A 144,179-nucleotide genomic window follows, 5' to 3' on the forward strand; every position below is an offset into this window, starting at 1 on the left:
AATAAAGTGTATGGGAGAAGTGCTTCTTTTGAGGTAGCACAGCCATTGACAATGATATACTGAGGGAGAATAGCAACTATTTTACAGTGTAGTGTGCCTATTACTTGTTAAAAGCTCTGAGCTGTTCAACATATGTGAAATATGTTTCTTATTATTATGGATCAATCTAGTTTGTTTAATAGCCTTGTATGGCACTTAGATTTGCTGTCTTATTTAATGAGGTTATATTTGCACTCTCTGGCTCTTTTGTTTTAGTTGAAGGTATGACCTCAGTTTTCCACTCTGTTTTCCAAGAAACAATGGATACTCAGACAATGTGGTTTTTTTACTTGCTTATTATGTCAAGTGCTTCAGAGCAAACTGCAGAGCCATTCAAACCCTGTTATTGTACCAAAATAACAAATATTTTTTACACTGTGCTAAAAAGATGTAATGGAGTTTTTCACAGATGCCAAAAATGCATGCCTTTAGCTTTTTATTGTTGTGAGTTGTTTTCTTTTTTTTCTTCCTTATTTCCATGGCCCATGTTCCAGGTTTTCTTGTGATAAAAAAGAGCTAGAAGGAATAGGATAGCTTAAAGTTCAGCTCACCTGATTTGTGCTGATGAGGTTCATATGTTATATCGGTGTAGTGAACCCTGCAACTGTTATCTGCTCTAGACAGGAGGTCTAAAACTAACAATCTCATCTGTGTCATCGATGCTGGGAAAAGCTGATGTGGCCTCAGGGACAATGAACTGTTAGAAATAAAGCATTGAAAGTCTTTGCTACTCTTGATGTGTCCTAAAGGATTGCTGTGGTAGTTGGTACCACGCAGTTAAATTTACTAGCCTGCTACCAGAAGTTTTGATGAGATTTCCAGCAGAATTTTTAATCACTTAACCTTTCCAATTGCATTAAGATGAGCTGTCAGGGGTCTCCTTTCTTAATGCTTAATAAAAATCTCCTCTGTCTCCACACTTTTTTTACCTTTTAAACTCTAATAAATTGCTGGAACTCTTTTGTTGCCTGGGGAATTTGTAGCCCCATGTTCAGACCATACCTTATTTGCCTAAATGCACAATAAAAAATATTAAATGACTGTGCATTAACACACTGCTCTGTCCTACCTTTTCATATGATTTTGGAATTTCTAGATTGATAAAAAAATTCACAGTTACATATAAATCAAGTATTTTCCCGTATAGCCACTAAATATATGAGTTTGTTATATTTTTTTATCCAACTCAGTTCTAAAAAAGTGTATATTCAACTCGCATTTGCAAAACACGAAGTAAATAAGCATCACAATATTTCTTTGAGGATAAACAGTATGCTTATTAAATTAATGAAAGAATAAAAACTGAAGAATTAACATGGTAACACCCTCTTATGGTAATGTAGTGATGGGTGACAGACTAGGAGTAGGAACCACCAATCCTCATGATAAAACCTTTTCATCAGTTGCAAACAGTTTTTAAATACACTCTTTATCATTCAAGCTCTTTGTTATGGTACATGAGGTGGCTTGGCCAACAGTTTTGATGTATTGTTCTGTCTCTCTCAAGCTCCTGAAATTTTCCATTGAAATGTGCACTGTTCAAATTGTTATTTTTTTCTTATTTAAAGAAATTTGCATAATACCATATAAATATCTTAGGAAAAGTACAATCAAATAGATGCATTTCAATTTTGCTGTTTAAAGTGATGGTTGTCTTGGATTTCCATGCAATGTTGCTCATCATGTTTTTGCCATTTCTGTAAGAAATTTGGTGTCTTGTACACATTACTTTCTTCATGGCTGTTGCCCATTTCTCTAATCCTTCAGTATGGAATCTCTTTTTTTGAGTTTTTTACCATCCTGTAAAAAATTTTCCAATGAACTCAGGTCTAGAAAATACCTCTATTGTTATAACATAGAAGTTCCATAAATAAAGGTAGTGAAAATTAAATTTCCTACATCCTTCTCTTATACATGTGAAATTACATGACATTATACTACTTGAACATCTGCTTTATAAAACTCTAATGAAGGCACTGAAAAAATTAGCCAAAAACTTGGCAATTTTAAAAGTGAGGCTTTTTTCTTCACTTATCCTATTTAATTGAAAGTACCTCCTTCTCTCACCATTGAGTTCTCTGCAATTGCCTTTTTTTTAAGGAAGAACTTACTCCTGAAATATAAAGAAGTGTGTCATTTCCTGAGTGATTATGAACTGGCAAAAAAGAAATTTTAGAAAATAGGTCTCATTGAAATATGTTCCTTATTTTTACAAGACCTCCAGTTTGCATTCAAATTTCTAATTGTTTAATAGGTAACAAAATTAGGTAAGTAACAGCTCCAAAAAGTTTTAATACAGGACACTTTGTGGTCTTGAACAGATGAGTCTGATTTTGAAAACAACTCAGGCATTTTTTAAAAGTTATTGCTCAATTCAGTCATGACTTTCTGGAATGAAATGGTTTTATCAAGTATGCTGGCTGAAACAAGTGCATTAAATACTGTGGCTTAATGTCAGTAAACCTCCTGCAATGAAGGGGAAGTTATACAGGAAAGTCTTTAAGAAATATGTTTCAAGATGCTCTTTCTAAACCTCTCAATTCAATTATAAGATGTGATTCTTTGACCCTCCATAGACTTGGCATTCAATTAAATTTTAATCCATTTGTTAAAAAAGAAAAAATAAAAATTTTAATTGGCCTCTATGGGATATCAATAGTTTTGTTCCTCTGATGTTTAACTGCAACACTTATGTTTCTGCTGGATGGCACAAGGTCAGCTAAATTCACACTGAACATCTTTTTAGCTTCTTATGTGTTCAAATATCTTATTAAAAACTCAAGCATTCTTTTAATATAGTGTTGTTTGAAACTTCCATAATGAACATGCTTTACAGAAAAGGACTAAGAAGGAGATTTTTGAGACATAAAGAGGGGCATGTGTTGTTCATCTCGGGTGTTATCCTTTTAAAATCTTAATTTTCCAGGTTTTTTCTATTTTCAAGAGTATTAAATGACATACAAAAGTGATTGTGCTTCAAGAATAACAATGCCCACAAAATGCTCTAACGTGAGGATTTAGTACCAATGACAATTTAATATTTGTGTACATTTATTCTTTAAATATATACTGACGCTACTTGTCTGTTCATGTTTATGTTTAGATGAACTAAAATTTAACCGGATGTGCATTTTTAGTGTCAGAATTTAGGAATCTTTGCCTTTTTAATGTTTTGTTGACCATAAGCCCCACTACAAGAAAAGCAGTGAGTATAGAAGTGGTTCTCCATTCTGATAAATTATCTAGACCACTTTTAACTTGTGGATTCATTTAAAAAATAGTTTTACTCAACACTTGCACTTTCCCAAGGAGAAGCCAGGAAAGTTTGAATGCTTGTCCAAACATTTTTTTGCTTGTTACACTTTTGTCATAAGGCTCAAGATTTTAGCTTATTTTCTTGTGTGTTCAATTCATAATTGTTGTAGAAAACTTAATCACCTCTTTATTAAAATTAGATAAGAGGTTTGTAACTTGGAATATTTGTTCAATTTAGAAATCTCTTTTTAAGGAGGGATTACCTTCCTGTTATCATGGATACTCCTCAGAAAATGCTTGATACTCTATTTACTTTGTATCTTTTTGAAAAATGTCCTCTGTGAAACAAACAAAAATAGATTTGTTTGCTCCAAAATGCACTGCCATTATTATATCTCATACCCCTGCAACTGGAACAAGAAAAAAGGAAACTTTAAATAACTATTTTCTGACCTTAAAAAATATTACTCCATGAAGAAACCTGAAACAAAACAAAAACATGCTCTGTGTACTTTCAGCACAATCAGAGGGAGATTGTGCGTAACATTTAAATTGTAGAAGAATCATTTGCTGATATAGGTCAGCAGAGAAAAAGTTGTACAGTACTTATATTTTTTTACTCAACTTTTAACACTTTCACAAGGTTTATTTTGCAGCACTAAGACATGCTAAGCATTAAGACATTGTACTCATCAAGTATATGAGAAGGTGATTTTTGTAGTGCTTCATAGAACTTGCTGGTGGATCACAATGAAACTTTCTTTGCACTTCTGTGATTTGTGTTTTGCTTACTCTTTTTCCATTACTGAAATTTCTGAGATGTGCTATTGTCCATTAGATTCATATACTTTGCACACGTTGTATTTTCATACTAAATTTTTCAGATTTCTGGATAGATACTCCTCTTTGAAGATAATTTATATTTGAAGTACGCTGTTGTATAACAGCAGACTTGAGTGACTTAGAAAAATGTGATGTGATGCCACAGCTGTCACAGCTCTAAACAGCTTCTATGCCTCATAATAAATGACTACTATATTTAAAGTCAAAATAATTATACGCCTGAGAAAATGGCCTGTGGTAAACAAACTTCTATGGCACACAGAGAAAAGCAGATGTCTAGTTAGAAAATTAAAATTTCATACCTAGTATGCTAGATAGTCACAAGTCTGTCTTTACTACTTTGTCACAAAATTATAATGTACTCACCTTAAGATTGTTTTTCAAAGGCTTGGGAGTCAATGCATTTTTCCTAGGGAGGTTCATATATGGAAAAATAATTTTTCACATTTTCCTTAATAATTTGTAATTACAATTTACTTGTGAACAAAATGTCTGCATCTTCTAATTTTATTTTACTAAATCATGTGTATAAGATGTAGATGACAATAAAATGTATGGTGGCTACTTCTAGATTGATGTTTAAGGTTCATCTTTCTTAAGAGCACCTCTGTAATAGACTATTAGAAGTGATATTTTAGTTCTTTGGCTTTTCATTCCTCACATCTGCTTTCCTGAGTAAGTCACTTTTCTCAGAATAACTGCTTTTTAACAACTAAGTTACCAATTATTTGATTTGGACTGACAGAGGCAGGTAAACCAAGACTGGATCTATTTGTGAGTTCTTCATTTGCTAGATAGAGGTGTAATTGTAATTGAAGATAGACACAGCTTTAGTAGTTACAGGGGTTTGTAACATTTCAAAGTTAATTACTTCTTTGAAAAAAATGTTCATGAGTGAAATTTGTGTTACTGCAAGGTCCCTCTTAATTAATGTATCTACTTTATTCTACAAGGATTTCTTCTCTGTCCACAAGATTGATTTGAAGAGCAGCATCTGCCTAAATAATTTGCTCCAAATAGAAGACAAGCAGTCACTCAAAGCTCTTCTGAGAACTAGCAGAAGTTTAGCAAATAGAATATATAAATGTTGCTGGAAGTAAACTTCGGGTGTTTTTGTCTGATTTCTTTTGTTTGTTTGTTTTGGGGTTTTTTGTTTGTTTTGGTTTTGTTTCTTGGGTTTTTTTACAAAATGAAACTACAAAGAATCTAAGAAAGTCTTGTTGGATAAGGCTTTTTGTAGTTAGAGCAGGAATATTACCTTCTTGAAATGGGGATCCATATTTACCTGACCCTTAAAGCACTCTGAGATGAGGATTTTATTATTTAGTGGAAGCCAGATTCTTTCGGTAGATTTAGCTTCCTCTTAGTTGTGTTGTGTACAGAATTCCTCATTCTCACAAGACACCACAGAATTGTGGAGCTCTGTTCTTCTACTGAGGTATCATGAGTTGAGGGTGTACAAGCCAACAATCCTGTATCATACACAGCTGCAGTAGCTGATTTTAAAAGATCTGATGAAATGTGTTAGAGCTTTTTTAACAGATTTGTAAAATAGCATATTTTTCCCTTGCCCAAAATGTCAAAACCATCACGCGCTGATAGAGTGATGGAGTTTAAAAGTACTTTTAATTTTCTGAATCAGTTTTGTTTGAAATTAGTATTAGATTAAGTTCTTGTGTGGGTACTCCAGTGGTAGTTAGTCTCAATGATGCAGAATTCTAATGCAAGGACAAGCAGCTGGACCTTGCAATGGGGAAAGCTAAAATGATGTTTAGCCATTAAAGTGGCCAGTGGAACCATGGTTCCCACTTGACTTGATGGCTCTGCTCCTGTTCGAGGCCAATTTCTGTTAGAAATCGCTCTTAAATTCACAATGCTTATAAAATAATTAAAAGTTCAAAAGATTCACAGTACTATGGCTTTTGTTCTTAATGCTTAATTTCAAATCAAACAGTGACACTAGTGAGGCTTGACTATATAACAAATTGCATGTAATCTATCTTTCCCCATTTCCCAGCCTTCATCAGAAAAAATACTAGACACTTAATGTATATTTCTGTGAACATTTATATGTTATAGTAACACTCAAACTTGCATTCCATTAGTAAGTAGACTGCGTCTTTCCTTATTTTTTTGACCATCCATTCTCTCATCATATGGGAAACATCTCATCCTTTCTTTTTATCATCACAAACATACAGGTTTTTTTAGTTTTTTCAGGAAATGAAAGTGCTTGTATTTGCTGAATCAATGATATTTATCTTACATCAATGAAACCCATTCAAAATTTCCTGTACCATTAGTTCTGCAGCTTTGTGTATAGACAGAGAAATCCTTATACACAATAGAACTGTATTTTAGAGCCTTTGAGGAGTAAACATTAACAGTAGACAATATTTGTGTTTTTAGTCTCCACCCCACAATTAATGCCTAAGAGTACTCCTAAATCATGAGCATGCCAAAGTATTTTAAATAAATAAATAATGCACACAAAAAAAATTAAGGAAAGTTTTTGAGCCTTATTTTTACCTAATGTCTTCGGGTTAAAGATACCTCCTTTTTCTAGGTTGTTGTAGGAGACATCCATCACAACCCTGTAGAAACCACAGAATTGTTGGGAATTAAGTGCTAACAGTCTTCTCTTCACAGGCCCTTGTCTACTTTGCAACTGTCTGTGGTAGCACAGGTAAGAAGTGTAATGATATTATGAAACATAATTGTGATGTAAGATTAGATAATGATCATTAAAGTCTATAGCATTGTTACAACTGCTTGAATCTACATGATTTTCATGATTCCTTGGGAGTTATTTTGGTTTTGTTTTCTTTTTGTTTTTGGGGGATGTTTTTGTATTGGGTTTCTTTTTTGTTTTTGTTTTTTGGGTTTTGTTTTTATTTTTGTTTCTGGATTTGGGTTTTTGTTTTTTAAATTCTGTATCCTTACAGCATTGAAAATGTTCACTGCACAGTCATAAGATAAACATCCCTCATGAAATATTTTGTTGTTATATTCTGAGTTACATGATGAAAATCTAAATCTAACTAACTAAAAGTCCTGTTTCATTTCTAGCTGGTATGGTAAGAAAGGATATTACACCACCATCACCACCTTAGTTTGCTGGAAGCCAAACTCATGTTTTCTTGTAGCTCAAACCGTTGAGACTGTCATCCTGACTTTAACCTGGTGTAAGGCATTGCAGAAGATCTTCTAGAAAGGCTGCTGTCATGTTGTATTCTGCTCTCCATTATTCCCACACTGTAAGACTGTGTGTTTATTATCATGGACTTTTTTTTATGTTCCTCTACCATGCATGTTCTATGTGTGGACATTAATTTATCAATAGTTCATGTAGGACCTACCAAATGAATCACTGAACTTTTGGTCTCTATTAAACTGTAAATAACTGAACACCTTAAAGAAGTTTGTAGTGCAGCATTGTGTAAAATAAAATGAAATTCAACAGCATAGACTTCTTCGTGCTGTCTTTTTTTACCTAAAGGATTCCTTCTTATGATCAGTCACTCTCCAACAAATTGCAAGCTATAGAAGGAGTACTTCTCACGCTAGATTTTTAGATGCCAACACAGTTTACTTTGATGACTGTTTCTCTTCTCCTTCTCTTAGCTCTTGAGTTGAAATTGCTCACTGTGGAAAACACATCAGTCATTGACTGCAAGAGAACGATACTATTTCCTGGCCTTTGTGTCCATCACCTCCCGTTCAGGGGAATCAGATCTATTAAGTACTGCAAGGGTTCTTTGACATTCAAATCTAAAATCACACTTTTTTTTTTCTCTTGACTTGGTTATAGCTGAGCTTTGGAAGACTGTGTTAAAATTATTAAGGTGTATTAGACATGCAGAGCTTATTTGGAGAACAATGACAAAGATAAATCTGATTCTGTTGCATATGAGCTAGCACAAAGTATAAACTTAAGAGTAAATATATTCGAGAGACTATATTCCTTCCTTTCTCATATTGAGGTCATCTGCCATCTGTGACTGCCTTTCTTCAGGGACCCTTTATAGTCTGAATTCTGGTAGTGTGCACTTTGGCATGCAGAACAAACAATATATATATTTACTTTTAAAAGCCTTGGATATAAACAAGTCATTTCTCCTACTTGGTATCTTGAGCATATTATAATACACTCAAGAGGAAGTGTTTTTAAAATTTGCTCTGCAGTGCAATATTCTCAAAGTTGTAGAAGTAAAAGACACGGACTGGAATTTCTAGTGAGCCATTAACTTCCTCACTTACCTCTGCCTAAAAGTGGAAGAGATCTTAAGGATTATAAGTTCTCTTGTTAATGGAAGATTCTACATCATATAATAGAAATATCCTCTTTTAAGAATGATGTCTATAATCAATTTCCCTCAAAAAACATTGAAATTGCAAGTGCTGCTGGAGACCTCAGAATCTAAATGATGTTAAGAACAAAGTTGGTCAAAGTTTGCAATTCACATAAAAATTTCAAAATATTACTAAAATTCCTTTTTGTCTTTTTAACTGCCTTATTATGTTTTCAAACCTCAGGAAAGCAGAAATATTTTTTTTCTGCTTACAGATTTAGAGAAATTTTAAGGAATGCGTAACAATTGTTTTATTGTTTTGTCACACTTTCCCCAATAGATTTCTGTCTTCACATTTTATATTATGTCCCTTCCTTCTGGGTTGCATGCCCTTTGGTACTTTTCTACTTTTACAATACAACACCTCCGTGGAACTTTCTTTGGCTCAGTTAATTCAGATCTGGTCTGGAGATGCACACACTTAGAATCTTGCAGTGTGGTTTTTCCCTCCTTCTTCTTTGGGGGAGGTGTTTGCAGATTTTACATTTCTCTTTTGACCCTCATTAATTGCAGTACTCACATTGAGTCCTTTGCTGCAACCCTCAGCTCTACTATTATAGTCCTTACTGTTATATCCTTATAACCTAACTGTTCAGACTCTGATAGATTTGAGGACTTTAACTTAACCTGAATTTGACTGGAGAAGGGACAGCTGTTCTGTTTGTTGTAACTTCTGTCACACTAAATATCTTCTCTGATAAGCTTACAGTGGTATCGCTTGTGGAAGATGTAAGTGATGGAAAATGCTGTCATGTTCGTGGCGCTTCATCCTCTTGAAAGGACATCTCAGTGCAGTTAAGACAAAATTAATATTAGTGGAATAAAAATTTGTGGTGTAGTGTAAAATGGTCATGTTAGTCATCTGCATAATGATGTTTGTATTTTGTATCTGACACTTCCAAGTCTTTCTTCAAGACAGAGGGAAAATGCATCAGAATTGCATCTAAGCATAAACAAGTTAAGGACTTAGACATATATTTGAGAAATTAATTGCTCATTAGTCAGAAAATGTCTTAAATCCCCAAATTTTTCATGCTTTTTCAATACTTTTAGCAAGAGGAAAACAATCCTGTGCTCCAGTTAAAGATATTTTCAATTGTTTGTTGGTATCCTCTGAATAACAAATAAGTTTGCAAGCACTACTTCATTAACAGAATTCAAATTAGTTGTCAGAAACTGTAAACAAATCTATAATCACATAATTTATTCTACTGTTAATTTCATTCAATTTGCTCTTCATAGGTTTCATCATAGAAAGCTTTTTTAACATTTTTTAACCTTATTATAACTGCAAGAAATTCCTCTTCTCCTAATTAAGTAAATGAAGAATGAAGATGGAAATCTTCATCTGAAATTATCTGTTCAAGTTGTCTGAGTGTCAAAATGGAGATATTTTATGGAGTTTTCTCCCTGTGTCAAGTAGATATTTTTAATTAAATTGCAATATTTCTGTAATAATCAGAGGATGACTGCCCACCATTCTGATGTTGCATTGCCATTACTCTCAAGAAAATAAATGCTAAATGAGTATTCAAATGTTTCAGATAAAACAAATTAGTTTGTAGATTAAACTGTGTGGAACGTGCCCTGTGATAAGGTAGCTGTGACACTGGTTTTAGGTGTTCCTCTTCCTCATAAATGCATCAATAATTATTAATTAATCATTAATCATTAAAGCAATAGCATTGAATAGTCTGTAGTATGGCCTATGTTTCAGGATATTTTTTTACATAATTCCAATTTATATATTTACATAATTCAATTTTCTGGTGTTATGACGATGTGAGAGAAAAGGGTATGCTCAAAAATAGCTTAGCTCTAATGCTGTGGAGTTAAAGCTTGGAGAACTGAATGCTTTGATTTTATTGATCTCACTGATAAACTTTACATGCATCTCTTTTGTGATGAAGATATTAATATTGTTAGTGCCTCTATTTCTAGTTCACAAAATAAATCTCTAGGGATTCTCTTCCCCCTACTGTGTATTGCTCATTGTTGAGATAATGTACTCTGCCTGTACTCTGGCAAAAAAAACTATGCATAGTTGCATCTCAGTAATCTTGCTATGTTGCCAGGGATTTTTAATGAAAGAAAAAAAAATGCCAATTTTTTTCTCATCCTTGTTTTCTACAAGGCAGAGTAGCCATAATACAGTCTCTTACGCTGAAAGCAGGAAGGAATGTGATACAGATAAATTAGGAGACAGAAAGTCTTTGCTTAAGAGTGTTTTGGTGCCAACTTCTTAAACTGGTGTTGGATAGCCTCTCTGACATCCTGTGTGCTCCGTACTGTAACTGTTTGAGTGGAATAGGATCTGCAGTTTTGCCACCCTATTGTTGGTACAACTTCACATTTACCTAAGCAAGATATAACTTTTCAAAGAAAAAATAATTAGGACTAAATAAATATCTTTGGATGAAACAGTACTGAAATTGAAAAGGGCAGTGTTTCTCCCTCTAATTGCCTGTCTGTTTCAACTTAATATTTGTTTTAACATTGCTATTAGACTTCTCTAGGAAGTCAATTAGTTTTAAAATTGTAACCCTTTTCCTTGCCTCATAGAGCCCCATGACACCAAAGAAGAGAATTGCAGTAGGAGCTGTATAACATTAAGTTACTAGACCAGCATATGGTCCTTTAGGAAAGAAAGGCCTTGGAGGATGTTTGAAAAGGAAAGTGGTAGCTGAATAGCAATGTCCCCAAAGCAAATATTTTAATAGGAACTGCAGCATAAAAGATCTCCTCTGTCAAGGGCCATCTAAAGCAAATGTACTGTCTAGAAAGTATTCAGCCTGACTATATTGATAAGATGACATTTTATAAAAAATATTTTCATTATTCATGGTTTCCATACCAACAGAAAATAGCATCAAGTCTAACTTAAACATTTTATACCATTTGTGGAAACTCAATGAGTGTCTTTTTCCTATGTTGTCCTTAAATTTTATTTCTAGTTTTTATATGTTAATCTTTGTTATTTCTGGCCTAAACCACACTTTTTGAGGTAATGTTGTTTCTGTTTTGGGCATGTATAAGAAAGAAAGAAAGAAAGAAAGAAAGAAAGAAAGAAAGAAAGAAAGAAAGAAAGAAAGAAAGAAAGAAAGAAAGAAAGAAAGAAAGAAAGAAAGAAAGAAAGAAAGAAAGAAAGAAAGAAAGAAAGAAAGAAAGAAAGAAAGAAAGAAAGAAAACATTAAGCCATATATCCAAGATTATCTAATTAATTAGAAGCACAGTCACAGGGGAAAAAAACCAAACCAAAACCAATCCTTCAAACAAGTTAAATCAATTCTCTGACCAGAATACTCTTCATTCAGACTCATTGAACTTGATCTCCACCAGAGTTTGCTGCTTTGAGCCAAATCCATCACATTAAATTGGTGAGAAGGCCAAATGTGTAAGTAGAAAATGTCACAGAAATTTTCAATACATGCTGCAAGGGTCCATTAAAGTCAGGCCTTTCTCTCAATTGTTTTGAGGAAAAGTAAGATCTTGGCTGACACAAAAATCAGGCACATTAGGTCACAGAATTTTTTTGTGAAATCTAATGTCTATGTATCAAGTATGAACAATGGCCATTTTGCCATTGCTCTCTTTAAGGCAATTTGCTTTCTATCTTGTGCTTGTAGGCCACTGTGAGGAGAGAAAATGGGATTTTTTTTTAACAACTATTTATTCTTTCAGCTTCTTTCGTATTTCTAAAGTTACAGACATTTATTTCTTTCTAAAGAGTTTCACAGAGTAATTTATGGAGAACCTATTGTCCACAACAAATAGTAGTGGGGGTTCTTCTGCCTTCAGAAATATCCATTTAATTGCTAAAATATATAGTTTAATTATTTATAATAATATAATATAATGTAAACACTTTGGCTCTGAAATTTAGGAAGATTTTGGGGATAAGGAAAGTTATGTAGGGTATGAGTGGGGAGGATTAATGAAATAACACTTTAGATTTATTTATTAAAAAAATTGTGAAAGTTCTAGAAGCTCTGTTCTGACTTAATATCATGCATTACCTTGTTGTATTAATGTGATTTCATGTTACACTGTACAATATAATTAATCATGTAGTAAGTTAGTAAGCAAAGCAGTTGCCAAAGGAGACAATATCCCTTTAAAAGTATATAAATGCAAAAGTGTGGCTGATACCACACATTTTAATATCTTGTTTTTCTTCCTTTTTCTGGCTAATGATGAACACTGGTTATTTACAAATGAGCAATTTTCCCTGCCATTTTTAAAAAGAAGCAGATAGTTAATAATAGGTCTTGGGAGCAGGATGCATCTCTAGAGACAGTGAAGTTTCAAAAAAATAGATACACAACCATTATTAAGGAGAATAAAAGAAAAATGAAAGCCTTTCCCATGATCATTCTGTTTATGTGTTGTAAGAATAGAACATAGATTCAATGTTGATAAACTCCAGCATGAATGGTCTCAAACCCAGACCATCTCAGTAAAGTGAAAGGAATTACAGCAGCCCAATGCATCTCAGTAAATTTTCTAGATGTGAAAATTAGTGGACCATTATCCATCAGAAGATAGTCAGTTTCAATGGCAGAGAAAAAGAATGCAATTTGTTCTATTTATGTTATTTAGAGAGCTCATGAGACAGCATTAACTAGGAAGGTAATGGGACACATCCCTCGCTCTCTGTTAGGCTACATGTAACAATCTAGTGATAGAACCATCTTTATCATGTACTAAGTGCAGCTCGTAGGCTGCTGCATTATCCAACTCAAGTGTGCTTCTTCACACAAGCAGGACATCTGCCTCCTCCCAGCAGTGGGTAGTTTTCAAGCAGTAAACAAGGATATAACTATTCTCTGTTTTCGCATTAGAGAAACTGCATGAATTTGCTCTCGTATAAGAATAATTAAAGAGTGTCCCAGTTGCTTTTTTTTCTCAGATGTTTGTGTGTTTGCTTTATTATTCCTTGTATTTAATATTATACTTTGTAGTTTCATTGTTCCTCTTTTACCTGTTGTGAGTCCTTTTCATGTTAGGCAATATAATTAACTGGGAGGGCTGAATCTAATTAATCTGGTAACTTATTTTACAGACCTTTAAACTGTCAAAGTATGGTTTTCACAGCACCACAGTTCTATCTAACATTTAAGATGATGTTTCAAGTTGTCTTGTAAGATCTTTGTTACTAATCCTGTACATGAACTCACACCCCTGTGAGTCAGGTGTCTTAACAGAAGTGTGTGTAGTAAGGACAGCAAACAACATTCATAAGGGAGGAATTTCAGGAATGATTTTGCTATTTTTTTTTCTTTTTTCAATTGCCTCTTTTGCTAAATGAGCAAGGTGAGAATTTCATGCATCCTACTAAAGGACATAAAGAGGCATATTTATCCTATCATAGATGTGGCTTCATTACTACAAACTCACTGGACCTGACTTGGTCAACCAAAATACCTGAACTGCATTGCAAGAGTTTTTCTGAAATAGACTGGTTCACTGACTTCAGTCAAGTTATCCTGGGCTCCTACTGGTCTTGGTGACTTCTGAGTGGCAAAGAAGTTTCAAACAGCAGGCATATAGAAGAAGTTTGTGTGTTGACCCCTGGTGGCAACTAAGCACCACACAGCCAATCATTCACTCCTCCCACTAGTGGGATAGGGACCAGAATGCACCCTGTAAATTTGCAGTTAAGGATAGTTCAATAAGAAAAAAAAAAAAAAAAAAAAAAAAAAAAAAGATGAAAATATGAAAAAGAAAGAAAATTAAACAAAATAAGTGATGCAGAAACAGCACATCACCACCTCCCACAAGCAGATTGCTGGTTACCTAACCAAACTTTTATCCCTCAGGTTAATTGTTGAACATGATGTTATATAATATCAAATACCCCTTTAGTCAGTTTGGTTCAGTGGTCCTGCTTGTGTCTCCTCTCTAATTCATATCCTCGATGAACTTGCTTCCAGGACAGTGGGAAAAAGAAAATCTTGATACAGTGTAAGTGCTGCTCAACAATAGTCAAAACACTTGTGTGTTATCAACATCATTTTACTCAGAAATCCAAAACACATTGCTATACAAGGTGATACAAAAGAAATTAACTCCATTCCAGCTAGAGCCAGTACTGCCAAGAACACAAAATTGTATTTGAAATTGCAAATCTCTATGCTTAGTGGAATGCTAATTAAGTTGGTGATCTGCAGAGAAATCAAAAAAGACTCAGCCTTTATACAGCTGCTAAATAGAGATGATTATTTTTTTGCTCTGTGAATTATATTTCACTCGTGCTCATTTTTAATATACAGTTTTCTTAGGCCTGTTTCTCCTTCTCCTCCAGCTCTTTTCCAGGACTTCCTTTCTAGTTCTTGCATAATTATCTTTCATTTTTTTATCTGAACCAAACCTTATCATTTATTCCTAACCTCTCCAATGAACCTGAGCTGTTGAAATGACCCTAATGAGCCATTTTCTCTATTACTGGTCTTCTAAGATTCAATTACCTTATTTTGTGTCAGCATGCATGTATTTGTTTCAGTCCATGTTTCGGACTACTTATTTCAACAATTACATTGGAAATTCTCTTATTTTTTTGAAGAAACTATGAGAAAAGAGGTATATATATTGCCTATACTGTAATATTATTCATAATAAATAGTTCCCAAATGAAATATCTTCATTATAATGATGCCGAATTTTGCCCCAAAAGGCGAGAATAACTGCCTAAGAGACTCAGCTTAAGTCAGCATAGACAGGAGGTATTTTATTACGACGCGTCGGAGAAATCACAAAAGGGATTTCTGAGTATCCCGTAACAAAGCAGGCCTTTTATACAGTTTTGGATGCAGGGTTTCATCATATCACATACGTAATCATGTCTTCGCAAGCATATTCATAAGGGGCGTGGTGTAGGCGGAGCGTGGGCGGGGACATCTCTTTTGAGGATCATCTTGGTGGTCGTTCCGGTTGCCTTCATCGTGGGCAGGGGTCTCCTGATGAGTCTTCCTCCTTAAACTTTGAACTCCTATCCTAATATGGTCAATTCCCAGTGTACTTGGCTTGGTCCACATGGCTTGGCAAGGCTCTTAGGGTCAGTTTGACATTGTTGGCTGTGAACATGCTTAGCTCGTCAATTCCCCTATCCCTATCTCTCTTTCCCGTTTGCCCTGAGGGCAAAGAGCCACGGGAGCTTACCAAACTTCAAACAGAAGAATCCACCAGGATTGCTTTCGGATTAATGAGTAACCTGGCGCACAGCATCATCAGCAATTCCTGAATGTAGATGGGGCGAACCCCCGTGAGACCACCCGCCGGTGATATGGGATATGGCTCCAGCGTTAGGGGTCGCGTGAGTAGCTAACCGTGGAATGGGATAGGACTGTTTAGGGTTGATTTTCAGTCTGTGGCTCTGCCTAAGCATTTTGATCAATAATGCCCTATAAGTACCACTGAAAACAAAATTATGTTCTTGTGTAGTAGCAAGATACATAGGTTGCAAAATGCTGATTGGAAAGGCAGTTTGGGGCTTCATTAACAACATATTTTAGGTTAATCTAGAAATGTTATCTATGTGAGGTGTTTTTTTACTTGAGGGTTTCCATCAAAGTTTTTATTACTTTTTTTTTTAAACACTACTAACTTACCTGTAAATATTTTATGAACACTAACTTTTATAAATTAGTGAAATAGATGGATTTTTAACCATTTAAGTATGCATAGAATTTGTGAATCCTTTCAAATTATTCAAAATTACTTTTGGATAAATCTGTATTTTGTGATTTTGAGTTCTAAGATTTTATGAGCTTCTACAGATAGAAATTAAAGCTGTTTTTCATTAAAAAAACAGAACTCCAGCTGATCAATAGGATAAAGAAGGCATTATTTATTCTGATATATTTGACCTTCAATGAGGAGCTGTTAAACAACAAATTGCAACAAAGTCTGGAATGCAGGCCATTTTTATTTGAGTTCCTTTTTATCCATGTTAAGGAGACAAAAAAAATCCATTAGCCTAGAATAGGTTTCTAAATATGTTAATTTCTCAATATGACCAGAAGCTAACCTCTAGGTAATAGATTGTAGTGTGAGGAGTTCAGATTTCAAACAGATTAAACTATTCTATTCACCATGTGTACACTCTGAAAAGACATTGAACAGGCATATGGCATTCTCAGGTTGTCCTGAGCATCCATAGGCAGAAAAAATTATTTTAAGTGCTGGTGTGGAAAAGCAGTATTAGGATTAAATCCTAAACTGTAAAGATTTTACGATATCTGCAAAAGTCTTTCCTTTCCTTCTAACTCTCTTTAATTGGGCAGTAATAATTTTGAATCCAATCTTCCTTGGATGACTGACCTACACAGCCCATTGTGTCAGAATGGGTATTTTTGCTCCAGTGAAGAGCCCTTTAGATGAGCATGAAATGTTACTGATGACTAAGCAGGAATTCAGGACTAAAGTTGTGATTGATGTTCAAATTCTGCTTCTGCACTCTTTCAGTCCAGAGTTGAAGCTGGATTTTGTCTTGTAAGAAAGATGGGGGAAAATTTTTAACAGTGCTCATTTTGATAGGACAAAGGGCAATGATATTAAGCTAAAAGAGTGGGGATTTAAGTTAGGTATAATGAAGAAATTCTTTCATATGGGGAGGGTATGTGGCACAGGCTGCCCAGAGATGTGGTGGTTGCCCTATCCTCATAAACACTCAGGGTCAGGTTGGATGGGGGTATGAGCAACAAGATCTAGTTGAAAATGTCCCTGCTCATTGCAGATGTTTTGGACTAGATAGCCTTTCAAGATCATACCAATCTATGACTCTGATTCTATGATTGTATATGCCTACTGTCAGGTCAGATGCAGAAATTTTAGCACTAGGAAGTTCCCTGCCAAGTGTGCTGGCTGCCATAAGCCAGGAAAAAAAAAAGAAATAAAGAAAGGAAAGAGCATAATAAAATAAAAAGGAATTCTATTTATTTATTTTAGGAGGCAAGTCTTCCAGACATATCATGCTTCCTCAGAAATTTCATACATCAGTGAAAAATAAGTTATTATGCTTTTCTGCTCTAGAAAATAATTTGGAGCATAATTCACAGTTGTGTAAGACAATTACTGAGATCGATTGCATACTATAGATGTCTTGCTATAGTTTGCCCTAGTCTTTTCTACCGTTCTGATTCCAAGTAAATATGCTTAGCTGAAAGATACATGCAATACAGAAAGATTCATCTCATTATTAACAGCTTCATTCCTGATTTAATTTAACCATGATAATGATATATGTCTTGAACCTACATACTAAAATTGTCTGTCATGAAAGAAGAGTGGGCTGAAAGAGAAGTCATAGTTGTGACAGTGAGAAGATAAGAAACCTAATGCCTCTGTTTGTGGATTTTATTTGATCAGTGTGAGGAGAGAGAATAGAGAGTTGTTCAAGCCCTGGTTACTGCTGACAAGAAAAGGGAAGGAGAGTGAATGGATCATCCAGCCAGAAAGCATAAAGAAAATTAGTGTGAGGCTGAGTTTTCAGAAAGAAAATTTCATAAAATCATAGGATCATTTGGGTTGGAAGGCAGCTTAAAAATAATCTCATTCTAATCCTCCTACCATGGTCAGGGACACCTTGCACTGTACCAGATTGCTCAGATCTCTTGTCTCAAACACTTTCAGGGTTGGGGCATCCACTACTTCTCTGGGCATTTCAATGCCTCACCACCATGACAGAAAAGAATTTCTTCCTAATATGTAATCTAAACCTATTCTCTTTTAGTTGAAGTCATTACCCCTTATCCTGTCACTGCATGACTTTTTACAAAGTACCCCTTCAGCTGTCTTGTAGACCTCCTTCACATACTGGAAGGCTGCCTTAAAGTCTCCCCAGAGCCTCTTCCTCTCCAGGCTAAACAAACCCAACTCTCTCAGCCTGTCTTCACAGGAGAGGAGCTCCAGCCTTCTGATCAACTTGATGTTCCTCCTCTGGATCCACTCCACCGGATCCATGTCCTTCTTGTGCTGGGGGCCCCAGAGCTGGATACATGTGGAGAGTGGAGTAGAGGGGCAGAATCACCTCCTTCATCCTGCCTGAGCACATTTCTTTTGATGAAGCCCAGGACACAGTTGACTTTTGGGCTGCAAGAACACATTCCTGCCTCATGTTGAGCTCCTTATCAACCATGGATTTCTCGACTCTTGTGCAGGACCTTGCATGAATCCTTGATTAATCTTCATGAGGTTCATGAGGGTCCATGTTTGAAGCCTGTCAAGGTCCTTGTGGATGGCATCCCTTCACTCTGGTGTGTCAGCTTCACTTATCAATTTAGTGTTATTGGCAAATTGCTGAGGATGCAATCAATCCCACCATCCCTGTCACTGACCAAGATTTCTAGCAGTGCCACTCCCAGTACTGACACCTGAAGAATACCACTTGTCTGGAACTACAGGGGCCTTCCCCTCACCTCAGTTTGGACTGCAAGCAGGGAAAGAGAGGTTGCTGTGTGGGGAGGCCCTGCTCCTTCTTTGGTGCATTTACTGTGACATCTTTACCCCCTTTTCTTTTCCACATTTGGATATCTGACATAAGATGGGAACACAAAGGGTCACTGAAATGGAATTTAGAGTAGATGAGACCTCAGCAGGAAAGTTTGGAGAACCAGAGATGACCTGTGTCTGCAGAAAGGAAAAAGAGAGAGAGGCTGTGTATTGGAAAAGAAGTAGAGTGGATTTGGTGATGGGAGGGTAAAATATTTCAATATTTTAAAATTATTTCAAACTTACATTTCAGTGACTATTTCAGTGTTTGGTGGTGTACAATGATGTTAATAATAGCTAATTCCTGTCTACTTCTCGGTAATTAGTTGGGTCTTATGACCCCTCCATTCCTTCCAGAAAAGAAAAGAAATTAGAACAGTGCTGAGTATTCTCACATACTCAGTATGCTGGAATTTTGGAAACTATTCAGAAAAAAAAAACAGAAAAAAAGATCAACAGTCAAAGAAGGCTAATACGGCAAAGGAATTTCACAAACATATGCAAGAGTTGTTCAGAATCTTGAATTTCACCATAAAACAGCAATTCCAGCGACACTGAATAAATATTTCAGCCAAAGCAAAACCAGAAAACATTGAGATTAACCAATGGATTCTAAGCAATGGATACCTCTTATCAGACAACTTGCAGTCTCTTCTGTTCAGACTCCACTGACTTGTATTTCAACTGTCATATACATCAATATGTTGTTGTGGTGATAATGTGGACCAGAAATGATCATGGACCTCTGAACAGATTCAGATAATGTCTGCATTCAATAAAACAATGGTAGTTCAAGGAGAAATATCAAATTCATGTAGACAGACATGAATTTGATTGCCTATATATGTTACTATTATACAGTATCATGTACAGCACGATAGCTAGAACATTTTAAATAAATAATATAAATAGATTTTCCATACATATATAATAAATACATAAACTGTATTATACACAGCATTAATAAATAGAACACCGAGTTTATTTCTTTAGCTGTTTATGATTTTGTAGTAATTTTTTATTTTTCAAGATAATTACTTGCAGGATCTTCAAACCATGTGTAACGAAGAATTTTTAAAGATTCTGTGAAGGAGTCTTCAAAGTAGTTACCAGCTTATGTTGTGTCAGCAAACATTCTAATTTTTCTTCAAAGCATTTGAGTTGCTAGATATTTAAAAAGAAGAATAATGTTACATATACAGAAAGTGAACAGTCCTCCTCTACTCTTGCACACATTGTCTGGGCATTATAATTTATATGTCTAATGCTGCATTACTGATATTCAAGATGAAGGAAACTATTATGCTGAAAAATAAGAAAAAATGTGGACTTATTTAAATTCAGACAGAATCTAAATCTTGTAATTTCATCTGTATCACAGGACACCTGCTTGCTACTTTCATAAGCAAAATATTTAATATTTTTCCATGTAAGCTTGCAGTAAATTAGCACCCTCTCCATGGATTATAAACTGCATGTATTATTTAACAAGGTCCAGTGTGAAATGTTTACTAAAATGTGTATGTGGAAGATGATGTTGTGCTCAGTCAAATTAGATTTGAATGCTTATATTGATTCATGCAAATAGTATGATAGGAATTGTGTCCTTTAAAAAAAAATAGACAGTGTATTTTCCAGAGATTACTCTTCACACTGGAATGTCTTTGCTAATCTAAAGTCTATTTGCAAAGACATATTTGCATCCTTATGAGAATTGTGACTATCAAAAGTGTTTTAATTTATTGTGATTTACAAAAAAGCCTCAATTGTTATTACAAAAATGATGAAGTGTTCTGGAAATAAAAAAAAATATGTTGTATAAATTAAATTGACGAGGGCAGAACTTTAATTAGTTTTAATGTAGATTGCTTCAAGATGATAGAATGATGGAAAACTTTGCTCTGACTAAAGTATGATGTCTAGACAGAGGATTTAAAAGACTTTCTTATCTTAATGCAACTTTGGACATTCTCTCTGAATACATTATTTACATTAAAACAATTAAATTATTTTTGATTGTAGACTTCTTTTTTGTCATTATTGAAAAAAATTGAGTTTTTTTCATTATATATAATTTACTTTTCTTTGAACCAAATTTGGCCTGCTAAATAGTGGAAGCAATCAGTGATGTTATTGAAATAAAATGCTACTATTCAGCTGACTTCCTCTGACTCCTTTATGGAGCAATAGGCTTTTTACTCAACTACATTTAGCCATGCTGAAGATGAAAAGCATGTTTATCATTTGAATGTATCATTAAAGCAATAAATAAATCAGCTGCATGAATTTTGACAGCAGTGGGCAGTAGAACAAGGATGTATCTTGGGGTTTTGCAACTGTGTAGGGAAAACAATAACTAATTGCTAATTAGAAAATAAAGAACTGTACTTAACTGTACTGGGATCTCAATTATATGGTGCAGGGATGCAAAGGATGAGTCATTCTTCCCCAAAATGCTCATGCTCCGTTCTAATAGCTGTAATCATCTTTCCCTACATAAATACTTTTCTCTGAGGCTATTCAGAACTCAAAGTGCCTTTAGCCCTACTCTAAACTCTAGGTGATAGCACTGAGCTTTCATCATTGAGACCAAACAGGACCAATGAGAAGAAAACCAGGCCTCCAGATGTTATTTTTCATATAACTTTGATAATTAAGGTAATGTATCTTGGACAACACAATACAGTGAGTATTCATCTTTACCAGACATGCCTTGTTTCTCCTTGAGACTACTGCCAACAAATTTTAAAAGAGTAAGTTTTATGATGCCTCTGTATATCTACTTCTACACAAAGACACTTTTACAGTTCAGGTATGTGAAATATGCATAAGCTATCAACTAAATTATCTCCCTCAAATTTTCTGAAAAAAAAACCCCAAATAAAACAGCAAAACTTCTGCTATTATAACTAAGAATTAATATTCATCTTTCTCACATTGGACTTTACATGTGATATATTCCAGTGGGATCAGTGGCCTCAGGAGGAGTTAGCGTTATCCACTCGTTGTTGAATATAACTGGTGATGCATTTAAAAGTTTTATATGTTCACCTAATTTATTTTGTACATAAATTATCTGTGCTACATCTAGGATTATGGTGGAACAGGATTTCTTACTACATGACTACTACTCCTTAGTAATTTTATCTTTTTTTTTTTTTTTTTTTATTATGGCAAGATGGAGATATTTGTGACTATTCTGGGGTTTCAGCTCTTTAATTCAGACTACATTATGCTACAGCACCTAGCAGCTGTATGCCATTACTCTACTTAGATTATTAAATGGAAAAATATTGTGTCTTCACTGGTGAATATCCCTGCCTATGTGAGTATTCATTTAAAAACAATCCATGTTGTAGAACATAAATTTCCCTTCCATTTCATTAGAAACCATACTGGATGAATGCTGGAGGTCTACATAATATTTGAGTAGCAAGTGTAGATGTAAGATACATGTTGAGGAGTGTGTTTTGACAGGTCAGATTTACCAGTCCTATTACCATTTACTTTAGGAGATTCTCCTTTGTCTTCAGTTAATTTATAAGTGGGTTATTTCAGTCCTAAAAACAGAAGTAGATCTCTGTATTAAGAGAGTATTTTAAGACATTTCTTAACTTGTATATTAAGGAGCTATGAAAATATGTATTGTCTTTGCTACTACTGTGAACAGCATCTATTTTGTAGCAGTACTTTTTAAAAGGTCTTGTAATTTCACACACAGGATGTTTTACAACAGCAACAAGCACTAGGCGTTTGAAAATTTTCATGTTAATTTTCATGTTGAAAATGTTTGAAGCAATTATATGGCCTCACAGGTAAAATACAGCTGTTAATAGAAGGAAAAGTCTCATATCTCTGTGGGGGTAAACACACAGTAAGAAATATACCTGTAGGTGAACATTTTCCATATTTTTAAAATTATAATTATCCCCTTAATTCAAACTCAACATTAATACTTAATAGGGCATCACTTAAATCCTCATGCACAAAGCTTCAAAATACATTTTTTAAGTCAGCCCAGTAAAAAATCAACCAAAACAGATCATGGTTGCTTATTCTGGTAGTAATTAAAAGATTTTTTAAAATAATTTGTGCACAAAACTGTCTCATCCTAAAAAAGTCCTACTTTGATCAAAAAACTGTTTCATACTTTTTCTTCTTCTTACAGAGATAGTGACCTATGTTTACACAGCCTTCTTTATATTTACCACTTTTTCTATATTTAAATTAAATTTTTTAGGAACTTTAGCATTCTTTTGTCATATGGTGCTTCATGTATTTCCATGTGGCTTCATTTACATAGTTATGTCATGTTTTCACCACACAAGTTGTTTGCCTCAAAGTACCTAAGGAACTCTAATCACCAGATCTGATTTTCCCTATTGAGAGAAAACTGGAAATGTTGCAAGTGTACTTTCCTTTTGCTCTCCTTCTACTGCAAATAAATATGTCTGAATCACAAAAATACCCTCAAGTTTCTTTGGGGAACTGGCATTTATACACTTCTCTGTGACAGTGTGTACTAAATAAGAGTACATACTTGTGGTGGTTTGACCAGGAAGAAGTGGGAATTCTGGGATGCTGTGGTCAAACCAATGGATGTTCGGAGTTTGATACTGGCACCTGGTGTAGCCAGTGGGGTTTGGACACACCTCCGAGAATACACATGGGTTAAAAAGCAGAGCTCTGGCCCTGGGAGGCTCTCTTGGGACTTCGAGGAGAAGAGGTCAGATCTCCCTCCCCTGTCCAGCCGCTGCTGCTGGGCGGGGGAGGGGCAGCCATGCGGTAGGCCCGGGGCCTGGACAGAGATGGGGGTGAGAAGGCCCTCAAGGATGGAAGGGTGGAGGAGCAGCCCAAGAGACATCGGGCAGACATTTCCCCCCCCCAGGAGGGAGAGAGAGGGAGAGTCGGCGAGACGGAATGTGATAGCAGCCGGCCCAGGAGGAGAAAGGGGGGAGAAGGGTGCAGCCCGGCCGGCCACAGCAGCAGCGCGTGTGGGAGTATCGTCGTTCTGAGTCAGGCAGAGACTGAAATTTTTAACCCCTTTCTTTCATGACTGGGGCCTTGCAAGAATGCTGATCCTCCTCGGAGCTGACTAAGAAGGGAGATAAGAGACAAGATGAAACAAGGACCTGGCCCGAAGGACGTAGAGAAGACTGGCTGAGTGAAGAGAGAGATGCTTGGAGTGGCCTTTTGGCTGGACTTTTCTTGTGGCCATGGACTCAGTTTGTTCCTGTGACACAGAGACTGCACTTAGGGGGAGGCAGTGCCTCAGAACCAGGAGGGTTCATCGTGAGGACCCCTCGGCCCCAGGGGATTGGAAAAATATGGGGGGGGACAGATGTCCCAAAGCAGAGACTGTGCCTTTTTGGAGTGAGACAAGGCATCCTTAAAAGACAACCCTAAAAGCAGCTCTGGTCCATGCACGGTGGTGAGAGCACTGGGCATGGAAGGAAGATGTCACAAGCGGCAAAAGGACTTTCCGGGCGGTGCCGAGTGACATTGGAAGCACAGAGGTTTCAGCGTGTTTCCAGGGGAAGCCTATGGAACAAGAAGGACTCCTCTCCTCTTCATGAACTGAAGTTTGAGTATACTAAAGTGTGGTGCCAGGCTGGGCAGTTGGTGATTTGGGAGAATGTATCGGATTGGGAAATTCAGGTAGTGGGGAGGAGGAAAGTGGTTTTTTTGTAAGGTTTTCAATTTTTTTTTTTCCTTTTCCTTATAGTTTTTCCCTATTCTCCTGTAGTTTAGGTAATAAAGTGTTTTTTATGTTTAAGCTGGAGCCTGTTTTGCTTATTCCTGGTCACATCTCACAGCAGACACCAGGGTGAGGGCATTTTCATGGGGGCACTGGCTCTGTGCCAGGCTCAAACCATTAATTTCTTTAAGGTATTTGTTTTGTATTTTGGGGTTGTTTTTGATACCACACTTATAGTTGTCTGTGCTACCCTATGCAATCTGCCTCTCTTCCTGATCAAATATTCTCCTAATATTCATAGTTCTAAAATAATCCCTGAAACATGCATTGTTCCTGGCAGGAATGGGGCATAATACAAGAAAAGCTTAGTTCTATTCTTCCCAAATTATTACTGGGACTGTGAATCTCAAGCACAGGAAAGAATTTAAAGCCCTGAAATATACAAGTTCTTTAGAAGATTTGTTACTTGACCTTTTCTACTGAACAACTTATTACTTATAAATAATCATGCACTTATTTTCTTTGGAGACACTAAACTATTGGAATTTTTGTTCCCTTTACCACACCACAGTCTGTAGAAGACAGCAAATGCATATTAAGTACATAGAGAGTGATAGAAATAGAGCTACACGAATGGAACTGAAATGATGACAGTATGTTCTAGGCATGAAGGCATCAGGAATTTGGAGATGCACTTCTAGCGAAGTGGTGTAAACAGCAAACATAAAGCTAACAGAGTGTACAAAGCATGTGTCAGTCAGAGGTCTTTGCAATAGACACGAGGTGAGTGTGTTTGCCTCATGGGATGAGGTGGAAGGAATCAAACTAAAAGCTCAAGCCCACAAAATCCTTTAAAATATCCCTTTGCAAACTTTTAATATTAGTAGTACTTCAAGAAAAGGAAAAATGCCAAGTTTCAGGGCAAGATGAAGATACCAACATTACTCCTTCAGAATGAAAACAGTAAAGTTTTTACTTTATTGTGCAGAGAAACTTTTAATTGCAGCACCACAGAACACATTTTATATATCATTACCATTCTTTATCTCCAATGTTTAATTAAGAGAGATTTATGTAATTGTGTGATGGGTTGAATTGTCTAGCTCCTCTCAGATCTAGCCATAGATGAGCATTATGACAGTCCAGCAAAGCTGGGCTCTTTTCTGTCATTTTAGGTAGCAAAATGAAAAGATCTGCTGCCTTTCTAGTGAATTCACTTCTCTGCTAATTGTCCCCTGAGGAGCAGAGTGTCAGCAACAAATCCTACCAAATCTTGCATAATGATTAAAAATGGAGAAACCAAGGCAGCTAAAGTAAAGGTCACTGTATAATCTCCATTTATTGAAACAAATATAGTTAATCACAGTACTCTATCTTTTGTAGATATCTTGGAGTGAGGGGCTTTTTTTCTCAAGAACTGAAACTTGCAAATTTTTTAGCATTGGACTTAATGTTATGTTTATAAGCTTTCTGCATTGATAATAATGAGATGTTAATGCCCTTTTCCTTACATGGAAATTAACTTTTAAGCAAGGCTTAATTATGCTTTTATTTATCAATGACCATGGAAACAGCCATTTAGAGAAACCAGGAAAACATGGTGAGTGAAGTTTTTGTGGAAGTATATGGTGATTACATGGTGATCTCCTGTGCCATCATAAATTTGACTGGATGATAAAAGTAATGTTATTCACATTAGAATAAATGTAGAATAAATTCAATATAAATATATATATGTATATGTATATATTTATAAGGAAAATATTATCTGAATAGGTTTACTTAGAAGGTGTTGTTCAGATATGCAGAATTGTATTGTATTGATGCAATACAATTCTATTTCCTACTTTCTAAGTTTCTGTGATTCTGTTTCAGTTTTAGCTAACTAGAGTGGGAATTCTCATTTATCAGGACTTATTTTTGTTTTTGTAGAAATTTGATTTGAGTTTTAATTAAACCAAATCCAGTAATTTTCAGCATTTCACTGAGCAGAAATTTTCAGGAAATTCTTATTTCTTGGGAAAATTTATTATTTGTTTGAAAATGTGAAATAAGATCTCTTCTCTGGGAAATAACATAGTTTTTCTGGAAAGCTTTTTTGGGGTTTCATTTCCTTGCTAATTCTTTGCAGTCTGGACCCTGTAGACTTTAATTTGCTGGTTTAATGCATGCACAGTTAACCTGGAAATTTTAAGGAATTGAATAAGGAGATATGAATCTTCTGAAAACTGAAGATGCTAAACCCGGGTGCTAGCTGGATGACTTGGAACAGAAAGTTTAGTGGAGAGACTAAGACATAGATTTTTACAGCACTATTCTTAAACATCTTTCAAGTCTGCTCCAGTGTGCTTCAGTCTGAATGCAGTTTCTGAGGTCGTAGATAACCTTGAAGAGATTATGACTCAGTTTTTGAGTTACCCCATCACTGAACTCAAGATAGTCACTGAAACAGGACTGGCTGGCATCAGCCTGTTTTAGCGCCTAATTGGAAAGACTAAACTGCCTGCTTCTTTTAAATGCAAATGTTTCCTCTCTGTGACTCACATCTCCCACTGCAGGTTTAGTCTTCTCTTTTCATCTGTTTTAAATGGTTTGTCTTGAAAGTTTTGTAGGGAAAAAAATATTACTCCCACCTGGAATCATGATAGGTACTGTCTGTAGGTGTGCTTAGTCTGGGGTCCAATGTGTTTCTTCAGAACACATTCAAAACAGTTTTCAGAACAATAGAACAAACAGAAAAAACATATTTCAAAACAGCAAATTCCTTTAATGAGAAATTTCTGGGAGTACTTTTCTCAGACCCACTAGGACCAGCCTGAGGCTCCCTTTCTCAGTGAATGCCATCTTGGGGCTAACTGTGTCTTTTTTAAACAAAAAAACTCCCATAAAAAATATCTCTGGATGACATTGGATTCTGTTTCGTAACAGTCAATAAGTACCATCAGTGAAGTCTATGTGGATTATGATTGTTATATACCAGCTCCAGGGGAGCACAGGTAGCCCTGCTGTGACAGATCCTTCTGAACCACACAACTCTCTTTGAGACTACACCTGTACTTTTGAATATAACAGAAGCAAGATCTGCTCTTTGGCCCTGGGCCACATGGTGTAATCTGGACCTTTCAAAACACATGATGCTTATTTCTGGATCTTTCATAAGGTATTTGTAACAAAGTAATTACATATTAATACCTAAAATCTCCCTTTCTCTCATGCAAATGTACACACACGGACACATCATCATGGAGAATGCTATTTAGTGATGGAGTGAGGCAGGCAAGTGGCCGAGCTGTGGTGGAGCTTGCCTGGTTAGTTAACCAGTGTGGGCACAGACACACTGGTCACTCTGCAAAGGCAGCAGATATTGCAGTCCAGACTTCAGACAGAGCTGGTGGCATCAGGATTCTGCTGTTCCCTTCTGTGGGGAGCTAAGCAGCACCTTGCTCCCCAGCCCCTGGGGCTGCTGCTGTGATTTAAAGAGCTGGAAGAATAAGGACAGCATGGCTGAGCACTTTGTCCAAATCAGACTCGCCAGGCAAAGGGCTCCTGTGTAGTCAGAGGTGAAGAGGTGCCTGCTCTGAGGGTGACCAGACAAGGTGCTTCCCTGAGAGGCAGGAACCCTCAGATCTGCTCGGTCTGAACCAAGTCCTGGCCAGCAGTTCATTGATCTCAAAGAATATTAAATTAAACATTTCAGGCTCTCTGAATCAGCAAATTCAGCTTTAATTGCATTTTGTTTAATTAAATCCTGTAAACAAATGAATTTTTTCTGCAATATATTACCATTTGCAGTACATTTTAGATATTAATTGCTGTAACTACAGTACTGAGACAACTGTAATAATTCACAAACCTATGCTAGTTTAATGGAGATCTTAATTTTTAGAAGATTTTTCTAGTATAGTTTGTGGTTGTTTGTGAGTATTTAGTTTGGCTTTGTTTGATTTTGGTTGTGGTTCAAGTTTTTCATAATTTTGTTTTGTTTTTATTTTTGGAGGAGGACCATGTATGGTTTTTATTAGCAAAGAGCTCCAGTTTCTACATTTCCATTTCATCCAGAGGTTGGATAAGTGTCAGAACAGCAGTGGCTGCTTTTTCAAACCCTGTCAGTGTATATTTTTACACTTAGTGTTAATCCCTTTGAAATGAACTACTTCACTGAGACAATATATATATATATATATATATGACTATCTAAAGTGACTATTAAAAAGTTTTGCCACTTTTTTTGGAAAATGGCAGTGTTTTCTTTCACTGACAGTTTTGGTCAATTTGGCAGTTTTGTTTTTTTGGTGTTGTTTTGTTTGTTTGTTTGTTTGGGGATTTGGGGGGGTTTTATTTGGGTTTGGTTTGGTTTGGTTTGGTTTGGTTTGGTTTGTGTTCAAGCATTCTAAGATATTTAGATGCAAGGCAGAGATGGTCAAAGTATCCATGCCCAGCACTTCAAAAGCAGCCTTCTGTGACTTTCTTGGCCTGTTAATGGCTGGCAGGGAGACTAGGGCTGTGTAATGAGCTGTGTGAAGGGCAGGTAGCCCCTGGAATTACAGAAGAGAATTGTGACAGAATAAAGGCAAAGATGAAATTCCTGTGACCTCTTTTTATGAAGAAAAAGGCTGTGACACTTTTGCATTGTAGTCTATGTAGAATGGATTGGATCTTGACCTTAATTTTAGTTTTCTTCAGTTTGAAAAAAAAGAAAAGGAAAAGGTATTTTGGCTATGTTTAAATAGGAGAACAATGTTATTTCCAGGGATTCAATAAATGGGAATGTTCTTCATCAGCAGAAAAAAGGTTTTACCTGGGGTTGGCTCTACAGTAACCCCTTTGTTGTCTGAAGTCACATTTATTCTCTTTCAAAAGGATGTAAAACTTTCATATTCAGAGTTTGAACACAGAAAAATGACTGGTAAAGTAGATAATACTAAGTGAAAGTGCACCATAGGACAAATATAAAGTGCAAGAAGGATCAAAATCTAACGGTCTAAGGAGGTCTCTAGATACTCTAGGAAAAAAGTCATTAATCCCACTCCCTCTCCTTCTGTAAAACAGATTTTTTTACATGGTTGAGATCATCTGTGATAAAAAGTGATCTTCTAATGTGTGATCTGTGACAAAAAGTGATCTTAATGTGTTTAGGTGTTTGAAGACTTTTATAGTATTGTCATATCATGGAGAATGGTTGGGTTCTGTTTTTTTTCCTCTTGCCACTGCCTTTTTTAAATAACAGATGTGTAAACACCTAATTTATCATCAGTCAAATCAGAGTAGGATAATGAGAAATAAATCCAAATTTAAAAAAACTTTCCTTCCTCTCTTGGGTCCCTTCTCTGCAGGCTGAACTGCGCTCTCAATTTTCTCTCCCTTCTCCCTGCAGAGTGCTGCAGGGGGATCAGGAATGGGGGCTCCAGTTCACCTCATTGCCTCTGCTGCTCCTTCCTCCCCAGAGGCAAGACTCCTCACACTCTTCCCCTCCTCCAGGGAAAGAGTCTTTCCCACAGCAGGCAGACCTCCACCGACTTCTGCAATGCAGATCCTTTCCATGGGCTGCAGTTCTTCATGAGCTGCTCCAGCGTGGGTCCCTTGTGAGGTCCCAAGTCCTGCCAGAGAACCTGCTCCAGCATGGGTTTGTCACAAAACCACAGCCTTGTCCTGGGCATTCGCCTGCTCCAGCATGGGGTCCTTCAGAGGCTGCAGGTGGATCTCTGCTCCTCTGTGATCTCTGTGGGCTGCAGGGGCACAGCTGCCTCTCCATGGTCTGCACGACAGGAGGCAGGGAAATCTCTGCTCCAGCGCCTGAAGCACCTCCTGCTCCTCTCTCTTCACTGACCTTGGTGTCTGTAGGGCTCTTTTTGTCATATTTTCTTCATTCCCATCTCTGACTGCAGTTGCTGTTGCATGGGGCTTTCCCCCCCTTCTTTAATCTATTATCCTAGAGGTGCTACCACTGTCACTGATGTGCTTGGACTTGGTCAGTGGTGGATCTGTCCGGGAGCCATGTGACACTGGTTCTGTTCAACATGAGAGAAGCTTCTGCCAGCTTCTCAGAGAAGTCCTCCCCCTACCAAGAGCCTTGACATGCAAACTAGATAGAGTTTGCTCTGAATGCTCAGTAGCATTCACAATTAATGCTACAAATAAATGCTTCACAGATAAATGAAATAGGCTTCAGGTCTTTTATCACATACATTACTTTTATATGCTAAGCATTTCTTGAATCCTAGCAGCATTGACTTCCAGTTAAGGGCTGTCCTTGAGGATCAGCTCTCTTTTAGGGTCAATTAGTATTTAAATAGTTAAAAGTTAATAGTAAATAGTTGATGCTTTGAAACAACAGGGATCTCTCCAAATCTGAGACAACACAACAGGAGTTTTGGGACCACTTTTTCTCTTCAAATTAGTCTTCTCCCTGTTGATTCAAGCATGTTATATCCTGTGATGGAAGGAAAAGTGAGAGCTGAATCCAGTTTTCTGCTACTTTGGCAAACATTTTGAGCAAGCCTTATGTTTCTTTCTCTTTTTGTTCCATTTTAAAATTTAAAAAAAAGCTTTCACCGACATTCAGAGGATAAAGGAAAGAGGCATTTCATTCACCCAAGAACTTCTGTAGGATTCCTGTATGAATGCACTTCCCCTATTACCTACCTACAGCCCAACATTCATTTCCAAGACTACTCGTCATATCTGGCTCTGGGTTGTGCAAGGGCAATAGATTCTTCTTTCCTTCCAGTTGGAACTGAGTGGTTTCATATAAAAGAGATTCTTTGAAATATACTGAAAAAGAGCAGCCATCTGTTTTCAGAGAAAAAATGGAAGGTTTTTTATTCTAGGAAGAGGTTTTGTACTCTTTTGCACCCTCACAGAATTCTTTTGCTTTAACTTTACCAAGTATACTCTAGGTGAAGAAACAGTATAAGAATAAATCTATGCAGTCAGGAAACTAAAATAGTAATATTGAACACTTAACTCTCTTCATCCATGTTGTGAGATAATTCAAGTATCTAATCAGGCATTGTAAATTCTAATGTGAAGGTGTGCATATGTGTCATTGCACACAGAGCCCTTCTTAGATTACTCTGAAATTCAGGGAGATGACAAACAAGCTGTGGCTACACCTATAGGGTCTCATTTATGGTTTATGAAAATCTGTGTCACATATTATTTCATATCCAAATAGCATGCCTGATAACATCGGTGAACTATCTCAAACCCTTTAAAAGACAACCAAGTAGTTAAGTTGAGAAATAAGGTGGGTTTGAGAGCAGTGTTCTTGGGTCCAACAACAAAGAGCCTTTCCTCAGTACTTTTAGTTCCTCTGAGTCTTATCTCATGGGTTGTGTCATGTGAGCTTACATGGTGACTTGTATCAGCTCTCCTTCTAAACATCATGCAGAACACAACTGAATATTCTAGGTGCATTTGTAGAATGCTGCTGCTACTCTGATCATTGGATGATTTATCCAAAATCTAGAAAGGACCACTCAGTATGCTCAGTCACAGAATGTCAACCAAGATTCTCAAACATCTGGTGTGCATCAAAATTCTGTGTGTACATAACCAGAAACCTCTTATCATTAAAAATTAAAAAAATAAAACCAAATCCCTTTCTGAGGAGATCAGATACACTGCATTAAGGAATCTGTATGAAAGACTGAGCTGCTTGATAGCACTTTGTGTATAATAATGGTCTCTTGGGAGTGGACTACCAGCAGTTCCAAAGCATAGAGCTCCTCCCTTAACCTGCATGGAACCTCCCCTCCAGATGACTGGTTTAGAATTAGTTTATTTCTTGTCAGCCAAATGTCTTCTTACTGGAGCCATTACAACCAGAAGCATCACCAGTTTTCCTCATTGGCATGGAAGTCTAAGCAGGGGAACATTTAAGTTAAAACAGACAAAATTGTTGCAGGGTTGGTGTGGATTTCTGCACTAGGAGAAAACAGCTGGCAGCACTTTTAGAAGTGTCTTCAGTTTATTTTATATTAATACTGTAAAATTACAGTTAGCTTTTGTAGTATTTCTTTCACTTAAGTATTCATATGTTTGCATTTAGAAAGAAATGGAAGCATTTCAGCATTCGAAGCAGTCATAGTAGAAAAAAAGGTGCTGCTAATTTGTCCAGATGAAAATAATAAACTAAATGCTTTCCACTAACACATTCAGCAAATCATTTCTCCAAACCCATTTAGCCAATGTCTATTGAAAAAGCAGTGTAATTCAGTCATATAATTGATTATAATGGTAATTAGTTTATTTCCAGATACTCTGTCCAACTCTTTTTCCCATTCATGTTTATATTTCACTGAGGATGATAAATATTTATAAATACAAGCTGTCTCTGTTAAAGAACTATCGATAAACAATTTTCAAGTCATCCTTTTGTTCATTCTGTCACTTATCATACTCAAGACACAAAATATTTTTAGATACAAGCTGTCTCTGTCAGAAATTACTTTCATCTGATGCTCTCACTGTTGCATTCATCAGGGAATCAGAGAAGTGGAGAATGCTTAGAAGAGGTTTAAATAATAAAGAGCTGTGCATTGTAGCGAAGAGACTTATTTTTTTCCTACCTCAAGCCTTGGCACTGTTACCTGATCAGGACATTCCCTTTAAATTTCTTGGATTTACATTTCCACAATGGAGATTTGGAACTATTATGCCACATTAACACACAAAGTCTCCACTTAGTGAATAAATCTTTTTTTCTGTCTGTAAGCTATTTATTATTGCTGGAGAGGGATTCCTGCAAAGGAATGATAGTGAATAGTGCTCCACCCTGCCCTGCTCCCAGAGCCTGCAATCCTTTTAATTTACCCAGGCTAGAGGTCAAATGGATTAATACTGATCCACTCATGATCCGGAGCAGGGAGCTTTTTCCAACCGCAGTGGGACCTGTAATGAGATCTTGTCCTTCCTTTCTCTCTGTGTAGCTCTGACACCGGCCTAGATGCTAAAAGAACAAAAACTTAATTATGATTATGTGATTCTTTCTAATGATGAAAATGAAGACAAATCATGAAGGATGACACATTACAACTTTAATACAATTATCAGTGTAATTCTGACTGGAATCTCTCTGCAGCACAGTTTGACACATAAATGAACCAGAATAAAACGATTCTCAATCACAATTTCTATTATAAAGGGTATCTACTCTGGGTTTTGAGAATGTTTCATACCAAGTTTAATTTCTATCAGTAGCAGTGAAGGGAAGAATAAAGAAGAGTTCTGACACCATAGCAGGGGCTTACAGGCATGTGAAAGAGTATTGCAATGAAGCATATTTCTAAATAGTGACAAGTTAGGAGCAGAAAAAAACAGTTTCAAAAGAGTATCACAGGTGAAATAAAGACAAGTAAATTGAGAATTAAATCATTAATTTATTAAATACTTTAATATTACTTTTTCCTGCTGCTATCTGTGCTGATGCCACATATCAACTGATACAATACGAAAAATTAATACTGCTGATCTTCATATGCCCCCAGATTTTCTCAAAAGGCATTGAGCACATCAGAATCAGAATAGAAGACTTTTGGCAAGGTTAGTAATCACAGACTTATAGGATGGATGAGGCTGGAGACAACCTCTCCTGTTCCAGCCTCTCTGGTCAAACAGGGCTATCTGGAGCCTGCTACCCAGGATCATGTCCACGTGACTTTTGAATGTCTCAAAGGATGGAGACTTCACAGCTTCTCTTTGTAACCTGCTAGAGGCATAGACCCAGCTCTTGTCCTAGAAGCAAGATCCTCAAGAATATATTAAAATACACAGGCCGCTAGGATTTATTTTCAGAATTTTTCTCAAGGAATATGAATCACAATCTCTGTGAGGGGGGGAGAAAATAGAGGAGAAGGGATAGACATTGACATAAAACTAAATCAATAAGAATCTATATAAAAATAAAATATCCATTGGGTGCTATTTTAAATTATAGAGCTGGGTCAACCCATACCTAGCTGGGACCAGTGTATTCCCTACTGCACACAGACACACATACACACACACACACATGTATGTCCCCATATACAAACCACACTCAGAAGCAGGGGGATCAAATCCTGTCAGAAGTTGCAACATCTGGAGCTGTGAATAACTTTATATACATATATATAGAGCTATAAAATTTAGCACTGAGTTGATTTTATAACATATATGCTTCTAAAATAGTCATCATTTTTTGTTAGTGCCATAAAAAATAAAGTCCACAGTCAGTTTTCAGATTATGCTGGATTTTACATTGTATTATACTGCCTAGGGTTTTATAGTATTTGTCTACCTCTTTTCAGGTTCCAAGCTCTCATGGGATTTTATTAGAATTCTTTCCAGACTGCCAGTTGGAAATATATATTCATATAATATATGTGTATGCATATGTATGTGTAATTCTTATGTATGTGTTGCTTGAAGGCTGCTCTTGTCTAGGAGAGAACTCTGCAGAGTAGCCAACATGTAAACATCTCATTTATCTGGCAGAGAGCTCCCCATATTCATCAAAACAAAATGGTGGAGAGTGCTTTATAAACTCTTCAGTTTAATGCTGAGTTACCAAAGCTGTTCTTTTCTTCAGTCTTCTGCATTTCGTTGCATACATCTAAGATATGAGAGTCTTCATTTCAGGTTTCTTCTGCTTATTAAGTTCAAAACCACATAATCTCCCTTTTAATAGTTACTTTAACTAAAACAGCATCTATTTATATGATGTATGTAAAGGAGTTATCACATTAAAAATGCAGTTCTGTAGGTGTTGGTCTGATATTTGCCCCATGCTGCTTATGCAATTTTTGCCTGCTAATGTCATATATTTATGTAGTAAAGGAATTGGTGGTATGTTTACACTGTAAATGTTCACACCATATCAAGTGCTTCTGGAACATAAGGACCTAGAGAGTGACCTAAGATATAGATGCTGCTAAACTTAAAGATCCACATTTTTTTTTATTTAAATCTTTTTTTTACATTTGTAAGCTTGCAGCTAGGATCTGAGATCTCACTGATTTGTGTGCTCACAGGCTTCTAACTTCTTCATTACAATAAAACAGTTAAAAGGAAACTTGGAGAATCACGTCTTGGATTTAGGAAGATGCGGGATTTCTCTGTCCCTTTTAATCTGGCATCCTACATGTTAGTGTTTCAGAGTTGAATGACTGCTGTTCAAGGTATCTCCTCAGACTTTAAAGGTAACTGTTTAGTTTTAATTAACCTATAGAAGTTGGGGTTTCTCTATAAACTGAGCAGTGGACATTGACTACCTGGATTTCTCCAAGGATTTCAGCACAATACTACAAAGCTTTCAGGATTCACACAGCTGATATAGAGAAACTGATGTGTGACACTCTAGACAAGTGGTCTATGCATTGGCTGCAGAATTGGGATTCACACATCTGGGGAGCAGCACTGTGGAAAGGGTCCTGGGGTTCCCAGTGGACAAGTTCAGTGCTCGTGAACAGGGTTCTTCTGCAACAAAAAAAAGCCAACAGGGTACTGCATTTTATTTGCTGTTGTGGTAAGGATAAGGGATACCTTAATATGGATTTAGGTGCTTTAGTCACATTTTGGAAATGCCTAAACTGTCATTCCCATCATAACTCAAGCATGGAAGAGAAGAGGTACTGAAATGGGAACAAATGTCCTTCTCATCTGGTGCTACCATCAAAAGCAGATTCATAGAAAAGACTATAATAACAGGGAAAACAAGATTAGTACTTCTCTTTTGAATAATCTGTGAGCCTGCAAGCATTTGTGGTTAAATAAATCCCAGAACATCACTTAAACTTCTCATGTACCCCACGGTTTTGAGGGAGAGATCATACATATTTTTCATCTACTTTACCATCAAATCTCTAAGGCCTTGGATAAAAATTATCTGCTTCTGGTCTCTCATTACGGTCCTTTTTTTTTTTTTTTTTGAGATTTCTCCTAGGGGAGCTCAAGTTGAAACATATCTCGTGAAATCTTTTCCCAATTAAAAAAAAAAAAAAAATAGAAAAAAAGAAAAAAAGAAAAAGGGAAAAAAAGAGTGGGTGGGTGTTCTGGTGGGAAAATTTGTACATGTTCTTCAACAGTGAGCACAGTCACAAAGTGTCTCTTCAGCTTTTTTCTGTGACTTTATTTTTCCTGAAGGCTCCTTTTATAGCTCCATAATCTGTGGGATTTGAAGTCTCTCAGAGTTCTTCCTCCTGATGTGTTTGAAGAAAGATTTATTAATTTTTATGAATTTTGCTTGTTCTACCTCAAGCTCTTCTTTCACCCGGGTTTATGGAGTTTTTTAACTTTCCAGATATTACTTTTCTTCTATTTTCTTCATTTCAACATGATCCCACTTCTTTGAAGACTGCTTTCAAATAACTCTCCTTTCCTCTGCCTTTTAACCAGTCTTGCTTCTTTTCTCAGGACTTTTATGAGTAGTATAGATTTGTTCTGGGCTTCTAATACAGCTTCCCTAAGAAGTCTCTGAGATGCATGTAACATTCTAAGGTTTTGATTCCCTTAACAGCACTTTTAAATCCTTTCTTTCTTTTCTTTCTCTTTTTTTTTTTTTTTTTTTTTTGTTATAACAGCCTTTCAGATTCCTCAGATTACATGGCATTAACTTATGGAGACACAGAAGCAGAACTTGTGTTTTTTTAAGAATTACTGTGTTTTAAGTGAGAATTTCTGTTCTTTTCCTTCTCTCTTAGGACTTGATCTTGTTAAGGGTCAATGTTACTCTGTCATTACGAAATTTTAGCTATGCTAGGGAAGGAGGGTGCTCCCAGTTTCTGCTAGGGCTGTTTCTTCCTCTGGCAGCATACCAGGAGCAGTTATGGTGCATTTACTGGTCAGCCGTGACTGACAGTGTACCTGCAGCGGTTCTTGGTGTACAAAAGATGATGGCTGTCAGTGTCTCTACGAGCTGTCTATCTGCTCAACTTTCAAAACAGAACATGTGTTTTTTAATGCTTTGCTTCATAATGGGATTGTGGATGGGAGATGGTGTTTTTCAAAAGATTTAAAGACCTTTAGCAAAATGTTCAGGAGGAATCCTTATACTAAGAATGTTTCCAAACAACACAAGTTTTGTTTCCAAAGTTCATTTTTCACAAAGTAGCACTGAAATTCATTAAACTTCTTATTTCTAATGTGTCTTTGGCTCAAATGACTGTTTTCTAATTTTCTTTCTGAATCACTCCCATGTGGAAAAATGGTAGGTTTTTTTTTTCCTGAGTCTCTCTAATTATAACATCAGCAATGTTTGCTTTGGTAGCAATTGGTGAAGGAAGTAGGACTTTCTCCTATAATGCTGGCCTAAGAAAAAGATTCAAGGTCCATGTGGTGATTTGGAATTTAGAATTATTTTGGTTTTAGTCCCTGTGTTTTAAAGATTTTTTTTTCCCTTTCTGTTTTCTGAAAGACATAGAACTAGGGGAGCCTTAGGGCAGTTTCTGTAAAATGCTTATTCAAAAATTACCAAAATAAATGTAAATAATTTCACACTAAAAGAATTCCCCCTCTGTTCCACAACTGTTAAATGTTTCGACATCCTTGACTCAAAACTGGAGGGACATGGACTTGATGTGTTGACATCTGGGTGTATGAAGAACCAGCTGGTTTGTCACACACAAAGAACTGTGGTCAGCAGCTCAATATCCAAGTGGAGATCAGTGAAAAGTGGTGCTCCTCAGGGGTCAGTATTGAGGCCAGAATTGTTTAAAATGTTTGTTGGTGATATGAACAGTGGATTCAGTGCACCCTCAGCAAGTTTGACATGGCACCATTATGTGCTGTGCAATTTACACACTGGAGGAAAGGGAAGCCATCGAGACAGACCTCAACGAGTTTGAAAAGTGAGTCTGTGAGAACATCACGAAGTTCAACAAGGCCAAGTGTACTGTGCTGCAGCTGTACTTGTTTTCTTGTTTTAAAAATCCTTTTATTTATCTTGGGTCTGCTGGCATTATTTCAAAGCTGGAGTTTTTTACTCTAAAAATAGTATGTTATTGAATTCTCCAGACTCTTGCCACTGGCAAAACCTTCAAAAATTATTTGAAAAAGTTAAATAACTGGTGGGTGAAACTAACGCTTCTTACTACCTTTAATTATTTTACCTTTCATTTTCGTTCATGTATCTTAACCTCAATAATCTTAATAGGCTTTATTTTCAGAAAAAAAATATGATAAACTAATCCACTCTAGAACAGTTCTCATTGAAAAGCCCTGGAAAATTGGAAAAAAGATCATTGGACTTCCAGTCTAGCCTTAGATAACTAAATATGTTGACATTTGATCCCACTCATTCTTGAAGTTTTTTTATAGTTATATCAATATGTAAAATAAACTTATTTTGATAAAACCATGATCGTCTAATTAAAATCTTGCTCTTGTTCAAGGACATGTCAATAATCTATATTGACCTTTGGCCAAGACACTACTTAAACCTAGTTATCAGCAGCTGATGAAAGAGTTTGTCACAGGTAATCAAATAGTTTTCTATTAGTAGATCTCATTGATGATGGATGGCAGATTTATTCATTTATTCAACAAATGCACTGAAGGAAAAAAATAAGGATCTGAATACTACTCCAAAGGTCATGCTTCAGTCTCAGAACTAACAGCTTCACTGCAGTTTCTTGCCTGGCACAAGACAACAGGGTTCAGTTATCATGTTCTCAGTATTTTACTTACATGTAAGAGAATATATTAAACCATTTAATCAAATTTTGCCATATTTTTAATACAAAAGAAATAGCAGGTTCCTCATGAGAATTAGGCTCAATAGTTATGTGGCCTTTTAATCGTGATATATTTTCTATTACTTTTTATGCTTGCATCTTAGATATTTTTGTCTAAAGTGTTTCACTGTGTCCTTCTGAATGACATCTCTTCTATTATGATTAAACTCTCTGAATTCCTTACACTGCAATACTCTAATACTGTTTAATGGTGGCAATTTCATGAGTCATGTCTAGTTTCCTTAGAAATCTTTACTGAATAGCATGAATAAAGTAAGTAAGCAATAATATTTAATTTTATCTAGGAATTAAGTTCAAAAGTACTGAAGAACCAAATGTTTGTTTGTTTGTGCTTTTTTAAACTCAGATCTAAATAAAGAAAATAATTTCCAAATTTTTATGCAAACCGCTGTGAGCCTTGTTTTCTTCTCTTCCGAATCTTTTGTATTCTCAGTCAGTCAGCTTTCTGAAGAATTTCTAACATATTGCAGAGAAACAACTGTCAGCTTTATTGCTTTGTACTATTCTGGATCAAACAGAAGAAAACTGAGTATAGGTGAATGAAAAATATTATTTTACCAATTAAATCAAACTCTTTCATAAACAGAAGTCATCACACGTGAAGCGCTGTACAGCTGTATGCAATGTACTTTAGAACAATAAACTTGTTCTTTTCAAAAGTGTTGACAGAATGAAAGGGTTCCAGAACTCAGCAAAACAGTTGTAATAACTTCCCCACATGGAATAATTTCATCCTTTTAAAGAAAAGAATAAACTTTAAAGTGGAAAGCTGGTGGTCAGTATGCCATATTTTATTTAGAGGGCATTTACTAAAACACTTTCAAAAGTCTTCCATTAATTTCTGAAGCATTTTAAACTACTTAAATTTCTTCTAACATTTTGAAGACTTTTTTTTTTTATCAGACCCTTACTTTCTCAGAACCAAAGCTGTTCTATTTTAACATCTTTATCCTTTAAAAAAATTTTCCTCTGCTTGATATGACCATAACTCATGCAATATTTTAATATAATGAAAATGGTAACATTTTAAGGCATTTAAAACTGCAAACTTAACTATGAATATTTTGTTTTGGATATTTAACTTTGTTTTTGTGCTCTCCTATAAAAATATAAAAAGCACTCATCTGCTTTGTGACTCACTGAGAATGCTAAATAATGCTTTCTCTAACATAGTAGCTTGTTTGTCCAACTAAATATCCTGATGCAGGTGAATTTGCATACAGTATAAAGAAAAGTTTTAGAAGAAAGTACAAAAAGTATTGTTGAAAATTAGTGGGTATTGTACTAAAAACCTATTACAATTTTAGTTATTGAATCAAATAAACTATGCCTGCCAACACTCCAAGCTTCATTTTAATATTCTATATAAACTCATAGGACCATTCGTCATTCTAAAAGATGAGGTTACCTTGCAATAAATTTAAATGTAGTCTGTGAATTATTTATGTATAAGGCAGCATATCTGGATAATTCTATTATTCTCTGAAGGATTTTCTCACTTTAATGGAAGTTTATAGATATATGAACTATCTTTCCTTGCCTAGGATTCCAGACATGTTTTGGTCATATGTGTGATGAAAATCAAATCAAGTAATGTGGTGATGTGGTCAAAACGCAGTAATATGCGTGATATGGTCAAAACACAACAATTCTAGTTTGGCTGTTCATTAAAATCTGGATTAAAAAAAAATAATATTTAAAAAACAACCACAGCCCAAAAAATCCAAATCCAAAAAGAAAAGAAAAAAAACACAAAAAAACCCCACAAACCAAAAAACAACAGCAAAACAGCAACAAAAGCCAAACAAACAAATAAAAACACCAAACCCACAAAACCAAACAAACACACCAACCCCAACAAAACAAACAAAAAAAGCCAAAACCAAACAAACTAGAAGAACAACAGAAAAAACATTCTCAGTAAATCCATATGTGACTGATTCTTAATTGCTTCCCATAGTCCCATTTCTGGGAACTCATTAAATTACTATTACAAAGAATACTTTACTACTGACCTTTCATTCTGCTGGGATATTTCCTTTAATACAGATTCCGCACAACAGCAGAGTTTGTGTGAAAGATGGGTGAAAATGTTCATTATTATATTCCCTGCAGACTTGGGACAGACTTTTATTATGGCTTTTAGGGATGTGTGGCTACTAACAAGCAAGTATTGGCTTTCTTAACTCTATGAATGGGCAAAGTAGCTCGTGACTCTTAAAGCACTTGGTCCTGTCTTCCAATAATTCTCACTGTCAAATAAAGCTGATAGAGCAGAACAATCAGGTACAAAGTTATTCTGTGGAACTTGAGAACTTATTATGTCAGACACAGTCTCTAATAATCTGCACGCTTGTTCTTTAACATCCATACACCTAGGGCTCCCCCTCCTCCTCACAGTACTAGCAATGATTATCATTCCCAGTGTATAATATGCCTTTGGCATGTTATACCCTTTGTTATAATCACAGACAATGTTGATTGCAAATTAATTTGTTTCTAATAATCAAAGGTGTTAGATATTACAGCCTGACATTATTATTAAAAGGTAGAGCTAATAATATTGTTTCTACAAGTGGCTTGGCACTTAAAGGACTAATCCATTTTTATCATACATCAAAGCACAGTTGTTCTGTTTGTTATCACTTTTTTCCCCTTCTCTTTGTCCTTTTAAAAATTATTTTATTAAATTCATAATTGCTCTTTTTGTTTGAATTTTGATCCCTTATTTGCATATAATTTGTCTCAATTTGAAATCCAATTTCCTAGTGTATGTTATCATGAATTTTTCATCTCTGTGCCTTATTATGCATAAAAGAAAATGACAGTGAACATTAAATACGTTTCAAAGTATTAATGATTTATTTAATACTGGGTCCTTGAGAAAACATGTTAAGGAAAAAACCCCAAGTATTATTTTAAAATAGGAGAAAAGGGAGTGCAAATTTAAATCTACATAAATATCATTACAATTTCTATTGGATTATGACTGTTTCAAAGTGTTACAGTATCAAACTGTATAAAACAATATCTTGCAAAAAACCCACTGCTGTTTCTTTGTAGTCTTTTGCTTAAATGCATTTCTGCATGCATGTAGGTTACATAAGTGTATGTATGGGCAGTTTATGCTCAAATAATATATTATTATTTTATAATTACTTAAATATTTTACATAAGGATATACATTTTTATTCTGGGAAATCATACATGTGAAATAGTATTTGTTATTTATTTTATTATTGTATATAACAATAGAGAATATTTCATAAAACAAAGCTTGAAATCTAGCTGAACTACTCTATTCTTTGGCTACAGGCTGAGTATCCTAGTCTTTGAAATTCAGGAGAGATTACATCTCCTCAGGCGTGCTGCTGCAGTGTTTTCCATTCATATAATTAGAAAGATTTTCTCAGTCTTCAGCGTAAGATTTGTTGTAATGAAGACTGCTGGTAACTCCTTGTTGTCATTGGTGGACTCAGGAAAATAATGTAAAACTGGTACTTTTACCACAACACTATTAACATATCATACTGTTACCCTTCTATCCCAGCCTCTTTTGCTCTAGATAAATGTCTTGCCCAAATAATATTGCTTTTGAGATGGTTTAAAACTGTCTTCCTCCTGAACCTCAAATTTATTAATTTGGTCTTGATTTATATTCACATTGAGTAGAAGTATTATTTCCTGTGTTTTCCATCTGACAGTCTTACTAGCATAACCCAAAAGACTGTTTTTCTCATTTATAGGACATAAGGTGGTTGACTTCTCTGAAGCCTGCAAGCATTTGCCTGATATTCCTTATTTTATGTTTGTTCTCTTTAAAGAGTAGAACTATGTGCTTGTTTTTATTGGATATAATCTTGTTGATCTCAGAACTTCTCCCACTCTATCAAAACTATTTTCATCCTGTCCAGAAGAGTGTTTGCTCTTCTACCTATCTGTTTACCATCTGTGAATGGTCTAAGTGCTGTTTTTAGTTCATCAATCTGCCTGCTAACAAAAATGTTTCAAAGGATTGAGCTAGAGACCCTCTCAGAATATAAAATATAGCATCTCCTTCTGTAGAAATGTGTTAACCTATAACATATATTCTTTCATTAATGAATGTGCATAGGGGGTTGTTGTTAACATTTCTGTGGAAGGATGACACGTCAAAAGCTTTATGTGGCATTTTCACTTTTGCTACTTGTGGTCTTAAAATACTACTTTAGCTACCCTATGAAAGGAGTAAATTGGATTTTACTAGATTTTTTTTTGGTTTGGTTTCTCTTGCATTTTCTTTCACATTGCTTTTAAATCTTGCTTAATATTCCCTCAATTATTTTAAATGCATATTTGATGTGTAGTTCCCATTTTCTATCTCATTACATGCTAAGAGTAACTGCTTTATAATGCCTTGCTATTTTGCTGCCCTTACATCTTTTGAAAGACACTTTACAGCCTTCCCTTTCCTGGATCTTAAAGACTGAAACTAGAGCCACTTGATATAAAAATATTATTTTCTCTACCTTTAGATTTCACCTCAGATGGAATCACTTTGCTCAACAGATGGTGTCAGAGTTGATAATTTTTCATTGGACATCTCTGTCTTCCTCAAATATACCAATCAGAGTATTTATCCTAAAACACAGGTGAGTTAAAAGCATTTTCTTGCACTGCTCCATGAAAAGTTAAATATCCCTTGATTTATTCTTTGTATCATACAACACACCAATTTATGCTCTTTACCATACAAAGACAGCAGTTTACCCAATATTAAAACCCTTTCTACCTAAATAAATATCTTCCAAGATTTTCTAAATAGTTAACTCGTCTAGTGTCTGTCAGAAAATTTTCATGAACTTCTGTTAGAGTTCTACCATCTAGGCAGCTGCCTTGGTTTTATTAACACTAGACTGTTTACAGATCATAAACAGACAGATAGAGGTGCAAACAATCCTCATGACAGCATAATTACATGGCAAAATTATTCTGCAACTTCAGCTTCAGCAGTATTACTTCTCTGCTTCAAATAGCATCATTAAGGCAAAGACTTTTCAGTACTTTTTCAAAGATTACCTTAACAGAACAGCAGCAGTGCAAGGATTTAGGACCTTTATATTCTGAGTTTTCTTCTTCCATTAAAACTAGAAACTTACTGAAATCAACAGAGTCAGTGTATTGTTATATCTGGAGATCTAATGTTGCAGGTGCTGTGGGAATCTCAATTTTAAAAACACAGTAAATCCACAGAAATCTATAGAAATAGAATTAGAAACAGGCAAAAGAATGACAGGAAGATGGTTTCTTTCAGGAAGTATGACAATATCTACACTGGTTTTTATACTTTTAAAAACTTACTGTATTGTCTAATGTTTAACACTGAGGACATGAACCTCTGCCTCTTTTTATCAACTTAGGTCTTATCCTGTGTTGATGGTAGATTGGAAGCGCTATTTGAATAAATCATGACTATGACAGGAAGAAAGTTTTAATGACTTATTGTATAATTTTATGTTTTTATCATTATTTTACAGACTAACTATGCTAACTAAAAGTTGGTCAGGTTTTTCAGAGTTTTCTAAAGTCACCATGCAATTATTTAAAGTTGTTTCTTTCCACTCATCCCTTTTTTGGGAGGCATTATTTGCCATCAGTTATTAAAAAGTTATCAAATGCAAGTTTTTAATAATGCTAGATTTATAACCTATGGATTTCAGCTGAAAACCTTCCTTCCTACTTGAGAATACAGCACAATTTGTTCAGTAACTATGTTTAGACTATTAACAAAATAAAGGATCAATCACTGTTTAAAGTCCTCTCAGTAACTGTCATGGATATCCATTACTGATTCCAGCAGCATTAAAAATGCTGCTCATCAGACAGGTTGATCTATATTTAGCCGAAAAATTCTTTCTTTTTTAACACAGAGTAGATCAGGTTGGAAGGGACAACAGTGGGTAATCCAGTCCAACCTCCCTGCTCAAGCAGAGTCATCCTAGGGCACATGGCACAGGATTGTGTCCACACAATTCTTGAATATCCCCAAGTGAGGGATTCTCTTTGGGTAGCCTGTTCCAGTTCATGGTCACCTGAACAGTAAAGAAATTCTTCCTTGAATTTGGGTAGAACTTCCTGTGCATCGAGGCCTGCCTGTTGCCTCTTGTCCTACTGCTTGTCACCACCAAGGGCCTGGCTCCATCCTCCTGACATCCTCCCTTCAGATTCTTGCAGACATTGAGTCCCCAAGAGTCCCCTTGCTGTATTTCTTCTGGAGGCTGAACAGGCCTGGCTCCCTCAGCCTGTCCTTATCAGAGGGATGCTCAAGTCCTTTGATAAACTCAGTAGCTCTCTGCTGGAGCTGCTCCAGGAACTCCATGTCTCTCATGCACTGTGTCCCACAACTGGACACAGCATCCCAGATGTGGCCTCACCAAGGTTAAGCAGAAGGGAAGGATCATGTCCCTCAACTCGTTGGCAGTGTTTTTCCCAAAGAACTCCAGGATACCACTGGCCCTTGGCCATAAGGCACTGCTGGCTCATGGATAGCATGTTGTACCCCGTGATCCTCAGTTCTTTCTCTGCTTTTTCTTCTGTTTTTCTACGACTATTATCTTTATTTAAATTATCCTTCTTGGGTCTAAAAATTGACTTCAAATTACGGAAATATTATAAATGTATATTCTTGTTATCTGTCTTCTTCAAATTAGATCTTAAGTGAAAGCATAGCCAGAGCTGGATAAGCCAGTTCCTGAAATATATCCTTAGGTTTTTCATTCTCTTAATATTTCTGCAGTATTTTCAAGTTAGTCTATAGATAGATCTTTTCTAATGTGCAATTGAAACAGTAGGAGAACAATACAATTAGTTGTACTTCCCCTACAACTGTGCAGAATTGAGAAAGAGTTCATTCCTAGCTTTAGAAACTGTACATTGCTAATCAACACAGGAAAATTAAGGAAACACAGGTATGCTTTTGGGAGTTATATAAGACGTGCTGAGAAGTCAGCCCTGAGGAAGAGAAAAACTGTAAACCTATAAACTAATTTCACAGATATATTAATAAAATAATCCATTAATCCCCAATTGGCTTAAGGTGTGAACACCTGTGGAAGGACAAGCAAGGTAGTGCTAATGAAAACATTAAAGATAAATCATGCTGATGTCTTTTGCTCACTGTCCTGCGATAGAGTAATATATCCTTTTCATTGACAAGGTTTTTTCATCTGACGTTGTTCCAGTATTTTTAGAATCAATTGGCCAAATTCCTGTGGACTTCAATCTGTACCATCTTTGCAAAACTTTAGAAAAAAGAATAAAATAAAAAAAAAAGCTATAGAGCTACTATACTACATCTTGAGAAAGTAGACTTTAGGCTGCTCAAAGTACTAGTTAGTAAACTTCCATGGACATCTGAGATTTGAGTGAAATGGAGTCCACACATGCTAGTCAGTTTTTAAGAAACATCTTTTAAGAGTGCAGGAGTAGGCAATCCCAAAGCATTGAAAGTCAAGCAAAAGAGGCAATAGGCTGGCTTGTCTGAACAGTGATATCCTTTAGAACCTAGGCAGGAAAAGAAAGTATATGGATTCTGGACGCAAGGTCAGGCTATACAACAGGGCTGCAGATATGCTGTTAACCACTATAGGAAGACAATTCATGTTCTAAGCTCAGTAGGAGTTAAAGCTGGCCAATATATCGGTCAACAACAAATGGAGGTTTTAGGTAGCAAAAGAAAGTCTAAAGAAACATTGATTTGATGAGATTGATCACTTTAGGAACATGGGTGAATATAAATCACAAATATTTTATTGCCTTCTTCATTTCTGTCTTTAACACCAGTCATGGACCTTGGGGCTCTGGGAACCCTGAGATGGAACACCATTATTGACCATGAATGATAAGCTCTCAGATGACTTTGGATTGGTACAGTTTGCTGCTGTACCTGAGTGCAAATAGGTCTGTGGGACCTGGTGGGATTTAGCCCAGGGTAATGAAATAGTGCACTGATGTTATTGCAAGACCTACTGTAGTTATATATCAACAGTCTTAGGAGTTCAGAGGAGTTCCAGGTGATTGGAAGATGGCAAACACTTTTCCAATTTTCAAAAAGGGCAACGAAGAAGACCCTGCTAATCATAGGCCTGACAATCTTGCTTTTGGCCTTTGTAGAATTATAAAAAAGATTATCCTGGGAGGTAATGGCAAACCCTTGAAAGATCATGCAATGATTGATCAAAGCCAACATGGATTAATGAAGCAAAAACATATTAACTTATTACGAGGATATTTCTCTAGTTAATGAAGAGAAGGCAGGGGGCTTTTTTTTTTTTTATTTTAGCAAAGGTTTTGATACTATTTCTCACAACATATTTATGGAAAAGGTGTCCAGCATATAGCTGAACTTGCCCACTATTATGGTAGGTGAACAACTGGCTGAAAGGAAGGGCTCAAAATGATGCGGTAATGGAGGCAGCATCTAAATGGCAGGCAGACACAAGTGGTGTTTCCTCAGGGCTCAATTTGAGAGAAAATTCTCTTCAATATTTTTGTTAATGACCTGGACACAGGAGATAGGTCACACAGAGTTTGCTGAAGATAACAAATTAGGAGGAGTCACTGATTCCCTTGAGTGCAGAGAGGTCTTAGAGAGTGATATCGATAATTAGAATAATGGGTAAATACCTATCATATGAAACTGAGCAACAACCAGTACTGGATTCTATACTTGGGACAGTGTGATGCTTTGTACCTGGGTGCATGTATAGACTGGGGGACAAGAGGCTGAAATGAAGCTCTGCACAAAGGGATCTGAGAGGTTTGTTTGCTGTGAAGTTCAATATGAACTAATGGTGTTCCCTGGCAGCCAAAAGGACCAAAAGTATCCTGAGGTGCTTTAAGCAAACCACAGCTGGCTGGTCAAAAGGATTGGCTATCCCACTCTATCTCAGCAGTGATGCTGCCTCTCCTAAAGTTCCGAGTGTGGTGTTGGGCTGTATCAGACACCAGAGTCTGATTAAGAGGTAAAACTGAAGAACAATGAAGAAATTTCATATATATTTGTGCTACAGGAGCTCAGTTTGACCCCCACTTCTGATATTTACCCATGAAATTTCCTGGGAGGAAGTGCAAGCTGCATACATCTGACAGACATTTTGAATTAGTTGCAAAGGTATCTGAACTAGCAGCTGTCTTCTGGAGGAATTAGTGTGTAAACTTAATGACATACTGCTCTGCTCTGAGCTGTGGTTCAGGGTGTTTCAATGTGCCAAGAAAAGAAATATAGCTAAGGGGAAAAGAGGGTCATTGTTTTCCCAAATCATTGTATTCATCACTCTGGCTTATAGGAAGACAGAACTGTTAACTATCAGACATAGAAGACCTTTCAAAAAGTCATTGAGGCAAAAGCTTAATTCTATTTTCAAGACATTACACAACAGTAGTTTTCATTCTCTGTGTTTTGTATTTTCTTCCCATCTCTTTTGTTTCCAGCACAGGACTGCAGGCTGTCTTGCAATTCAATATTTGTTGATATATATTTTCACCCATCAGTAATACAGATTTTAAAATCAGTGTTAACCATCAATTTTGTTGATGATGCGCAAGGCAGAATAGAGCACAGCTTGTGGTTTTACAGGTTTTTGTCAGCAGTATTGACAGCAGTAAAACCCTGAAGCAGAACCTACACAGAAAGCAGATATGTGCACTAACAAGATGTTATTTTTAGAGTTTCTTTTCTAGCTCATAGCTTTTTACTGGCAATATTTTAATTGGTCCAATGCCAACATAAAAAATATAACATTTTACAGCTGTAATCTAAGTACACTTGGGAACTATTTGACCCAGTAATATAATTCCCCTTCTGTCCCAATACAAGTACACTTAATTAAATATACTTCAGTCTTTTCCTAATAAAAGATATATTTCACCTCTGACCAGTCCACAGGTTGTACATTAAGTTCAGGCTTCCAACTATACAGCAAAAAAAACATAATGAGAGAAGGAGAAAGGGGGAGGTTTACATTTCTTTTTTATTTCAAATTATATTTTTTAAAAAGTGTAGCTGCAGAAGAAAAAAAAAAAAACCTCTTGAATATTTTTTTCCCCTTCCTATAAAATAACAACTGCAATTTTCTTAACTTTTAACAAAATTACTGACAGGTAATATCATTAAATTCTCATTACTGGAAACAGCGATTTTTAAGAATGAATGATGATGGTATTAGTTTTCACATACTCAATACCTTAATAATAAAAGTTTAAAAACAAGGTCTTTTGTGAATCATTAACAAATCTAACCTAGAAATTTCACTTTATTGCTAGTGTCTCTCAAGCATTTGATCTTTCCTTGTTTAGACAACATGAGAATTAAAAAATTCTTTATGATCTTGTCTATAACCCTGATTTTCTCAAGGAGAAGGATCAGAGCTACAACAAGGGTTGCATGTTTTCATGTTGTAGTTCTAAGATTGCTTATGTGGATGTGACAAGTTCTCGGATTCTTTAGTCAGTGCTGCTGAGACCCAGTTCTGAGCTCTTCAGTACAAGAGAGGCATGGACATAGTGGAGAGAGTCCAAAAAAGGGCCACAGAGATTATTAAGGGCATCTCTCCCATGAGGAAAGCCAGAGATACCACCTGGTATTGTTCAGCCTGGAGAAGGAAATGGTCAGGAGGTTTGTAAATACCTGAAAGGGAGAGTGTGAAGGGAATGGAGCCAAGTTCCATTCAGGAGTTCCCAGTAGCAAGGCAGAGACAACAGGCACAAAATGTTATGCAGAAAGTTCTCTCTGAGCATTGGGAAGCACTGCTTTATTGTGAGTGATTGTGCTCTGGCGCAGCTTGCTCAGGGAGCTTGTGGAGGTACTCAAAAGGATCTGGGTGTGGTCCCGGGAAATGGGGTCAAGGAGATTTTGTTTGAGCAGGTGGGCTGTACAAGATGAAGTCCAGAGCTCCCTTCTTCTGCAGTTCTTTCCTCAACCATGGTGTGATTCTGATGTTATAAATTTCCCAATATTCCCCATTATAACGTCGATACTTTTTTCAAACTTCAAGTATCAAGTGAAATTTTTTCTGTTGGGATATCTGTTCCTGAATAATTTTAATAATTTGAAATTGTAATAATAGTAAAATTATGAAATTATGAAATTCTAATACTAGTAAAAACAATAACAACAACAACAATTTGTAATCTCAGCAGAAAAGTTAAAATAAAATATTCTGGTTTACAGGGAGAGGAGAATAAGAGAGAAGCAAGGAGAGAGGGAGAAATGGAGGGAAAGATGGGGGAAGGAGGGAGGAAGAACTAATAATATGATAATAATAAATCAGACAGAAAACCCCTAATTTTGCTCAGATTTGTTCAACCAGAGCCCTGCAGACTAGAGGGATCAGTAACCTGAGAGAAGCCCCAGGGGCTGCATGGATGGCACAGAACAGGATGTAGCACTGTTTGATTTGTTAAGCACACAGATGGTGGCTGTTGAGAGCACACTCCAGAACAACTTGTACAGTACAGTAGCAAGGCAAGCCACTAATCATATATTGCTCAGTTAATCAATCATTCACCTAAGAAAGAACAGATGGCACAATTCATAAAGAGTCAACTGCAAGTGTACAAAAGGGCCCATCGGTATTTCTGTCCTACCCTTGTAATCTATAAAATAGACTTGTTTGGTTTCTAGATTGACTAGATGTTCTCTGTCAAATTGAATTCACTGGCATGCTTATCTCTTCTGAAAGATAATTTTAAATGAATGTATCACTAATAAATTCATTATCCTTTAGCTCAGATAAGTATGAGAGTCAATAATAAACAATGTTGAGATAAACTAAATAAACTTTGGGAATCTCTGTAAGAAATTAATACAGTGATGGTTCCAGCAGTTCTTACAGTGATGGCACAAAGTCAGTGACAGCCTAAACTTGATGTTGCTGCCAGAGACAGCAAGGTGTAGCGCCTTGTGTGTGGTCCATCAAAGCCCTAGAGAAAGAATCAGAAGACTGGAATTTGAGTTGGTACCTAACTCCTAGTGCACTCTCATGAAACCTATTCAGACTCCTAAAATTCCAAACTTGTCCATAGTCAATTCAGTTATGCAGAGTAACATATTACCAGTCTTTCCCTCATTATTATCATGTTTTTCACTTTGCTTGTAGGTCTTGATAAAGCAAACAGGTTCCATGAAGTAAATAAAGTGGTGCAAAAGCTGTGGTGGCAAGAAATGTTTGCCTTTAGTGTGACAAAGTGGTTGCCACTTCCCCGTGGGGAATTTTCCATTAGATAAACATTGTTTGAACCTTCTGAAATGAACAGAGAATCAACCACAAAGGGCAAAAGCTCAATATTAATTAGGAAATTGCTCATTCTTCTTCCTCCTCTTTATCTGGGAGAAGGAAACCAGGATTAAGTTTTTCTCCAAGGATTAATGAGATTTCACCATGCAGAGAGAAATAACAATCCTAGATTTCTTTGTTAAAGGCAATGATTCTGGACATCTCCTGTTATTTTGTTATATTGACTTATGAAGAAGTATGAGTGGCTCCAGTTACAAGGTAGATTAAGATTTTCTGTTTAGAAAGAAATATCCTCTGACCTTCAGGAGGATACAGGCTTTACATCCTGCCTGGATGTCATAGCATTCCTTAACGAATAGGCTAAAATCTGCCACTGATGGACAAATTAGATTTAGCCAGCTTCACTGTTTCATCTTGAGTAACAGCACAATAGCAAAATTCGTTGGGTTTTTTGTTTCTTTTTTGTTCGGTTCAGTTAGTTTTCTTGTTTTCTGTTTTAAAAGCAGAGTTAATTAAATTGTCATGCTTCCCCTAGACTCTGAGACATGCTCTTTCAGCCCTGTGGTGCTATTAAGTCAATATGTCTTTCTCTGGACTCCAATGTATAATAACCTGAAATCTCTACAAGAAATGTGGAAGGAGAGATTGAAACTTGAGCCATACAGTGTAATCCTTTTTCAGTACATGTTAGAACAATTGCTTAACCATATTACCTCCATTTTGGAAAAAATTACTTGCAAGGGACTTCATCTAAAACCTGTGTCAAGAAGAACACAGGTGTCATTTGGCTTATGAGTGGTTCATTTTTCAACATATCTGCTTTTGCAAGAAGGCTGGACTCAGAATCACTGGGACCTGAATGCACCCATATTTAGGAACCTAGTCATTCCAGATAATATATGGAAACCATTAAGATGTGCCCTCCAGCTGTATATATTAAGGCTAAAAGACAGATGGAATATGTTAATATAATTTTTTAAATCCATAAATTGCAATGTATTTTCTTCATTAATTCATATTCTCCTCCAAACAATTACCCCTAATTTGGGGATGCAAATAAAGAAAGATGTTAACATTAACCCATAATGTAATGTCATGTGTCAAGTTACACTTAGATCAGGAATCTTTTGGTAAGTCATGTCTGAAAATATCTTTTCCAGAACTTAACATTGCTCAGAAGTAATAATATCAATTAAAAAAAAAAAAAAAAAGAAAGAAGAATAGGAAAAGTTTTTTAATTCATAATAATCACTGTAGTCAGCAGAAAAAAAAGTGGTTACCACTTTTGGTGAATAGCTATTTCATTAAAAACTAGTATGAACTCACAATTATTATTATTTAAACTAAATATTCAACCAGGTAAAATTTGGTTTGTATTAATAACTAATTTTGCAATATTTGCTATTTCATGTAGCTCATCCACCTTAATGATCATTACTTTTAATGCTAATGAAATTTGTTCAGTTATAAAAAAAAGGGTATTGTTGACATATCTCTGAGTGTATTTTAGCTGTGAGTACATAAAAATAGAGAATGGATTTTTAGAGTATTTTCTTTTCCTCATTCTTTATACTTCATTCTTCTTCTAGGTGCAAGTACCTTCAGTAGCAGATTTCTTCTAATTACCTAAATGTATTTTGCAAATCACTCTCAATGAAAGCACATTTTTCATCGGTTCTCTTACCAACTAAAATAGCAATAGTCACTGAAGCAATTGATCAATAGCATTATTTCCTTCTGCCACACCAGTTCTGCTCACCAGGGTCTTTGCTCCAGAGAACTTATGTGTTATGTTATTGCCCTAGTCTGAGATCTATACTGGCTAGAGTAGAATAAATGGGCAATCACTTGTGTTAAGGAGTAGCAGATTTCTCATTCATTTTTAAGCACTTGAACACTGGCCTAACTACAGTGTTTTATTATGGCTTCTGAATTTAGGAAGACCAATTTCTGTTAACTTGACTTCACACACAAGAAGTTTTTAAGACTTGGTCTGAACTGGTTAGACTCAACATCCACAGCTCTAAATTTTTTAATACTTTGTGGTGCATGAGTGTGTGTTACTGTCCCTATGTCTGCTGCCATAAAGTAACTTAAATATATTGTTAATTTTTAAAAAAATAAAAGAAAAAAAAGAGTTTACAATAAAAAATAAGTTCAGCACAAAGTTTTATTCTGGAATAAGATACTGTTGTTTAACATTGATATTCAATTCAGGTTTTGCCTTACTGAAATGGTCACTTGTGCTCTCTTTCTTCTGCATAGAGATGAATGAGAGCCACAAAATTGTAAGGAGTTTATTCAACCTTGCTCAAGATGAGTGTCTCTCTTTTCCAGTAAGGATGCAAGAAATGCTATCTCTTGTGTTTCCAGCTGTGTTATAATATAAAACATATTTCAAAGAATTCTCTGGCCATGTTGCCACTTTTTACCTCTCCTGCTCTAGGATGAGGGGCTGTACAGACAGGAATATGGGTTTACTTTTTCTAAACCATTTCAGGAATGCAGTTTAGCAATCATGCTAGAGCTGCTACATTCTTTTTCATTTCACATATCTGTCTCTTTTTTCCCTGTACCTCTTCCCCCATTTTCATCCGCCCAATGCAATTCTAAGATCAATTGAATTCATGACATGCACTTTGATACAGCCATGAATGTATTGTATGTCTGTCTTGTACCTCTACTTGTACTATATCTGAGTACAAACCTGGAAACCTGGGAAAAAAGCAGTCTGGATTAACCACCTGGGACATAGAAAGTGTTAATCTTATGAGTACAGGCACAATTTGAACAGACTGTATTTTACTCTCTGAGAGGTCATGCAGACATTTCCCATAGGAAGCTATGTGGGGAAGATGCAGTGCATAATTCTGTTTCTTTATGGAACTGTTAATTACTGTCACTTCTACATGAGAGAAGAGAAAATCTATTTACTTCACATTTACACAGTCCTTCTTTAGCTCCAAAGTAGAAGTTAATGCATTCTAGCCATCATCCTCTAACTCTTAATTGTCTTTTCAAGAAACACCTGTGTATTTTTCATTTGATTTTCCTAATATGAAGACCAGTTCAACTGATGGCAAAAACCTTTTTTAAGGCTCCAGGAAGTATCACATCTCTATCATGTATCATGTGTAACTTTTTGCATTAAAACTTAATACAGTTTAATAAAACTTAATACATATATTTGAAAAATGTAAATGATTGCTCATACATATCCATTTTATTAAACGTGTTAATTTACATATAAGACACTGTAATATCTTAATTAACCTTTTCTATAGATACTTACAAAAAAAAGGTAGCCAGCACTTCCTTGTTTTATAGGTCCTCTGGTCCCTCTTTAGCCTTGCAACAGGATGAATGAGAAGAATTCCTATTATATTAATTCAGATTTTGTGCATCAGTTATCTGATGCATCAGCTACCTTGAATCAGAGAATCCAAGTATCCTAGACTGCTTCCTGCTGTCTAGCACCCCAGGCTCTACAGGACCATTTATGATGATATTTTCCACATAATTTTTGTCTTAAAGATAAAAAGATTGTGTTTAATAAACATATAATAAAAATAAACACTGACATTATCTCTATTTGATGCAATACTGGTTTTGTCTATGTAGGTATATTTGCTCTGGTTATCATTTTTTCTGTTAATTTTGCTCTTCTTTGAACTTTTTTAGTGATTTTTCAGCTTCTACACGTTGAGTATCAACATCTACCACCCAATAAATGTAACATCAGCATTTGGCTAAACAGCACTAGAAATACTCTCTATGTGAAGGTGTTTCACTTTAGACTGAATTAAGAATGGATAATATATTCTGATGTTGTTAAACTTATTTTCTATTCTGACTAATGCATATCCAGAAGGATAAGAACATTATTCCTCCTCCAGTGTACCATAATAGAAGACCCCTTTGCATGTTTAGTACTGATAGACTAAAGTGCATAAGGTTCTTGCTTAAAGGCTGTTTAGGTGAGGGGAAAAGTATCCTTAACACTAAGATAATCTGTGTTTTCTTTTCACTGGCTATTAGCTAGTGGGCTTTTTCCCCTAGCATTTCTGTAGGCATAGTCACCATACTCAGTACAGCATTCATATAAATCATGCAGAGTATTAATGTGAAGATTTTGGAAGGGGTGTCACAATTCCCTGCTTTTCAAGTTACCTTTCGGTAAACATATTTGTAAGAAGGTTGAACTTTGATTTCCTTAAAGTCATGCATAAAGCAGAGTCTAAAATTAGTGTGATCTTACCCAGAAATGCACTTTAATAAAGAGTGCTACTAGAATTCTAATTTATTTGAGATTTAATCAAATAATACTCATTATATATTTATTCATTATATTGAAGCCACAATCCTGTCATTATATTTGTTTTCTTCAGACTTTAAAAATTGTTTTAAAATTAATTCAAATACTGTAAGTGTTGGGATGTTTATTTCTAAATCATTCCTTTTCTAAATAGCTACCTTAGTGGAAGTTTTCGTTTATTTGGCTGGTTTTTGTTTTTTTTTTAAATTCTGAGTGTGAAAGTTGCTTATTATGTACTAGTTAAGAAATCATAGATGTTGAAACCTTGTTACACAAGTCAGTCCATCCTTACAAATGTAGCTGTGCCTCAAGATATTTGACTTTGACTTATGTTCCCAGTTCAAGAGATATATATGCTGAAGGTTGCCTTTCTAACCACTGAATTATTCTGTAACCATAGAAACAGCTGAACTGACCGCTAACTGGGATATTCATCCTGATAAAGATCTCACCCATTCTGCAGAGGCCTGACTGTTTCAGGTTCAGCATTTCAAGCCCACAGAAAATGCAACTGACACTCAATATTATTAAGTAATTATTAAGGGAAGTATAAGTACTAAGGGAAAGAAAATGTATGCATCACCACACATTCTCACAAGATACACTCCTGCCATCATTAAGTTAAATACGATTTCTGCCTTTTCACTTTCCTCAAATGTTCTTAAAGTATAACAATGCAAGTTTTGATTATGAGAATTTGTAACATGGGTTATATTCCAGAGTACTAAAGTTTGTGCTCAAAACTGTAAATGAGTACTTAATTAATGAATTTCTATCAAGAGAGACATGTTTCCATTTATTTTTTTAGGTCTTTTGCTGTTACCTAAGTCTCCTGGATACAACATATGAATATATATCCATTTATATCTTCAGAACAAGTCACTTCTATATGTTTCACCATTTAGTGAGAGTTAAACATCTAAATTTCTCCCCAAGTTTATAAAATTAAATTTGAACTTTTATTCAACTCAAAAACTCAGGGTGCAAAACTAGGGCAAAAAAATCCAAACCAAACAATTTAAATTGCTGATGTGGTTTCGGCTTCATACTGGGTTATCAAAAAAGGACTAAATCTTGCCATATGGTTTTACCCAGTGTCTTTTATTTTTTACTGCAAGGTAAAAGTCATGAACCTGATTAAGAATAAAAAGATGAAGGATTCATTTGAGCATGGAGAAAAGCTTAGGAAAAAAACATAAAGCTGTCGATGAGACATAAGTTCATAAGGAACTGGTCCTCTGAAGCCCAGATTTCTGTATATGTATATATGTGTTTATGTCAACAGATCTATACAAAATATTAACTTCTAAAAGTAAGAATGTTTTGCAAAATTTGTTTGTTAAACGGGAAGGATCAATAGGGTTGAAGTATCCTAAGCTATGTGTGGTTTGCAGGAAAATAACCAGTAGTTCTTCCCCATGTGTGTGTTCTTGAATATGGTTATGGGCACTTCTACAAATTCAGTGCTATTCAAAAAAAAAAGAAGTCTTCATAAATAATTGAAAAAAAAACCAAAAAAACCAATTATATTTGACAATAAACTTGGTTTTGTCCTGAATCCTTAAGATCCCAAGAGTTATCTTTGTTACTACTATGACAAACAGAAGTTGTGGGAAACTTCACTTTTAACATGAAGCTTTAAAAAAAAAAATTATTAGGAGGCATTTTTTTATCCATGTGGGAGATATAAACCATCACTGAATGATGAACCTTAATTTGAATTTGCCAATATTAAAGAATAGTCTCTAATACCAGAACACATTCTCACTCCCTTGAGTTCATTTGAAGGGGATTTAATGAGATACAGAGCATGAGACTGGTTCTCTAAATCTGATCTTTAATTTGAAGCTTCCAGTTTTACTTATTCTTGTGGTTTGTGATGCAAAATGAAGCTCCATGTAGGTCCTTTCCACATGCATCACACCCTTATTGTCAGTCATAAGATGCTGGAATTTGAGATTACTTTTCTTTGGGTTTTGGCTTGTTCTATTTTGTTTGATTGTTTTGTTTCTATGTTTCTTTGCTTTGGTTTGTTTATTTCTTCAGTAGAATCAAGTGAAAAATTTCCCCGTAAAAGAATGACTTAGAAAATATTTTCTTAATGGTTTTATAACTGAAGTTATTCACCTAAGAAACAAACAGGAATTTTTGGTTTTCACCAAGTTAACAGATCTCAAATGTACAGAAACATAGAGCATAGGGTCAAAGATTAAATTAAGTTAACCAATTTTATACTGTATGACAGCAGGTCATAAAATCCATCAGAAGACTTCCAAGGCTAAAGAGAGAAAAAAAAATGAGAGCAGTGAAATTCATACAAGTGGAGTTGTTGTATACCTGCCTAACAACCACTGTACTGAAGATAAATATTGTTGGCTTATTGTGGTTTTATGAACTTTCAGAATGCAGAGTGTGCAAAGAGCTCATTCTGGTGAAGGAATGGAAATCCCACAGAATATATCCACACAAAAAACGAGCAGCCCAGCAGCTTACTCAGCTTTCCATGTCCAAGAAAAAATCCTGATTATCCTAAGGACTTTGTTAATGTGAAAAAAATTTAATTTATAGTTCTTATGGAATGTATATCGAATTGAAAGAGTAACTTTTCAGAGTGAAAAGGGAGGGTTTGTTCCAGAATTACTTCCAATAGGGAGTTTGCAGGAGCAAAGAGTAATCACAAAAAGAAAGAACAACTCCCTGTTAAATGTCATACATAGGATGAAATCCTTCAAGCTTCACAAAAACAGGCATGATTAAAAATTAGACATAAGCATCTCATTTTGTCTAAAAAATTTGAATTTCCAAGGGGCAACATATAAATTCAGAGTTAAGGCCTCAATGACCCAGGAATTGTAACCTGTTACCTGACCATGCTTTGATATGCATTTAACTTTGGCAATATTTCTCAGCAGGTCTAAAATACTCCATAGTTCACTGATTTGGCAGCATTTCAGATCTGTGTGAATGTCTGAAGTGTCTCTACTATTATGTCTTCATAGATATAATATGAATTATCTGCACTTTGCACCTTTTGTTTTGCTAGTTCTCTTGAGTATTTCAAAATAGATAGGCTGTAATTCAAATAACAATTTTTTAAAACAAGACACAAAAGTGTTCTTGTATAGCCTGTGCTTGTAGTGAGATAATTTGTTCCTGAGACCTTCTTCATTTGATACAACAATTAACAGGGAACATGCTCACACAATCACAGAATATTCATGACCACTCTCTCCTTGATCAAGAGGTAGTCCTGGTCTTTACTTTCACAGAATTGTTTTGTTTTAGTTTTGTTCAGTTTGGTTTGTTTTTATTATACAATATCGTTACCATACTCCTGACTCATAGTTACTAACTTTCATTCAGAGTATATTTCTCCCTTTTCACAAATATGAAATTGCAGAAGTAGAGAGCCACAGGATAGCAGTCTTCATTTTTCAATAGATTTGCTATCAGGAAATAAGGAATATAGATTCTCATCCTGTATCCACCACATCACTCAAAGAATAAAATAGTCATTAAAAATCTACAGCATCATCCACAAAATTTAAAATTGATATAGAAGCAGTTTATCAGAACATAATTCTGTGGCTTTAGCTATGAAAATTCCTCAGCTATTCTTAGGTGCAGATCTTCCAAATAATTAACCGGAAATTCTACTGGGAGCAGTAGCCCTTGCTATACAATAATCCTTCTGCTTTGTGCACTTAATGAAACTTGGTTCCTTCTGCAAAAAATAGCATTGCTGAACTTGCTTAAATTTTCTAGAACTTCTTTCTACTTCTCTAGATACCATCTTTGAGACTGTTACATATGTGCAGCTCCTTCATCCTCTTTTGCCTAGTACAAGGTGGTTAAAGGCTGGCAGGTTGTGAAGCTTTTTTCTCACTCAAGCTTATGACTTTGCAGTATGAATAAAGTATTTTATCATAAATCCTTCTTTCTTTTGCATGTTTTGAGAAAAACAAAATCAAAAACAAGCATATCATGTGAGTTTTCAGTAGTGTCATCACAATTAAGGTAGCAGCTACTTGATCTGGTGGTACAAACAGTTGTCTTTTCATGAATAAACTATCAAAATTGAAGAAGCTACTGTCCCCACAGGTTAGATCCTTCTATCTACATTCATGTGCCTGTGTCTGAGTTGTATGTATCAGCTGTATGACACAGCTTGAATTCATATCAATGTCAAATCAATCACAGTACTTTTATCTGTTTTAATTGTAGTTTCAACTACTGTCACAGACATATTTTCATAAAAATCCTTTCTTTAGGATTTTTCCCCTTTCTGAGAAGCTGTGGCCTTGGCAACAAAATGTAAAAAATGGTTATCTGCTGCTGTGGAATGCAACAGGTGCACCTGTGATTAGTTTTCTGTGGATGTTTGGATTTACTGACCACTCACAGCAGAGCTGTTCTTGCTTTCTGCCTGGACACAGAACTTTGTTATTCATTCCTTTTCTATTCTTAGTGTAGCTAGCTTCTGAGAACTTTTCTCTCTATTCCTTTTAGTATAGTCATAATGTAATATATATCATAAAATAATAAATCAAGCCTTCTGAACATGAAGTCAACATTCTCGTCTCTCTCTTCACCCTGAAAAACCCTTGCAAGCCCTGTAACAAACTACTTGTGCACAGAAGTAAAAATGTAAAGGCTTCAGTCATGGGACAGTAACAAACGACCCTAGGACAGTAACAGTTCCTGCAGACATTTTAAAATGATCACAAATATATGTCCTAATTTTGTGAATGAGAGATGACTAGCAAGGTATCTTTCAGAATGAGTTTTTTGGACTGTGCTTATACAGTTTTTTGCTGTAAATCTAATTCATTCTGCCTGTGCTCCAAGCCAATGATCAGCCACACAGAGCAAGAAGCGCAAAAGGGTACACAGACAAACCTTACTCTCTAGGTCCTGCTCCTCAACGCTGCTTCTAGGTCAGACACATTGCCACACAGCTAAATGGTTTCCAGGTGTTTGAAAGAATCAGCAGATTGATTTCAGATCTTCTTGGGCATGAGTGACTCCATTGCACCTGCTTGAAAAAACAGGAGTCCATCCTTAGACACACTGCTGTCCTCTCATGTCCATTCCCTGCTGCTGAGGCTTCCTGCCACTGTTCTGGTGTAACTTGCATTCTCTAGCTCTTTCTCTGGCCTCTGCACACTCTGGTCACTGTTCCAAATCCTAACTGCTATCGATTTGCCTTTTATTACCTCCATATTTCAATTGGTGCAGGACCAATGCTGGCAAAGGTTTTTCTGAACTACTTCTCCAGCTCTGTGCTATTTTAGTATGACTTCAGGTCTCCATCTGTCTGATTTTTCCTCCTCCCCATTTCAGAAGTTAGGAGAGTAAAATATGCTCTTATTTCAGAGATACTTGAAAATACTGTTTTCAAAATCTAGTGGCTCTCTTTGCACTTGTGGTAGCTGATGTTATGATATGGTTTTTAAATTCAAGTGTTTGGGTTTTTAATCTAAAAAATGGTTTTCTTTTCATCCCTGTTTCATGGCATAAGGATGCTAAAACTATTTAAAACCCTCTATACTAATGCTTTATATATATGGCAGACAACTGGTTTTATTCAGCCTTGTTTTTTTCTTAATATGCCTGAGTTATTTGTGTTTAAATGCACTGAATTTTTATGAAGCATGAATATTCCAAAATTTTAAATATGTTTAAAAAAGTTAAACTGTGGCAAAACAGAGCAGAGATTTTTAATACAGAAATATGCAATAAATTTGGGAGGGAGTTGCTGTTATCATGGAGAATATCTCTGTAATTTTATTTGTTCAAATAATGTGCTTTAAGCAAAAAACTACTAAAATTATAGTAGAATGAGAAATTTATATTTGATACACATTTTCATATATGCACATAACCATGCATATACAAAGTTATCAACGTCTATAGAGAAAAAAAAAGTACATCCCAACTTCTCATATAGAACTGTGGAGCAACAAATGAGCTCACATGTTTTTAAGAATTCATTACTTTTCTAAGACATATTAACCTAACTTTGAACTATCCTCAGAATTAATGCTAAAAGTTCATTTGTCAAGTAAATGAGGCAAGTACATATTAGATGTATTAGTTTTAACCCTCCTTTCTCCTCAGAATGTGAGTGATCTCATTTGCAAAATTTAATCATTTTTGTTCATATCTAACAACATTCCCAAAGTATCCTTGGATAAGAGCAGCAGAGTGATAAAAACGGGGTTATTTTAGCACAACCCCTGTTGAATTCAAAATACTTTTTATGTAGAAATTGCTTTCCTTCTCCTATTTGCATCATTATGAATATATTTTCTGCATGTTTCTGTTGTAATTTTCAGAGAGGTCAATGGCAAAAATATGCAAATTCCAGTAAGCTGTGTTATTACCTCATCAAGAGTGAAATCCTGAACTTTATTTCAGTAACTTTCATATGCAATTAAAGCTCAACTTTCCCAACAGGGTTAGAGTATGTTTAATTAAAAATGAAGTTCGTGATAGTCTAATACAACACACTAAATCAAATGAAAACACCCCTACCTTGTAGCCTTGCCTTCTAAAATTACTGATAAAACATGGAAAGGAATTTTGACTTCTCACTTTTTGGTCTTCAAACCAAGCAATTTTTTAACTTCAGGAAGACTGATTACAGACTTAAAAAGCAAATGTCTGTATTATGCAAATAATACTTTATGAGTTTTGATGTTGTTCTGTTTTTTCCACCAAGTGATCAAAGGAAACGAAAAAGGTGATCAGTAGTCAATCATCAAAGCAATTAGTGTTAAACTAATCAATATTTGTCACATTATGGCTACACTGATATTCACAGGTGCTGCGGGTTAATCACAGAAGGCAGCTGAGCATCACCCAGTCACTCACTACCCCAGCAGAATGGGGAGGAGAAGCAGAAGAGCAAAAGCAACAAATTAACACATGGACCAATATCAAGACAGTTTAAGACAGGACTAAAATCTGCACATACAAGCAGAGCAAGAAAGGAATTAATTCCCAGTTCCCTTTGTCAGGCAGATGTTCAGCCATTCCCAGAGAAGCAAAGTTTCATAAGTTAACAACTACCTGGGGAGAGAGAAGCCACAGCCACAAACAATCCCTGCTTCCTACTGCCCCACATTTCCTGCTGCCATGTATCCTCTGAGCCAAAGTAATGCTAATGTGTGCATTATATGTACAAGCAGATCACAGCTGCCTTCACTGTTCCACCAGGACGTGGGGTACTTTGATTTTGGTTTGGTGAGAGAAGCTGAATGGCCCATGGGGTAAATGGTAACTTGTGCTGCTCACCTGGCCCAGAGGGACTTGTGGAACTGTGGGAGATGCACTGCACATCGTAGCTCTGAGGTCCCAGACCCACCAAAAAAAAACCAAAAACAAACCCAAAGACAATATCAAGGGGCAATTTAGGAAATAAGAAACTAGAGTACATATGCATAGTACCAACCCCTAAACCAATCTGCTACATTCGAGGTTGGCTTACACTGCCATTTTAAAAATTCTTATTATAGTTATATTTAACATGTTCTAACATGAATATATTCTTTGAATGTTTTATGATATTATCTGCTTCCATGGTCTCTCAGGTAGTGTACTTGGTGTCAACTACAGTTTTAAATCCAAAGAATAATGATTAAATATTGCACATTTCTGGTCTGCAAAACAATAAATGTCAGCTGCACTCAGACTGTAACTCAAGACAATTAACTGGAAGACAAAAAATTGCTTTTTCTTTCCCCTGCTGCCAGAGCTGTAAACTCTTTGCCAAATTGCCTTTATAAGAATTTAACTTCCCTACTGATTAGTTTGACTCACATTAATTTAAAAAATACCTCAGCTGCAACTTACTAGGCTATAAAACTGTCGCTTTTCCTAGCATGAAGACATCCTGGTTGTTATTTTATTTTAGTTCAAATCTTTTAAAAATAAGTAAATGGATTAATTAATAATTCTGAAATCCCAATAGAAAGATTATTTCTGTTTTATTATCTTTTCATTAAAACATACCTGTGGTCTCTTAAGGTGGTTTTTAAGAGCAAGATTTTTTCCCTCCCCAAACCTGTTTCAGCTACAAAACTTATGCTTACAAAGGAAGAAAGTGTTCCACTTTAAATTCCAAATTTAAGTGACATTTTCTATTTCATTTTAAGTCTAAATTAGTCCCTTCTAACTATATGTATGTTTCTTGCCTCGTCTTTTTTTTTCTTTCTTTTTCCCTAATTTTTAAAATTAGTCATTGACAAATTCAAACAGGCAATCGTAAAAATTTTCTGTGTACACCTTTGTGTAATATTAGTAATCAGTACTTTGGAACAACCAGAGGAAGAACAGTGGAGAAAGTTCAAACCATAGCTCCTGATAAAGGAATACAGGACAGATTTAAATGATTTGATGATTTATAAATTATTTAGCTTTGTTACTCAAAAGAGGCACAGATGTATGGAAACTGCAGTTTTAGACTGGCATGCTAAAATCTTTGGAAATTGAAGAGCTAGGTCAGCTCAAAGGAGTGCTGTGCTCATTGGTTTGGCCTGTAGGCTCGAAGGTAAACTGGTGGCCTCAGCTGGAACTACATTGCCAAGAAGAACTACATTGCCAAGCAGAACTACACTGCCAAGCAGAAGGCAGAGGAGGGAAAAGGGTATGAGTGTCTTGGGGACCACTGGAGGGCTGATAAGGCCAATGGTTAGTTCAGGAGTTCACCATGTAATATCTTTTTTAGTGATGTGTTAAACAGGGCAATCTCTTCTTTATACTGAAGATGATGTGATATTAGCATAGCTGTTGTTATTTTTTAGGATTATTTTGTTTCTTCTAGAAATGATACAGTAATAGATCCAAGAACTTATCTTTTTTCTTAAGATACAATGCACTTGTTTTGTAACGTCAGGCTAAGGTGTTTCTATGAATAAAGCCCAACATATTTTGTTGTTCTTTAAGCATATTTTGACTGGTTTCATTATCCTGCATTTACTACTTATCCAACCTGACTTGCAAGAAGCAGCGTACTTCATCACCAGCAAAGCTTGCATAAATAAAAACTTATGAGTCTAAAATGATAATTACCACAATCTAATGAATCACATAAATCATTTATAATGAAGGGAAATAAACAATGACTCAGAAATGAACACATTAATAACTTGGGCTGTGTTTTTTTTCCAGAAGCAATGAGTGGTTTAATTTATATAGTGTGTCCATAGACAGTATAACTGGAATCCTATCATTGAAATAATTAGTAGTTAATCTAAGGGGATAAACATATCTAGCAGAGTCCAAATTGAAAAATGGCTATTAAAATTATCATTAAACTAGGAACATTACTATAAAATTATAGTAAATGGCCAACATGATTATAAAGAAAATGCAAAATCTTCAAGAGATAATTTACCAAACGCAACTAACATATCTCCATCCCTCATCAAGCACCCTCCCCACCACAATTATTTTTAAAAAGTTCCTAAACAGAAAATGGACCTTATTTAAATAAAAATGTACATGTTTACAAGACAGAAATAATAATAATTTTAACAAAAGCTCTGGAATTCTCTTTGCCTAAATTTTTCACTTGGGTATGTTGGATGAGTATGGCCTGGGTGTGACGACAGATATTGGAGGTTTTGGCTCAGGACCATTATCATGGTGCTTCAGACCAGCACCTATCTTCCTCAGTGACATAAAGAGATGAAAACCAAATGCCTACAACTATAGCAGTGATATGGAGAAGTTGGTAGATTGCATTTCAAATATTTTCTAATGTATGTAGAGAAACTAATTTTAGTGCATATGAAATGGGGATTGGATTTCCACAGACACTTGTGAATATTCTCAATGCAAAAATAACATAGTAGAAAATTTTAAGTGTATTAAAAGATTCTAGTACACTATCCTAGAATCTCTAAACCAAGAATACTGTAAGATTGCTACATTAGTTACAATAATTTAGCATATTATTTTTATTTATAGTAAATTATAAAACTATTGAAAATTTAGAACACTGAAAATATCTAGCTTCTGATTTACTTGCTTTTGTAATATTTATGAATATTATTATTATTGTTTTTGAATATTATTTATTGAATATTTATGAATATTATTATTATTGTTATTGTCTTCTATTTTAGTTATAAACATTATTAACTTTCTATATACCCTGCACATTACCATTTACTTGAAATCATAAGTGGATTACTGGTTTTCCAATTCGAAATAGATGATCATAATATGTAACTAAGTTGATCTGTTAGGAAAAAAGCCCTCAGATATTTTATGTATATATGTTCCTGGCGATTAGTGAAATGTCACAGGAGCTGAATTCACTGAGAGAAGCCACAGTTAGACAGGTTAAGAAATTTCAAGGGTCCTGGAGAGCATGAGCTAGTGCATCGGTGCAACTCTGACCTTTCGGTCGCTTCAGACAAGGCTGCAGGGGCTAAGTCAGAAAATTTAGGCAATGCTCAGAAGTCTGTAAATTCTGGAGATTTGGAGTAACTATGAAAATCCCAGAGAAATGCATTATTGCACTACAAGAAGTGCCGTTTAGACAAGGCGGATTTTGAGCTTACACTGCAGTAATGAGCACCTCCTTGTCTCTGCTTTCCAGTTTCCAACACGCAGCCACAACCTGGCTTCTGACTTGCTCAGGACAAAGTACATCAAGTTTTTTCACTGGATATAGAGTGTTCTTGGCACCTCATTTTGCTTTTTCTACACAAAAGAGTTTGGCTCTTTTCTCAGAAAAAAACACCAAAGAAACCCAAACAATATTCTTAGTAATTTAAAGTGATTAGTTTATTTAAAGATAAAGCATACAAAATATTGAATCATTTTTCTTTTTATCTTTTTCTTTGAAGGCATTTAAATACTGAGTCCATGGTGTTAATACAAAAACATAATGTATTTGTGTTAAGTACATTATGTAAATAATGTTTATGGTGTTAATATAAAAATATAATATAGGAGATGTTTTTCTTTTTCCTTCCAGCAGTGGAGGAATCTTTTTTGCAATAAAGAAGAGTTCAGAAATCTAGAATAAAGATCTCAGCTTATGGGATAACTGAGCTCCTATGTTTCAGCACCCAGTAAATGTCAACTGATTAAAACTGGCAGGGAAAAATGATTGGCAACATGTTCAAACAATTCATGAAACTCAAAAAGGCATGTTATTTTTTGTGAAATTTTTGTGACAGCCAGATATCATTCAGTTTTGCACTGGAAACCATCATTTTTTTTCTGTTCAATGAGAAAATATATAATTGTCTCTACACTCACAACTGCCAGCATTAAAAGCAACAAGTATTTTTGAATTCTATCTGAATGATTTTTTATATCAAGTAGCCTAATGAAAGCTGATTGTCTAATCAGCTAATGCACAACATTTCTGATAATAAATGCAACCATGCTGGTGAAAATTTAATTAAGATAAATACCCATCATGTATTCAGTTATATCAGTAAAAAATTTTCAAAATAAAATGATCTATTCAACTCACCTCAAAATGGCTTAATTTCAAAATAGTCTTTCTCTGAAACTTCCAAGGACACAGTTTATTTTCACCCTGATGAATAAGTAATATATCATATAAGTCATATTCATATATATATATGAATATTATATTTATACATGAATAAGTAATATATTATATTACAACTACCACCTATATATTACTATTATCATTTGTCTTTTTTCCTACTTTTTGGATAAATTAATATTGTATCTAAATCATGAGACACGATCAAACAAGAACACAGTGATTCAGCAATACTTTTTCTTATGAAGTTGTTAACACCATCCCATAGATGAAGTATTCTAAAAATAAGTTCTTTCCTTTCCTAGTGACATGTCATTAAAAAACTAAATAAATTGTATGGTACCATGTCGATGTCATGTTACTATAAATATATATTCATTATTTTATTAATCTCTTTTAAAGATTTCTGTGCTTTAAAGAACACACACAGTAGTTCTGTACTATATACTGTGGGGAGAGACAATGTCACAAACCAAACTGTTCATAGGAATAAGAGGTATGATAGTAGCTTATTTTTGAACTTTGGATCTCTTTAGAAATTACAGACATTTCAGAGTTTCTGTTACTTGAGGGCCAGATGGTTCTGCTTTGGGAGAGCAAGAAACACAATCCCAAGGTAGCATTCAGCAGATGTCCAAGCAGCAGTTCCAGCTGACCAGACAAGTTTGCTCTTCCTTCACACAGACAAAGCCAGGAATGATGCAAGAAAAGGAAATAAGCCACAAACACTATGGTTACTGAGTATAGAGAAAATAATGTAAAAACTTACAGCAAAAAAATAAACACAAAAAAATCCAAATCTCAAATCCATCATACTTATGATTTTTTTTGGGGGTGGAGAGAAATGGAAAGGGTAGGAAGGTGGCCTAGGGAAAGAAGCAATTGGATTTTCTTGCTCCATAAGAAGCATACTTTTGTTCTGATGAAGGTGCTTATTTCCCTATCAACTACAATAACTGAATTTTATAACTACAACTGTTCTGACTAGAAGTATATTGTTTATGTCTGCAGAGTGCTCTGACTAGATCTCTAGAATCAACACATGCCTGCTGAACCAAATAGCACGTGTGGGTTTTAAATTATTTGGGGATCACATGACACCAATTATAATTTTTTTTCTTTAATATAAGCAATAAAAAAAAGACTGCACTTTTACTTCTGTGACTGACATTCTGATAGAAATTAGAATCTAATAACACAGCACCTGGAATACTGTACAGGCATTAAAGAAAAAAAAAAACCCAAACAAATAAAAGGAGGATTTTGCAGTAGAACAAGACTAAAACACAAGGGATTTGGTTTTACTCACAATCTTCTTACTTTTTTTTTCATCTCTAAGCGAGGTGTTTCCTTCCTCACCATTTTAGTTTACTGCTGGATATTTATGACATAGAATGAGAGCAAAATTAGTTCAGTTGGATCTACAGCTGCTTCTCCCTTTCCAAGTCCAGATATTTCTAACTAAAGCCTTGGATACTCACCAAGCTGCTGTTGCTCTGCTTCCTATCACAATTTGTGTGGAAAGACAACAGAAAAGCATCTTCCAAAGGAAACTCACAAAATACTAGTCTAAATAAGTGGAGGAACTGCGGCTTTCAGATTGCCTACATGAAGATGAAAATGCTATGAGAATGTTGATTCGAAATATGGGATGGAGAATACTTCAAATAGGCTTTGTGTATTCAAAATGCAAATGTTGTTATTTTTTATTGACATAGAGCGTAATATTGGTTTTTTCCTTTTTTCCATTGGTAAATAACATCACAAAGTATCTCTGGGGCAGACCTTCTTTGTTGGCTGTCCTACTGAAAAGCCCAGTAGTGAAAGAATAATGGGTGATAAATCATTTTCTTACTTATATTGGTGCTCCTTCCAGAATAATCTGACTTTTTTTTCTGCAATACGTCCACAAAATTATGCAATTTCAATTGCTGTCTTTGAGCTTCAGTTTTCTTTGTAAAAATTGACATCATTTGCTAGCAGTAAACTCTTTTACTAAGGAAATTAAATCACTCTTGTGTTCAAGATTTTATTGTCAAATTTCCTTACAGAGAGGTGTAATTGCAGTCAGACTGGCTTCAGACTTCTAAGCCATCTTTTATTTTTTGTGGCATTACATACACAGGATTTGATCTTCATCTTTCATGTATTGACATGTACTACATCAGCATGGAAAGTTTCCTAAATTTGAAGGTAACAACCCATCCTGACAGTTTACATCAGTAGATTAGGAAGCTTTTAGATACTGTAATTGGAATGATGGAACCATGTGAGTCAATCCAGAGAAAAAGTGAGGTTTTGAATTAATGGCACTCTTACCAAATACATCTATAAATAATGTCTTACGCAGAATTGCTTGCTATCCAAATTCAGAGTGCATTTGATATGTGATAGTCACAAGCTCCTGTAATCTATGTATATGCATTCTGATGTAGTGATCATCTTCTGATTTCATCTGTTTAAATACTCCCATGGACCTCAGGAAACCTTTGAGCCATATATAAACAGCAAGGCCTGAGATGACAAATGTGACAGGATTGTAATAAAAAGAATTATGTATGCATGTAGCACGTTGAACCAACAATCTTTATAATCCATTTTCAAGGCCTGTGAGATCAAATTTTCATGGACAGAGGTCAAGCATCATAGATCTCTTACACTCACCCTGTGTAGTTGGGCTTTTCACTTTTCTGGTAAATATATAACTTTACTGTCACCTGTCTTTTTGCTTGTCATAATTCCTTCTGTCCTGGGGTGACTTTATGATCCTTTTTTCCAGTCATCTGTTCTGTTTATGCTGGGTATTAACTTTTGCACGTTTAAGACCGGTTCCAAGAGCAAAGGGGGAGAGAAGAAGCACAGAGTTTGTTATCAGAAACTGCACTCGCTGCCCTGCATCTTCTTCTGGACTGTGTCGTCTACAGACAGACCGCAGGAGAGAGCTTTCCTTTGCTATTTAGTTAGGGGTTTTTTAGGTAGCTGAGGCAGAGAAGTCACTTGGAATGTGGCTTTTCTTTTTCTTGGAACTGTTCAAACCTGCTCTGGTCTAAAAACTCAGAAAAACATCAGGACCTCATTCCTGTGACCCACCAGGGCCTGGGACATGGCATTTCCAGAGCAGGAGGGAATGATAAGAGACTGAGCGAGCCGAGCTACACCCCATGACAAAGACTTTTGGAATTTTTCACCTCTTTGGAGCAGCAAGAAATTTTATTGTTAAATATTATTAATTTCTTATGCTTGTGAATACTTAGCTTGTTAGATAAACAGTTTTTTCCACTTTTCTCCCAGGAAATTTTTCCCAACCAGCTGCGGGAGGGGCTGCTTGAATCTGCTTTCTAGAGACATCCCTTTGGAAGTTTCTTCCCAAGTTTACCCTAACCCAGGACTCCTTCCTTCCTTCCTTCCTTCCTTCCTTCCTTCCTTCCTGCCTGCCTGCCTGCCTTCCTGCCTTCCTGCCTTCCTGCCTTCCTGCCTTCCTCCTTCCCTCCCTCCCTCTATTACTAGCATCCCTCAAAGCAGAAGACTGGAAAAACCCTAAAAGAAAATTGCAAATTTTAGACAATTTGAAAAATTGCACATTATTGGTACAAGAAGAAAAAAAAAAATCAAGGCAGTAGTTTATTCACAGAAATTTGTATTCTGGTATTCACCAGAGAAGGTATGATAAAGGGAATCTTGCTCAATAGTCCTTCTTCTTTTTTACCGACAGCAAAACTGAGGCAAAAATAAGCACATAAAGAAATCAGTGTGATTTAGCCTTGTGTTCCCTTAAGGAGTCTAAGATTGGAAGGCAGATAAACAGTAAAATAGGACAAGATCATATCTCACATTATCTCCTGCCTTTCAAATAATGTTTCTGCTTATTTTCTCACTTTTATAACCAATTTTATCTTTGTTATTATCCGTGTCTTCTCATATTTCATACGAACTGGGAAAATCACCAGTGAATTAATAAAAGCAAAGGAAAACTTTCCAAGTAGGAAATAGTCATGCAATTTAAATCCTGAGGTAGTGGGTTGCAGAACCCCTGATAATCACAGATTTTGTTAGAACAATTTATTCTACATTATCTCCCAAAAGAATTACCTAAACTATCATTCAGGTTTATATGCAATATTGAGGATATATTAGAGACTTAGTGTACTCTTTTCAATAATAAACTTCTGATCAATCAAATTAAAGTTCCTCCCTTGTGTAGAGGATCCCTAGAGGAGCATATAAAGAGCAATTTAGACACCACTGGATTTTGATCCTCTCTTTACAAAATTTTTGCATTACTGTGCAGAACTTCTATGTGATTGGAATCATCTCTAGAAGGAGAGGCAAGGTCAGGTTCCGGATTCACCACCATGGGAAAGAGTCTGGTTCACACCATGGCTTCGGCACATTCAGAGCTCCTAAAGAGCTGGCAGGGCATGGTGACAAGGACATCAGAGAGCTGCTGGGAAAGGTGGGGTTGCCTCTGTGTTGGGAATACATCAGGGCCAGGATAGACGCTGCGGCTGAGGCACTGAGAACACTTGTGAAAACAGTGACACTGCTGTGCTGGAGTTGCACTGGCCTCCCAACCATTTAGGGTTACATGAACACCATTTTAATGATCTGAAGTTGAAATTAATCAGGAAGAAATAAGTTAATTACAATCACTGCAAGTAACTAATGCTGTGTTTAAAGACATGTGCTGCTTAGCTCAATGGTTTTTTCCCATTACAGGGTGGCTTTGAAGCAGTCAAAAAAGTCTAGATTAAATCTTGCTGGCTGCCAGGTAATCTTACAAATATTATTTAAATAATAAATGACTGTTTGTGCATTAACTTTCTGAATATTAAGTAACTTGATTTCTTAACAAATATCTTTTCGGACATGACCTTTTTTCAGTCACTAGGGTTTTTCATATTTTATTACTTTTTCTTCTTTGTAGGATATAATTTGACAGATCTTTACAATAAATTCAAGTCTCATTGACAAAATTCTGAGATAGGCTTCAGAAGACATTTTAAAAAGTTTATCAAATTTTCAGACCTTTCCAGTAAGATTCCTCCAGATGCAGAGAGGATATATTTTATTTTTTTAATGCAATCCTGATGGAAAAAAGATCTGTAAAGGAAGAAAAGATTTTTTTTGTCTCAACTTCAAGGAGAGTTATGGTGGAATTTTGATGTCTAAGAGCTCTTTGGCAATTCAGCATGAAACACTAACTCATTTTAATAAGATTTGCCTGTTATAAATTGCAGCTGGTAGCCAGCTTTTGATTGGGCCAGATAATCTCCAGAGGTCTTTTCCAACTATAATGCTTCTGTGATTCTGTGATTTTGTGACCTTCAGGTGTAAGTAATGTAAGATGTCAATAAACTGCATGTATCACTTGCTATTTTGCCAGATAATGCTGCAAGAGTAATTCATACTGTACCAGAATGGGAAGTGCTTCCCAAGCCCTGCTGAGCAGTGGGATCTTTTTCTGGATAGGGTGATATTCTTCACAAACACAGCTCCTGGAAGGCTCTGCAAAGACCCATGTAGAGGCCAACTGTTAACACACATTTTAAAACTTTATTGCTCACTGGAGCATGAAAGATGTAACGGGATGCAAATGGTCATCCCTACAGATAAGAATTGATCAGAAAATTCACAACTGGAGAAACTGCTGGTGGGAAATTATTGTACAATGTCATTGAAACCAAGTGAGTTTTGCTATAAATGAGCAAGAGAAGAAATATTGGACTTTTGTGAGAGCTAAATTGCATTGCATGGTAGTTGTCAGCCTGTCAGTGAATGAGATTAAAGCAATTCCTATAGTATAGATCTGTCCAGAAACATAATCTAGGAGAAAATGCTTAGATGAAAACTATAAAAACTGCAGTTAGACTGTAAAATCTAATCAGCATTGATTGGTTGAAAGGTTAGGTTTTCTGCACTAAATTTTTTTAATTCTTTCTTGGTTTAATAGATCCTACAGTAGAATTTGAAAGGAGTAAAAACACAATCATTGTTTTCTTAAATCTAGGGCTTAAAATATTTACAGAATTATGATTATTTTATTTTTTTATTTGTTTATAATTATTTCCTTTCAAGAACTTCTTGTGTCAGTATGCACACACTAAGCCTTTATAGTCTTCATATTAATTACATTTACAAGCCAACACTTTTGTGTTAAAATAATTATTTTTTATAAAGATTAAACACAACATTGAAATTTGACATTAATAAGGGATCGTATATACATTGTTTTAACTGAATGATTTATACTTACCTGTGAAGTGGAATTTTTTCTGCAAAATAACACTGAAGGCTTCCAAAAGGCTTTCAGCAGTAGGAAAGCATTGTCCTTTATAGAATTTAAAATAACTCTGAGTTTGTCTACTTTGTTATATTACACGATTGATCCTTTATACCAGTATTTTTCATAGAGGTTGAAAATTCAGTATACAAAAATAAGGAATTATTCAAACAATGGAACAGTTAGACACCTTCCCAGCAAAAGTCACTAACACAGACTTTTCATTGACTCCCAAGGTTTTAAAGGTCAGGCTTTGGCAACCAGGCCGGCCAGGTCTTGGGGCATGGGAATAAACTAGTTGTCTTCACCATGGCTGTCACATGTTTAAACAAAAATAAATACATAAATACTCTATTGTGTTAGGAATGATAGCTGTACAGAGCTTTGGGCAAATCTTTCCCTAGTCTCCTTCTCTAAAGAAGTTATTTGCCAAAATGTCAATGCAACAAGTGAGGATTCAGGGGAGTTCCTCTCTACGAGGAGAGGATCAACACTAAATTTTGATCTGGTCACCATTTTACCAATTTAAAATCTGGCATTTAATAATTTTGACAAATTCCTAAAAACATTTTTCACGTTTAATTCAAATTATTGATTTAATCTACCCACATATAATAAAATAGGTGAAATTAAAGAATAATAATTATTGAGGTACTCTGTAACTTTTTTCCTGAAGTCCTTCAATCAGTCCAGCTAAATATATAATAGAAAATACTCACTTTATAGATTTTTTTAAAAATAAATGATGAGGCAATCTGCTAGAAGTAGGGAAATAATTTTCTGCCGATATTATTACTTTTCTGTATGCATTTTCAATTTACTCTATTCCTGCTGTTTCAACACTAAACCATGCATGGAGAGACAGAAAAATCTGAGGGAATCTGACTTTTCATCCACACACTGTTATTAATATGGATTACTCATTAAAGTGCCATTTCAAAATTTGGGAGAAATTTGCTAATGAGCTACTGAGGCCCTATACTGACATGAAAAAGCTAAATTGAGATTTAAAATTATTAGAAATGGAGAGACACTGAAAAGTAACAGACACAGTAGCAAAGATGAGAAATTCTCAGAAACACTCTTTTTAATGTGGTTTTCTAGCCTAAATTTGCAAGCATTCACAAGAAGGTCTTACAACTGAGAAGAAATATTCAAAGCTATTTGTAGTTATCACAAAGCAGAAAAGTGAACACTCAAACCAGGTAATATGTCTCTTTCTACTTGAGAACAGATTCTTCAACTAGAATAGTCAGACACTAACTAAACATTTATAATATGCCTGAGCACTAGCACCAGGAGATCAAAATTAATCTCCACCACAACTTGATATTTTTAAAGTATTTTTATAAACTCTATTAACAAAAGACTTTTCCAACGCGGAAAACAACAACTGCCAAATAATAATTAGAGACTCCAAATACAGCAAAGTTTCTATCCATTTTCCATTGTATCTCAACACCATCTTCCTTAGCAATTTATCAGAATTACCCTTCAACAGAAAAGCAGATATGGAGGGGAAAACAAAAACTTGCTGGGGCTAGTCTGGGGTCTTTTTCTATTTGTAACAACCAAAGCAAAAACAAATCTTCCAGATTTTGTGAGTTATTCTTCACTATCAAAATATGGCAGAGGACTTCAGATAAGAAGACATTGAGCCCCTGAAGTGCCCAGAAGTAGTTCCTGTGAGTTTCTCAGCTGAGTTCTGCCCATATGTTGTTAACACTTCCTATATTGCTAGGGTAGTGTCAGACCTCACAATGTTCTTTGTCCTGAATTCCATCACCAGAGAACTATTTTAAGAGCAGGCTAACTGCTGAAGTGCTCTAGAGAAAAATGTAGTTCAGTTTTCTGGTTTGGCAGAAATTTTCATCCATTTCTCTCAATGTTTGTAAGAGACATGTTTCGAACATTCTGTCTCATAAAAGGAAAAGAACTTATGCTTATCTGACTCTTTTCATTTCTGTGGTAGTCCTCAGATATCCATGGTTGGCAAATTACTATTTGGATGTTTGTCACATGGAAGAGCCACATGAAGATGTATGATGCACATAAAAGTAACATATTCTATTCAGGAAACTATAATATTTGGGAATTTATGAGTTTAGATCTAGATACAGATAATTAATTATATTCATTAAAATAGTCTGTTGATTTAAGTTTTCCTTTACATAAAGCACAAAACACAGTGCTACTTACTAATTTTAATCTGGCAAATTTTCAGCAGCAGTATGAAATAGGTAATGTGAGGAAGATGGCTGTACTACTTCTTTAACTTAATTGCATGGACTTAGAAATATTCTTTCATTGACACCACTAGATTCAGACAAAGTAGTGCAAAGTTCCTGTCACAGTAGATAAGGCAACAGCATTCTTAGTTGAGATCTACTAATTACAGAATCTTTTTATTTTTGATCATTATGACTCCATTGGTCAGTGCTGGGTATACTAGTTTGGGGGTTTATGCACTCCATTGGCTGATTAAACAAAATAAGAAATAACTGAGCTATGATTAAAAAGTAGGAATATTAATTCTTCCTCTGAAAAGCGAAGAAAAACTAAGAGGTGAAGCAATAAGCAGCACCAAATACATTTTTGACCCAGAATTGGTCCTTGCATGCTTCTGATTATCTTCATTAGACCTGCCCCTCCCCCCCCCCTATAAAAACAGTATAGTGCCATAAAGGAAAAAGGGGTACAAGTTTAAAAAGTGGTCGTGCATGACAAAAGTATAGTTTCTTTTAAAATGCCATATAAAAAAGAATATATTGAAAAATGGACAGGACAAAATTGCTAGTCTAAATAGAAAAATAAATTGTGAGGTAAAGAAAATACCCATCAGAGATGAAAAATTTCTGAAGGAAAGAAAGAGCAAAGAATCATTCCACTGAGATTTGAAGACATCAGGGAAATGTGTGAGATATTAGCTTGTTAGATACAAAGGCTGTAGAAAGGACAAACAGTCATAGGAAGAACGAAAATCTCTCTGAAGAAAGAAATTACTAATTCACCAACCAGACTGAACCCTGGTTGTTGGTATTCCTCAGAGCCCTATTCCTGGAAAAATAGAGTTTGCTGTTCACAATAATTTCTCAGCTAAAACTTGATTCCACAGCTTTGCTTAAGCATTTTTCATCAGTTGTTTAGCATCTCCCAGTCTCAGACACCTTTTATTTGAATAACTAGTCAACATGATCCATACAGTAGGTTAGAATCCTGAAAGCATTTTATGTACACAATAAAATACATATTTCAATGGAATAATGTGAAAGAAATTAAGATTAGAGAAACTAGAGGGAAAGATCTTTGATTTTGATTATAATATCTTCTAAACAAGTACTTGCATTAAACTAACTTAAATCCTTGACCTTTCCAAGAGCTGTTTTTAAAACAATTTGATACTTCAGTAACATGGAGAATCACTACAATTTGTGAGCCATATTGAAAGATCAGACCTTGTTTTCTCAAAGTTCAGGAGTAAAAAATGCATATGTAGAAATGTGATATCTTTTAGGTACAGAGGATGGTTTTTCACCAAGCTCATGGCTGTTCAGAATTCAAGCAGCTTGACAGTCTTAAGTCCAATTACCAAAGGGAGAAAATGCTTCGAGCACAGTAATGAAACTTCAGGCAGTATGGATCTTTCTACAAGGGTAATATCCATACTGCCTGAAATGGGGCTTTCTTGGGGATGCATCTGAAACCATGGAACTCTTGCTCCTGACAGCAAGTCAATCACAAAATATGAAGTACAACATGCTCTGTCTTCCCCACGGTAAACACAGATCAGTGTGAGCACTTTGCTTGCTCTCTTTCCCTTCCACTCATCAATCCTCGAATACCAGAAAAAAATGAAAAAATAAATAACATCTGGTATAAAAACACAAAGAATAAGAATGTATGTATGGAGAAGCGTTTTAGTCTTCCATTTATCTTGAAAAATTAAGAATACTAAAGGGGCATGTATGAAGGAGGAACGGTACCTACAAATGCTCTCAAATGTGTCTCTTTCAAGCATGATTATTGTGAGTTCATTAGTATCACTAATAGATTCTCCAAGAAATGAATTTTTCTTACTGTTATTAAATTCAGAATTGTAAGCCATTTGTTAAAGCATAAACAGAGAGTCAACATAGCAGAAATAAAGCTGATAACCATCTTCATGTCCACACATAGTGCTTTGTAGGGTGAAAACACAAAATATGCAGTGTATCTGCTAGACTTCTAGAAAAGATACAGCGTAAGAGACATTCACAGTATGAGCACAGCATCTAATGCTTATTTACTTATCCTATAATGAGAAAGTTCCCAAACAGATGGTGTGACCAAGCCTCAGGAGACTCCAGTGAGATGTCTGGAAATTGATGGGGCTTTTTCTAGCTGGAAATAGAAAAACTAAACAAACAGAAATAAAACAACACTCCAAATTTAGTAGAATGGATAATTTTCTTCAATTCCACCTTACATGCCAGATGAAAATACAGAGCACCCCATAAAACATAGCATGACTTCAATTTTTAAATAGAAGAGTCATTAAAAAGTGTATTGATTTTTTTTCAGACATTTTTAAAGTGAAAAAACCCTTTATTTGTACATATGCATGTACTGCATTTCTAGTGTGTGTAATATCCTACTATTCTCTAACCATGGGGAAAGCTGCAGCTTCATTAAAACAAAAGTTGAAGTACAAGTAGAATTTCCCAGGATTTTTTAGAACTTGTGGATGTGTTTGCTTGCTGTGAATTATTCTGGTTTTACTTTAGTAAAGACACAAAATGAAAATATACAAAGATTTTACTTTTACTGCTCTGGCACTCACCTTAAGCATAATCTTTTTCAACATCCATAGATCACATATTTAATATAACAATTCACCTGTGGCTTTTTCCATTCCTATGTTTAGGAATAGAGATATGCCTACTACTCCTTTTTTAGCCTCCATATTTCAAAGTAATTTAAAGCTATTCTGAGTCACTTTCTACAATGCATTAATCCCACTTGTACTGGTAGGCAAAGGTAACTTACATGTGTACACCTTTCAGTCCTGAAACTGTTCCTTCCTAAGCCATTTAGAGACAAAATGTGGTGCTGACATTTAAGTCTCATTTAACCTCTCTTTTAGATATAAGGCTCTCACAGTGGTGTGACTGCACATAATTTTTGTCTAACTGAAAATAAAACCTTATGGTTTTGTAGCTGATGAAAACATAGATGATGTCTCTGATAGGACTGCTATCAACCAGAAATGCACACTTATTTATCTGACTGTAGCTGCCTAGGTCTTCAGTGCAGGAAGTGACTTTTCCTGAGGGGCTGAGTGATTTGAGAAAGGCAGACTATACTTTTAATTAGCCCTATTGATTCCTTACCAGAAGAACTTTAGGGTTTGTTTTTGTTACTGTTCAGAAGGGAGTAGAGCTACTCTCTGGAGTCCAGCTAACCTGTGGCAGCTTGACCTAAAGACTTTGGTGCTTTGTTAATAGTAGTTAACTTCTCTAAAGAGTACACAGAGTTACAGAAGGCTTCTTGGAAAAATCCAAAAGACAAGACACAAGGTGCAGAGACAAATTGAGAGAGGGAAACCATACCAGGGATAGATATAGCAAAAGTTATCAGATTATTTATGAAGGGAAAAGGGCCTGATGAATCCCAGATTTTATGTAGAACAGAGAGAGAAATGGCAAAACAAAGGCTGAGTTATTTGATTCAGAGCTTCTCCACCTTCAGACAAATAATGGCAAACCAAACTAAAAAATCCTACAACATGGCTCTATTTTTTTCCACTCTGCACAAATACTCAGTCTGGAACAATGACCTATTCTGTCACAGTAAAAGGCTGACAGGTGATTACTTTCATATCCAAGTCTTTCACTCTGAAGAAAGCACATTTCAATATCCATGGCTGTCTATTAACTGATTCATGGCTTATGTACACAGTCTTTCAGCTGTTACAATTGAATCATTTTATTCAACAGAGCAGAATTACACCCCAACTTTATGAAAGGCTTCTTATTGCTTTTCACATTGGAAGGAAAGCAAAGTTGATTCCATAATTCTTTGCTTTACTTTTTGCTTTTTCTCCCTTCCCTTCCCTTCCCTTCCCTTCCCTTCCCTTCCCTTCCCTTCCCTTCCTCCTTCCCTTCCCTTCCCTTCCCTTCCCTTCCCTTCCCTTCCCTTCCCTTCCCTTCCCTTCCCTTCCCTTCCCTTCCTTCCCTTCCCTTCCCTTCCCTTCCCTTCCCTTCCCTTCCCTTCCCTTCCCTTCCCCTTCCCCTTCCCCTTCCCCTTCCCCTTCCCCTTCCCCTTCCCTGTGGATATGACCTAGCCTCCAAATCGTTTCCTCTTTTGACTTCAGTTTTGTCAGCTTTTCCCTCTGGAGCGAAATATTCTCTCTCAAAAGATGGAAAAGACATGGGACACTCTATATTCTTAAATACCAACGCATTATTACTTTTTTGTTCAAATGAAGCTGGTTTTTTAAAAGCAAATCTCAGCACCAGAAGATTTTGAAAAATATGCAAACATCTTAGGGGGAGAAAGTACAAATGCTCTAGTTGTAGTCTGTTGCCGTCTTCTTACAGGGGTTTAAAATCCCTTGCAAAACCCAATCTGAACATGTATTTAGTGAGTCTAATTATCATAACATGTAAGCATATGAATCTTTTGTAGTTAGTTTTTTTTTATGGTAGGTTGTCTTTTTTTTCTTTAAATCCAGACTTTGTAGAATTCACATACATCTATAAATACCAAAATACCTTTGGTTTTGGAATGTAACATCTAAAATTGGTGGTGGGACTTCACAAGGGCAGTTTATGCCTCTGCTACTCTGACTCTCTCCAGCTTTAGATTGTAACAGACCAATTTTATCTCTAAAGGTGAAATATTCTATTGCCTGCACATTATTTTCACATAAATCTTGCATTTCTGCACCAATAAGAGGATTTTCAAGAAAAGGGCAATTGCAAATAAGTCAATATAGGTTGTGCATTAACAATTTAGAACTTAACATTCTGAATTTATGTATAAGGCATTTTCAAACTTAGTTATCAGAGTTTAAGCACATGTTTTGATATTTCATCAAAAGATCTGAGATTCTGTAATGGATTGACCTTGACTGGATGCCAGATGTCCACCAAGCTGCTCTATCAACTTTACTCCTTATGAAGACAGGGTGGGAAATATGATAAAATGCTTGTGGGTTGAGAAAAGGACAGGGAACTCATTCACCAATTTCTATCAAGGGTAAAACAGACTTGGCTTGGGGATACTAATTTAATTTATTGCTAGTCAAAAGTCAGGGTAGGTTAACAATTAATAAAAACAGGTCTTGCACAATTTCGCTGTACCCTTCCCTTCTTCCCAGACCCAACTTCACCCTAGCATGGGGTCCTTCCACAGAGAACAGTCCTTCAGGCACAGATGGGATCCCTGTAGGATTACAGGTCCAACCAGCAAACCTGCTCCAGCGTGGGTCCATCTCTCCGTGGTATCACAGCTCCTGCCATGAGCCTGCCTCCAGCAGGCTTCCAATGGGGACTCAGCCTCCTCCAAGCACCCACCAAAACAACTTGAGTTGAAAGAAACACCTTGTTTTGTAGGTTAATGGCAATACCATATCTTTATTTGGATAAAAATTACTGCTGAATAGTAAATAAGCCACTTACCATACTTTACTGCAGCATGGTGCCTTTTACCTCTTTACTACTCTCAAAAGTCATAAAATGTGGTTAAAATTTTCTCAACAGAGCATTATATTGAAAGCCTTCCTTCACAGTTCCCCTCATTAGGGAACTAGGTAACACCATTATCTAGTTGTTGAAAATAAGCAAGTAAAATTACGACATGGAGATAAATTTCCAAAGAAAACAAACAGAAACTACATGGAATTTTCAGCAGTGATGCTGTCTTGAAGAGAAAGAAGAAATCTGATTGAGACAGGCAAAATAATGTGCCCAGGTTCTTCATCTGAAAGGTCATAGTTTTGAGGAACTGTCTTTGAAGAAGACAATTGTCCTTGATATTTTCAAAGTCAAAATTCACTATCAGAAAATCTTGCTAGAATAAAGCCCATGTACATTTGTGTGCTTCTCTTCTTTGCTTAACTTTTATGATCTGAACAAAACAGTTCATTCAAAAGTAAAATCCCTGTGGGTTATTTTTTTGTTGTTTTGGGCTTGGTTTTTTTTCCTCTTTTTTTTGTTTTATTTTGTATTGTTTTTGTTTCTGGGTGTTTTGCCTTCTTTTTGGTTTGTTTGTTTTTTTAAGATGAAATTGAAGATCTTCAGTGCTACTGAAAGCACGGCTTTTGGGGATCAGAAAAGAAAAAAGCATTATGTCTCTAGGCCATAAAGGCCATTGAAGTCGGATAATCTGATTGATTAGGTCTCAGGCTACAAAGTCTGTTAATGCTTTATTTTCAGTGTTGATAGACACAGTGGTTAAAATATAATTATGAGACTTCAAGGAAATTCTGTCAAAGTCATTGACACTTTGGTGTACTTGATTCACACAGAAATTGTACAAATACAATATTAAACTTAAAATCAGCAGATACAGGTAGAACTTTGTTTTGCTCCACTGGAATATGGCTCTTTTAGTGAAACAGAACAAGGTTATTGTGGTGTTCCATGAGCTCTACATTTTCTTGGATTTCGCTAAGAATCATTTGGACACTGCTAATAACTAATACACTTTTCCTTAATTCAAAGTGTACTCGAACATACCTTGCTCAGAGTACAGCATACTGTATAAGACTGGGACTTTATCTGGAGATTATTCCTTACTGAAAACTGAAAGAATGGATTATTTATTTGAAAATGAAATATTATCCATAAAGCAATTACATCTACAAATCTATGTAGCATTGTTGTTTGAACTACCATGCCTTTTTTTGTTTGTTTGTTTTGTTTAAATGAGAGGTTAAAAATGTTTTGACCTTTCATGGTAAGTTTGAGTGGGATGCACATGTATATTCTGGAGGTTTGAACCACTTGAAAAGAAGAATCTTTAAAGGTGAAAAATACCAACTCAACTTTTAAATTAGCAACCTTGGTGTTGATTTCAGGCTGAGAAAAATTAAAATAAGAATATTTATTTTTCCAGGGTGGAATACCTTGTCAATGTCAGTCATAATATGCATTCTAATTTATTGCCCCTGAGTAATTAATCTATTCTTTGTATATATGCTCTTTATGCCAAATTTCTTTGTTGCTGGCAAAGTAAATGACAGAAATAGCTGTGATCTTTATAGTTTCTATTCACACTGTGTCAACAGATTAAAACTCCTATTGGGCTTTTAATGAGGGGAGAGCTTAGAAGAGACAGAGATCCTAAAGCTTATTTTCTGGTTTTGTATTAGCGTTTCTCATGCATTAAAAAATGAGACAGTGTTTTCTTGTCATGCTCCTCAGTTGAAAAGTATCCCACAAAGTATTACCACTCAGGCCTTTTTGTCTAAGGAGCTTAGATCTTGTTTGTCCTCTCATTATCCCCCTGCAATTTCACATTTTATTTTTCATGCTTTAATTATCTCATGACAGCATTGTTAGGGCATAGCAATTAATATTATTCTTCTACTCATATTGCTTTATAAAGATACTGTTGTATATTGTGTCCTTCTTTAAGCATCAGATTTAAAATACAACTATGTGCCCGAAAATAGTCTTCTATTATACTGTATAGATGTACATTTAAGTAGGTTAGACATTTAAAATGTGCTCACCTCATTTGTACCAGGTCCTTAGGATGCTTCAGAAATAATTTCAGTGTTATCTAATACAGTGAAATATTACCAGCTTTCAGCATTCACAGCAAACAGCAAGAGTTGGTGGAAAACAGTTCTATAATTGATATACATATGATATTGTGTATCAATACATATATCAAGAATATAAATATAAATGATTTTTTAAAGTTAAAATTAACAGTGGTAGTTTAGGTCAGTTAGAAAACTCTTCTTCAAAGCAAAATAACCTGGTTTAGACTTAGATGCTTTTATCCATTTCCATGAGTATTTGACATTTTTACATTCGTATTTTAGGTATTCCTCAACAAAAATGTCTTCTGAAAAACAGAATCTCAGAATTTTTAGGATTGTAAGGGACCTCTGGAGATCATCTAGTCCACCCCTCCTTCCAAGTTGGTGTCATCTAGAGCATTTATGCAGGAATATATCCAGATGAGTTTAGAGTATCTCCAGAGACAGAGACTCCATGACCTCCCTGGCAACCCCCGCTAGTGCTCTGCCACTCTCAAAATAAAGTTTTTTCTCATGTTGATTTGGAAGTCCTTTTGTTTTAGTTTATGGCCATTGCTTCTTATCCTGTCACTGGGCACCACTGAAGAGTCTGGAACCATCCACTTGATGCCCAGCTTTGAGATGTTTATATGTATTGATGAGATCCCCTCTCAGACCCCAGATTATCTCTGTGATCTCTGCTGGACCCTCTCCAGTAGCTCCTTTTCTTTCTTGTACCCAGGAGCCCAGAACTGGACACAGCACTCCAGATGAGGCCTGGCTAGGCCTGAGCAGGGGGGGAGGATCAGCTCCCTCAGCCTGCTGGCCACACTCTTCCCAAAGCACCCCAGGGTCCCATTGGCCCTCCTGGCTCATGGCCAGCTCGTCACCCAGCAGGACTCCCAGGTCCTTCTCTGCAGAGCTGCTCTCCAGCAGGTCAGCCCCAGCCTGCCCTGGTACTTGGGGTTATTCCTGCCCAGGCACAGGACCCTGCACTTGCCCTTGTTGAACCTCATTTGGTTTCTCTCCACCCAGCTCTCCAGCCTGTCAAGGTCCCACTTAATGGCAGCAGAGCCTCCAGCTGTATCAGCCACTCCTCCAGTTTTTCATCATCCTCATCATCATCATCATCATCAAACTTGCTGGGGGTACATTCTCTCCATTTATCCAGGACATTGATACACAAGCTGAATTAGGCCAGACCCAGAATTGATCCCTGGGCAATGCCACTAATTGCAGGACTCCAGCTGGGCTCTACTCCACTGATCATGACCTCTGAGCTCTGCCATGCAGCCAGTTCTTGATTCACTGTTCATTCAACCCACATTTTCTGAACTTACATATGAGGATGTCATGTACAGTGTCAAAAGCCAAGATAATCAACATCCACTGCTCTCCCCACATCAACCCATCCTGCCATGACATAAAAACTACACCATAAAACCAGACAATTATTTTGAGCTGGTTTTCTTGGATATATCAGACAAAAAATTTTGCTTTACAAATTAGATGATAAACAACTTTGTTTGTATCACACTTACACTTCATTTAAGAAAAAACAATAGAGGAAATGATATTTAGTTCTCGTATTCACATGCATCTATAAATACCAAAATACATTTGATAGTACACTTCAAAATATTCATAATATGGGAATATTTTCAGAGTAATTGTATCTGTATGACAGAAAATACTTTGAATGTTGAATTGTAGCATTCTACAGATATTGATGCACACAAGTGCAATAATTTTTTAAAATTAAAATTAAATTTTGACAAATCACTAAACTGTACACTCAATTCAGTCAAATGTTTGTATTGAACACCTTCAACGCAGTTGATGAATGGTTACAGAAACACCCTAGCTATTTAATTTTAAACAAGGAAGCACCCCATATTGATGCCTTTAGTTAGATTGTGAAAAGTAAGTAAAACAGTATAAAATGGAGTGGGGTTCTTTGGGGTTTGTTTTTTGAGTGGTTTTTTTTTTAGTTTTTTTGTTTGTTTGTTTGTTTGCTTGTTTATTTTCTGTCATTATTGTTCTGACTTTTTGTCTTGAATTTTTCATGTTCATTGACCTAAATACTGTTCTATACCTCCATGGATGTCTAAGGTACCCAACTACAGCAATTAATTTCCTAAGAGGTTATTCACTGGTCAGTTGGAAATATGAATAGGAATGAATAAAAGGAGAGGACGTCCCAGTCTTCTGCCTAACATGACTAAAACTTTTCTCTAAAGAAGATTAATCCTAACACTGGGAATTTTAAGCTTGCTGCTCTTTTGAATGTCACTCCCTAACAGAAGTTGTTTCACTTCAATACACCAACGTTCATTCTTTATCAAGGAAAATACAAACTCTACGAAAAAATGAAGGTATACATGCAATCTCAATACAGTTCTTTTACAGTCTTCAAGTTTCACGAAGTTATACAGAAGCAATTTCCCTGCAAACAATTGTCAAACACTATGTATTTTTGATCTAAACTACAGCCACAGATTAATAATTCTTCCCAGAAACAGGCCTATATAAGTTTATGGAACTTTCAAGAGATTCTGTAATCTAAGATATGAAAAGAATATACAGGAAGATGAAAGAATATAAGGAACTGAATGATTAAAAGCAAGGAGTCCAGAGCAGTAAAATTGGTGCTTGGAATTCACCTGTGCCAAAAAGGAAAAAAAAAAAAAAACCAAGAAAGGAAAAAAAAACCAAATCCAAAAAGCAGCCAGAGAATCATTTCACTGGAGACACTAGTGAAAGGGTTTTCCTGGGAGCCCTAAGGGAGATGGGGAAAGAGAGCCTTGTGCATTCTTACAAAGTCACCTCTAAACCAAGTGGTTGAGCACTGCCATCAGATCTCACAGCATAAACCTCAAGCGGTCGTTTCTGAGCATGCACTCTGTGTGGAGACGAAGCTGGAATTCTGGTTGTATGAAGCAAGAGCAGCCTCTGTAGAAAGTCATATAAACCAGTGAACATCCCCTGCTGAGCTGATGCTATTCAATGTCTAAATCACCATAAGTTTTAAGGTCTCCAGAATTAACTCCACAACCCTTACTATTTTTATAGTTGTTTTTATATTATGACTCAGCAAACAATATTATTCTTCTTAAATTACTAATGTGGAATATGTTCTATCATTAATATTTTGGTCTAGTCCATAATGAAGCATCACTCTTTAATTTTGGTCATTAAATAAGCAATAACCCAAATCCTCCTTTCTTGTTCCCAAAACTTTCTCACACTAAATATTTTGTCAAAAGAATAAAATTGAAAAGTGAAAAAGGATGTCACAGGAAAAAAAATATAGCTTCCAAATTAAAGAGTCACTGTAGAACATGTGTTTTATGTTTCTCTCATATTCTAGTGGTCAAACATACAGGCTCCCCAGGATGACAGCTAATAACTTCTGAGCAAATTACCTGGAAGGATCAAATTAGATTGCAGTTGTTTCTCTCCAGTTGCAGCACCACCACCTTGGTGTGTCTTCATTCCATTAAGAATCTTAAGTGTGTAAATCACCCATAGCTCCTTATGACCTTTTCCAGCTGCCTTATTTCAAAATTCTCTATTCCTTAATGCATCTTCATCCATACTTTCTGTGTGACTTACATTGCTCTCTACATTTTTCTTGTTGACTTTTCTTCCTCCAGCTTCTATATTTCAGTTGTGTTAATCCAATTCCTTTTACTTTGTCTCTTCTTTAGTTAGTCTCAATTTTTTTTTGCATCATTTTGGAAGTGTTAGTTGATCAACAAGGAAGTGAAGTGTATTTTAGAGAAGGGGAAGAAAGACATATTTCAGTACAAGTGAGGAAAAAAAGATTACAGAATGTTTTGTTTTTCTGGAAAACTCTGTTTTCCTCTGTGAGTAGAGATTAAAAAAGTTATAAAGGAAACTTCAGAAAAAAAAAAAGAAGAGTAGATAGTCAAATGTCTTTTGACTTTTTGCAGTTCACAGAATCCTTATTAATTCATTAAGATAAGAAGTATTGCAATGATGTTTCTGAAAAGAAAAGAAAACCCAAGTAGTACATTTCACGTTAAGAAAAATTGGACATAATTTCTCAAAGTGGTATTCTGTTTAATGGTGATATGTCTTAATATTATCTATTTTGCAATGATTGGCTACACTGTTAAGACCAGCAACTGAACTCTTGTTCTCATTTGCAGTGGAAGAAGCTAACAAGGTGATTGTGCTCCTTTACAGGCAGAGAAAGTCACCACAAGCAAGGCAATGTCAATCAGATTGCAGATTACGTTGTCTGTTTAACTGTCCATCTCACCTGAGAAGAAAGGAATATAAAGTTTGGGTACTTTGAAAAACCCACCTACCAGAAAGGATGAAATCTGAAAACAGCAGAACAGGGGTAGTGAGAAACTGAACTGTTAACTTCAGTTTCAGTTTCAAATAATTGGCTATTTGCAAAAGCAGCAGGTGCTTTGATGACAGGGTGTGAGGTAACAGCCCAGGCACACCTCTGGAGGCTGCAAACTGGGGTTTGAGCCTGATAAGGGAGCAGGCCTTTAAAAAGTGGATCCTGTGAGGTGGGGTAGGGCTTTTTATTGTGTCAATGTCCTCCCTTACACAACTGGGTTAGGTGTGAAAACTCCGAAGGGAAGGCATCCAAACAGTGGCATGTAGGCCTGAAGGCATTCATCCCTTCTGATGGTGCCTCATTGGCTCCAATATGATGATGTGAGAGGCAGCTGTCCTGTCTTAGGAGGGATCATGAACCATCAAAGACCTCTCTCAAAGTGCCCCAGAATAAGTTCTGGGGCCTTCCACCAGAGGACTGTGCATGATCCACAGTGTTGCAACAGATCCATGACGTTGCAAACCCCCAGCCACCACAGGAGAGGAACCTGGCCATTCCACCTGAACCTGAGCTAATATTAACCCACTAAAATTTGTGATTCATGGGCTTTTCCCTACCCCAACAGATCAAGAGAGCAAACATCAGTTCAACCAAAGGAGTCAAAATTGCAGCTATCAGGTCTTGTCTCTGGATCCATAGGTGGTGATGTGTTTCTAGTCTAAACCTTTCTTTCTCTTTCTTTCACAAATATTTTCTTAAGTGTTATTTTTATACTTTTATATTGCTGTGTTTCTAGAGATAAAAAAAATAATGAGAGTAAAGGGATTTTTTCAATTGTTAATGAAAAATCTTTTTAAATGCTTGCAGAAGAATTATATATCTACTAAATCCAATGATATATTCAAATTTTCCCTTTTTTGTTTAGTTTCTAGAGTAATTCTTTTGTCAGCATGATCTCATGAAAAGAGAGCGACATTTTGCATCTCAGTTCGCCATCTTGTCTTATATAATCCACAAAATACATAAGGAAAATTCTGGAATGATAATAATCAAAGCTTTTGAAAAACAGAGCCCTTTTTAAAGTGAGAACCAAGCTGGAAATGGACTCATTTGTGTAGTTGCTTGTTTTAAGGGTGAGGAAGAGAGTTGTGTAGAGCACATAGAATAATTTTACAATAAAAATGCTTGAGTGGACACTGTCTCATTTTTTATCTGGGAAAAAATCATTCTGCACCTCTCAGTAATACGTGGGATTCTGTTTAGGTTTTATTATCACATACAAAGATGATTTCATGTTCTCCCATGGCAGTTTGTTCCAGTACTTAAATGTCCAAAGAGTCGCAGAGGCTGTCTTTCTTGTTAATGACTGTGTGTGTTCCTTAGCGTGTCTCAGTCTATAATTCCTTTTAAAGATTTCGTAGACTCATAAGGTCTCTTTAGACTTTTTCAGTTTAGAACATACTCTTCTATTTGAATAACTTTTCTAAGTAGTTAGAAAATGACATTTTCTCAGTGTTGGCCATTTTCTTACTCTAATTTCATGTTTTACCATTGAATTTCTCTGATTTCTTCATGTTCACCAGTAACATCAACCATATCAGCACCATGGTACAAGCTATACTGTTAAACTTATGCAATTTTGCCCAAAATTTCACATATTTTGCATGTATATGTAAAATTGTATAAAATAATTTATTTTATCACATATTTACACTGTCTTTCTGATTTTATGTTTGGGAACTATTTTTTTTTTTTATGGTGTTTCAATAGAACAGTAATTTTGGATATGCTTTCTTGATGTGAGACTGACCAAGCACTGGAACAGGTTGCCCTGGGAGTTTATGGAGTGTCGCACTTTGAATACATTCAAAAGAAATCTGGAAATGTATCTGGGCAACTGGTTGTAAAGGTCCTCCTTGAGCATAGGTATTGGACCAGGGGATTTTCAGAGGTCCCTTCTAATATCAACCATTAAGTTATTCTGTGATAAACCATTCATACCTGTACTTAGGAGTAACTGCTCTGCTAGATTTAGAATCTAAATATAGAAATTACTCCTGCCTTTTTGTAGTGACTACACGTGGCACATTAGGAATAATAATGGCAGACTTGGTATTTCAAGTGTTTTGTCCAAACCACTTTGTCTTTTTTGTCACTTTAAGGAACTGAACTTGTCACAGATTATTGGTTTGATTTGCTTCATTGCTTTATTCTTCTACCTCAAATGCCTGTTAACAGTCTGTACAACGATTTTAGCTTACTGCTCATTAAGTTAACGTCTAACTGAATAAATTATTCCTGAATGAATATTAAAGTATCCTTTGGATACCTGAATAACCAAGCATGTAAAATTAAGCTTAGTGCTTGCAGTGGGTGACTTGATTTAAGGCTTATCTGTGTATTTCTACTTTATAAATGAACTCCATTTTTTATTTGAAATCTTTTATAAAGGTATACAAAATACTGAACAGTGGCAACACTTTTTATAATTACTTGAAATAATAACCCACTTATTAAAACAATAGCCTCTATTATTTTCTGCATTACCATGACATATATCTTCAGTTATCTTCTAATACTGATTTTAAAAGAAAATTAAGTTGTTAAAATGCTGACAATCAAGAACTCAAAAGAGAAATTTCAACCTAATTCAATGTATTTGTTTGCATATATTTTCACAATAGTGATATATTTTTATGATCAATTCAATAAAAATATTATTCTGTCATTCACAGAGAAATTATTTTTTAGAACTTCTATTTATTCCCTTCAAGTCTTTTTCACATATTACTTTGCTTTTTATAAACAATCTCAAAATATAACATAACTGAGTCTGGGATTTTGTGATGTTTGGCTTGGTTTCTTTTATAACAACTCTTCCTCAAGAGCTTCAACATCAATGTTCCTATTCCTTTCCAGAACTCATCTTCAGAACACCCACATAAGGTGAAGAATTATTATTCACTTTTTCTATGACAGAGGAATTATATCAAAGCAAGTTTAAAGCTCAAATTGTTAAAATTTCCTAATGATTTTGAACACAAATATCCATAGTAAGATTATTCATTACTTTGTGTTTAGAGCACAGCTTTCTGTGACCAACATTAAAGTGAAGAATACAGTGTATATCTGCAAGTTATCCTGCAGGAATCTCAAATTAAATAGCAGCCATCTATCAAAACCTTTTACATGTGTTTTCTTATATCACAGAAGAATCCCACAGAAGATGCACTATTTTTCCAGAATTATATATTTGTGTAACACAATCCTTTCACACACAGAGGCTCCAGTTTACATAAGAAAATAAATGAAAATATCTCAATGGAAAACAATTTTTTTCTCAACCCAAATGAGCTGGGAAAATTGACCCTCCTAAGAGAAAAGAGGTATTCTCCTGAGTGATGTGCAAAGTCTGAGAGGTGTTCTATATCCTCGGGGATCTCTGCTGGTCATGATGACCCCGAGGTGTGTTAGAGAGTCTCTTTTCCCAGCCTGGCAGCTGAAGGAGGAGTCAGGATTGTTTTGTTCTCATTCTCAAGGTTGCTTATTATTTCTTATCTATTACATTCTTTCTCCGACCTGAGGTCTGTCTGACAGGTCGGGTTGAGGCACACTGACCACCTTCAGAGGTGGTGTTACCTTTTATACTAAAAGCTACGTGTACATTATTTACAATTATTTTCCAATACCTATCACCTATGTTAGACACTGTGTTCCTACTCTAAACCAATCCAAAAGTGCCACCATCACCCAGAAGATGGAGGCTAGGAAGAAGGACAAAGAAGGATAAAGTACGCTCAAATTCCTCCATCTTGGGACCGCAAGTCCCCATTTTAAAACCCCAAAATTCTACTTTTACCCTGTGATAAACCAGCTATCAGTCTACTTAAAATTTCATGGCTTGTAATTCCTCATATAAGGTTGGTAATTTTTTCCATGGGTCAAAATCAAAGGCACAGGGGTCTTGGGCTCTGTGCCAAGGTCTCTGAGCCACCTGACAGGAGCTCGAGCCATCCAGGACACGCAGAGAGATGTTCTGGGTTCTGACACCATATGATTTGTGGCCAACACCGAGGAACAGAGAGGGGAATGAAGCAGGAAAATTTTCTGCAATCTGCTGGTCTTAAACATATTTTTGATTGAAAATAACAGAAAAACTGTTAGCTATGAGCGCTGAATTTCTACTAAGTCTAAGGATTATTCTTCCCCTGCTTTTTGAACTTCACCAAATGCCCATGCTATTAGCTAATGAAAAAATTTATATGCAGAAAAATGACAGACATTTCCATTTTGTGTGAGTTTTCACTCATCTGTAGCTCTTATGGATGCCCACACAATAGTGACACTTGTGGTGTCCTCTTCAGAGATTTATTCCATGCTTCTCAGATCTACTCAGCCTTCATGGCTTTTCTTTTCCTCGTACTCATACTATCACAGGCACAAAATGGAATGACATTGTTCAAAACATGATTTCTGTATGATCATTGCAATTGATTTGCCTCCCGTGACTGGAGCAGCTTGACATTTTTTATCAGTTCCTGCTTGTTTCAGGCCAACCAGGTTAATAGCAGTGAGCTCTCATTCTTGGAGAGCTTTTCTTTGTCACAGCTCTCAAATCTGAAGAGCAAGTTGCTTACTGTAGCTCTGCTAGTGAAACAGTTTTGTTCTCTCTGATAAGAAGGCAGCTGGTACCTATCTTTGTATTTATTTTTGTCATTGATGAATTACAGATATCTTAGTTATTGGGGTCTCAGCCCAATATTAAAAATCTGACAAGGTGTGAAACTGTCCAGTAAATACTATTCTCATGTGCTTAATAATTTCTTAGCTCTGTGTCTTTTCTTACAACAGTTTTAAATTAAATTTGTGCTATAATTTGGCATTATAAATTCAATTAATTTGGAAAATATGCAGAACACATCAAAGGCTTGGAAATCAGTGTTAAAATGCTGTTACTGCCTTATAAAACACCAAATTATTTTCCCCATCGATGAAAAGCTATTACTTGAACTCTCATGGTTTTAAAATTATTCTCATGGCTGTCATTCTCTGACCTATAACTGTTACACAAAATCTCATTATATTCATGCAATCGACTTGTTCAATGGGCTTATGCTGCTTGAAGCTTGGTTTAATCTCCGAAGTTATTTATCAGTGGTTAAAACTCTATTGTTCCATCCATGTGAAAGCTGTTTTACAGAGAGTGTGGCACCTGTTCACTGTCCTTAATGAAGCAAGAAGGAGTACAGAGAGAGAGTAGGCAAAACTGGGTAATTTCTGAGCTGTACGTGGGATAGCTGTAGGAGTGTCTACATGAAATCTTGCCTATTCTTTTATCCACCAGTATATTTTCTCGTGCATTTGAACATCAGAGAAGAAGCTAGAAACTTTGGTAAGGTCAAAGGAGGAAAAACAAAGTGGTCTGGAATTAACTGTCATAGTACATTTATGATGTTTAGCTTTGATACATTGATTAAGTGCAAAGCCAATGAATGGAATAAACTCTTCAAGGACATTGACAAAATAGAACAGATAGAAGAGTCTTTGATACTAGTATTTTTCAAATCTTTTCAGACTTTTTTGCAGCAAATATTTCTTGCTTTATTTTGTTATAACTGTTTAAAAAAAGACATTGATTTTTTTGTTTAAATCTTGTGTTGTAGTTCATGAGAAGAAAAGTTAGGGAGAATTAAACTTAAATGTGAGATGTATTTTAAAAAAAACTTTTAAAATTTTACCAAAAAATTACAACACAGGCAAAAATAAATCTTCTTATAAGCAAAAAAGTAAAGCTGTAGCTGAAATCTAATTTTTTACACATTCCATAAAAACAAATGTGCAAGCAAAAAACCTTTAGTTGAAAAAAACCCCAATTGACTAAATCAAATATTCAGACTTTTTCTTGCCTATTTGTTATGCACTAAGTTCAGGGTAAATTGAAAGACAAACAAAATTATTTAATTTTTTCCTTTCAAGAAGGTAGAGGAATTCATAATTTCAATTATTTGCATAATCAAAAATTCTTGCATTGCATTTGGGTTAAAAAAATTCTGTGAAAAAATTCAGTGATTTTTTTAAGAGTGAAGGACCTCCCAAGGGGTGAATCCATCTGCTGCTCCCTAATGAAGCAGGTGACTAGCAAGATGGTTGTGGCACCAAAACCACAAGCATCTTTCAGGTTTATAAGTAAAACGATTGAATAATTTTATTTTGATGTCCTCCTTAGCACGCCAATGAGAGCTATGGGAAAGTCGTCTGTCATTTATGCGGAAACCAAATAACTTTTAGTGCTATTGATCTTTAAAAACAACCCCTTTAAGATTTTTTTTCTTGCTAAAGGACAAAAATGATGTCTGAATGATACTTTCTCTGAGATTCTTCCAAGGATTACAATGAGACTGATGAGACTCTTATTTCCCGATTCACCATTGTACCATTTCGAGAACGGCTACAAGATTTACCTTTCTTCCCTTGTTAGTGGTCTCTCCAGTCCTCAAAAACTTTTGAAGATGATAGATTGGGACCTTCTAAATACATTGGCGGTACTTCTTAGAGATAGCCATGGGCATCTTGCATGGGTTAAAATCTCTCCAGGAACACCTGATTCAATTCTCATCCACATCTGGTCATCCCCTTCCTTGAATTCTTCATCTGGTCACAGGTACCTGTGAGATCTTGTCTGCAAAATCTCAGGCAAGGCAGACACTGTATACATCAATCTAATCTGTATCCACAGCCGCTAAATCACCATCCTCACTGAGCAATGGGCTTCCATTTTCCTTAAGTGTTTGAAATTATGCAATGGTAGAAGGCCTTCTTGTTGCCCACATTGTCACTTGTAAGTTTAAATTCCAGCTGAATTTTGGCTTTCCTCATACCATCTCTTCATGACCTGCTTTTAAATGCCTCTTTTATAGAGTGTCCCTGCTCCTAACACCTCTACAAAGCTTCTTGTGTTGTAACTGAATCATGACATTCCTGTCTATGCACAGTACACAAGAGGAATGACCTACACTGACTGTTTTATAGACTGATATTTCCTAGATGTGAAATACAATGAAGTCATACTATCTTAAAATCTTTTTCCCAATGTCTTGCATTTCTTTCTTCACTTTCAAGGACAATTAACTATATAACATGAATTAAATTCAAATTTCATGTCTTGGTTAACTGAAACTAAGAGAGTTATCATTGCCTGTTAAATTTTATAGCCTCTTTCTGTAGGAAATTACCCTAAATGAAATAGCAATTAAATGTATGGTAAAATGTTAGGAATAAAGTAGATTTTATAATGGCACACAGAATAGATACTTACCAACAGATTCTGCAGTCCTTAAATGAAATAGAAACACAGGCTCACTGCAGTTCTTCTGGGTATCTGAATCTGAATAGTTCTTGTCCTTCTAAAATAAGACAAAAAGCATTGTCTACAGAAATTGCATTGTTCTAGTTGAAAGGTTGACAGGCATAGAACTAAATTTTCAAAGCAAATATTGTAATCTTATAAGTTTAATATGTATGTTTTTAAAAATACATTTTCTACCGCTGATACTCTGCAGGACACTACATCATATGCTGAAAGTCCATTTCACTGCAGTATTTTAAACTATATGAAAGTATTAATTTACAGTATGCAAGTTAATGAAAATTTTTGAAAGATTAGTATAGTATGTTTTAAAATTTAAACACCCCATGCAGTTTTGTAGTACCAATGCATAGATAAAATGTGCAAAGAAAATCAAAATTCTGGCATGCCAAGGCAAATTTACTTACTGTATAGTTTGAGTAGAGCAGCTTTAACTGTTTGCCAACATTTGCTAGCAAGCTGGTGTTTCTGGAATGCTGCTACCAGGATGTATGGAAATCTCAAATATGTGCACCACCAAACAGTATCACATTGTTTTTTGATTCCAGGGTTGCTGTAATATCCCATATTCCCAAATCCCTTTTTTTTTTTTTCTATCTGTTGCGATAATTCTTGCCCATGTGATAGATATAAAAGAAAAAGAAAAAAAGGAGAAAGAGAAAGGAGAAATCAGTATAATTTAATGAGAAGAAAGAAAAGACATTTATTTTATGGAAACCTATTTTTATCTTTTTATACCCAGGGAATGCTTTCTAAATCAGGTCTCTCAATGGGTGGCTTTATGGTAAATACATATCCACATGACCTCTTAGAATCATAGGATCCTAGAGTTCAGCTCCTGGCCCTGCACAGGACACCCCAAGAGTCACACCATGTGCCTGAGAGGATTGTCCAAGCATTTCTTGAACTCTGTTAGGCTGAGTGCTGTGACCACTTCCCTGGGGAGCCTGTTCCAGCATCCAACCACACCCCAGGTGAAAAAATTTGTCCTAATATCCAATCTAAACTTTCCCTGAGGCAACTTCAGGCCATTCCCTTGGGTCTTGTCACTGGTTACCACAGAGATCAGTGTCTACCCCTCCTCTTCCCCTCAAGAGCAAATTGCAGACTGCAGTGAGGCCTCTCCTCAGTCTCCTCCAGGTTGAAGAGACCAACTGTCCTCAGCCCTCCTGGTATGGGTTCCCCTCAAGGTCCTTCACCATCTTGGTACCCCTACTTTGGATGCTAAGGCCTTGATGTCCTTCTACTGTGGCACCCAAAACTCGAGATGAGGCTGCAGCCACGTAGAGTGGGTCAACTTGAACTACAGCAATCATCCACGTGCCTCTTATTAGATTCACATGACCAAATTCATAGCATGAAAAACATGACACTTTCCTATAACTTAAGAAACGTCTGGCCACCAAAAAGCTGGAGCATCTCAAGCTGCATACTAAGCAAAATGTAATATCTTAGTCATTTAAGGATCATCACAGAATTCAACTAAGATTAATATCTCATTCCTGCCTATGAAGAAAAAGAACAAGAACACTTCCCCTTCATTAAATAAATTATTTTCTCAACTAAGTGTCTTATTTTGAGAAAAATGGTTGCTAAATTTATCTCAAGGAAAGCTTCATAAATTTTAAAAGAAAAGAAAAAACACTATTTCCCCAACAGTGATCTCACTTGTTTTTTGAAGGGTAAACTGAAATGCCAAAAATAGGAGAAAACAAACTAGAGATGAAATTTGGTCTGGATTCTTTTAGCTGTCTTTTTTTTTCCAATTACACTGTTACAGACTCAGGGGAATAGTATCAAAAGAAAAGTTTCAGACAACTGCCCCTGTAGCTGGGAATCTTATTTCTGTTTAAAAGTCATAACTTATGTTCATTTCTTAATTGCACCCCAATATTTTGCTAAAGAGCTAAATACATTAGCTACTGAAACAGGACAGAATTAGGTATTAAACTTCAGTTTAAATGCCTTTGTGGTCCCTGATCTTCTGCCATTTTTTAATTTTCACTCAAGAATTTCTGCAATACTCTTCGGTATAAATTAACCTTACTGCTGAGAGAAAACATGATAGCATCTTTATTCAAGAGGGCAAAGGACTGCATAGAACAGAACTTGGACCTGGATGCTACTGCTTAGGTTAGGCAGTATAGCTGAAGGATTATTAAGGTCAGGAGAAGGAATTAGGTCAGTATTTGTTCTACACCTCTAAATTGTATGATTGATATATGTATATATATGAAGATACCACCTTACCATGCTGTAACCACTGACAGCGGTTTCCAAAATCATTGTTTTCTTCATTTACATGACTAGCTTTCACACAGAATTGCTAAAAATTTAGGCATAACTTTGAATATTTGTTTACTAGTTTGATTCTTCCCAGATGCAGTTGATAGTTGCCCATGGGGAAGTATACATGCATGGGTTTGGTTAGGAACTTTTCACAAAATCATTTTGTGGGCTTCCTATGATGCTTCTGAACCACCTGTTAGCAAACACTGGATGAAGCAAATTCTGAATTCATTTGGGTTTTTTTTTTCTCCATTTCTAATGGATACCCTATAATGAACTACAGAAATTTCTCTGGATCCACAATTTAAGGGTTTATCTGTATTAAAGTTGTACTTGACCTCTCTTCTATTCCTAAAAGTCCACAAAAGCTGTATGTATGCACACTGTAGTACTTTATTCTAAAAGTTCAGTGGAATATTTCCCAAGCATGATATGAGGAAAGTGAAAATTTTAGAATCTGCTTTGTTTTTCTGTTCTCCTAGTCTTTTTGTCTTAAAAATACTGCCTCCCCATGAAAATATTTCCTTAAAATAGAAATGCTAACACCTGACAACCTTTCTCTGTTTCAGTGTTTTGAGTAACACACTTTCAGCATGCCATTATGTCCAGCACATCACCCTTATTACGTGAAAAAGGACAACAATAAACTGCCTGTTATTTTGGCAGTAAAAAGGCTTCTGGCAGGCTCAAAAATGCTCTTTACTCAGGAGAATACTACCTGCATGTCCTTGTCTCAAGTGATTTAGTTAACTTACTGAAGCATCCAACTTCTGAACCATTTGAATTTTCTTCATAACTAATGAGACCAGGTCACACACTCTAAACAAAATGCTTGTGAACTTGTTCTGAGATAAGGTGAAGCTCAGACTGAATTGGAAAACTTTATAGTCCAATATTCATATAAAATTGCATTGCTGTTTTGAATATCTTTTTCTTTCCATCTTCACTTTTGATCACTCTCTAAGTTTCAAAAATATTATGCTTTTATCAAAACCATTCTTTATGTTGTCATGAGCATTTTCAACACATAAAACCACAGTTACACAAAATGACAGACAATTAGTTTTTAATCACCTCCAGTGGAAATGGAAATATATAAAAAAATGCTTGTTTCTGTTGATCATTATACTGCTAGCAGAGAAAATGTCAAAACAAAAATAATACTTTGTGAAACACAGTTTTCCCATGCACACAAACTGTTAGTCAGGATTTTGAAAGGACATAACAAATTGATATAATTTCAAGTGAGAAATGCAGTACTGGACAGAGTATTCCAGGTGGGCTTTCACAAGGGCAGAGTAGGAAGGGAAAATCATCTCCCTTGACCTGCTGGCCACATTTCTTGTGCTTCTGCCTATTATGTGGTTGATTTTCTTGATCTCACTGCCATTGCTAAGGATATTAAAGAGCATCAGTGCCAAGACAGAGCCCTGAGGGGCATCACTTGTCACCAGCCTCCACCTAGACATAGAGCCATTGACCGCAACTCTCTGGTTCCATCCATTCATTCATTTAGTTCAGTAGCCACTGAATAGTCCACCCTTCAGATCCATGTCTTTTTAATTTGGAAATAAGGGTGCTGCATGTTAAAGGCCTTACTGAAGTTTAGGTAGATTGACATGGGTCATCTTTTCTTGTCAACTAGTGTTATGGACTGTGACTCCATAAAGCAGGACACCACGTTGGGCAGGCATGCTTTGCCCTCAAGTAGAGCTGTGCTGGAAGTCTTGGATCACCTTCTTGTCTTAAATGACCCTTAACATTGCTTTCATGAGCACCTGCTCCATGACCTTCCAGGCACAGAAGTGGGTCCTCTAGTTTGTAGTTCGCAGGATCTTCCTCTTTGTAAAAGGAGAAATTATATTTATTTTTTCTCAATATCCAGGGATATTGCCTGACCACCATGACCTTTCAAGTACGATGGACAGTGAAAATAAAAATGGCATGGAGACAAAATCAGCCATTTGCTTTGGGATGCATCTCATTAAGCCCCTAAACCTATGGCCATTCAACTTCATGAAGTGGTCCTTAATTTGCTCTTTGCTTACAGTGAGAGGGACATCACTACCCCAACACCCACCTAGGGGTTCAGAGGCTTGAAAGATGAAATTATAAATTACATTTGAGCTTTTATTCTGTAGGAAAGTTTACAGAATATGACTAAAGACACAAGTAAATTTAAATGAAATGCAGAAAAACTCTGGAAATGAAGTTATAAAAGTTGGGAAGTTAATAATTGTATTTACTTTTAATAGTTTATTTAAAGGTTAAGTTCTACTTACTTTGCTCCATTGAGGAATGAAAATCATCACTGCATGTTCTTTCTTCTTCAAATGTATGCTGCATTGCATTGGCAAAAGTGGGAATCTCATTATCTTCTTATTTCAAGATTAGGTTAGCAATAAGCAATGGAGTTCAAGAGGGTACCTGGAATATTCTAGAATTGGTGAAATTCACATAAGAATTGGCACAAGGACAGTTGAATATACAAAATGGCTTTTGATAACCTTTTCTTTGTTTATCAATGCTTTATATTTTTCTACAACAAACTTGTGTCATGTAAACTGGTTTAGTTTTTTTTTAAAGGCAACTGTTTGGGATTTTTATAAATTCATACAAGTGTACCCTTATTAAAAAAAAAAAAGAAAATACCATAACTGAGATAAAAAATTTAAAAGCAACTAGTAACATCTAAGTCTATTGAAATTTTTTTCTTTACTCTGAAAAGAAAAATCTAATGCAGTAAAACCTTTTTTTTTTTGCAACTGTGTTCAACAGGAGACTCACCTTTCTGTGAACTGTGGGGCACATCTTGAATGTTTATATTTTACATATAAAATCCTGATTCTATTGTGCTCTCTGATTCTATTGTAAGTATTCATAGGTGTGTTTTGAGACACTAATTTCAAATAAATTTTTCTTGTTATGTATCAACAGGTCTGTTTTAATTGTTTAGGTAATTTAATGAATTCAAAGCCTTCAAATTTTCTATTCTTGCACACTTCACTCAGACCTCATCTATTTGTAGGTAATTATAATTTATCAGTTGTTTTGCTCTTTCTGAATTTGAAAACTAGTTTGGAACATGTTTTTGGGGATGCCAAATTTAACATTGAACTAATTTTGAAATATTATCATGCTGCATGATTTTATGAATCAAATAAATAGACAAAGTAAGGCACTTTGTTAAAACTTCTCAGAAAGTTTCTATTTTAGTGTGGTGAGCTTGTTAATAACTGCAAATATTTCTATGACAGACACAGTCACATTTCATAGAAAAGGAAAAGAGAAGCTAAACTGATAGTATAGAAATCATCTACAGGAACTTCTGTTCTCCGGCTGTCCCAATTACATTACTGATATTTCTTGACATTCACAAAATAAGAATTAAGTCTGACTGAATTGCACATTGCACATTTTTGTGTGCACATTGCACATTTTTTCACCAAAATTAACTGTACTGAGATCTATTCTGGCATGGGCTGGGGAAGATCCTAGTGGAAGTACAACAGTGTGTTTACAATATCTCTCCAGTTTCCGCAATTATCTCAGAAATATAACTGAACATAACAGTTAGTAGGTTCTTGAATACCTGCTGATGAAACACAGCTGCATTATACTGATTAAATGCTGGATTGAGATAGAAATATTTTAATGAAATATATTACTGTACAAAGTACATTTTGGACTATAAAGAGATTTACAAGGTTCTTGCTGAGGAGACAGAAGGATGGAAGTACAGGTCACTCTTCTGTCAAGTTCAAGTTATTCTTTAGTCCTCAAGAGTTGCAAAAGTTTCTCTTAATCATTCTTATTTCAGATAATTCACTTTTTGACACCACTTTTATTGGTCCACAGGATAATACCTTAGTATTTTACCTGGGAAGTGTGGGGTATAATATATACTAACCTATGATGTCTTATTCAAGCGACAGCAGAACAGCAGAGCAAGCAATCTTAATTTTGGACTCCCACATGCCCACTGAATGCCCTGAGTACCATCTTGTTAGGTGGTTTAATGGGCATTCTGGGGCTGAGGGCTCTCTGACTCTAAGAAGACGTGGAAGTCCATTATTTCACTGTAATAGAGTCTAGAAAAACATGGAAATTTAGAATATTGTCACAGGAATGCTAAACTCTATTTGTATTGTAGTATATATTTTGTAGATGTTGTCTTTTTCATTATTGTGGTAGGCAAGAAGTGATTCAAGAGATGCAAGAAAAGCAAATTCACACACAGGTTTCAGACTAAGTATGAGGGCTCACATCAGCACTTCTAGGAAATGACAAAGTTTTCACTTGTCAATGTGTGCAGCAACAGTGAAAAATCCATCTGGCAGAAGATAACAGTGAAGTTAGTAGAAAATGAATTTCATAGTTTCTATGAAAATTTTAAACTCTTGCATGATTCCTTCAGACTTTAAATAATTACCAGGAGGGAATAATTAAAGAAACTGAACAATAGGGCATATTTGCATATATGGTTGTAGTGGTCTGACCCTGGCTGGATACCCACTGCCTAACGAAGCCACTGCCCCACTCCCTTCCTCAGCTGGACAAGGGAGAAAAAATAAATAATTAAAGGCTTGTGGGTTGAGATGAAGACAGGGAGAGATCTCCCACCTGTTACTGTCATGGGTGAAATGCAGGGAAATCAGTTTAATTTATTGCGAACCAAATCAGAATAGGAGGATGAGAACTAAAGCCAGCTCTTGAAAATACCTTCTACCCCCTGCTCCCTTCTTCCTGGTTAAATTTTAGCTTAAATTTTCTTTCTGTCATCTCTCCCAATGGCTCAGGGATATGAGGAATGGGGATTTTGGTTAGTTCATCACTTGTTTCTTCTCCTTCTTCCTCCTCACAGGGAAGATTCCTCACACCCTACCCCTGTTCCAGCAGATTCCTCCCAGAGGAGACAGTCCTCTATGAATTTCTATAATTTGAAGTTCACATTCTCCTTCACATGGTCTGCAGTTCTTCACAAAGTGCTCTAAAGTGGATCCCTTCTGTAGGGTACTGTCCTTGAGGAACAGGCTGCTCCAGAATGGGTCCCTGGCATGGTCACAAATCCTGCCAGGAAACCTGCTCCAGTGTCCAGTCTCCCTTCATGAGTCCACACTCTCACGTGTGTGGAACCTCTCTTCATGGGTCCACACTCCTGCCAGGAGCCTGCTCCAGCATGGAATTCCCACTGCGTCCTTGTCTCCCTGGGACAGCCACCTACCCCAGCATGGAGTCCTCCTCCTCCACAGGCTGCATGTAAACATCTCCTCTGTCTTTGGCGTCCTTGGGCTGCAGGAGGACAGTGTGTCTCACCACAGTCTTCCCCATGGTCTGCAGGGGAGTCTCTGCTCTGGTGCCTTGAGCACCTTCTGCTCTTCCTTCTTCATCAGCCTTGCTGTCTGCAAGGCTGTATCTCACATATTCTTAATTCTCCCTTCAGCTGCAATTACACAGCAGTGTTTTCCTCTTCTTAAATCTGTTATCTCAGATTTAAGAAGATATCTCAGACCACTCTTGCTGATGACCTTGGCCTTGGCCAGCAGTAGGTCCATTTTGGAGCTGCATAAGCTTCTGGCAATTTGTCACTGAAGCCAGCCCTGTAGACCCCACTACCAGAACCTTGCCATGCAATCCCAACACAGTAGTCATCTGGAATAGTAACAACATAATTTTACAATGTTTTAGGTGTTTCTGATATTATTTTTAAATTTACATCACACTCACATTTTTATCCTATCTGAATATTCTTCCAGAAGTTACTTGTTCAACACCCCTACTGAAAACTGTTTCTAGACATCTTGCCTCTTTGTATGTCATCATGTGATTGTTTCATCACACCCACTTTCAGATTATTCCATTGTCACAGACATCTTTTCATAAAAATCCTTTCTTTAGGATTTTCTCTTCTGGGAAGCTGAGGCCCCATAAAAAGAATGTAAACAATGGTTACCTGCTGCTGCGGAATGCAACAGGTAGATCTGTGATTGGTCTCGGGTGGATGTTTGGATTTATTGACCACTCACAGCAGAGCTGGGTTACAGTCTGCTGAGACACAGCTCCTTTGTTATTCTTTCTTTTCTATTTTCAGCTTAGCTAGCCTTCTGAGAACTTTTCCTTCTATTTCTTTTTAGTATAGTTATAATGTAGTATATATATCATAAAATAATAAATCAAGCCTTCTGAACATGAGGTCAACATTCTCGTCTCTCTCTCACCCTGAAGACCCTTGTGACCACTGTGACATTCCATCTCTCTTCAAAACTGTGCCTTGAAAATAAGTCATATTACTTTGACACCTATATCACACATGTGACCCTACAGTTTCTCCTCTATGGCAAAAGTTTGCATGCAGTAATAAGAGAAAGGCACCAAGACCTCTTCTCTCCTCCTGGGTTTCATTTGTGACATGCAGTTTACTGATCTCTCATTTACTCTCAAGAACAGTAGAAAATCTGTGGATCTTCTCTGTATTCAAATACAAAGTGCACCATATGGAGATTCTTATAGAAAATGGGAAGAAATATTGTAGAAGTGTGTGGTGAGGTCACTTTCATGACTAACAGTGTGGGCATCTTTGTCTTACCCCTATCCACAGCACATAATTTTCTTCCTGAGTCTCATTTTGCACACCAGGACAGAGCCAACCAGTCATCCTGTTACTATGATCAATGCTTTTTAAGTGATTCTGTTCAATTTATTTAACTAATAAACTTTGAATCAATTTAATTAGCTTCCCATTGTTTCAAGGCATTTAAGGCCTGTGTCTGCCTTTAAGCAAATGATTAACTGCATTACATTCAAAGGATGACTAATCACACTTTAAAAAGGTTTAAATACGTCTTTGAGGATAACCTCAATTTTTACACTGCGATAACAACTGTAAGTGAAGGCTTGAGACATCTAATCATCAATCTTCTCTTTGTGTTATCAAAAGAAACAAGATTGTTCTTAGATCCTACCTCTACACTGAGTTCCTGCGCCATGCAGCTGCTTAGAGTCTGGCATTTAATTCTTGGTCCCTGACATGCTCCTACCAGTGAAGTTCTATAACCAGACAACCCATGGCTGACTGCAGTTTGTCTTAAAATTCCATTTAAAATACTAGTACCACTACAGAGGAAAATTTCAGTTAAATTTACCGAAAAGCTAATACAATTCCACGCCTGCCAATTAAGTACTTGTACCACATCAAACAGCATGCCACATTTCATCTTTCAGAGCAAGAAAAAACATGAAATAATTTATCCATGCACATAAAGAACAAAAAGGGAGCTGCACTGATAGTACTATGAGTATTGGAGGGTAAGGATATTGTTTTCTGGCTGTGGTGACAGGCAAATACTGTGATTTTATTTTTGTTACAGCTATCCAAGAATTCTGGTAACAGTACATGTTTCAGGTGAGTCAATTGGTGGAAGCAAGGTCTGGTGAGACAGAAAGAATATGGAGATGCTGCTTGCCACTGTAGGAAGGAAATTCATGTGGCCAAAGTTGAAGCTGACAGAACTGCGGGGAAAAATCAAGAGTTTTTTCAAGTACAATTATGGCAATAAACAGTGTAAAAATAACATTTAATCCATTATAGGATGAGGATGGTCATCTCAAAAACAGGGACATTAACAAGTCAGAGGTATTTAACACATTTTTTGCCTCTGTCTTCCACAGCTAGATCCCTAAAGATCTATGGGGTCTGATGGTATTTGTCCAAGGACCCTCAAAGTGCTAGATGTTGTCAACACACAATCTCTTTTGGTGATTTTTCAGCAGTCTTGGTGCTTAAGAACAAAAGGTCCCAGCTGAATGGAAGCTGGACAATGTTAACCTGATTTTCAAGAAGAACAAGAAGGGAAAACCTGGAAACCACAGGCCTGTCACTGAAGTCTCACTTCCGTGCCTGATAAATTTATGGAGAAGATTATTCTGTGATGCATTGAAAAACATCTGAAAGACAATGGAATCATTGGTCACAGTCAGCACGGTGGGGGGAAAGAAGAAGGAAGGAGTTGCACACTGACTCCCTTACACAACAGAAAAGATTGTGACAATTCATTTATTGAAATATCCACAGTCTATTGTGAATGCAATATCCTTAACGACATGTCAGGTATTGGATATGTTGGGACTCCTGATAACATTATTTATTCCACAGGAAAAAAATAAATAAAATTCAATAAGAAAATACACAATTTTGCACATTTTAGGAGTTCTCATGCTCTTCTACCCTTCTACTCCTGGTCACTTTGATTTCAGCAGAAACAGAATTGATACCTTGATTATTGGAGAACTTGGTCTTCCCACTGCCCATTTCTTCAATATGTGAATAACTAAAATAAGTTTACAACACCTCTGTCCTACCTCTTTCAAACTGAATATTGAGACAGGTGATGTTAGGAGGCATTAGTTTGTGGTCCATAGACATTAATTTCTTAAATCTCAATTTTCTTTATTTGTAAGTTGGTCATAACTATGTTTTTTCTATGGAGTGAATCTGGCCCACAAAGTCTTCCAGAGAGAAGTTAATAATCCATTCACTTAACAGAAACTCAGGAAAAGCTGAATGAGGTAAAAAGCCTGCCTGTGTTTATATAGAGCTAAAATATACACATAAGCACAAGCACTAATGCACACAGTATAAATAACAGGTATGTTCTGATCTAAAGTGTCAGAATGACAACCTCTTTAAATTCCTTTAAATGCTTCATAGGAGCAGAACCTGCCCATTTAGATATTCAGTGGCATGAAAAGTGCTAGCTGTTGGACAGATGAATAAGATTCATGTTGACAGCTGCTTATAGCTCTTTTGGCTGCTATTTATAAAGCGGGGAGGTGGGGATACAAATCTGTCTGTGTCAGCCTGGATGTTTTGATTTCACAATTGCAGGTGATAGCAGTAACCTATTGCATGTGGTAGATGCTCTATAAATTAGGCACAGTGTCATCACCGAGGGGTACATGCTCTGTTATTAGTGCAGACTGGTTGAAGCTGTTCTGAGGAACGTGGTTCACAGCCATTAGTGTTTTCTACTGTGGTTTTTGGTTAGATCCTGACAGTTACACTGGAACTGTCACGTTCCAGTCCATCTCCCACAGTTTCTTACATCAGCTTGGAAGGCATGTGTCAAAAAATATATCTGAAATATGTTAATTTTCTTGTAGGCTCTTGATTTCAGTATTTGCACAAAACATCCTGATAGACCTTTGTTTTAGAAAAGCGATGAAAATGATCTAATGATTTCTTTGTACAAAGAACTTTCTCCCAAAGCAGTATTTACTGAGTATTTGCTATCTTGTATTTACCAACGTCTTTCCTTCTCTTATGTGTTTTTAAAATGTGCCAGAAAATATTGTTTCTGAAACTAACTGTAGGTTAATATTCTATGCCAAGACATTTTCACTGACATTCAGACTAAATTTCTATTATTACTATTCCTATTATTATTATTATTGATATTATATTACTCTTTGAAATTATGTTTTGTTTTACCATGAATAGCATCCCCTCCCACATATTTGCAACCTTCTGACATTTCTAACCCTAGTGAATATAGAGAATACAGCACAGAGAGCATCTGTTTTCACTGAAAAATTGGTAAGTTGCAATAGGCATATTTTCCACTTGTGCAGGATGAAACACCTTTCTTTTCCCGTGCTCACAGATGTACAAAATCTAAAGGTACCAACAGCAAATACTGTCAATATACAGGGCTGCCATGAGTTCAGAAACTGTTATGGGAAAACATTTTGTATTTCTAAATGGGAAATAGCCATTGAATTCTGTTCTTTGTCAGGCATATGCAAATACTTCAATTTTTTTTTTTTTAATTATTTTCTTTTTCTCTTACTGTATTTGGGTATTCTACACAATATCCATAACCGCAGGATATCAGTGTTTTGAGTTTTGATATCTAACCATTATTCACCAAAGGTGTGATGGACTTAGCATTGAATAATTTTCTTCACCCAGTCCTCATGTGGACCTGGATTTCATATTGGCTAGAGGTGTACTGAACAGGTGAAATAAAATCTCATGTACAAATAAGAGGACTCCTTTGCCTAAACAAACAAAACTAAGAGTAGTCTCAGAAAAAAGCAATAAATGTGTTATCACAACAGGAAATAGGCCAACCATGCTTTATGAAGTCCTTCAGATTTGCCCTGGGTCCTATAATGCCTTCATCTAAATTATCTACCTGAAGTAATTTGTATTGGCTTTCCACGGTGAAATTTCCTGTTCAGTTCAGTCAGTGTTCAGTGTTAGAATTTGGCAGAAATTTGTCTTGCTCAGCAATATTTATTAGCAATGGGAAATTCTAAAACAAGTGAGGGAAATAATTATGTATAATTTCATGCAAATGCGACCACTTGAAAGAGAGAAATGCTCCTCAAAATTATAAAAAAATACAGGCATGTGAATTTGTTTTTTTTTAAATATTGTCCAAGTGTCTTTGCAGTGCAGGTTAGAAAACTGATCTTAAAAATGTACATAGCATGGTTTATCAGTAATGGCCCTAAACAGTCAGCCTGGAACTGATTAAAAGGCCTCAGTACGTGGAGCTGCCTGAGACTGTGTTCACTCTGGTATTGTGCCAAGATAACACATTTCTACTGCTTTTGAACTCAAATTGCACAGGGCTATCTGGACTCATTAAGACATCTGATAAGCTCCTTGCTTCTGATACCTCCATTTCACAGGGTGATCAAAGCTTTGAAACCAAAAGGTCAATTTGCACAGAAAATGGTGTTTGAATGGCCATGAGGAGCACTGACTTGTACTGTCCCTTTTCTGAGCAAAAACTGTATAGTAATTATAATTTTCAATGTTAAGGGTAAGGCTTTAGTTGTGTGCAAACAGATTCTGGCCTAACAGGGTAACACACACAGCCACAGGCTGGTGCCTTCACATATTACATGACCCTTCATTTCTTGGCTGCCACATTTCCAGACGCCAGACCTTGTGGGTGGCAGCAGCCGTGTACCACACAGCTGGTGACATGGGAGGGATGCCCTAGTGTCAGGGGCCACCTGTCACCAATGTCACATACATCTCTCTGGCAAACTTCAGGATTCCAGGGAAGGCCATGCAGGCACCTCCATGACAGGCCTGCTGTCTCTACACTGTAAGATGCCCATGGAAGTACAAAACTAAAAATCTTGCAAATGCTCAATGCCTAATCCTAGTAATTCCAGTTGGTTCATTGCTCCCAACATAAATACTCCCCTGAGGAGTCTACACAATACATGGGTATATTCTTGCCATGGTTTCTTTTGCTTTAGCCCCACAAGATCAGAACTACTTTAGCTGGAGTAAACCTGGGAGAAACCATGATAATAATTTCAATTATCTGTGTAGAAATTTGATTCGCTAGTTATTCATGATGCCTCTCTAGCTATCATTGAACACCCATTCATTGAGTATATTTAATACAATCCTACAAGTTTTTTAAGTTATAAGACTTTTCCTTTCACTCCAGATAAAGTTCTGCTTAGATCAAATCCCAACAGTTAGCTGGTAATTAGGACAGTAAAAATAAGTGATTTAAACTTTACTCTTGTACATTTTTTGTTGGGAGCAATTAGAATGGTAACTCTTCACATATTGGAATTTCAGAATAAAGGAAGATATAATTTAGAATAATAAAAAACTATTTTGTGAACACTCTAATTTGACTTCATGACAAGAACAAGGCAATTAATTAAATCTGAAGAGTTGCTCAAGACAAGTTAAGAGCTATAAGCATGGACTTAAATAAAATCCAGTGACATGGAATTTGTTTACAGAGAATTTTAATTCTATGGAGAGAAGAGTAATAAATAAGATTTAATGTAATTTCTTTTAAAGTATACCAATTACAGTGGATCTTCCCCTCAGCCTTTCTGTCAAACTGTACGTTTTTTTTAACTGTTACTCTTGTATAGGCTTATAGAATAATTTAGACTGGAAAAGAGTTTCTGGGATTGTATGGACAAAACATTTCTGCTTAGGCAAGCAGAGCCCAGCCTGTATTGCCACATGGGATTATTCAACCCCTGATGCAGAACTTTACTTTTTTCACCACTAAGGTTCACCTTATTTTCCCAGCTTGTTGAGACTGATATGAACTGCATGGGTTTTTTGGTTTGTTTTGTTTTGATGGTTTTGTTGGTTTGTTTGGTTGGGATTTGTTTGTATTTTTGTTTTCCCAGTTGCATTCAATCTTTATCCAACAGTCCTCATTTCTGAGAAGTCATGAACGTCAAAGCTCTGACTTCAATATCAGCCATGCAAACATATGTTGGCCTGCAAGATGACCATCTATCATTGACTGAAACAATATGTTTTTTCTCTATAAAATATGCTGAAAACCACACCTATTATAAATTTCTGTTAAAGGAAAAAATTGGCTTTTAATAATTTCTTGGTATAAATTAGTGTTTCTTGAGTATTTTTTAATTGAGAAGATTTTAAAATTTTCTTATGGTTTGTGAAGCAGACTTACCATGTCTAAGAAAAAGTAATGATAACTTTCTTAGCATTAATAAAAGATTATGGTGGCAAAAAAAATTGTAACAAGACACATATTATTAGAAGTCTTTTGAATGAGCAATATCAATACTGAATCCACAAATGTTTAAAATTGCATCTTTTGCACAAGTTTATAGTAAAGTTCATAAATTTTGAGTAGATTTTCAGCTGGACATGAAATATATATCTAGCAATTCTTGAGCTCCAAATAATAGCTATATTTTGGCAAAGTGTCAGTTGCTAAGAATATGGATATGTGGCTTTAAATCTAGTTTTGCAATTGCCTTGGGTTTGTGCAGATCAAAGAACATGTATATAGTTAATATCTACACAGTCTTTTTATTGTAAGATTATGTGACTGAATTTTATCAGTGCTACTGACTACCACAATGAACATTAGATAAACTCCCAAACCCATAGATGATGTCTGAGTTGCAGGGGTAAGTATTTTAATTATCATGGTTTATTTGCTCAGTAACAGCGTGACATTAACCAAGTCTGTGTGAAGGTTTTTTGCAGAGTTTTCCTGTTTGCTAATTATTGGCACGGGGACTGACAGTTTAATAATGTCTGTCTAAATAAATGCATCTTTGAATAACACTTTGGAAAAATAGAAGGGTTATGTTTCCTAGATGTACATCCCAATTTTCTTAATAACAATCTAATAGGCCTGGAAATGTCAATTATAATGTAGATGTTCTTTTGTCATAATAGCTACTTGTGTTATCATGTGTTACGTTGTGATTGATTAGACTTGAGAGACTGTCTTGTATTAGTATAAAGGGAAGATTACAACTCCTTGTCATTCACTTGTCTTTAGTTGTAACTCTTTTTTTCAGTCCTGACTTGGAGACACCATTTTAGGGAAAATAATTGTTCTCACTCTCATTACTCAGTATACTCCAAGAATAATAAATTCTATTGATGCCAATAGCTCACGCCTTTGGTGTATAATTAATCCAATTTATTTTAAAAAATAAACTTCTGCCAGGCACTTATAGTTATTATTTCATTATTCACACAATGAAAATTATATCAACTCAGTATATATCTATCAAACTATGCAGGAACAGAAAGCAAAACAAGTTCTGCCTTAAAAAACTTTAAGCTCTCTCTCTTTTTTTTACCTGTGAACACTATTGGACATATGAAAACAACTTATAAATTAGCTCTGTGGAATGAACTATGGAGTTCAAGCCTACCAGATACACTTCCTCAGCAAAAACACTGTTTAATCTATCTATCTATCTATCTATCTATCTATCTATCTATCTATCTATCTATCTATCTATCTATCTATCTATCTATCCATTCTTCCATCCATCCATCCATCCATCCATCCATCCATGTTCCCCTGGAGTTTTACTTTGAGCTCTTAAGGAGAAGTGTAAATGTATTGTGTCAGGATGTCTATCTCTTCCTCTCTACAACAGACAGCTGTGCATAAAGATACAACCTGGGCAGAAAGGTCCAGCGAGGGGCTATCTCTGGCTCCAAAAGGGCTCAGACCTCAGGTAAGAATCAACATCTTAGTCTGGAGAGGACATGTGTGAAGAGATAAAGGAAATATTCTTGACAAAGAGATGCTGTTTTACAAACTATAGAAGACACACGAGTTATCACAGAGGCCTTCTACCCACACAACCTGAAAGTATGGGAGACCCCTCCCCAGAATCTGGATGCAGGTTTGCAGGTTTAGTGGTTCCACTCCCCTAGGGATTGAGGGAAAGGATGTCGATGAGTACTCCATCAACAACTGGATGGTAAGATACATTGAATCCTAACTTTTATTATTTCTTAGCTAGCTGTAACATAAACAGGTACCTTTACCTCATGCTGTATATATCTACTGGTAGCTTCTCTTTTTGTCTTTATTCCTGTGTAGTATTTGTTTTAAGTCTTATGTCTGATATTCATCTGTCTATTGAATAAATAAATAATGGCTGATTTGGTTTATTATAGAATGAATTAAGAACTGCATGAGAGTGGGTTATGGGGTGCTGGCTGCCTCAATAAGCTGCTGCCTGCTGCCAGAGGCCTGGGAAAAAGGCAAGGACTTATCTCTTATCTAGACTCCCACATCCATTTGTAGCACGTCGAAACATTTCTTTTCTTTTCTTTCCTTTTATTTTTTTTTTCAGATTCAGTTCCAACATTCTGGTTTGTTTACATCTTCTCTCCAGCCTTTTGTAGAAATCCCATACGTGAGTGCACAGAAATTGCATTTACCTCTACTCCAAATTACCCCTCTACCACTCCACAAATTAAATAAATCAGGGAATAGTTTTTCTCAGCAGCACATGCTGTGCTTTGACCTTAATGGTACCGGGGACTCTGGCATGGCACAGGTGAGGGAGCCCATGTGGGTGCTACTGTTTTATCAAGCTGGTAGACAGGATGAGGAACTGCAATGAGGATGAGGAAGTTAAACATAGTAAGAAAACAGCCTGGCTTGATGTTTGCCTTGTGCTTTCTTTTGTCTTGGCACAGATGTAACCTGGGCTACTGTGATGTGTAAAAAACTATATCCTCCTGAAGTGTAACATTTTAGGGGTGTATCTGCTGACTTTACCTACATTAGGTAAAGCAATTTAAATATTGGTCAGACTCTGTAGGAAATAAAACCCCAGAAATGTTCTTTAATATCAGAAATTTTAAGGAGTTTGGATTCCTGGATTTTTCCAAGGAAGAGTCACAAAATTATTTCTTCATGTTTCATAGAGACAACATCACCGCAAAAGGATTTTGGAGGCTACATTCTTACTGTATGAGTAAATTATTCTCTAATCAAGAGAGCATTATGGGCATTATGGATAACTTTGCCAAATCTTTCAAAAGGAATACAAATTTTACCAAATGTAAATTATTATTATTCAAAATTACATTATTTACATTACTAGCTGGCTACAGTGTCTTTCACTAAAGAAACACTATTAAATAAAAACAAAGAACTCAAATCCTTAAAAATAGATAAGCTTGCTTTAGGACTTGCTACAAAGTCTATAGATTTAGCAGTTCTTTCTTTATGTTGACCAGACAATATATTTTTGGATGTAGTTTCTTGTTGGGATGGACTCTCTAGACAGAAGAGCTGCAATACTTTGTGTTCAGCCTGTCTTGTGAGACAGAAGTGTTACTGTGCTTTAAGGCTGATGGAAAAGGGGCTTCTACAGCTAAAACAAAGCAATGTTTTTTCCTGCGTACATTCAAAACTCAAAACAAAAGGAGAAAAACATATAAAGAAGAAACGATTCATATTTGTAAATTTGAAGTATTAAATATTAATGTGTTCATCTGCTCATCTGCTCCAAATAAAATGCAGTGCCTGACTAAAAAACAACACCAAAAATCCCTCAGTGTTTGAGCATGTGATAAACAGTAGTCAATAACAAGAAAATGGCTGCAGTAAAACTAAATTAGATGATAATGAGATTTCACCTTTAATATGGGTTTAAGGACCAATTGTCCTGCATTAAGAAAATCATTGCCTCACCACAGGTGAGTGAATCGAGGTTAGTCACAAATTGACAAAACATTTGTATGAAAATGGAGAAAAAACATTAGGGTCACTTAGCCAAGGAAATAGGTGCATAAAAAAGAAAATTATTCAAAAATGTGTGAAGATGCTTAGGGCAGACTTTGCTTGCTTTCATTTGTAATAATACAAGAGCAATGGGACCACATGTAGACCTGAAAAGCAAAGAGGAAATTAAGAAAAAATACTGTTCAAAAATATGCAGAATCCATTGCCAGAGAAAGGGATCAGAGCAAAGAAATGGGACTGGATATATGGGGAAATAATAGGAGAGTGTCTACTGAGTTAATTGCAATAGAGGTAGCACTAATTGATGGGGATTGCTAAATTTTCTTATTTAAATCTCCTGTCTCCTGTTAATTTTCAGGCTTAAATCTCCTGCTTAACACTGGATTGAAACTAAAAGCAGGAGGAGACTATCTCACGCTGTCTGCTACAGGCTTTGTAACCTTCCTCTAAAGCATCTTCAGCTAGCCCTCATTGGTACAGGAAATTAGATCTGAATTTGGAATCTGATCAATTTTTCTGCTCTTGTAATCCTGCCTTATGTTTTTCCACTCTCAGCTAAGATATTTAAAACTATCAGAGGATCTGTCTCTCAGAAGCAAAAAGTTAAGGAACAAAAGACTAAACAGCCCATGCACAAACTTTCCAAATATGATTGATTCTTTTATAAGTCAGCTAAAAGTCTTATGAGTTTGCTTTTCATTGCAGAAAAAAGATGGAATTTGAAGATTCTATTCTATAAAACCCTCTGAAGAGCCTCACAGTTCTGTGCAATAATCTATAACTGTATTTTCATTGTAGATATCTTTTATTTTATAATAGCATTTTATATTCTCTTGAGTCATGAATCAAGCACCATAGGCAAGATTCATCTGCTGAAGATGAAAAGAAGCAGACAACATCCCCCTGGAGTCCATAGTTGATATTCTGCTTCAAACATAGAAATTGAATAGTTAACTTTCCAGAATGAAAACAACTTATTTAGCACTATTATGAACAATTATTCTCTCTTTTAAAGTAAAACTGTCAACCCAGTTTTTGAGAGTTCTTGTGGGATGCAGTTTTATAAATGTGCATGTGTGCATGAGTATTTTGAATTGTTTTTTGTCTAGAAGCAGAACATTTTCAGTGAAGTATTTATGTTGTTTTAAGTAAAGATGGTTTTACTTCCTCCTCATTATTTCATCAAATGCAGTTTAGATTAATATATTCAAAATGAGAGGCTTCACAAATCACTATCAGATAAAGCATCAGTCAGATTTATTGTAATTTCTAACTCTTGGTCAAAGAAATTAATGCTTCCGCTAATAGTTCAATGAACAGGCCTATCACCCCACAAGCACAGTTATTGGAGGTGCCTTGGGACCTCCAGCTCTCAAACCAGCTGGAAAAAGGGCTATCATACAGAAAATAGTCTGAGACTCTGGGAAAAGATAGATGGAGTGCACTGTGTCTGTGTGCTCCCCCAGCAGCTGCTCGCAGAGTGCTAATGCAATCTCGGAGGAGCCTGCCTGCCATTTCACTTGTAGGGTGACCGCAACCATTGCAGATGCTCCCTGGCAGATAAATGCAGAGGAAGAGGAGGGTACAAAATAAGCTAACCCTTCAGTGATATGGATGGAAAAAGTGTAGAAGCAGACATTGAAAATGCAGGAGCAGAAAAATGCAGAAAGTCAATTAATTAATTGCTGTAGGAATGCAGTTTCTCTAAAAATATGTGTGCTGAATGTTGATGTGTGAAACAGGACATGTTTTCAGTGCTTATTTATTCAGAGATACAAATTTTTCTGGATGTTTACTAACATGGGGGCTGGCAAGCCATGTTTCAGTGTGACAAGAAACCACCACAAACTGAAGAATTCATTTCAGTATTCCCAAATTATTCAGGTATAGAATAAAAATCAATCTGGGAAAAAAATATTTGCAAGCTTAAAACATGCTTTTGAATTTATATCTTCTTCTTTAGAAATGATCATTGTCTATCCTATATGCTATGTACTTCAAAAGATCAGGGCCTCAGTCAAGTGCTTAATTAACAGATTTATTTCTATGGTAAACAAGAAACAAAGTCTGTCATTACCTACTATGGAGAGATCTTCAGATTAAAAAAATGAAAAAAAACTACCACTCTTATAAATAATTCTGAAGAGCTCTCTTTGATTTATAATAATGACCTTGCTGGAACAAAAAACTTCAACTACTGTCTGTAGCATGTTTTGTTTTCCATCCAGGACTCAAATGTAAGGTACCAAAAATCAATTAGTAGAAAAAGTTGCTTACATTTTCTAGGCAAGGATTGTGTAATTTACACATTTCAATATTTTATAGGAAATCTTACTTTTGGCAGTTTCCCTGCCCCCAAGATAATTCTAAAATGTCATATTAAAAATATATCATGGTGATGCTTCTGAAGGCCAGTTATCATTTGAAGAGTTTGCTTTATAGCACTGCTTTTTATCTCCTGTAGAAACAAACTGCAGTACATGCAGTCTGTACTAGTATTGCACAGTGTGCTGACCATAATTGTTTGCTTTTCAAAAGGAAAGGTGTCACCACTATCTCTTTAAGAGCCTCAAACCTGTTGTAAGTACCTGTCAAGGAGTAACAAATAAGCACAAATCCCAAATCAAGATAATTCCTTCAGCAAAGAAGTTTAGATAAAAGACCGGGGAGGGAAATTCTGAATTAAGCATCTTTTTGAAGCATCCCTTTCATTCTAGATTGTACCTGTGGGATCCTCTGTGTTTGACATTTCTAATTGACTTTTTCTTCTGCCTGCCCATAATAGCTGACATTCATTATCTGTAATCCAGAATCAATGCTTAAACACTTGTTTCTTCATGCTCAGGCGTGCTGGAGGGATTTCAACCATAGACTTACACAAATCTCTTGGATATGCTCAAAAGCGGTGACTACCCTGTAATTGTTGATCAGCCAATTTTGATGAAGAGATATTACTAAAATTTCATGCTCTGTTACCCTGATACACTGGGAATTAAAAAAAAAAAAAGGGAAGAAATTTATATACATATTTTTTTATTAATTCTTTTTACAACCAAATAATTTAAAGGATAGAACAGCTTGATCATAGTAAGTATATTATATAAACAATTGCTGGTACTCTTAAATGGGTAGGAAATGCTTTTGACAGATGGTACAAACCTCTTTCCCCCAAAAATAAAACCTAATACTGAAAGAAAAAATATTTAAAGGTCATTTTGTTACCACTCTCTCTTCTGCACCAGATGTCACAGTACAAGCAGAGAAAGTTACTGCTCCTTTCCTCTAGGACGTGGAAGACACATTTTAAGGTCATGGTAACAGAAAACAGCAGGTAGACATGATCACAGCTGTACATCAGGCTGGAGAAGTTTTGCTTTTCCATCACAGAAATCCCCAGTGAACAGCCTTTCATTGAGGTCAGTTAGGATTTTCCTGTGTAACAATTGCTTTGAGATCAACAAGTAGGAGTTGGACCAGGCCCTACAAACATGGGTGGCTGCAGTTAAGGAGTACGTAATTTCCTGACCCAGAAGATCTAAAGCAACAGATTCCCACTTTAAAAAAAAGAACTGAATTAAAAATCTGATTTCTTTCTAGGATACTCAGAGTAAGTAAATGAAAAAAAAAGTGTTACCATATGTATTGTTATTACATTTATTTTAATTACAGGATGTATGTAGCATGTATGTTGCAAAATAAAAGCCCATAAGAATCTAGATGCTTCAAATGAATCAAGTGTTTTCAAAATAGTGCAGCTAGATTCTTGGCTTATGTAAATTATCATCTCTTCACTGAAGTCAACAGCTTTGGGCTTACTTAAACCTGTTGGGGATTTGGTCCTTTGCCAGATTAATACAAATCACTTAAAGGATTAATTTTGGTTTAAAAGTGTCAAATGTAATTTTTGGTTCAAGAAGATAGTCATGAGTCTGACAAGTTTTGACAATAAAAGTTAATTACAAGCAACACATGATGAAACAGAAGCATGAACATCTGATTTCTGCAGACTCTAGAGGCTGTGCAGTTGTAAATGAAGCACAGTGAGAAATCACTCAGCCAAAATGCATAAGAGAATATCTCAATTATGAAACTAACAACAAAATCATGTCTATACTGTTTAGTTATCAAAACAAATTAAGAGATTTAACTAAGGCACAACTGACTACTGTCTTTTAACCTACACTAGATTGAAAAAAACACGATCTTCTCTGTACTGGTCCGTGATATTGTGTTAGGTTACTTTCCTTGGCACTTGACACTATAAAACAAAAGCTTAGTTTGTTTCGGGTTTTTGGTTATGAATTGTTTATCAAAAATTACTACTTTTAGCTAAAGGAGAACCGACAGCAGTCACCATTTGCCATCTTCTGCTACTACCACTGATCTTAAACAATTTCAAACTGTACAATAACTACACTTTTGCAAAAAATAACTTGTTGTACTTTAGTATAAATTAAAGTACGTGTGTCAGAGTTGGATGTGATGGGAAGTTCAAATGCAGGACACATTCCATGTTACTCTTAAACCCCCTGTCTAAATCCTGCCTTGTGGTCTGCACCTCTGATTAACAACCCATTCACCTTCACCCAGTTATTTCCACAACTTTCTCCTGCGCAGGGTTAAAGTCCAGCTACCAGACACTTCTGGCAACATTCCAGGACTCCCGAGACCCCCAAAGTGGTCTCGGAGGCTCAGAATCTCAGGGCTGAGATTTTGAGATCCGACACTGGTCCACTGAAATATTTGTAGTTACTTTCCTTGGGAACTTGAACATAAAAATACTTTTTGTTGGTGCAGATGTTTTGGTCTCATGAAAGTTAACAATGGATAATTACTAGCTTTTGTTAAAGGAGAACAGAAGTAGTCCCATTTTCCATTCTCTACTATTCCACTGAGTTGAAACAATAGGTATCTAACCTGATAACTAACACTTTTGAAAAAAAGACCTTAGTTGTACTTTTATAAATTAAATGTGTGTCTGTGTTTGTGTATGTGTGCATGTTCATGCATTTGGATATCCATGTTATCTATAGAACTCATGGTCTCATGGCACTGCCTGTCAAGGGCAGCCCTAAGCTGATTAAAAACACAGATTCACCTTCTTCAGTTCCATTTCCACAAATTTTAATAAAAACTAGTTATATAACACAGTAATGCAGTCTAAAATGTCTTTACCTCAGCCAAAAAAAAAAAAAAAGGCATTATGTCAAGGTTGGTTAGGGCAAAATCAGCAAAGATAACCCTAAAAATGACCCTAGTACTTGTTTTATTAGACACAAAGCTGAGTCAGGGGAAGCTTAGATTGGATATCAGGAAAAAACTTTTCACCTAGAGGGTGGTTGGGCCCTAGGACAGGCTCCCTAAGGAACTGGTCTCAGCACCAAGCCTGCAGAGTTCCAAAAGAATTTGGACAATGCTCTAAGGCACATGGCATGACTCTTAGGGTGACCTGCACGCAGCTGGGAGTTGGACCCAGCAATCCTGATGGGTCTCTTCCAAATCATCATATTCCATGACTCTGGAGGGTCTCATGTCCCTGAGAACTACAAGAAGGCTCCATCAACCTGAGCAGCCTCAACTGGGGTTTCCAATAGTGACTTCCAGACCATGGGTCCAGGGGCTTAAGCAGTCTGATCCCTGTGTCTGGCAGCCCTGCCTCCAGCAGAACTGGATTCATGGCTGGATATGCCAGTATGACCCTGGACTTGACTGTACCTCACCTTGTGTGGTGGTCCCAGGCCCAGGGCTGTTCCCCAGGCTGTTCCCCACCTGGCTCTGGCTAGGTTTCCTGGACTGTTCCTTGTTTGATGGAGCAAAGCCCTGCCTGGGCTGTGGCCACAAACTGGCTTCCATTGTGGAGCAGCCCCCTGCGCCCTGACAGGAAGAAAAATGGAATGAAGGACATACACTGCACAACACCCACTCTGTGTCAGAGGAAACACGAAGTTTTATGCATACATTTTAGCAGATCTTCAGGGACAGTTCTTTAAATACCCACACAAGATAGCCTGGATCTGAGGTCTGGACAAAGATCTAAAACCCAATGATTTAATTTTCCAGTCTGGAGATGACATCTTTTGGAATATCAGGTTAGAAAGACCATAACAATATTCATGTTTTAGGCAGCACTAATTCACCATGATTCTGGCTCTTGAAAAATTTATTTTTGTCAGTTTTGCCGCCTAAATAGTAGGTGTTTGGAATGGTGTCCTTACAGACGTCCAGCAGCTGATAAAATATGATTCATAATTACAATGACATTGCACCTTCTTCATCAAAATAGCAGCTAGAAAAGAGGTTTCTTGCTGTGATTCGAGAGTTATCACTTCTATCCCAAGGCATAAAGTTATCTTCCTAAGCCCTTATCATTTTATGGTAACTGTAGATGATTCGCCATTTATGACAATGTCATGTTCACCTATCAAATTTATCAGATATTTAAAGGTAAACAACTCTGTCATTTTCTTTGCAATCCTATTTCTTTTGCACATTACTTACTCAAAAAGAAGAGATATTTTCTGTTCTTTCATTATTTAAATAGAAAATCTCATACTGAATTGTGAACGAATTACTGAATTACTTCACAGTTCTGTGGAATTTTCTGCTGTTTTCTTTCTACACCTGCTGAAAATGAAAAGCTACTGTAGAATATGGTGAGTTTGTATTAGAACCATGCTTTAGACCTGTTATTTCTTCATTTATGCTCCCATCCTTGACATTATTTAGGTGTTTAAAAGGTTTTAAGTAGAGGATAAATATCAAGTATCCAATAACTTTTCATTGTGCTAAAGCACACTATTTGATCTCAGAGCATGTGTATATATATATATATATATATATATAAAAGACAACTACATGTCATGTACTCATATGCCAAACATGGTGGTCAAAGCTTTTTGGTTGCAAAATACAAAAAATTGTGTACTACTTGTATTAATATTAATAAAAATATTGTTAATGCATAAAGCTAGTAGCTGTCTTGTTCTTTCCATGGAGTTGTCACCAGAGTGGGATAATTGGGACAATAGATAGTACTCTAATTTATCCAAGAAACTCTCTAACTTTCTCTAAGGAATTATTTCAAAACCTAAAAAATTTTGAATTTTAATTTTAATTTTTCAGCTACACACTTGATTATTCAGTCTATAAAATTCTGACTGAGTCAGGAAGACTAGTGGAAAGAGTGAGATTTATTGAAGTTAAAAATCCCAGAAAAGAATCTCCAATGTGTCTTACCAGATATTATTAAGTTATTCATAAGCATTTGCCATGTGATAGACTAATTTTACACTTTAAAAAGAATAAATATCTTAAATGGAACACCAGGAAGATAAAAAGGTATCTCCTGTAATTCAGCCACAGCTTCACTAGACTAATATCTCATAAAATGAGAAAAAAGAACAAAATAACCTAGAAAAGATTGATAGCAATAGATGAAGCCATATTCACTGAGTTACAGAGGCTACATAAGTTATAAATGGCAGAGCTATGAATGAATGAAGCAATTATTGTAACTATAAAAACTCCGCTACCATTACAAGACACTCATTTTGTTTATTCTCTATGTATAAAGTGTAATTTTAAGGAGAGTTTTACTGTCTACCATTATTCAACAGCATTTAAAAAAGGAACTATCTGTGAATAGAAGTGTGTCATGAATGCTTATTAGCTCATAAGTGCATTCCTAGAATGATGCACCTAGAATGGATTAAATAAATGTTTTTCTTCGTCTGTTTATTCTGAAATACTGAGAGTAGGAAGGAAAATTCTATTGAGGTACTGCACCTTTTTTGTAATCCATTCCTTAAATATTACATACAGTCAAGAAAAAAATAGGAGTAAACTTATGAAGAAGGTCCACCTTTAATAAAAGGTAAAATGTTTCTCTTACAACTTATGTTTTTGTTCAAGAATAAAGGTATCACTCATACTGTTTCCCAGGCTTTTAAAAATCCTCTCCTCCTGTGTAATGTAAACTGTGTGCCAGAAGTGTGGAAGAGCAATATCCAAGCTGGTTCAGGCATGTCCCAGCAGTGGCACAGGGAATGCCACAGAGCATTCACTGACATCCTGGGAATACAAGCTACATCAGGTTACCTCTCTGCAGAACACCACCAGGCATCCAATGCTGAGATTACTTACATGCAGTAGTGTACGCACTTTTTGAACCTACTTTCTTTGTTGTAGGATTCTTTCAACATCTCCTTCACTGTGCAGGGGGAGAAAGGGATTGATTCTGACAAATAGCTGATTGATGCTGCTATCACTAGGATGCTGACAGGGAGCTTCAGATGTGAAGTTTAACTGACCATTAACTTTGTCTATGAAATCTAATGTTTTAGTCTATGTTTTTTTTTTTAGTTTTTTTTGCTGGAACAGGGAATAGTTTTTCTGGTGAATAATATTTTTTATTTACCTTTTTTTAAATTTTTTATGGCAGAAGAAATAAATTAAATACTGAATGTACAAAGTTCTTGCAACCTGAATACTTTTCAAGTTGGAGAGAAAAAAATGAACTTGGTACTAACAATGGGCCTTAAGAGTTCAAAACCAGTGCCCTATTCACTGAATCTCCCAGCCTTTTAGCACGCTTCTTCATATTGCATGCATATGCTTGATTGACTGCACAGCCGCAGAGCTTTAAATGCCTGACTAAAATGGGATCCTCAGAGGAGAGCACAGAACTGAGGGTTTTTTTTTGTCTGGGTACTCATATTCACTGCTCTAGTCAGATTGGGAATACTTTATTTTATCAGATTGTTCCATGTTTCATATTTTTTACTTTATATGTTCACAGGAGCTCTTGTATTGACTTCAGTTGCACCCTGAAACATCCTTGTAATTTTAGTAATTAAATTGCCATAGTCTCAAATTAGGTACTCAGTCACTAATTTTCACTCAGTGTTTGTGAAACCTTTGCTTATATGCCAAGAACTTCAGGTATATTATCTCGGGAATTTGACTATTTTAATTTCCTGGGTTTTTTAATTTTTTTTTTTATTATTATTTCTAGTCCAAAAGTAAGAGCAATAGTGCAATATAAGAAAGCACATGCCCTTAGAAACTCCAATGAATTGGTGTTCAACCAAGAAATAATTGGAAGAGGACATGAGAACCAGCTAAGAGGATGTACTCTAGGAGAAAACTTTCATGATTGTGATGAATCTTCAAAGTTCATCTTATAAGTTAACTATACCTGGTGATCTTCAGACTTGGCTTGAGAGTACATGTCAGTACTCAAGAGCTTAGTGCAGTGACTGAAAGTAATAGCTCACAAGGGAAATCTCCGATGGCAGTTATATAACATTTTACTTCAGACTTCAAATCTGATGTTTTCCTGTACAGTACACTCAACATTTAAATTAATGTGACAAGATTAAGTCTGAACTCTACCTAAAGCTGTTAAGCATTTTGATAAAGCATGCTGCCCAAAGTATTGGTGGTAATATTTCCAACATACTTCATGTACATGAAATAAATTTTCACCTCATTGTGAATTCACCAGCATCTTTTTATTCCATTTTACTCTGCCTGTTGGTGACCTTATCTTCCTAGATAGATAATATGATAGTTATATTTTAGTTTATAGACATTTTTAAAACCTACAGCCATTTCCATTTTCTACATGTTTGGGTTTTGGCTTTTTTTTCAGATAACCAGGGGCATATAAAACCAGTGGAAAAAAAAAAAAAAGTGATAGAAGTCCTTCTACAATCAGTGACCACTGAGTTACACTCCTTGAGAAGTCAGCTCTTGTTTCTGTAAGTATCACCATCACCACAAACCCCAGTATCTCACTTAATTTATAATATAGGGATTTCTGAGGATGTGAAAATGTGCTATAATTTCCATTCTGGTGTAGGGTCCCCCTTATTTATGCTATTTTATTCTTGACAACTAGTTCATAAATGCCATCAGCTGAAAGTGGATTTATTATTCTCTGCAAAAGCCACATCTTCTCTGAACTTTCCACTCTGACAGAGTATTTCTTTACCACTGGATTTTTATAAAAAATGTAATGTTTTCTTTTCTAATCTCTGTAAGATCCTTTCTAGACAGGTGGGATGTCTCTATTATGCCCACAGGAAACAAATCCTAGAACATTAATCCACAGGCTTCAGAGCAATGTGAGTGTGCGAGGTTTAAATAGGATTATTTTACGTGAACATTTCTTATGGCTGAACTTGTGGGAGTTTCTTCTTATGACTCTGTCTCATCTGACTGACTCACTATCTGTCTGTTATGGCAACAGAAAAAAATGATTGTCATGTGTTAGAAGTCAATGCACATTAGGTCTGTAGGGAAAATAATATTCTTATAAAATAACAAATTTATTTCTATACTCCCATACTCTTGTCATTAATATCCATATTTTCCAAAGAATCACCTTAGGTGCAGTTTTGTACTTGCAGTCAATAAATTCTGCAATTTAAATAAATAGATATCCACGTGAAAGATACAATTTGTGCAAGTATATATTCTTGGCTTTACCTGTAGGCACAAAATTATGCCTGCAAAATTGAAACCTGGGTTGACATAATTTAAAATACTCTGTAGAAATTAAATCATTGTACCTAACTTAAAAAGAAAACTTGAGAACATAGATGTGTTCAGGTTCAGAAGGTGCAGAAAGCAGAGGTGGAGAAAAGAAGGATAATCTCCATTTCTAAATAGGGAGACAGCTGCCACAGGAAATTGGAAGTATAATTTGGAGAAGGATTTAAAATAAATCTATTAAATCAGAAGAGCTAGAAATCACACCTTTTCTAAGCTGTCAATCCCATCTTTTCTATTTTCTAATGGTATAAAAACCTGTGTAGCTGTGTAAAGATTTAGGATCAGAAATGATCAACAAAACATGTAATCAAATGGACAGTTAAAGGAACACAAGCAAAAATGAATCCTGCAACCTCATGAAATGTCTTTCATATAAATATTTTAAGCAATAAAAATATAGAAGATAATTATGTTTCAATTTAATATTTGACATAATATTACACAGGAGGAGTATTTACAAAATTAATATAATGCAAATCTAGAAATAAAGACTTAAAAAGATGGTAAAAAGTGGTGAAAATTGTAAAAAAGTAGTGAAAAAAGTAGGGAAAACAAAAAATAGGACTGAAGGACTGTCTGATGAATTCATCAAGAATGGTGGTTTGGTGTATTTAATATTCAAAGTGATGAATGCAAATAGTTGAAGCTTGCTGTGCAAATGGTGGGGAGTAGAATAGCAGAGGATGAGATTACTATGTACAAAGCACTGGATCATTTTAAATTAGAAATTGGAAGATAATTTAGTGTGTAAGGTCAAATTATAGTATAAGATTATGCTACTAGAGCCTAAAATCACTTTTCTCAACTGTTCTCATTTATAGAGCAAGAAAAAATTAGACGTCTCAAGTGTAAATGAGAAAGAAGACAAAAGCCTGAATATTATCACCCTTTTATGAGATGGTCACTGTTGAAATTAAACTTAAATAGAAGCGGTTTATCAGATACAATAATTGCTATACAGAAATTCTCATTGACAAAATTGTTCTGGCCATGTGTATTCAGTGAAGATTGATTCACATTTAAACACTTGTAAGTTTGTATGGACTGAAAGAGAATTCTCTGGAAAATTTGTTTTCTGGAATGCTTTCAGCATGACTAAAAATAAATTTCTTTCTTTTTCTTAGTGTGTTATTCTGTTGCTTATTTATATAATTCACTATTTAGGGATGTTACCTCAATCACACAATGTATTCTCCTGCATCAGATTTAGCAATTTCATATAAGGGTGAACCTCAATAGTAGCTTGTTTCCAATAGTAGTTTCAATAGTAGTTTCCAGATAATTTCATACTAAAATCCTCATGATATTTGTATCTTCCACAATTTTTTCAGCTGGGGAAAATATAAGCATTAATAAAACTTTTAAGTTAATTAATTTGACTATTATTAAGAAGGACTTGGTAAAATACAATCTGAAGCTGAAAAAAACCTTAAATTTTAAAACTTCCTGGCGAACAAAGGAAAAAAAAATGTAAGCCAAGAGTTAGTATTACCCCCAGAAAACCCTACTATTGAAATGCCACCTGATAGGCTTGCTGCATTATTTAATTACACTTCACAACGTTCAATCACCTGATAGCATAAACAGACAGGGCGGCTCTTCAAGTTCCATCCTACAGTGAGGTAGATGGCCCTATAATTTATTCCAAGCTTAATTTTAAATTGTTGCACTTTACTGTGTAGTTCCTACTGTTTCTGCTACAATCTGTTCCAGAAATGTCATCATTCAAGAGACTGAAATTTTTTGTCTGAAGTTCAGCCTAAATTATTGATGGCCAGGTTGCGCTCATTTGCCAACATTGTCTTTTTTGCTTGAACTACTCTTACTCTGTTTTTTACTTCTTGTGATTTGACAGTGTGGGTTTTGTTTGTTTTCTTGGTTTGGTTTGGTTTTGGGTACAGTTTTGCTCTACAAGGCAAGTTTCTCAAATCTCTTCTGTTAAAAACCCTGCTTTCTCCTCTTGCCAGATGTATGACAAGATATTCTCCATCTCTTCAGCAGAGTAAAATATTACTTTTCTCATCAGGGTAAAATAATTTCAATAACAGAGGTCATGTAAAAAGAAGATATATATTTAAAACACTGAACCTGAAGAAATGTTAACCAGTATTTATTAATATTCTTATCATGTAGGAAGTATAATGCTTTTGCTTAAAACATGAAAAAAATTCACACTAAATGGGAACATTGACCCTTTCTTTTGTTGTATTAGCTAGGAAAAACAGTTTTTATTGGCACAGTGATAATATGTATGTATATGTCAAGATAGTTACCTTACCTTGTGTTACATTACCTTACTCTTAGTCTGTTGCTGAGGCCATATTTATGCTTGTCTTAAGGCCACATTTTATTTTATAAAACTGGTCTTTAAGCTGCAAATGCAAATGTCAGGGAAGGAGCCCCAAATGGGAGAACTCCCTCCTCAACACAGGCTTACAGGAAGAAAACTCAATGTTTTCCTTGAGTCCTACAAAATCCTGTGATGCTCTTGTGCATTTAACTTGTCCCAGGACACTGCAAACAGCTCTCCATGCCTGTCACATCCAGGCTATGACAGTCTGTGGCACTGTAATGTTGGCCTGTTGTCCCTTTGGATTCTTTGGCCAGCAATGCATTTAGAGATTTCAGCCTGACCAACACTAATGACCAGAGAGTAGGAAATGGCTGGAAGGAGCAGATGGGGTTTTCAGATAAGCAGGAAAAGGAATCATCTGGGTAGAAGCATCTTATTCCCAAAACCTGGGCACTGTCTGTTTTCTTCCAGATCACTTGGTTTCCTCATCACATGAAAGATGGCCCAGCCACTGGTACCACCTCCCCCTGCTCATCCACTGCTCCTTCTTCTTTATCCTTTCATCAAATCAGAGTCCCAGAGGACTGGCTCACTGAAGTGGCACAATTCTAAACAGTGGGCCCACATCTCTGTTTATTTTACAGAAGAAAACTCTGTAAAAATTCAGATAGGGCCTGTTTAACATAACCACTTACAGACTGAGGAGCTCTGAGTGTGGGACCCCAGGACCTCTTGCTTCATACAGGTATAATGTCTGGGTGTTTGAAATATTTCAGTTCTTTGCTTTTACACATCAGTTCAACTGGATGCCTTCAAGTTCAGAAGTTCAGACATAGATGTATTTACACAAGTAATGCAATGGGATTCAATTCCCAAGACTGTGTAGGCAAAATTTGAAAGCCTTGCATTCACTAACATAAAGCAGAGGCAATGGAGGTACGGACAGATAGTTTCAAAAAAGAAAACTAAATACAGGTTACTTGTGGCCTGCACTAATGAGCTAGACATTGATCATACTTCTCTCCTTAATAGTCTCCAGAGGATCAGTCCCTACTTGCTTAAAAAGAAGAACAACTACTATTAAAGCAAAAAAGCCCCAAATAATTTCATTTCATACCATTAACTTTCTCTAGTGTAAAAAAAATACGCAAGGGAGAGCTACATCTTAGTATTAGAGAAACTTCCTAGGGCTCTGTGATCATGAAGTTTTTGTCTGCAGTAGATACAGTGTGGTTTTCCTATTAGGTAATTCCAGGATATCAGTTAATGAGTGGGAAAAAAAAATGGAATTGCATCACTAAATTTAAATTCCTAAAAATTATTACTAACAGTACTACTGAGTACAAGGAAATAATAAATTTGCTTATAACACTAACTACTGTTGTAGTAGATTTTTTTATTTCATAAATTTCTTTCCCAGGAAGAAACTTTTATTTAATAACTAACAGCACACTGCCTGTCACGTCTTGTTATGATCTTTAGTATATGGCATATATCTGCAAAATTAAAAAGCCTATAACTAAGAGTATGCAGACTGAATTCACAGCTAATAGCCTCTATTTTTTGATACTTAAAGTTCTGAATTACAAATGAAATCATGGGTAAAAAGTGATGCTTCATTTTCATTTAGCAACATTCCTCCAGCACTCATGAGATTCATAAGAAATTAGATGCTATCCAAAAAGCTAGGATATGTAATAATGGCCAAGATATTATGAGGATTAGAGGAACTTGAATGAACAATCCCTTAGCTCATAAAAGAAAATGATAAAGGATAAAAGGTAGCATTAACTGTTCAGGGGTCTTGGCCATGTACTCTACTGCAGCTACACCAAATTAAAAGCCACTCTTGAACACTTCTATAAATAAAAAAAAAAACAAAGTAGGCAACAACATGAAACCAAGAGCCTTAAGATCCAACAACCAGAATGTTATTTGAAATAGAGCAATTAATTGTGCATTTAAATTTTTTCATTACATTGGCCTGTGTAGACATCATTCATTAACAATTTTGCTTCTATGTATTTCCAGAGCATTTTCAGATATTTTTTTTTAATGAAGGCTTATGTAAGATTTGGGGAAATAGATATGTCAAACAGCAAAGTCTCACAAAGGATAAGGTAAATCTTTGAAAAGTATAGTTAAGCTATGCCACCAAGTTTTACACCAACTATGACTTCATCCCACTTCACTAAAAGTAATATTAGTGACATTTCAAATTAGTTGAAGTGTGTAATAGTGACTGAAATCCTGTGCTCCGCTATCAAAAATTAAAATATATTGTAGCATACTGCAATTAAACTTCTATTGCCTTTAATCAGAAGAGACCCAGGGACTACTTGTCTCTCTGCCTGAGAGTGACTCAGAGGGCAGGAGAGCCCAGATCTTTGTGACTTTTGCATAAAATGGAGCTAAAAAAGGTAAATTAACGATGAAAAAAGATTCTTTCTAGAGGTATGTGGCGAACCTTCAGTCCAGGGCTTCAGCTGGAATCTGACAGGCTAAGACAGGAATAGTTATAATTTGATTGTAATAAATATTTATCAGATATTTTAAAAGTCCTAGTTCCCATTGTCTGTCTATAAATACATCAGCAAACTGAAGTTCATAGGAATTTTTCTTTTAGAAAGTATGGAAAAAATTACAAAAATGTTCAAAACCATTGCAAATATTTGATATTATATTATCATATTAGCAAAATGCCTATACCACTTGGATATTTATTCCTAAACAGAAACACTAGGTAAAAAAACCCCTTCTTCATAAGTAAAACTTTTTGTTGACTCAGAAACTATTACCTGTTACAGCAGCTCTGAATTGTCAAGTATATCATGCAGCTGAAAAGGTCGTCTATCCCCATAGAGCAAGCACATAAATTCTGGATAAGGAACCAGACAAATCCTTAACAACAACAGCAAAGTAAAATCTTAGAAAAAGGAACTAACAGGCTCTCTTTGGACAAGGCTTCTTCAAAAACTTAAATACATAGACTATTGACAACAATTATTTTTTGACTTCTGTCTACTGATGGAAAAAAAAATCAAAATACCAAACACATGATATGATATGTTAACATATCTTGGATGGATGGATGGATGGATGGATGGATGGATGGATGGATGGATGGATGGATGGATGATGGACAAACATATGGAGCTGAAAGACATAGAGAAAGAGGGGTGCTTACCTTCTACATGCAGTGGTTATAGATTTCATGTGACATACTGTCATCATTACTTGTCACTTTGAACGAATTTCAAATGTTTACATGCCTTTTTGGTTGAGTATCATCACTCAATAAAGCCTTGTTCCCATGGGTTATCCATGTGAAGAGCAATATTCAAACATAAAATCCAATATCCAAAGAAAAGGCAATGAACAAAAGAACAAACTGGCAACAACCAGTCTTTTGGGGCTCCTTTCTGCAAATTTTGGTGGTTTTTTTACTTCATTAACTGAACTGAATTGTCTGAGGGAAGACTACTGCCCTGTAGTGTTTGCTGCCTTTCTCCTAAGTGACAAGTAGAGACTGGTGAGCCCTACTGAAGTGCTGAGTGGAATAAAACATTAAACCTTTCCAAACAGTGTTAAAACGATAATATAAAAGCAAGTCTTTAATTGAAAACTTTCAGGAGCACTATATAGCTACATATATATAACTATATATAGTTTTATATATATAATTATATATATATGAAACTATATATATATAGTTTTTTATATATAATTATATAAATAAAACTATATATATATATATAGTTTTATATATATATAGTTTATATAACCATATGCATACTTGATTAATTATTTCTACAATTGTTATAAGGTTACTTAATTAATATATCTAACAAATATTGTCCAATTAGTTGGTTAGGTAATTTGCCCCAGGTTCTGCTCTCCACAGGAGTTGTTCCAGGGACTTTGTAACACTGCTTGTTATGTCTTCTAAGTTCTAGCAGAATACAAAATGTCCTTGTTGGGCATCTTCTTCTTAAGAATAAGACCAAAGAGAATTACAAGTATGCATTAGAAGGGTGAGCTTATTATTCTAAAATCTAAGATAAAGGGTAGGAAAAATACCAGGAGCTTTATAACCATGCATTAACAGTTTACAAAACTACAAATATATGAAAAGTATCTAAAAAGATAAAAATCTTTAGGTATCAGAAGAACCCTGGGAGAATGGCATAATGTTAGTACTGTCTGGAAAAACAGGAAAATGTTATATGGCATTTCTTTCAGCAACATTGCTCTAACTGTTGAAAAGACAGCTGATGGGTAGATATAGCTTTGTTGTGGGCGAGCCCTGATAAATGTAGTTGTTGGCTCATATCCCCAGCAGAGGGATGGGGTAAAGGGAAATACATTAATATTGTAATATAAAATATAAAAAAATTAAAAGTCAGGGTAAAAGTGAGAAAATTTGTGCATTGAGATAAAGACAGTTCAGTAGGTAAATCGAAAGTTGCATGCACAAGAAAAGTAAATGATGAGTTAATTCACTAATTTTCATGGGCAGGTACATGTTTAGCCATTTCCAGGAAAGCAGGACCTCATCACACATAACAGATACATGTGAAGACAAATACTGTAACTTTGAAAAGCCTCTCTTCCTCCTTATTCCCCACAACTCTGCTTGCTGAGCACAATGCCATATGATATGGAATATCCCTGTGGCCAGCTTGGGTCAGATGTCCCAGCTGTGTCCCCTCCCAGATTCCTCTGCATCCTCAGACTACGCCCTGAAGGTGTGCAGTGTGAAACATAAAGACCTTGACTCTATGTAAGCATCACTCAGCAACGTGTTATCAGCACTGTTTTTGCCACAAATCATAACAAAGCAATGCATGAGCTGCTATGAAGAAAATTAAGCCACTCCCATCCAAAAAAAGTATATAATAGTATATATACATGCAGAGAGAAGTGTCTATTATGCAGACACTTTTTTTTCCATTTCAATCTTTCTTGCACTTGGGCTAAACTGAAATGGGAAGGAAGGTTCTATGAGTACCTACACCTATAGTGAATGATGTCATATTTCTATGGAATAATATTTCATAAAAGAAAGTTCAGGAGGAAAAACAATACAGTGGCAATGAGGAATTTTTATAATAGAGGACTAAAGTAACCTTGCTTATAACAACTCTTGAAAGGTCTGTTCTACCTTGAGACTGCTAAGACATACACCTTCAACAGAGAGAACTGCATATGGTATTTTGGCAGTAACACCCTGATGTTCAGTATACACTCCAACAGAAACCTACATCCATATGCTGCTCACAGAGACTCTTAAATAAATACTTAGAAATTACCGAGATGGGTATAGTAACAGAACATGAAATGGACAAGTATTTTAAAATTTGATTGCTCAAATGTCATTTATGGCAGGGACATCTGTCAACTTTTGTCTGGTGCTGCACAGCCCATATCTTACTGATGTGAAGGATCAATGTGTTTAGTGACTGGAGAATGTATTTCATGTGAGGTTGCAGATAGCAAAATAGAGCTCACAGACAAAAATCTCCAAATGGGCACAAAAGGAAGCACAAAACAGAGCCCAGCTGACAGATAAGGCCCTCAAAACTGTCGATAGTCTACATGGTCTCAGACCACAAAAGCTGTAAAACCAGTTTATTGATCTCACAGAACAAATATTGAAACAGGGTGGGAAAAGACTGACCAATTTAATCCAAAAGTGTTAAGGGAAGGGTTTCAAGAATTTATTTAAAGAAAGAAAAAAAAAAAAAAAAAAAACAGAGAAAGAATTTCCACTGAGCCTGAGTAGAACTTAGTTGAAACAACATACGTGATTGCACACAGGATAGGATCTATGGATTTTATAGGAAAAAAAAATGTTTCCAACAAGTGCTGATAGTATTTTACACAGAGAACTATGTTCAGGATATTTCACTAAATAGTCATTCACAGGTATGTGCAACTTAAGGTAATAAGAAGAGATAGTGACTTTTGCTGATGAATTCTTCAAGAAAGTAAAGTAGAAAAAGGATGCTTCATTTCTAGCACATATAAATTTCATATTATTATCAGTAAGAATTTTAAGGAAAATGCTAGACAGGGTTGAAGGTGAGCAGTGAAAGGAGTAGAAATAGCTAGTGAAGGCATGCAAGGGGGAAATCATGGATAGATTTGTAAACACAAGAAGCTTGGCTTATATTAGTCTGTCATCAGTGAGACACAAAAGAATTCTGCTCTACAGCTGCAAACCCACTCGTTAGCTAGAAACCATCCACATAAATGTATTTCAAAAATAGACTGTGTAGATTTTCAAAATGCGTTTTGCCTTCTTTATTCTACTTTATAAAATAAATATGCCCTATGTTTTTTAGGCAAAACACCTCTGTCAGTTCAGCCTGAGTTTGGGAACAATTTTATTTCATTAAAACTGGAATTTTTTTTCCTTTTTCTTTACATTCCATATGTGGCTTTTGTAGCAGAGGTTGAGAAGAAATGTTCATCTGTATTAATCTTTAACCCTGTGCTATATTACCTGCCTGAAGCCAGTACAAAGATTATTACAGCTGACTTCAATGTACTTTTTGATCAGACCTTGAATTAGGAAAGATTCCTGAATCAGTCTGTAAGAGCAAAATTGTTCGAGGTATAAAACAAATTGTGAAGGTGAAAAATAAAAGGCCAACTGAGGAAAATGGTTGCTATGTTGGGAAAAAAAAGAGTCAAATTAAAAGATCTAGGAAGCTCTAACATGAAAGAAAATCAGCTGGAGATGGAAGATTTGCATCTAATGGCAAGATGAATAATTTACTTACTTCATTTATGTAATATTTATACAACATAAGCATGGATTTTGTGATTCTTTTGTGCATGAAATTATTTTAAACAATTCACAATGATAATGTTTTCCATATTTTCAAACAGACTGTTTTAGATGTATTATATTCTGATTCTGAGGCAGGGAGCAGTGTGTGCAAATTTCCTCTTCAGTATATACTCTGTTACTCAGATACAGGAAAATACAAATATATAATCTAAGACAGAAAGCACTTCTGAGCACAACAAATCTGTGAGATAGTATTACCTGAATTTGTAGGATTATTCTAGGGCTGATCCAAAACATATTAAAGCGTATTTTGCCTAACAGCACAGAATTTGTCTTAAGATCCACTAGCATCACCTAGAATGAAATAGGAGCAGATAATTAAGTGCATAGATACTTCTCCAGCTCTTAGGAAATGTTATAGTACAAGAGATTCTTTGTAATTAAGATACAAGAAAAAAGCACCTGAGTTTATCATTAAACACTGAATGCAGGTAAAGAAGCTACAGGTTGAAAACTGTGAAGTAATAATAAGAAATTTAAGTAAATTCAATTGCTTTTCACAAAAAGATGATTTTCAGTGAAGCCTGGGATTTTAGAAGGACATCATACTAGGATAGGTACGCTTGTTTGCTAAGAGAAACTATAGAAGATATAAATAAGAGTTCAAAGAAAGCTAAGGTGTTATGAATAGTTTCTTAATAGGAATATAGAATAAATTTTTTGTTTAGAGTACCTCTTGATTTTAAGTATAGAAGAAGAATTTTGTATCAAACCATTTCTCTTTGGTTTATTTAAATAATTTTCTTATCAACCATCTGTATGGTGGTTAGGTGAGAAGGAAAAATTTAATTACTTTATAGATAGAATCATATGACCAGAAAACCATTTAGGTTGCAAAAATGCCTTTAAGACCATTGAGACTAACTGTGAATTTGACACTGCTAAATCTGGATCACCCCTTCTTCCCAAAATATGCACTCTGCAGGACATTCTCCCTAAGATTAAGTCTGAACAGCACTGGATCAGCTCTCTCAAACACCTGCTGGGGTCTCATCCTGATCTAATACAGCTTTTATCCCACAGCTGCCTCCAATTTTTCCCACAACAAAAGATATATGAGAAAGAGCAGCACTTGTGAGAAACTAGTGGCATTTGAAATGTATGTTATCTCTGTAATTTCTGCTGTTCCTCATTATAATTTGGTGCTATGCTGTAATATGGGCAAGCCACATCACTTTTTTCTGTGTTTTTGAGCAAAAAGTACCTCACTGGGTGACCATCCATAGATGTTCTGCCAGAAACCACCCTTTGGAATTGTCTACTCTCTCTCTTTGGGTGAAATTTCATTACCTATGAAGTTAACTGTTAACTCTATCTACAAGGGAAAAAAAAATTCTAAGATTTTTCCTTTATGTTATTAGTTGTCAGTACAGAATGGTATAAAATTATTTGATTCTATGAATCCTCAGAAGAAGTAAATAAAAACCTTTAAATCTTGAAATTTTTTTTTTTCTGTCTTAACCAACTACTGTCAAAGTTGGGATAGTAGAATTTTGCTTTCAGTTTACTGTTAACAGTAGCCAATAGAAAGCAACATATACTCACAACCCCTCTTCTGTCAAAGTACATGATGTTCTTTTGCATTTACATTTACTTTCTTTATGTACAGTTCATGTTTCAGAGCAGCCTATATACTGCAAATTGTTATATCTGGCTCTGATTCCGGAAAACATGGAGTCTTGACTGAAATGCTAAATCTATTTTAAACTCCCTTAAGTACATTCTTGTGGCCACCCCATGAATGGGCATGGACTGAAATGCATGCCTGAATCAAGGCCAGGGCTGCTGGGTTGTTTTTCCCTTTGGTTTGACTCTGGACAACTTGAGAGCAAGAATTCTCAAAAGATAAATTGCATGTTTGGCTGCTCACATATGCAAAAACACACAGCTGCTGACCATGAAGATCTTCAAATCCAGATCTTAGAATAAATATTTTGAATCAGCTCATCTTTTCATGCTTATCTATTGTTTTATTCAGTAGATTCAATTGATAATTCCAATTAATTTGGAGTATTTACAATATTCCAGAATTTTTTCTAGACTTGCTCTATAGACAATCAAGAGAGGGAACATTGATGCCATTACTGCCACAGGGCAGAAAGCAGGATGGGCTACTGTACCCACTGCACTTGGGCTCTTTTTTATGTATCCAAGGCAGTTCCAGATCAATATGCAGAATTGCTTTCATAAAAACATCTCCTGTCTAAAGAAAGCATGAGAACACATTTGGAATTCCAGCTAGCTGAATTTGAGCAAACAGCAAAGAAGAGAGACAAAGGATTCTGCTGAATAGTGTTGTCCTGAATGTTTATCCAGTTCTCTGGATTTGTGATAAACAGATTTAGAAAACATCTGCTGTCACAACACAGATACATTTTTTTTTCTGCAGTAATCATCAGCTCAATATCACAAGTTTAGCCTTTAGATAGATTTATGATTTTTTTTATTTTATTTTATGCTATAATTATGATTTGGGTGGGATATATTTATATATATATATATCTGGGAGGGAAAAAGATAAGCAATAAATGAAATAAGAGCATTATATAATGTTAGAGTTTCTTAAATCTGGGAAATACAATTTTATTTATTTACATAATCTTCTGGATTAGTCAGATTTAATTTCTTTTTTTGTTGTTGTTGTTTTTATTTGGCGCCTTTTCTTTGGGGGGGAGGGAGTGGGGAAGGGAAAGAAAATTGGGGAACAGTGCATTGAATAGCTCAAAGAGGACTTTCACATCTTTATTTTCCCTTCAAAACTCTTCTTCTTTTTTTCCCAGCATATGTAGTTTTAACAATATAATGAATATTTGTTTGGAAACTTGGAATCAGAGACTTAAAATATAATAGAAAATTATTTGGAGCAAGCCAAAGAGCTGAGCTGTGGAGCACATAGGCAGTAGCACCCTATATGCCAGGGAGCCTGGGCATTCAGCTTTATAATAGTTACAGTGATCCAGGCTGGTGGGGACAGAATATAAATAGTACCTTTTTCCTTTGTGTGAATCTTCATAGCAAACTGATATTGAAATAAGAACATTTTTTTCAACAGTGCAATCTAGACCTATGAACCTTGTGAGGAATGCAGCCACAACATCCATCAGAACCATCAGTGTGAGGAAATCATACCTGGGCTGGGAGACAGAGATAGGAATTGGCCAACACTGTAAAAATATTCTCTTTCTTAAACTGGCATTTAATAAACCCTGGTTCAACACTGTGCAGAGGAAGTTGCTCTATCTGGAACAATTAATTTTATTTTAGGGTTGCATTAGATGAAACTGAAGCACATGGTAGAATATTGTATCTATATGTTCCTAAGATAGCACTCCAGTATTCATACTTTGATAAAATTAATAGAAATGTTGCATATTGCATAAATTACATTAGATTAATGCAGCAATGCCATAAATTTGGGGTTCTGAACAAAAACAATATTATTTGATATAATAAATCTTACCTACACAAGTCTATGTTGTACATAAATCTCTGTCAAATGACTGGGGAAAAAAACAAACCACCAAAATACCCCCAAACTAAAACAACCAAGATTATCAGGATAATCTGTGTCTTTCCGAAGACAAATGAGGCATGATTGAAGTTCCACTTTTACAGAGTATTTTGATAATGAAAGTAATCAATTGGGTTTAGTCCCTTGAATATAAATCAAATTTAACAAACACAGGGCATGTGTAAACTCTAACATAAACCATTTCTCTGGAAATAAAGTCACAGAACAACTAAAGATTTTTTAATAATCTAGTATGTCTTATGAAAAAGACAGAGGTTACAAAAAACCCCTCCTTTTGTTCCTAGTAGAGAGAAAAAGGTATTGGCCTTGATGTCATAGAAAAATGAATAAATATTTAGAACTTGTCGTGACCTTTTATATAGCTCTACTATATTACAGCCTACTGTTCAACAGAAAAATATGCTTTTCAACCCTCAGCACAGATTTATTAGGTGCTATAAGATGTGCTCCTCCATCGAAAAGCCAAAAATAGTACATTCATAATGTCACATGCTCAAGTCCTTCTGCAGTCTCAGAGGGTCTTTCTTATTGCATCTTGGCGAGTAAAAGATTTACAAGCACAACAGGAATGGCCTTTAAAAATCCCAGGTATTAATGGCAGTTTCCTGATAATAGTTTTATTGCCTTCTATTAAAAGCCTTATTACATCAGTCTAATACAATACTACGGTATTACTGCTATAATACAGTATGATGAATGAGTGCTGCCTCTCCCATATTGCATTAACACCATATTAAGTTAATTGAGTGCAGCCATAGCTTAGTATGATGGATGAAATGCACACTATTGTCAGCAATTATGTATGGAAAAGGAAAGTCCACAATTCCTTTATTTTCTCACATTTGTTTTATTGAAGATAGTTATACGCAGTTCTAAAATATTCTACCCCCAGTTTTTGACACTGCTTTACATTTATTAAAGAGCTTTAAAAAAAAAAAAAAAAAAAAAAAAAAAAAAGCCAAAAAAGCAAGTGCCAAAGTTTTCATATAGAAATAAAAAACAGAGCTTTTGCTCATGTTGTTGGTTAGTTTGATCATCATGTTGTGAGCAGAACTTTCTATTTCTGATCTCAGTGGCGACCAACCTATGGTATTGGTGTTATTGACTGGGAAAAAAAAAAAAGAAGTGTGATTTCTTTTCTTCACTTAGTTCTCCTTTATATTTTTTCCCCCCTCTCCTTTATATTTTTTCCCCCCCTCAGGAGGAGACAGCATCATAGAAAGATTGTAAGTCAGGAAGACTAATTCATACCCAGAGAAACCAACAATGCAGCTTTCCCAAGTTATAATGGCATTGTGCCATACACTATAATGTACTATTGTGCTTTGTAGGTTTTTTTCCCTTGATATCTGAAAATAATGAAAATTTTCCAGTCCTGGCACTTACATAATGGGCATGGAGGCCATTTGTGCAATGTGCTGATGATAAACATGTGACAGTGGTAAGCTTTAAGACTAAAGACTAAGGAATTTCTGTTTTAAAAAAAGTATTTTCACATGGATGGAGAGCTTACCTTTCTGGGCTCTCAGTAATTCTTTTATTTACTATGATGAATGAGCTTCTGCATGTAATGGAGAAAAATTTTGTGAAGCTGTAGTAAAACAGGCAGCTTTTGCTAATGTCTGTGCTTAATTTTAAAGGCACATCTTCAATAAGAGCACTCATATACTTCAAGATAGTATCCCTTTCACACAGTCTACTGACATTAGAGGCAGAGTAAAAGAAGTTACATAAAACATAAGCAATCATTTGCATTAAGGTACAATTTATGAATTATATTTGATTTTGTTTACACTGGAATTAAGAATTTGCTCAGAAAGCAGATTTCAAAATCACACAACACAGCACTAGATCTGAATCTGAATAGAATCTAGATCTGAATAAGTTTGTATCCTTTGGAATGTAGAACCATTCTGTAAAAGTTATATAAGAAACCATTTTCTCAATTAGCTGGTCAAAAATAGCAGATTGAGAAATAACAATAGGAATAAATATTTATATATTGAAAGAAGCAAGCCTATTAAACATTTTGACTTCATTCAGACAAAAATTTGCCACTTGCTCAGTGTTTAGCATGAGCTATTAATACTTTAAAATTTATAAAGATTTAAGACCATATTTAGTTGTTTTGTTTTTTTTTTTTTAATAAAAGTATGCTTTCAATTATTTGATACAAAGCATTTCAGTACTCACTTTGGAATAATTTAAGAAGTAAGAATGACTGGCTACTCATACACAATGAATAAATTCACAGAAGTTATATATATTCTAAATGAGGAATAACATCCAAGTGTACCAATTAGATGGCTCATTATGGAGTGTGCTTTCCACTGTTTCCTGAAGGAAGAAAAGGAACCTTTTAAAAATACATTTTTACTACTAAAATAACTTTGAGATTTTATACTTAAACAGAGCATAACAATGTCTAGATTCTATTCAAGCCAGGATCTGCTAATCATTCAAAGTGAAGCCTCTCAGAAAATAATCTGCATTCATTTTACAAAATGTTATTTTGTTATCATGATACATTCCCCCTATCATGAAACTTGTTCTCCCACTAATTTTTTGTAGCTAGTATTTAATCTTATATGACTATAAATGAAGAGTTATTACAAATCATAAAGAAAGTTGTTTAACCATGATGATTTAGTGAGAAGAGCTAGTGGATGGCAAATATCAAAAATATAAATTATTTTTGTGAAGATTGGACTTTTCCTGGGAGGCAATATGAGTTGGAGGCACAGCTCTGATCCCAGCACTGCATTCGATTTCAGGGTTGCTTTTCTGAAAAGTGCATTAAAAGCCAGGCTGAAAAAAAACCCCAAACAATACAATAAAGAGATTCCTACCAGAATAAAACACTTTGTTTAATACACTGTTCTCCCTTTGGGTAGAGATTCAGAATAAGAATGCATTGAAAATTTGAAAAACGTCAGATATTTCAGTAAATGCACTACTGACAGTTACATGTAAGATTTAAGAATATGTGTAGTGGACCAGGGTACTGCAGCCATGACATTTTATTTCAGGCTGTACCAGTTCACTGTAACCTGTAGACCTCCATCTCCAGCTATACTTATCTTCATAAGACATTTTATGCTCTTTTTAATCTCAAGTTGTCAATTTTTTTTTCAGTGACAAGATAAATGTAGTCAAGTAAGCAGCATGGGAAATAAATGTCATCAACATTTACGGTATTAGAACTTAAAAACTAAGGTCAGCACCACAAAAACTGTCAGAAAAAACCTGCAACCAGATTTCCTACAAATAGACAAATGGAGGGGCCTACCATATTTCTAGGCACTTTTAGACAGCAGGTAAAAAGGCAATAAATGTATTCTAACAATATTCTAACAATAAATGTATTCTAACAACTATAAGCAGATTTTTAAAAATAATTATTTTATGTAGAAAAAAAATGTAGACTAGAAAGATCAGAGAAGGATGAACAGTTTCAGTCACACGATGGAGTCCATGAGCATTTTTTGAAACCATGGTAAAACTGTTTCCTGCCTGGATCTCATGACCCGTGTCTAATTATTACCCTAATTCTGTTCAGCATAGATTCACTGTGTATGCTTTGGAGATTGGCATCTTCAATATAAGTAACTGATGTAAAAATACTTGTCTTATGCATTTTTGGGTTGGTAGAAATGATATTTCAGAGAGATACTACCAACTGGACCATAGCACAATTTATTGCTATTCTTAAACCTAGTCCTTTTAGGTTTAACTACCTTTCTCTTTTAAATTAGCAAATAATTCAAGTCAGAAATTATTTTAGTCCCTTCTAGTATTCACAAAGGATCTTATTTCCCATCTGGCAATGTTTAACAATGTCAAGAAGTTAGAGTAATGACTCTGACAGACCATGACATGTGACAGATAAGACTGAAGTCGTTTTACCTTATTTATTTTATCAGGATCCTAGTACTTAACTAGCATGTTAATTTTTTTGAAGGTCTGATTTATAAGACAGTGGACATTTAAAATTTTGGGAAAAAGGCACTCAAGTTTCTTGGACAGTCAGCCCTCTGACAATACTGAGGGCGTTGATAGCAACATAGTTTTGGAAAAATCACTTTCTTTATTATAAAGATGTCTCAAAAAGATGCCCACAGTGGAGAATGCTGGCGTGTTCAGAGACAGGCTTTCAAAAATATGGTTTACATGTTCCTTAACTATAGTCATATTAATGATTTACAGTACTGTATGTATCTTCCACAACAGTTGCACGCTTATACCAACCCTTGAAACCTGTGGTAGTGCCTAGAGCCATGTATATTTAGTAGCACTAAGCCCTAAAGTGGTGCTATGCATTGCAAATCTACAGAGAGAAAGAGAACACACATACTATGAGAATATTGCTACAGCTGAATCAGAAGCATTCTGAATCCCAAGGGATGCAGGAAACTAGTAGGTCAAAAAGAGGTGGCTCCAGTTAGCTCATCTATATTAGTTTCCAGTTTCAGAGGGATCTGTTCTGACATGTGTAGCTTTATAAGACAAGGATGGATCTGTCATCCATTTTGTGACCTTCCAGTGAGAAAATGAAGTACAAAACTGACTTGAAGATGATCTGGTATAGGTAGTAACCATCCTGTCACTTCTGTTGGTATATGGACATGTGCTTCATGAACTCATATTTTGCTCACTTCAGCTGAGTTAAAATTGAGAGAGTATTTCACTTGCTATCATGCACAAATCACTGTCATCTTTCAGAACTCGTAACAGAGGAGTCATACAATATTTTAAAATGCAATGTGACTGTTGAGAATTCAGAAGCTTAGACTTTATTGTAAACACTCTTAAGGCCCAACATTATTGATCAACATTTTAGGTAGGGCACTGAATAGAAAATATGCTTTTCTTTGCTTCTTTACCTCTATTGGTGAAAAATAATTAAAGAAATTTTGTCTGAACACTCCAAACACTTTATTCTTTTTTACATTTTATGCAAATCTGCACCAAAATTTCTATATCACTCTTTCCAATGCAGAGCTAATTTTCTTTAAAAAGTACTTGCATCTATAAGATTTAAAATTTTGCTTTATTTAAAGTAAAGAACATAAAGGCTAAGATCTACATCAACATTCTGTGCAGATACTTAGGAGTGCAGGAAAACATTTAAAGCATGTCCCTCAACCACACGGCTTTCATAAGAATGGTATTCTAAAAAAATATATTACAGTGTCTACAACTTATAGAAGATTCATTTGTTCTCACTAAGAAATATGCTAATTGTCCTTGTGGCAGAGTATGCCAAATTAAATGAAGGAAGTTTAAAGATAAATAAATAAATAAATAAGATAAATAAGTTTTCCTCCTTTACTCCAGTTTTGCATCTCGCATTAAAGGCAGCTCACCCTGAAAATGAGCAAGTGGTTTGCTCTGCCTTTTGCCTCCAGAGACAGGATGTGATGATACAGCTGTAAAATTTCCTGAGTGTTTTCCAGAAGCTGTGTCTGTAGAGAGACAAAGGGACATTTGAGGTCTCCTGAAAGCCACAGTATGAGCTCCTCTCCAGAGTGCACCTCCCTCCTTGAGGGCTGTGTGAATCACACTCTGAAAAGCAGGGCAGCTTCCTTCCTCTTGGAATATAGCTGTGACTTAATTTTGATAAAGATTTGCTATGTTCAGCTTTACTGATTTACTCAGTATAATTCAATTTCTGATTGAGCCATGACAATTTGGTGTTGAAAAAGCAGGAAAAATATCTTTGAAAACTCTTTAATTGAATAGGTCCCTTTGGAATATTGCCAGTATTAATATGCATTTTTACGTCCTCTCTGGCACTTAAATCCAGTTGACTTACTTTTACTCTTCTGGGGAAGTTATTTTCAATCTGAAACATACTCAATGGGGTCTCTTTTTTAGGGAAATCTTATATACAGAGTTAACTGCCAGTAACAGGTATTTTCAAAGACCACAGATGACACATGGAAAACTTCAACAATAATTTCATGCAGAGTTATGTAGGATATATACAGTGAACTTTGTGCAATTCTCTTCCCTTCTTTATTATGAAGAGAATTTGCATATAAAAAGTCTACACTCATCTGCTTCTGTTGCTTATTTCTCACTTTAGGATGCAATCTTCGACTTGAAGTCTTATGATTACATTATTCTCCTTAGACATGCTTATTATGGCATAAAGGCAGGTTTATATCTTCAAGCTGAGAATAAGAAAAAAGAACAGATGAACCCTTAAACATCACAGATCCTGTTGATAGATGGATAAGCCTAGTGGAGAAGAAGAAGAGAGAAGGAACAAAGAAACAGACGTAAAAAGAAAATAATTTTGGGCCATATCTGTTTTCCAACATTTTCAAGGAAAAGCCAACAAGTTATCAAAATACAGTGATCCAACACATATAATACATGTGAATGGTCAATGTATAATTTTATCTTAGTCAAATAGATGCATAATTGATTTTATAATTAAATTCCAATAGTCCTTAAAATGCATTTTTATTTTTTGTAGAAAAAGATTTTCTACCTAACACTTAAAGGCATTGTTTTAACTGACTCTCCAAAAATACCCTGCAGAACACTTAAGATAAGCAAGATGAAACAAAATGAAAAATGAAAAAACTCTTCTAAGAGAGAGATAAATAATGTCATTACTCAACATGGAATTTCATCAAGGAATCTTCAGACATTGTTTACTTAAAAAGACTAAATCTCAATTCACGGGCTTAGAAAAGTAATTATACTGCAACATTAGAAGAAGCCAACCATATAATATTACACAAAGCCATAACATTTGATTATATCTTTTGTTCTGCTTTTGGAGAACAGTTACCACTTTAATGCTTCATGCTAAACTATTTTCTTTAGAAAGTGACATTTTATAGACTTCAATATGGAAGTTTTCTTTTCTGCCATAGTCTGATTTTTTCATTCTGGTTGTTATATTGATTTTCCTTCTTTTCAAAGCCACTCTAAATTAGCCACTGTTACCAGACAAAAAAACTTTTGTCATCCATCTAGAATCCTTACATTCTACCTTTTTTTTCCTGTAAGAAGTCCTTGTACAAATATAACCAGAATAATAATAAGCAGCATCTAGAATCCTTACATTCTACCTTTTTTTCCTGTAAGAAGTCCTTGTACAAATATAACCAGAATAATAATAAGCAGCAAGCATATTCTTTCTGCTGTATGAATTTGGAATTCTCTGGAAGAGATTTATCCTCATAAGAAAGCAGATACAAAGATTTAGATGAGTTGGGATATTCAAGTACTATTCACAGTGCTGAGGAAAAGGTCAAGATGTTCTTGACACTAATATTCTTAAATCCTGTACACAAGCTGCTGGGACACTGTTTTACTTAGTGATATCTCTTTCTTTTGTGATTTAG

This window comes from Zonotrichia leucophrys, chromosome 2, assembly GCF_028769735.1.
Source record: "Zonotrichia leucophrys gambelii isolate GWCS_2022_RI chromosome 2, RI_Zleu_2.0, whole genome shotgun sequence".
NCBI lineage: Eukaryota > Metazoa > Chordata > Aves > Passeriformes > Passerellidae > Zonotrichia > Zonotrichia leucophrys.